At 43.2% G+C, this 144179-nt stretch overlaps 1 protein-coding gene and 1 long non-coding RNA gene across 3 annotated transcripts; one reads left to right on the top strand and one right to left on the bottom strand.

Annotated features, from left to right (window-relative positions):
* Window positions 1-57323: 57323 nt before the first annotated feature.
* pcgf1 (polycomb group ring finger 1) lies at window positions 57324-115482 on the bottom strand. 2 transcript variants are annotated; one of them, XM_072256762.1, is made up of 9 exons: window positions 115360-115482; window positions 109829-109934; window positions 87016-87168; window positions 81077-81148; window positions 77470-77572; window positions 65539-65578; window positions 60307-60396; window positions 60125-60205; window positions 57324-58989 (listed from the first exon to the last, which is right to left on the bottom strand). In XM_072256762.1, exons 1-9 carry the CDS (start codon window positions 115444-115446, stop codon window positions 58939-58941), a joined length of 783 nt encoding a protein of 260 aa, XP_072112863.1. In that variant the 5' UTR covers window positions 115447-115482; the 3' UTR covers window positions 57324-58938. The 2 variants fall into 2 exon arrangements, with proteins under 2 accessions (XP_072112863.1, XP_072112862.1); XM_072256761.1 differs by having other exon boundaries at window positions 57327-58989; window positions 77470-77575.
* LOC140196869 (uncharacterized) lies at window positions 115230-136615 on the top strand. Its single transcript, XR_011885825.1, has 3 exons — window positions 115230-115549; window positions 119423-119529; window positions 136589-136615. It is a non-coding gene; the product is annotated as an uncharacterized lncRNA (long non-coding RNA).
* The last annotated feature ends 7564 nt before the right edge of the window (window positions 136616-144179 follow it).

Raw genomic sequence — 144179 nt, 5'->3', positions numbered from 1 at the left:
GCTCATTGGTCAGTCTTCATGTGAAGTTTTCCATTGATTCTACTGTATTTCTTTATTCTACTGCGAATGCCTGCAAGAAAATGAATCTCAAGGTAGTATGTGGTGGCATATACAGTATGTACTTTGACAATAAATTCACTTTGAATTTTGAAACCATCGGGCGCTAAGCGCAGATGGGTCTGGAATGGTCTCGAGGTATAAAACCCGGGTTCGGCTACAGTTCGACTATTGCATGCAGTTCTGGTCGCCACATTACGGGAAGGATTCGGAGTCATTGGACAGGGTTCAGACGAGGTTTATCAGAGTGCTTTCTGGGATTAGAGGGTAGGAGTTTTAAGGAGAGGTTGGCCAGACTTAGGCTGTTTTGTTCTTTCTGGGGCGGGGGGGGGGGAACTAGGCAGAAGTTTATAACATTATGGGCGGTATAGATAGGATTGGGTGGCGGGTTGGAGATACAAAGAAGCACAGGAACAGAGAAATCTACAGCACATTACAGGCCCACAATGTTGTGCTAACCATGTAACCTACTCTAGAATCTGCCTAGAATTTCTCCACCGCATAGCCTCTGATTTTCCTAAGTTCCATGTACCTATCTAAGAGTCTCTTAAAAGACCATACTGTATCCACCTCTACCACCTTCCATGCACTCACCATTCTCTGTGTGAAAAACATACCTCTGACATCTCCCTTGTACCTACTTCCAAGCACCTTAAAACTATGAACCCTCGTGTTAGCCATTTCAGCCCTGGGAATAAGCCTCTGACTATCCACACGATCAATGCCTCTCATCATCTTATACACCTCTATCAGGTCACCTCTCATCCTCTGTCACTCCAAGGAGAAAAGGTCAACTAACACTCAATCTATTCTCATAAAGCAAGCTTCCCAATCCAGGCAACATCCTTGTAAATCCCCTCTGCACTCTCTCTAGAGTATCCACATCCTTCCTGTAGTGAGGTGACCAGAACTGAACACAGTACTCCAAGTGGGGTCTGACCAAGGTCTTATATAGCCGTAACATTACCTCACAGCTCTTGAGCTCAATCCCACAGTTGATGAAGGCCATCACACCACATGCCTTCTTAACAACACTGTCAACCTGCGCAGCAGCTTTGAGCATCCTATGGACACAGACCCCAAGATCTCGCTGATCCTCCACACTGCCAAGAGTCTTACCATTAATATTATATTCTGTCTTCAAATTTCACCTACCGAAATGAACTACCTCAGGCTTATCTGGGTTGAACTCCATCTGCCATTTCTCAGCCCAGTTCTGCATCCCATCAGTGTCACACTGTAACCTCTGACAACCCTCCAGACTACCCACAGCATCCCCAACTTTTGTGCCATCAGCAAATTTACTAACTTACCCTTCTACTTCCTTAGCCAGGTCATTTATAAAAATCACAAAGAGGAGGTTTAAACGTAGAACACTAGAGCTCAGTACAGGCTCTTCGACCCATGATGTTGTGCTGATCCTTTAACTAACTCTATGACTAACCTAACCCAGAACAGATCCCTGCGGAACACTACTGGTCACTGTTCTCCATGCAGAGCACGGACCGTCTACAAACACCCTTTGCCTTCTGTGGGCAAGCTAATTCTGGATCCACAAATCAAGGTTTCCTTGGGTCTCATAGCTCATTACTTTCTGAATGAGCTACGCATGGGGAACCTTATCAAATGCCTTACTGAAATCCATATACACTACATCCATTGCTCTACCTTGATCAGTGTGTTTTGTTACTTCCTCAAAGCAATCAAATAGGCTTGTAAGGCATGATCGGTCCTTGACAAACTTATGCTGGCTATCCCTAATCAGATTATGTCTCTCCAAATGCTCATAAATGCTGCCTCTCAGTATCTTCTCCAACAACTTGCCTACCACTGAAGTCAGACTCACTGGTCTATAATTTCCTGGGTTATCTCTACTCCCTTTCTCGAACAAGAGAACATTTGCAACCTTCCAATCCTCTAGTACTTCTCCCATCACTATTGATGATGCAAAGATCATTGCCAGAGCCTCAGCAACCTCTTCCCTCGCTTCCCACTGTCTCTACCAAAGGAGGTATAAGGTACTCCTTCCCTCCACTAGCCTGAAAGTCAACTTTGGGCAGGGGGTAGCACTGGCTTAGCCCCCGTCCCCCCACCCCATCAGGGTCACGTGAAGCCATGGGAGCAGATGGTGGATGGTCGTATGAGCAGCTGATGCATATCACAAGTCCTGGTTATGCGACCACTGACACCAGGCGGATAATCTCTGAAGAACATTGATAATGGCTGGGGCCACCCGTCTTGTAAGGACACTGCCCAGAAGAAGGCACTGGCAAACTACTTCTGTAGAAAAATTTGTCAAGAACAATCATGGTCACGGAGACCATGATCGCCCATGTCATACGACATGGCTCATAATGATGATGATGAAGATAGGGCAGGCAGTCAGAATCTTTTGCCCAGAGTAGAAGCTTTAAACACTAGAGGGTATAGCGTTAAGGTGAGAGGGAGACATTTTAAATAGGATGAGGGGGGCAAGTTTTTTTTTACACAGGAGTTGGTGGGCGCCGGAGACAGGCTGCCAGGGGTGGTGGCGAAAGCTGTACAATTATAGAGTTCAGGAGGATTTTATTCGGGCACATGCACATACAGAGAATTGAGGGAAGTAGATCACGTAAAGCAGGAGATTGAGGGCTGACACAATAGAGGTAAGTAAGTGTATGAGGGCCATAGTTAGGGTGAAATCCCACAGTCTTTCTCCCAGAGTAGAGATTTGAACATGAGGTGACATAGGTTTAAGACTGAAAGCAAGACATTTTAAAGGGTCCGCTTCTTCACGGCAAAGACGGTGCGTATCTGGAACGAGCCGCCAGAAATCGCGAGCAACACACACACACAAAATGCTGGAGGAACACAGCAGGTCAGGCGGCATCTACGGAGAGGGATAAACAGTCAATGTTTCGTGCCGAGACCGTTCATCAGGACTGGACAGGAAGGGGGCAGAAGCCCGAATAAGAAGGTGGGGGAGGGGAAGGAGTACAAGCCGGCAGGTGACAGGTGAGGCCAGGTGAGGGGGAACAGTGATGGTCAGAAACGCCGGCTGGGGCAGGCACGTTACCAATGTTCCGTAGCCACCGAGAAGAGTACATTGATGGGAGAGGTTTAAACGTAGAACACAGAACACTACAGCTCAGTACAGGCTCTTCGGCCCATGGTGTTGTGCCAAACCTTTAAACAGCTCTACGACTAATCTAACTCTACCCCACCCCACCTATAACCCTCAATTTCACTATCATTCTCATGCAATGTCGGCATTCGTTTCGAAAGGACTAGAATATAAATGAAAGGACCGAATCCCGAGGCTTTAGAAGGCTTTGGTCAGACCATTATTGGAGTATTGTGAGCAGTTTGGGGCCTCGTATCCCCAAAAAAATGATGTGCCGGCATTGGAGAGGGTTTAGAGGGGGTTCAAGAGAATAATTATGGGAATGAAAGGGGCGCCGGAGGGGCCTGGGCTTAAACTCACTGGAGTTTAGAAGAATAAGGGCGGATCTCATTGAAACCTATCGGTTATTGAAAGGCTTGGATAGGGTGGATGTGGAGAGGATGTTTCATACACTGGGGGAGTCTAGGATCAGAGGGCACAGCCTCAGAGTAGAGAGACGTCCCTTTAGAACGGAGATGAAGGGGGATTTCTTTAGCAAAGGCAGTGAACCCGTGATATTCATTGCCACGGACGGTGTATTTAAAATATAGATTGGTAAGCTCTTTATTAGCGTCAAAGATTACAGGGAAAAGGCGGGAGATGGGTTTGAGAAGGATAATAAATCAGCCATGATGGAATGGCGGAATAGGCTCGACAGGCCGAATAGCCTAATCCTGCTCTATGTCTTGTGGTCTCATGGTCTACCTATGTGCTTATTTAAGAGTCTCTTAAATGTCTTTATTACACTTATCTCTACCACCACCACTGACAAAGCGTTCAACGCATCCACCACTCCAGGTACGAAGCCTGCATCGGCCCCTTTTCGAGAGCTAATGGGTCAAACACCGGTAGTTGGGACTAGCTCGCCGGGTAACACAGTGGCCATGCATGAGTTGGGCCGAAGGGTCTGTGACTCTCATGTGCATATATTAGTTTAATTCGGGAACAGGCATTCTGGTCTGCATGGCCCGTTCCCGTGTTGTACTTCTCCCAGGATTGACAACTTATCTTGGTGGAGAGGCTCGCGAGTTCCTGAGATTTCCAGAGTGGTACCGCCTGGCACTGAGCTCCTGGTAGTCACCCACGGCTGCAGGGCAAGGGGGAGGTTCCACGCGACGAGCGCTCCAACAGAGACCTCCACGGTGGAGCTGGCGGAAGGTGATGGCGCATCACCGCGGCAGTGAAGGGTCCCCAGTTGTCTTGCATTCCACACCACTGCACCCTGACTCCGATTTGTGGGGACTGCCCGTTCATCCACCTCCCCACGTTAGACAAAGTCACACACCGGTGTTCTCCATCAATGCAAATGCGATGTTCGCATTAATTTCGAGAGGACTGGAATATAAAAGCAAGGATGTAATGTGGAGGTTTTATAAAGCACTGGTGAGGCCTCACAAGGAGTATTGCGAGCAGTTTTGGGCCCTTTTCTAAGAAAGGATGTGCTGACATTGGAGAACGTTTAAAGGAGGTTTACGAAAATGATTCCGGGATTGAAAGGCTTCTTATATGAGGAGCGTCTGACGGCGCTGAGTCTCTACTCATTTGAATTCAGAAGAGTAACCAAGGATAGAAAACCTACAGCACAATACAGGCCCTTCGGCCCACAAAGCTGTGCCGAACATGTCCTTACCTGAGAAATTACGTAGGGTTACCCATAGCCCTCTACTTTTCTGAGCTCCATGTACCTGTCCAGGAGTCCCTTAAAAGACCCTATCATATCCGCCTCCACCACCGCCGCTGGCAGCTCCTTCCACGCACTCACCACTCTCTGCGTAAAAAACTTTAAGGGGTGATGACATTGAAACCTTTCGAATGGTGAAACATAGAAACATGGAAAATAGGTGCAGGAGTAGGCCATTCGGCCCTTCGAGCCTGCACCGCCATTCAGTATGATCATGGCTGATCATGCAACTCAGAACCCTGTACCTGCCTTCTCTCCATACACCCTGATCCCTTTAGCCCCAAGGGCCAAATCTAACTCCCTCTTAAATATAGCCAATAAATGGGCCTCAACTGTTTCCTGTGGCATAGAATTCCACAGATTCACCACGCTCTGTGTGGAGAAGTTTTTCCTCATCTTGGTCCTAAAAGGCTTCCCCTTTATCCTCAAACTGTAACCCCTTGTTCTGGATTTCCCCAACATCGGGAACAATCTTCCTACATCTAGCCTGTCCAATCCCTTTAGAATTTTATACGTTTCAATAAGATCCCCCCTCAATCTTCTAAATTCCAGAGAGTACAAGCCTAGTCGATTCAGTCTTTCATCATATGAAAGTCCTGCCATCCCAGGAATCAATCTGGTGAATGTTCTTTGTACTCCCTCTATGGCAAGAATGTCTTTCCTCAGATTTGGGGACCAAAACTGCACACAATACTCCAGGTGTGGTCTCACCAAGGCCTTGTACAACTGCAGTCGTACCTCCCTGCTCCTGTACTCGAATCCTCTTGCTATGAATGCCAACATACCATTTGCCTTTTTCACCGCCTGCTGTACCTGCATGCCCACTTTCAATGACTGGTGTATAATGACACCCAGGTCTCGTTGCACCTCCCCTTTTCCTAATCGGCCACCATTCAGATAATAATCTCTTTTCCTGTTTTTGCCACCAAAGTGGATAACCTCACATTTATCCACATTAAATTGCATCTGCCATGAATTTGCCCACTCACCTAACCTATCCAAGTCACCCTGCATTCTCTTAGCATCCTCCTCACAGCTAACACTGCTGCCCAGCTTCATGTCATCCGCAAACTTGGAGATGCTGCATTTAATTCCCTCGTCTAAGTCATTAATATATATTGTAAACAACTGGGGTCCCAGCACTGAGCCTTGCAGTACCCCACTAGTCACTGCCTGCCATTCTGAAAAGGTCCCGTTTATTCCCACTCTTTGCTTCCTGTCTGCCAACCAATTCTCTGTCCACATCAATACCATACCCCCAATACCGTGTGCTTTAAGTTTGCACACTAATCTCCTGTGTGGAACCTTTTGAAAATCCAAATATACTACATCCACTGGTTCTCCCCTATCCACTCTACTAGTTACATCCTCAAAAAATTCTATGAGATTCGTCAGACATGATTTTCCTTTCACAAATCCATGCTGACTTTGTCCGATGATTTCACCGCTTTCCAATGTGCTGTTGTCACATCTTTGATAACTGACTATAGCATTTTTCCCACCACCGATGTCAGGCTTACCAGTCTATAATTCCCCGGTTTCTCTCTCCCTCCTTTTTTAAAAAGCGGGGTTACATTATCCACTCTCCAATCCTCAGGAACTAATCCAGAATCTAAAGAGTTTTAAAAAATTATCACTAATGTATCGACTATTTCTTGGGCTATTTCCTTAAGCACTCTGGGATGCAGACCATCTGGCCCTGGGGATTTATCTGTCTTTAATCCCTTCAATTTACCTAACACCACTTCCCTACTAACATGTATTTCCCTCAGTTCCTCCATCTCACTAGACCCTCAGTCCCCTACTATTTCCAGAAGATTATTTATGTCCTCCTTAGTGAAGAGAACCAAAGTAGTTATTCAATTGGTCTGTCATGTCCTTGTTCCCCATGATCAATTCACCTGTTTCTGACTGTAAGGGACCTATATTCAGGCCTTGATACAGAGGATGTTCCCTATGGTGGGGGATCGAAGACCGGAGGACACAGCCTCTGAAGAGAGGGCTGTCGTTTTAGAACAGAGACGAGGAAGGACGTCTTTTGACGGAGAATAATTAATCTGTGGAACTCATTGCCACAGGCCAAATCATTGGTTATATTTAAGGCACAGGGTGGATAGATTATTGATCAGTCACACCGTGAAGGGGCAGCAGGAGATTGGGGCTGAGAGGAACTGCTGCTGGTGACCATGTGACACTGAGAGGAATGGGGCAGTTAATTTCCCATGGGAAATACAGCCCCAAACCCTGCAGTTCAAAGGGACACTGAGGCGCAAAGCAGGGGCTTGTATAACACATCGGTGTTTCCCTGTGATGTCAGAGAGCTGATGTTACCGTTCAGAGTTTCCCTGTGACGTCAGAGAGCTGATGTTATCACTCAAACCTTCATCATCATCATCATCAGGTGCCATGCCCAGTTTGAGCTTTGACCGCCATGGCCCACACACTCCTGTTTCGGGTCAAGTGGATCAATTCATTGGTATTCATTTCCAGTTCACTGGCTGCTATCTCCATCATCATTTGTCTTTGTCTTCCTCTTGCTTTCTTCCCTTCAATCTTTCCCATAATTACCGTGCATTCTAATCCCTCTTTCCTAATCACATGTCCAATGAAGTTACATTGCCTTTTCATAATCTCATACACTATTTCTCTTTTTGTGTTTGCTCTGTTCATGACATCCTCGTTAGATATTTGTTTCGTCCATGATGTTCTTTGCATCCTCTTCAAAAACCACATCTCTGCTGCTTCAATTTGATTCCTCATGTTACTAGATATTGTCCAACATTCTGAGCCATATATCATAACTGGATAAACGTAACATTTCAGTACTCTGAGGCTGGTTGTTATGCCTAATTTAGTGTTGGTCAGCATACTCTTCATTCTTGTAAAGGTGTCTTTTGCCATCCCTATTCTTCTTTTGATGTCCATGTCACACCTGCCATCTGATGTCACCCAGCTTCCGAAGTAGCAAAAGTTCTGTACTTGTTTTATGTCTTCCCTGTTTATTCTCAGCCTGCAGATAGGATTCTCCTTCTTTTTGGATATCACCATACATTCTGTCCTTTTGCAATTGATAGTTAGACCCATTTTTGCACTTTCTTCAACAATTATATCAATTAAGTTTTGTAGTTCTTCCTCCGTACTTGCAATTAACACAGTGTCATCTGCATATCTGAAATTATTGATGTTTTCACCACCAACTTTGATTCCCAAAATGTCTCTTATTTTTTGTAATATTGTTTCACTGTACACATTAAATAAATCAGGGGAGAAAACACACCCTTGTCTAACGCCTCTCTTGATTTTCATATACTGACTCACTTCTCCATCTATTCTTACAGCGGCAGTTTGTTCCCAGTACAGATTTCTGATTAGGCGGATGTCTTTCGAATCTAGATCTAGAGTTTTCTGTAATATTTCAATTCACTTATTGCGCTTCACTTTATCAAATGCTTTTGTGCAGTCGATAAAACAAGCAAACAAATCTTTTTGCACTTGAATAGCTCGTTCTGAAAGTATCCTTAACGTCAATATTGCGTTTCTTGTACCTGTGTCTTTCACAAAACCACATTGTTCTTTGCCTATTTAATCTTATATCTTACTTTTAGCTCTTGTCATCAAAATTCTTAGAAGTATCTTGGTGATATGACTCATTAAACTTCCGGTCCTATGTAATTCATATTCTATTGCTCCAGGTTTCTTAGGAAGAGTGATAAATACAGACTTTTTTCATCTCTTCTGGTATTATTCCAGTCTCATAAATGTCATTGATTAAATCAGTAAGTTTTTCAATTCCATAATCTTCAAGGGTTATAATTTGTTTTATTACTAATTCACCTGGACCTGCAGCCTTTTCTTTCTTCATCTTATTTATCGCACGAACTTCAGATTTTAAAATACTTGGACCTTCAATGTTTTTCTTAATTTCTGATTTTTCACCTCGATCGTCTTCAAACAATTCCTGAATATACTCAGTCCATCTGTTCATAATATCTTTTTCCATGATAATGGTACCGTCCTTTGCTTTCAAACATCCACCTGAAGAACAGAGGAGCTTTTTACCAGTGATATTCTTGATTTGTTGATGTAACCTTTTTGGATCAGTAATAGAGATTCTTTCTATTTGCTCACATTCCTGGTTTAACCATTCTTCTTTGGCTTTTTGACATAAGCTTTTAATTTTTTTATCTAAGGACTTATATTCTATAGGATTTGCTTTCTTCCGTCTCCTTTCTTCCATTAGATTTCATCTGTCATCCATCTATTCTTTGTGCTTTTTTTCTTTTTTAGGAATCACTGACTTTGCTGATTCTACCAAGGCATCCTTTAGAGAGTTAAATTTCATTTCTACATGATTGCTATCATCTTCAACAGATTCTATTTCTAGACTTTGAAATCTATTCCTTACTTCAATTGTAAATTTTTGTCTTAAATTTTCTTCTATAATTAATTGCAAGTAGTCAAGGGATTGTTCAGGTTTTTGCTTCTTTAGTTTTTTAAGTTTTACTTTTACATGATATACTACTGGGTTATGGTCACTATTACGGTCTGCACCTGGATATGTTTTGCATTGAATCACTGGGTTTCTAAATCTTTCGTTTATAGTAATAAAGTCAATTTGATTTCTAGTGTTATCACCTGGACTTTTCCAGGTCTACAAGCATCTTGGATGGTTTCTAAAGTAGGTATTCATAATGACCTGGTTATTCAAACCTCAAACCTTCACTGACAGGATTTATCAGCGTCCAACGGCCGCGTCAACAAGTGGACCATGTCTGGTTTTTTGCTATGGGGCAGGGAGAGGGTTTAACTTGGCGGGTGCTGATGGGAGAACTCTTCCCGTCAGAGGGACCCGGCCCTTTTATTGGGAAAGGTACGAGCTGTGTCCTCTAGTTCCGGATACCTCCACTGTAGGAAGCATTCTCTCTACATCCACCCTATCTAGTCTCTACAACATTTGGTAGGTTTCAATGAGATCCTCTCCGCCCTCACTGGAATTTAGAAGATGCATGGGAATCTCATTGAAACCTACCTAATGTTGAAAGGACTAGATAAGGTGGATGTGGAGAGGGTGTTTCTGATGGTGGGGATATCCAGAACTAGAGTGAACAGCCTCCAAACTGAGGGGTGACCCTTTAGAACAGAGGTAAGGAGGTTTTTTTAGTCAGAGCGTAGTGAATCTGTGGAATGCTCTGCCTCAGACTGCGGTGGAGGCCAAGTCTGTGGGTGTATTTCAGGCGGAAGTTGATTGTATCCTGATCGATCAGGGCATCAAAGGATATGGCGAGAAGGCAGGTGTATGGGTTTGACTGGGATCTGGGATCAGCCATGATGGAATGGCAGAGCAGACTCAATGGGCTGAATGGCCTAATTCTGCTCCTATGTCTTACGGTCCTATGGTTTAACCCAAAAGACTGAGAGATTCCAGCTTCAAGTTCAGTTTTATTGTGACAATGTTCGTAGCTCCAGGAAAGGTAGTACACAGGCTGATAAGGTGGTGAAGAAGGCTTATGGAATGCTTGCTTTTATTAGTTGAGGCATTGAGTTCAAAAGTCAAGAGGTTATGAAGCATCTTTATAAAACTCTGGTTAGGTTTCATCTGGAGTATTGCATACAGTTCCGGTTGCCTCACTGTAGGAAGGATGTCGAGGCTTTGGAGAGGGTGCAGAAGAGGTTTACCAGGATGCTGTCTGGTGTAGAGGTCAGGTGCTATCATGAGAGGCTGGATAAAGGTGGGTTGTTTTCTTTGGCCGGTGGAGGTATGTGAGATTATGAGAGGAATAGCTAGAATAGGCAGGGAGTATCTGTTTCCCAGGGTTGAAATGTCTGACACCAGAGGGCATGCAATGAAGGTGAGAGGGGTAGATGTGAAGGGTAAGTTTTTTACTCAGAGACTGGTGGATGCCTGGAATGTGTTGCCTGGTATGGTGGTAGAGGCAAATACATTAGAGGCTTTTAAGAGAGATTTAGATAGGCACATGAAGATGGAGAGATATGGACAGGAGGGGTTAGTTTTTTGGGGGGCTGTTGTGGGCCGCACTGTGCTGTACCGCTCAATGTTCTATGTATCTAGCTATACATATACACAACCAAACACAACAACGTTCCTCTGGAGCACGGTGCACCTGCAATATATACATCACCCACAGCACACAAAGCAAAATATTACCACAAACTAGTTAATAAAATATAATCCCAAATGCATGTGAAGTGTGCATCACAGGTAAACAGTGAACTGCCCGCTATCCTAGTGATGAGATCTCGGTGATGGCAGGGTATTCAATAGTCTTGCAGCCTGAGGAAAGAAGTTTTAGAATTGTCGGGAGTGCAGGCCTGCAGGGATCCGCTTTGAGTCTCGCTCGAATACCGGCATGGATACAACGCTTCTGCCTTCTCACGCCTTGCTTCTGACGTCCATTTCCCCAATCAGGTGTAGAACGCCAAGGAACTGCTCCATGCGTTACTGCTCCTTGACTGGATGTGAGGGAGTTCATTCATTTTGAAGAACGTGTAATTAAAAGCCAGAAGTTTCTCCAAAGGGGAGCAGAGCCATGCATGGCACGCATATGCATGATGGGCCGAGTGGTCTCCTTCTCCACTGAGCGTTTGAGAGATTCAATGACCAAGGACTGTCGTGCTTCGCTCAGTGTTGAACGTGTTAGTGGCTGAGGTACACACGGGTCCACGGAATGAAACCCGACAGATGTTCCACCTATCTGACCCACACACTCACACAGACTCGCCCAAATCTGTACTTACAGATCACCCGCAACACACAGCTGGGTACCACCAAGCTGGATACAAACTCAAACCCACACTCACACCCAGACCCTCACCAACACTCAGGCCTCAAGGGATCACATTCAAAACAGATATGTACACTCAGACTCCCACACACTTAAACGCATGGGTGCACACACACACAATCAAACACACCAGCACGCACAGACTCACATACAAACACACACTCCGAACACACGGACACATTAAACACACTAAAACACACTCAGACCCCCAAACACCCAAACACATTAGACCACAAGACCATAAGATATAGGAGCAGAAGCAGACCATTCAGCCCATCGAGTCTGCTCTGCCATTCAATCCTGGGCTGATCCAATTCTTCCAGTCATCCCCACTCCCCTGCCTTCACCCCATACCCTTTGATGCTCTGGCTAATCAAGAACCTTTCTATCTCTGCCTTAAATGCACCCACATACTGAAACACAATGGCACACTCAGACTACCGTACTGTCATACACACACACTCACACTAATATACTCAATTACACACCCACACACACACTGACCCCCATACTCAAATACATACACACACACACACACACACACACACACACACACATCCCCATACTCAAATATACTCACACCCACCCTCCCATACACACACACAAAAACACACAGATCCCGATACACAAACACACTCACACACAGATCCCTATACTCAAATACACACACACACCCATACTCACACTCCCGCAGCTACACACACATGCACACACTCTGACCCCCATACTCAAAACACACACGCACACACAGATCCTCATACTCTTACACACACACCCACCCACACACAAACACACAAATACACATGCACACTCAGATCCCCATACTCAAACACACACACACAGATCCCTATACTCGAACACACACACACACTCACACATAAATCCCAAAACTCAAACACATACACATGCACAAACATAGAACATAGAAATCTACAGCACATTACAGGCCCTTCGGCCCACAATGTTGTGCCAACCATTGTAACCTGCTCTAGAAACTGCCTAGAATTTCCCTGCTGCATAGCTCTCTGTTTTTCTAAGCTCCATGCACTTACCTAAGAGTCTTATAAAAGACCCTATTGTATCCATCTCCACCACCATCACTGGCAGTGCAGTCCATGCACTCACTCCTCTCTGTGTGAAAAACTTACCTCTGACATCCCCTTCTACCTATTTCCAAGCACCTTAAGACTATGCCCCCTCATGTTAGCCATTTCAGCCCCAGGAAAAAGCGTCAGACTATCCACATGATCAATGCCTCTCATCATCTTATACACCTCTATCACATCACCTCTCATCCTCCGTCGCTCCAAGGAGAAAAAGGCCAAGTTCACTCAACCTATTCTCATAAAGCATGCCCTCCAATCCAAGCAACATCCTTGTAAATCTTCTTCTGCACTTTCTCTATAGTATCCACATTCTTCCTGTTGTGAGGTGACCAGAACTGAACACAGTACTCCAAGTAGGGTCTAACTATGGTCTCATATAGCTATAACATTACCTCACGGCTCTTGAACTCTGTCCCATGGTTGATGAAGGCCAACACACCATACACCTTATTAACAACACAATCAACCTGTGCAGCAGCTTTGAGTGTCCTATGGACTTGGACCCCAAGACCTCTCTGATCCTCCACACTGCTAAAGGTCTTGCCATTAACATTATATTTTATCTTCAAATTTGGCCTACCAAAATGAACCACTGCACACTTATCTGGGTTGAACTCCACCTGCCATTTCTTAGCCAGGTTCTGCATCCTATTGATGTCCCGCTGTAACCTCCGAAACCCTCCAGACTATCCACAACATTCCCAACTTTTGTGTCATAAGACCATAAAAGCATAAGATATAGGAGCAGAATTAGGCCATTCAGCCCATCGATTCTGCTCCACCATTCCTTCATTGCTGATCCTGGATCCCTCTCAACCCATACACCTGCCTTCTTGCCATATCCTTTGATGCCCTGACTGATCAGGAAACTATCAATTTCCGCTTTAAATATATGCACGGACTTGGCCTCCACCGCAGTCTGTGGCAGAGCATTCCACAGATTCACCACGCTCTGACTAAAAAAAAAACCTCCTTACCTCTGTTCTAAAGGGTCACCCCTCAGTTTGGAGGCTGTTCACTCTAGTTCTGGATACCCCCACAATAGGAAACATCCTCTCGACATCCACCCCATCTAGTCCTTTCAACATTCAGTAGGTTTCAATGAAATCTATCCCCCCCAAACATTCTTCTAAATTTTAGTGAGTACAGGCCCAAAGCTGCTAGAATTGAAAATACACATAGACTAAGATGTTAACTGTCCTGTGCTATCACCAGTGGGATCATCAGTTGTCTTCTGTCTTCAGGAGTTTCGGCCCGCTTATGATCAAGACTCCCTCGAGGTGGTGGGCCAGCAGTGCTAAAGCACCACCTCCCACTGGTGAGCTTAAAAACTTAACATTTGCCTCTATCAGAGTTGTTGGTCACTTCCATCCAACAGATAGTCTGCTCTTCAGGTGTCTATGCAACTACTGAAGGGTTTGCAAGATATGTATACACTGTCTGACTATCTGCCCCTCTGGACATACTTGGTCCACACCCATGCTGATCCTTTCTCTGCTGCCTCAGCTACAGCCCTGCTGGTTGACTTGATCTCTCTTCTAGTGAAGCCAAGGTCACGCAGCCACTTCTGGAGAGTGAACACAATAAACCCACAGCAGCCTACTTCGAATAGATGGCATGAGACCTTCCACCCTCTGTCTCTTAAGCGCTCATTTGTTAACCCCTTTATTCTCAGAATCATCCTCGTAAACCTCCTCTGGACTGTCTCCAATGACAACACATCCTTTCTGAGATATGAGGCCCAAAACTGTTGACAATACTCCAAGTGCGGCCTGACTAGTGTCTTATAAAGTCTCAGCATATCTTCTTGCTTTTATATTCTATTCCCCTTGAAAAAATATGCCAACAATGTACTTGCCTTCCTTACTACAAACTCAACCTGTAAATTAACCTTCCAGGAGTCTTGTATGAGGACTCTGAAGTCCATCTGCACCTCTGATGTGTGAATTTTCTCCCCATTTAGATAATAGTCCACATTATTGTTCCTTTTACCAAAATGTATTATCATACATTTCCCAACACTGGATTCCATCTGCCACTTTTTTGCCCATTCTTCCAATTTGTCGAAGTCCTGCTGCAATTGCATTGCTTCTTCAGCACCATCTACCCCTCCACCTATCTTTGTATCATTTTCAAACTTTGCCACAAAGCCATCAATTCCATTATCTAACTCACTGACAAACAATGTGAAAAATAGTGGTCCCAATACTGACCCCTAAAGAAAATCACTAGTTACCGGCAGCCAACCAGGAAAGGCCCCCTTTATTACCACTCACTGCCTCCCGCTTGTCAGCCATTCTGCTATCCATGCCAGTATCTTCCCTGTAACGCCATTGGATTTTATCTTGTTAAGCAGCCTTATGTGTGGCACCTTATCAAATGCCTTCTGAAAATCCGAGTAAACGACATCCACTGCCTCTCCTTTATCCTCCCAGCTTGTTACTTCCTGGAAGAGCTCTAACAGATTTGTCAGGCAAGATTTCCCTTCACAGAAACAATGCTGACTTTGACTTATTTGTCATTAGTCTCCTTAATCACAGACTCCAACACTTCCCCAACCACTGAGGTTAGGCTAACTGGCCTATGATTTCCTTTCTTGTGCCTTCCTCTCTTCTTACAGAGTGGAGTGACATTTGTAACCTTCCAGTCCTCTGGGACCACGCCAGAATCAAGTGATTCTTGAAAGATCATGACCAATGCATCCATTATCTCTTCAGCAGCCTCTCTCAGTAGTCCATCTGGTCCAGGTGACTTATCCATCTGAAGATCTTTCAGTTTGCCTAGCACATTTTCCTTTGTAATAGCAATGGCACTCAGTCCTTCTCGCTGACAATCATGGCCCTCTGTGCTAGTGTCTTCTACAGTGAAGACAGATGCAAAGTTCACCAGCATTATTTTCCAGTGGTCCAATATTAACTCTCACCTCCCTTTTACTCTTTATATAACTGAAAAAGCTTTTGGTATCCTGCTTTATATTATTGGCTAGTCTGCCCTCATATTTTATCTTTTCTCTTCTTATAGCTTTTTAGTTGCCTTTTGATGGATCTTAAAAGCTGCCCAGTCATCCAACTATCCGCTCACTTTTGCTACCTTATATGCCCTTCCCTTGGCTTTTATGCAGTCCTTAACTTCCCTTGTCAGCCAGAGTTGTCTACCCCTGCTGTTTGAGAACAAATTCTTCTGTGGGACATATCTATCCTGCACTTTGTGATCTGTTCCTAGAAACTTCAGCCATCACCTCTGCCAGTATCCTCCTCCAACCCACCTAGGCAAGCTCCTCTCTCATGCCTCTGTAATTCCCTTTGTTCCATTGTGATACTGAAAGATGTGACCTTTGCTTCTCCCTCTCACAGAGGCATGGTTGAGAGTGTGCTGACCTTTTGCATCGCAATCTGGTACTCCAGCTGCAGTGCTGTCGACAAAAAAGCCTTGCAGAGGGTGGTTAGGGGAGCAGAGAAGGTTATTGGGGTCTCCCTACCTTCTGTCCAAGACCTCTTTCAGAGTCGATGCCTCCAGAAGATACGGTACATCACTAAAGACCCCTCACACCCTCTCCATGAACTGCTTATTCTTCTGCCATCAGGCAAACGTTACAGGAGCATCAAAACTAAAACCACAAGGCTACTAAACAGCTTCCTCCCACAGGCAGTCAGACTGCTAAATAGCTGCTCCACCTGACTCTGCTTTGGACACTTTTAACTTGCACTGGACACTTATAACTGATTTTAACTGACATGTGGCTGTTGTGTTTTACTATTTATTGTTATGTTTATTATTTAGTGTTGCGTTTGTTATGTTATGATTGCACTGCCTCTGAGAAACATTGTCTCATTCTGCCCTGCAGAGCTGATGTATGGTTAGAATGACAATAAAGTTTTTTGAATCTTGAATCTTTGAATCTTTGAAATTGCAGTATGAGATCAATCATATTATGATCACTGCCTCCTAAGGGCTCCTTTACGTTAAGCTCCCTAAAAAGATCTGGGTTATTATGCAACACCCAATCTAAGATAGCCTTTCCCCAAGTAGGCTCAAGCACAAGCTGATCTAAAAAGCCATCTCATAGGCATTTAACAAATTTCCTCTCTTGAGATCTGACATCAACCTGATTTTCCCAATCCCTTGCATATTGAAGCCCCCATTACAATTGTGTCATTACCCTTATTACGTGCCTTTGCAACCTTAACCCCACATCGTGGCTACTATTTGGAGACCTATATATGATTCCCATAATTTTTTTTTCACTCTTGCCATTTAATTCCACCCACAAAGATTCAACATTCTCTGACCCAGTGTCACCTCTTTCCACACCACCACTTATGCCTTCCTGCCTGTCCTTTCGATACAAAGTATATCCTTTGATGTTAAGCTCCCAACTAAGGGCTTCTTTCCGTCATAATGCAGTGATGCCCATGTCATCAACAAATTTACTTACCCACCCTTCTACTTCCTCATCCAGGTCATTTATAAAAAATCACAAAGAGGAGAGTTCCCTGAACAGATCCCTGCAGAACATCACTGGTCACCATCCTCCATGCAGAATACAAACCATCTACAAACACCCTTTGCCTTCTGTGGGCAATCCAATTCTAGATCCACATAGCGAGGTCTCCTCAGATCCCATGAATCCTTACTTTCTGTATGGGGAACATTACCAAGTGCCTTACTGAAATCCATATTCACAACATTCACTACCCTACCTTCATCATTATGTTTTGTTACATCCTCAAAGAATTCAATCAGGCTCAGAAGGCATGACCTGCCCTTAACAAAGCTATGCTGACTTTCCCTAATCAGAGTATGTCTCTCCAAATGCTCATAAATCCTGTCTCTCAAGATCTTCTCCAACAACTTACTGGGTTATCTCTACTACCTTTCTTGAACAAGGGAACAATATTTGCTACCCTCCAATCCTCCCGGTACTTTTCCTGAACCTATTGATGATGCAAAGATCGTCACCAGAGGCTCAGTAATCTCCTCCCTTGCTTCTCACAGTCGCCTAGGGTATACCTCATCCAGACCTGGGGACTTATCTAACTTCGCAAACACGAGGAAATCTGCAGATGCTGGAAATTCAAGCAACACACACAAAAAATGCTGGTGAACGCAGCAGGCCAGGCAATCTCTCATTATCTCTTCTTTCAGTTAATCCTGACGAAGGGTCTCGGCCCGAAACATCGACTGTACCTCTTCCTGTAGATGCTGCCTGGCCTGCTGCGTTCACCAGAATTTTTTGTGTGTGTGACTTATCTAACTTAATGCTTTTCAAAAGCTCCAGCACATCCTCTTTCTTAATGTCTATATGCTCAAACATAAGTCATTCCCACAATAGCCAAGGTCCTTTTCTCTGCAGAATACTGAAGCAAAGTATTCATTAAGTACTTCCGCTACCTCCTCTGACTCCATGCACACGTTTCCACTATCGCATCTGATTGGTCCTATTCTCACACGGCTCATCCTCTTGCTCTTCACATACTTGTAGAATGCCCTGGGGTTTTCCTTAATCCTGCCCACCAGCGCTATCTCATGGTCCCTTCTAGCTCTCCTAATTTCATTCTTAAACTCCTTCCTGGCAACCTTGTAATTTTGTAGAGCTTTAACAGAATCTAGTTTCTTGAATCTTTCGTAAGCTTGTCTTTTCTTCTTAACTAGATTTTCTACATCCTTTGTAGACCATGGTTCTTTTCCTTTACCATCCTTTCCCTGCCTCATTGGACCATACCTATGCAGAACTCCATGTAAATGTTCCCTAAACATTTGCCACATTTCTACAGTGCATTTCCTTGAGAACATCTGCTCCCAGTTTATGTTCCCAAGTTTCTGCCTAATAGCATCATATTTCCCCCTACCCCAATTGAATGTTTTCCCAAATTGTCTGCTCATATCCCTCTCCAGCACTATGGTTAAGGGGACAGAGTTGTGATCACTATCTCCAAAATGCTCTCCCACTGAGAGATCTGACACCTGACCAGGTACATTTCCCAATACCAGATCAAATACAGCCTCCTCTCCAGTTAGCTTATCTATATATTGTGTCAGGAAATCTTCCTGAACACACCTAACAAACTGCACCCCATCTAAACCCCATGCTCTAAGGAGATGCCAGTCAATAATAGGAAAGTTAAAATCACCCATCACAACAACCCTATTATTATTGCAACGTTCCAGAATCTGTCTCCCTATATGCTCCTCGATCTCCCTGTTACATTGGGGTGTTTATAAGAAACACTCTGTAGAGTTATTGCCCCTTTCCTGTTCCTGACTTCCACCCAACTGACTCAGTAGACACCCCCCCACCTCTTCTGCCTTCCTCTTTGAAACATCTAAAGCCCGGCACAATCAGCAGCCATTCCTGCTCCTGAGACATCCAAATCTCTGTAATGACCACAAAGTTCCATGTATTGATCCATGCTCTAAGTTTATCTGCCTTGTTTATGATACTCCTTGCATTAAAATAGACACATCTCAGACCATCAGGCTGAGTGCATCTTTGCTCTAACATCTACCTATCCTTCCTCACGAACTCCCTACAAGCTGTCTCTACTTGTGCACCAACCTCTCCATCCTCTGCCTCTTCACTTCGGTGGGAACACCCCTGCAAATCTAGTTTAAACCCTCCCAACAGCATTAGGAAACCTTCTTGCTAGGATATTGGTTCGCCTCCAGTGCAGGTGCAACCCGTCCCACTTGTACAAGTCACCCCTTCTCCAGAAAAGGTTGCAATGATCCAAGAACTCGAAACCCTGCCCCCTGCACCATCTCCTCAGCCACATATTTGTCTGCGCTATCTTCCTCTTCTGACCTTCACTAGCTCGTGGCACCGGGAGTAATCCGGAGATTACCAACTTGGAGGTCCTGCCTTTCAGCCTCTTTCCTATCTCCCTAAACTTACTGCGTAGGACTCTACCCCCTCTCCTGCTTATGTCATTGGTACCAACATGTACCAATACCTCCGGCTGCTCACCCTCCCTTTCAGGAGTATTCTGCAACCACTCAGAGACATCCTGGACCCTAGCACCCAAGAGGCAACACATTACCCTGGCCCACTCAGGGAAAGGCTATCTTAGATTGAGTGTTGTGTAATAACCCATATCTTATTAGGGAGCTTAACATAAAGGAACCCTTAGGAGGAAGTGATCATAATATGTTTGAATTTATACTGCAATTTGAGAGGGAGAAACATAAGTCACATGTATCATTATCGCATTGGAATAAAGGGAATTACGAAGGCATGAGAGAGGAGCCTATCCAGGTGGTTTGGAGGAGGATATTGGCACGAATGATGGCAGAGCAGAGATGGCTGAAGTTTCTGGGAACAGATCACAAGGCGCAGGATAGATACGTCCCACAAAAGGAGCTGTTCTCAAATGGCAGGGGCAGACAACTGTGGCTGACAAGGGAAGTTAAAGACAGCATAAAAGCCATGGAAAGAACAACACACACAAAATGCTGGAGGAGCTCAGCAGGCCAGGGAGCATTTATGGAAAAAAGTACAGTCAACGTTTCGGGCCAAAAACCTTTGGCAGAACTGCATATAAGATAGCAAAAGTGAGTGGGAACTTGGATGATCGGGAAGCTTTTAAAATCCAACAACTAAAAATGCTATAAGAAGAGAAAAGATGAAATATGAGGGCAAACTAGCCAATAATATAAAGCAGGGTACCAAATGTTTTTTCAGTTATGTAAAGAATAAAAAGATTATAAGATGACAAGAGGTATTGATCGTGTGGATAGTCAGAGGCTTTTTCCCAGGGCTGAAATGGCTAGCACAAGAGGGTACAGCTTGGAAGTAGGCACAGAGGAGATGTCAGGGGTAAGTTTTTTACGCAGAGAGTGGTGAATGCGTGGAATGGGCTGCCGGCGGCGGTGGTAGAGGCTGATACAATAGGGTATTTTAAGAGACTCCTGGATAGGTACATGGAACTTAGAAAACTAGAGGGCTATGGGTAAAGCCTAGGTAATTTCTAAAGTAAGTTCATGTTCAGCATAGCATTGTGGGACAAACGACCTGTATTGTGCTGTAGGTTTTCTATGTTTCTATGATATTGGCCCACTGGAAAATGATGCTGGTGAGGTAGTAATGGTGGACAAAGAAATGGCAGATGAACTTAATGAGTACTTTGCATCAGTCTTCACTGTGGAAGACACTAGCAGTGTGCCAGAGGTCCGTGACTGTCAGGGAGCAGGAGCGAGTGCCATCGTTATTACAAAGGGAAAAGTGTTAGGCAAACTCAAAGGTCTTAAGGTGGATAAGTCACCTGGGCCAGGTGGACTACATCCCAGAGCCCTGAGAGAGGTTGCTGAATACATAACGGATGCATTGGTCATGATTTTTCAAGAATCACTTGATTCTGGCATGGTCCTAGAGGATCGGAAGATTGTAAATGTCACTTCACTCTTTAAGAAGGGAGGAAGGCAAAAGAAGGGAAACTATAGGGCAGGTAGCCTAACCTCAGTGGTTGGGAAAGTGTTGGAGTCTATTATTAAGGATGAGATTTCGAGGTACTTGGAGACTAATGATAAAATAAGTCAAAGTCAGCATAGTTTCTGTGAAGGGAAATCGTGCCTGACAAATCTGTTAAAGTTCTTCGAGGAAGTAACAAGTAGGGTGGATGAAGGAGAGACAGTGGATGTCATTTACTTGGATTTTCAGAAGGCATTTGAAAAGGTGCCACACATGAGGCTGCTTAACAAGATAAAAACCTATGGCTATACAGGAAAGATACTGACATAGTTAGAGGAATGGCTGACAGGCAGGAGGCTGTGAGTGGGAATGAAGAGGGCCTTTTCTGGTTGGTTGCCAGTGACTACTGATGTTCCTCAGGGGTCAGTATTGGGACCACTACTTTATACATCGTTCGTCAATGATTTAGATAATGGAACTGATGGCTTTGTGGCAAAGTTTGTGGATGATACAAAGATAGGTGGAGGGGTAGGTAGTGCTGAGGAAGCAATGTGATTGCAGCAGGACTTAGACAAATTGAAAGAGTGGGCAAAAAAGTGGCAGATGGAATACAGTGTTGAGAAATGTATGATAATGAGTTTTTGGAAAAGGAATATTAGTGTGGACTATTACCTAAATGTGGAGAAAATTCACACATCAGGGGTGCAGAGGGACTTAGGAGTCATCATGCGAGACTCCCAGAAGGTTGATTCACAGGTTGAGTCTGTGGTAAAGAAGGCAAATGCAATGTTGGCATTTATTTCAAGGGGAATAGAATATAAAAGCAAGGAGATAATGCCAAGACTTTATAAGACAATAGTCAGGCCACACTTGGAGTATTGTCAACAGTTTTGGGCCCTATCTCTCAGAAAGGATGTGATGAAGAGAGTCCAGAGGAGATTCATGAGGATGATTCTGGAAATGAAGGGGTTAACATATGAGGGGCATTTGGCAGCTTTGGGCCTGTACTCATGGAATATAGAAGAATGCGTGGGGATCTCATTGAAGCCTACTGAATGTTGAAAGGACTAGAGAGGGTGGACGTGGAGAGGATGCTTCCTATGGATGGGGTATCCAGAACTAGAAGGCACAGCCTCAGAAATGAGGGGCAACCTTTTAGAACAGATGTAAGGAGGGATTTTTTAGCCAGAGGGTATTAAATCTGTGGAATGCTCTGCCACAGACCGCGGTGGAGGCCAAGTCCGTGGGTATATTTAAAGTGGAAGTTGATAGTTTTCTGATCGGTCAGGGCTTCAAAGGATATGGCGAGAAGGCAGGTGTATGGGGTTTGAGTGGGATCTGGGATCAGCCACGGTGGAATGGCGGAGCAGACTCGATGGACAAAACGGCCTAATTTGCTCCTCTGTCTTATGGCCGAACCTTGACGTGGAATGGCTACATGAGCATACACTCAATGGCAATTTATTAGGTACAGGTGGTTTCGAATAAAGTTCCCACTGAGGGCACATCAAGGTTTGGATTACCAAGTGTATTGGAAACAGATTGAAGTAGCAGTCCCTGCAACTAAAGTCCATTAACCCATGCAATTATTCTTTATGCTTTGTTTTAAAGATCAATTGAGAAATAGACAGACTCGAAATGGCAACACACACCTGGCCGTCTGTGTTGGAGGAGGCAGATCAGTATCCCGAACAATCAGCTTCAGAAGCAAAATGATAAATCCTTCACTAGGACAAGTCTGCTCTAACTTCTTGGCAGCCTTCTCAATCCCTAAGCGTGACGAATAATGCTGTAAATGTTCAAACTCACTGCTTTTAAATACACTCAGTGGTATATTTCACTGTATGTTTCGATGTACATGTGACAAATAAAGCTAATCTCCAATTTCACTGAAAGATTAACTAGTCACAACCTTTTGTTTCTAATTGTAGAACCTTCTATGTGTAAATTAGTTGATACGTTTGTTACTTTACAGAAATGACTACAGTACAAACATAGTGGGTTGTAAGACACTTTGGGACATTGCAAAGGCCTTGAAGGCACTGTAAAGATTCAAGTTAACACAGCCACTTATTAAACACACAGACCCTTGTTAAATATATTTTACATTAAGAAACATATCTATCATTGGATGTCAATGGAGTCAATATGTCATTTGATTGTTGAAACAGCCGAGAGGATCACCGGGGCCTCCCTCCCTCCATTGGTGACATTTACGGGAAGCATTGCATATGAAGGGGCTGAAGCATTGTTGAGGATCCCTACCACTCATTTCACAATCTCTCTGACCCACTACCATCGGGGAAGAGATACAGGAGCATCAGGACTAGGTCTGTCAGACTGGGTAACAGCTTCTTCCCTCAGGCTGTGAGACTAATGAGTACCCTGCCACCACCGAGGTCTCATCATTCGGACAGCCAGCTGTTTACTGTTTACCTGTGCTCTACACTACATGCATTTCGAATTATATTTTATTAGCCTATGGTAATTTTTTGATGAATGTGCTCTGTGCAGTATATATTTTGTGGGTACACCATGGCCCAGAGGAACACCGTTTCACTTGGCTGTTAAGAGAAGTTTAGACAGGTACATGAATGGTTGGGGAATGGAGGGCTATGGACTTCGTGCAGGTCGATGGGACTAGGCAACTTAAATGGTTTGGTACGGACTAGATGGGCTGAAGCTGTTTCAGCTCTGTATTTTTCTCTGACACTATGACTCTATGCTTTTTCAAACTGACTGATTTTATTGTAATGCATAGCTGCCGTCAAGCACATACATACTGTACAGAATGGTCCCAGAAAAAGGGCAGCAATATCATGAAGGATCCCACGCACATTGCGCACGGGCCGTTTGTCTCTCTCCCGCATGCTGCTACCATAGTGTACCGGTCAGCACGACGCTGTTATAGCCCGGGGCATCAGAATTCAGAGTTCAATGCCAGCGTCCTCTGTAAGGAGTGTGTACGTCCACCCCGCGGAATGTCAGGGCTTCCTTCGGGTGCTCCGGTTACCTCCCGCACTCCCGTTAGTAGGTTCATCGGTCATTGTAAATTGTCCTGTGATGGCGTTAAGTCATGGGTTGCTGGTGGCACATTTCAAAGGGCCGGAAAGGCCTGTTCCCTGTTGTAGCTCTAAATAAAAATAAATAAATCAGGGACGAGGCTATGAGGCGTCCACACCAGGACCACCAGACCCAGTAACAGTGACTTTCCCCAAGCAGTGAGGCTGCTCAACACCTCCACCCACTAACCCACCCCTCCACACCACCAACCACCACTACTTTATCATTTCCTGTCAGAGTCACCTTATGTACAGACACTCCTGTGCCTAGTGTCACTTTATTAACATAAAACATAGAACATAAAACATAGGGCTCCTGGCTGTCCCGCGATCTAAATTTAAGTTCGGGGTGACAGCGCCTTTGCCGTTGTCGCCCCTAGACTGTGGAACAGCATTCCCCTCCCTATCAGATCTGCCCCCTCCATTGACTCTTTTAAGTCCAGGCTCAAAACTTACCTTTATTCACTTGCATTTGAATCTTCCTGATGTGGCTGATTTTTGGCTTGTGCCTAGGCTCATGTGTTGTTTATTTTGTGCCTATAAGCTGTATGCCTTGTTGTTTATATCTGTGTTTCTTGTATTTGTGATTTTAGCTGCAGCACTTTGGTCAACTTGGGTTGTTTTTAAATGTGCTTTATAAATAAATTTGACCTGACTTGACTTTTGAGAACAGCAGAGTACAGGCCCTTCTACCCACGGTGCTGTGCTGACCTTTTAAGCTACTCTGAGATCAATCTAACTATGTAGTACATAAAATAAATCTGTATTATTCGACCTTCCGAGTGAATCACTTCACACTTTTTCGGTGCTCCCACAGTACTACGGAGAGGTTATTCTGGGATCTGGGCCCACTGACACTGAAGGAAGAATGGCAATACATTTTGTAGGTGGTACTCACTGGAGACACGGGGCTATTGATCTTGCTGAACTGCTTTGTAGAGGCTTGTACAATATATTAATTATAGCTCAAAATCAATGGAGGGGGCTTTGTCGACTTTCCCTTGTGTCTCCACCTGATCTCAGAGCGCTTTAAGAATGCAATACTGTGGCTGAAACAGTGCGGGAAATAGGCAGTGAGGCAGGCATCTCTGGGAGGAAATATGAAGACAGGCAGGGGTAGCGACAGTGATGAACAGAAGGTAATTCCGAGGTGTGGAGATATGGATCAGCACAAGGAGATATAGACCGTGTGATGGATGGATTGAGGAAGAAGTTAGATAGATGGATAGTGCGGCAGGAGGGCCTAAGGTGAGCTAGATAAATACTTAGATGATTAGAGTGCTTCATAGCTACGTATTGGAAACTCTCTCTAAGTGGAAGTTAAATAGACATTAAAGAGTTCAGTGATGACATCCTGACATAGATACAGTGCTGTATATGGCTGAGCAGGTCTGACAGTAGCTGGAGGAAACTCTCTGCTCCACAGTGCAGATTTGTGTGTGTATGTGTGTGTGTGTGTGTGTGTGAAAGAGAGAGGTAGATAGATAAATAGAGAGAGAGAAAGAAGGAGAGAGAGGGCAAGAGAGAGACTGTTTGTGTGTGAGGGAATGTGTGTGTGTCTATTTGAGTGTTTGTGTATGTGAGTGTGTGTGTGTGTGTTTGTGTTTCTGTGAGTGCGTGTGCATACATGAGTGTGTGTGTGATCATTTCTGTACATTTGTGTGTGTGTGGGGCCATGTGTAGGTGAGAGTGAGTGTGTATACGTATATGTGCACTGGTGTGTTTGTGTGCACGTGTGCATTTGTGTGTGTATGCATGTGTGTTTTTGCATGTGCATAGGTACACATACACAAGTCTACATCAAGATGTTCTTTTTAAAACTTTGGTCAGTCTGTGTCTGTATTGTGGATGTGTATCCTGTGTTTTTACTTCAAGGAGTCTGTGTGTGTTGAATGATTTGTGTGCTTCTGTGTGAGTTGATGTCTGCATGCCTTTCTGTCTGCAGGTTTGTGTATCTCTGTGCATGTGTGCTTTTAACTATCTTTGTATTCATGTCTTGTGTGTGTCTGTGTCCAAATCAGTTTAACTTGGGTAACTGTGAAAGAAAGCTGCTGTATCTGTGTAAATGTGTCTGAGAGACAGTGTTGTACCCATGAGTGCCTCTGTGAATTGATCTGTCTGTGTATTTGTATTCATGATTGTGTCAATTAGTATGTCTATATCTGTGTATCTCTGTGAGAGATTGTGTGTGTGTGAGCGTGTGTGTGTGTGTGTGTGTGAGTGTGTGTGTGTGTGTGTGTGTGTGTGAGTGTGTGTGCCTGTGTGTGTATATGTGTGTGTGTGCGTGTCAGCATGTGTGTGTGCATGTGTGTATGCTTGTGTGTGTGTCAGTTTGTGTGTATGTGTGTGTGTCCGTGAGTGTGTGTGTGTGTCAGTGTGTGCATGTGTGACTGTGTGTATGTGTGCATGTGTTTGTGTGTGAGACTGTGTGTATGTGTGTGTGAGAGTGTGTGTGTGTGTGTGTGTGTGTGTGTGTGTGTGTGTGTGTGTCTGCAATAAATGAACAGCTGAAGGGTGACTGATCTGGGAATTGAGGAAGGGAAGGGCGGTATTTGAATATGTTATTCACAACATTATTCCACACCTCATCCTTTGGACTTCCAATTTTACAGATGATTAACCCAAAGCGTGTTCCTGACAAAACTGATGCATGTATTAATTTGTTTTAACTAGTGATTAATTACCCTCCTCTTGAGTTGCTATTGCCTGGAATTTGCATATTAATCAAATTCTTGTTGATGCTCTCGGCTCCTGATGAAGGTGCCGAGCCAGGGTGTGATGGGAAGGGACCGTGTTCAGAAAGATAACCACTAAAAATAGGGAGACCGCTCAGATTGACATAAGTTTGGGCTTTAATTGTACTTGGACACTTCTCTATTTTAACAACAGAGCTCTGTATGTACACTACATCCAAACCTTCTGCTGAGCAGTCTACCTTCCTCAGACCCTCTCTTTCTCACACTTGTCACTGCAACCTCTTTCTCTCCCCTCTATTTGTCTTTAGGTCAGTGGCCTGGTTTTCCTCTGACCCATGCATTTAGCTGAGCAAGCACCCAGAGCTGTAAGTAGCTGCTTCTCGTTACTATTTTCACGACTCGGTCCCGTACCCTACGCTCACAGAACTTAGAACAGTACGGCATTGGAACAGGCACTTCAGCCGACGGTGCTGTCCGACCTAATTAAACTAGTAATTAAATGCATGACTAAACTACACAAGGTCCACCGTCCTCCATTCGTTGCACATTCATCTGCCTATTTTGACTTCATATGATAAGAGGCAGAGGTCGAGTGGACGTCCTGGGACTCTTTCCCGGGGCGGACAACGGTTAATGTGAGGGTGGTTTAATTTTAAGGTGATTGAAGAAAGTATAGGGGTTGTGTTTTACTCAGAGAGTGGAGGGTACATGGAACGCGCTGCCAGGGGTGGTGGTAGAGGCAGATACATTAGAGACATTTAAGGGACTCTTAGATAGGCATGTGCATGAAGGGAAAATGGAGGGCACTGTGCGAGGGAGGGGTTAGATTGATCTTGGAGTCAGCACAACATTGTGGGCTAAAGTGTCTATACCAGGGGTTTCCAAGCTTTTTTATGCCATGGACCCTTACCATTAACCGAGGGGAGCCCCTGGTCTGAAATGCAATGTTCTATGTTCTATCTAAGAGCCTCTCATATGCCTTGATTGTATTTGCCTTCAGCATCGCCCCTGGCAGTGCATTCCAGGGAACCCCCCCCCCCCACCCTCTGTGTAAAGACTTGCCCCTCACCTCTCCTTTCAAGTTGCCCCTTCTCATCTTAAATTAGACACCCTCTGGGATCAGGTATTCACTCCTGGGACGACGATTCTGACGCATGCCTCTCATAAACCTCTGTCAGGTCTCCCCTCAGCTTCTGCTGCTCCAGAGAAAACAACCCAAGTTTGTCCATCTCATTTTCATACAGAAGGTCCGACCACAGGAAATCTGCGCGAGGCAGTTTTTAAAAGTGAAAAGCTGCTACACTGGGGCAGTTCCACTCTCCCGACCTCAGACGTTCACGTCCAGTGGTACGGACGAGAGTTACAAACCGGGGTCTTGGTTGCTGTGAACGACCTTGCCATTTCCTGTGCCTTGGCATGCCCCTTGCTCGACATGGAGCGTTGCAGTTCCTCCTTCCTAGCTGCTGGATCTCACAGCTAGGACAGGCATGTCTCTATCTCACCGGGGTATGAGGCCACAAGCTACCCTCCTGATAGCACTTGCCCTCTAAAGCTGCGACGTAAACTTCCAAACTCTTGAACTCAATGTCTCGACTAATAAAGGTGAGGATACGGTACGCCACCTTTACCACCCTATCAATCTGCGCAGGGAGCTCGGGACTTGGAGCTCAATATCTGTTCAGGGTTTTGACCCTACTACAAGACCACAAGACAGAGGAGGAGAATTAGGCCATTCGGCCCATCGAGACTGTGCCATTCGATCATGGATGCAACACAGAGCATCATAGGAGGTCATTCCTGCCTGTGGCCATCAGACATTACAACTCCTCCCTTGGAGGGTCAGACACTCTGAACCAGTAGGCAGGTCCTGGACTTATTTCCTGGCATAATTTACATATTACTATTTAAATATTTATGGTTTTATTACTATTTAATTATTTATGGTGCAACTGTAACGAAAACCAATTTCCCCTGGGATCAATAAAGTATGACTATGACTATGACTATGGATGATTTATTATTGCTTTCAACCCCATTCTCCTGCCTTCTCCCTGTAACCTTTGATGCCTTTACTAATCAAGAATCTATCAACCTCTGCTTTAAATATACCCAATGACTTGGCCTCCACAGCCATCTGTGGCAATGACTTCCACAGATTTGCTCCAGATGAATTCCACTGACTAAAGAAATTCCTCTTCATCCCTGTTACGAACAGACAGCCCTCTGTTCTGAGTCTGTGCTCTCTGGTCCTACAGGAAACATCCTCTCCAAGTTCACTCTATCTACACCTTTCAATATTTGTTAGTTTTCAATGAGTTCCCTCCTCATTCTTCTAACCTCCAGTGGGTACAGGCTCAGAGCCATCAAATGCTCTTCACGCATAATGTACTGTACTTTTCCTCTATTGAAATTACTCTCCCACTTTATACATTATTTTGCAGATAAAAGCAGGCTTTTCAAAGTTCAAAGGAAATTTACTACCGAAGTATGTATATGTCACCACATACTGTACTACCGTGAGGTTCGTTTCCTTGCTGACATTTATGGGAAAATAAAGAAATAAAGTAGAATTTATGAAAAACTATACATATACCAAGACTGAGAAACATCCAATGTGCAAAAGAATGAAAACTGTGCAAGTAATAGAAAAAGTAAATAAATAATACTGAGAACGTGAGTTGTACAAAGCAAGTTCTCGAATCAGTTCAGTGTTGAGTTGAGTGAAGTTGTCCACACTGGTTCAGGAGCCTGATGGTTGTAGGGTAACGGCTGTTCCTGAACCTGGTGGTGTGGGACCTTAGGCTCCTGCACCTTTACCCCATTGGTGGTAGTGTGAAGAGAACATGGCCTGGATGGTGGGGTCCTTGATGATGGATGCTGCTCTCCTGTCACAGAGCTCCTTACAGGTGAGCTCAGTGGTAAGGCATGCACTGTGCCTCACAGGTGGATAGGGTAGTTAAGAAAGCTTATGGGGTGTTAGCATTCATAAGTCAAGGGATAGAGTTTAAGAGACGGGATGTAATGATGCAGCTCTATAAAACTCTGGTTAGGCCACACTTGGAGTACTGTGTCCAGTTCTGGTCGCCTCACTATAGGAAGGATGTGGAAGCATTGGAAAGGGTACAGAGGAGATTTACCAGGATACTGCCTGGTTTAGAAACTATGCACTATGATCAGAGATTAAGGGAGCTAGGGCTTTACTCCCTGGAGAAAAGGAGGATGAGAGGAGACATGATAGAGGTGTACAAGATAATAAGAGGAATAGATAGAGTGGATAGCCAGCGCTTCCTCCTCAGAGCACCACTGCTCAATACAAGAGGACATGGCTTTAAGGTAAGGGGTGGGAAGTTCAAGGGGGATATTAGAGGAAGGTTTTTTACTCAGAGAGTGGTTGGTGCGTGGAATACACTGCCTGAGTCAGTGGTGGAGGCAGATACACTAGTGAAGTTTAAGAGACTACTAGACAGGTATATGGAGGAATCTAAGGTGGGGGCTTATATGGGAGGCAGGGTTTGAGGGTCGGCACAACATTGTGGGCTGCAGGGCCTGTACTGTGCTGTACTATTCTATGTTCTATGTTCTATGTTTGTTGGCCTACCTTCTCCTGGGCATTGGCGTTTCTATTCGAGGCCATGATGCAACCAGCTAGGATACTCTACACTGCGCATCTATAGAAGTTAGTCAAAGTTTTAGATGGTATGTCAAATCTATGAAAACTTCTAAGTAACTTCAAAGAAGAAGTGCCTTGCTAACAACTTGCAAGTAGAATTCTACACTGCTTCCGTAGAGAGCATCATCACATCGGCCATTACTGTCTGTTTTGGTGCGGTGTCCTTGCACAGAGTACAAAAACTACAGGGAGCTGCCAGGTCAGAGAAAAAGGTCACTTCGTTGGTTGCAGTCTACCGTCACTGGAGGACTTGCAGTGATCCAAGACAAAGAAGTGGGCAGGAAACAAAAAAAAAATCATTGCAGACACTACCCACCCAGCAAACTGCCTTTTCCAAAAGCTCCCTTCTGGAATGTGCTATAGGGCTATTAAAAACTTCTCAACATCTCAAAAAGTTTCTTCCCCAGACAGTTAATCTGATCAATCACTCTAGTTAGCTAACCCACTCCGCTCTCTCTGTGAGCCCCCCCCCATCACTGCACAGTAAATACTTAAATCACATTTTATAATGCTGTTTACATTTTAAATAGATACTGGTATATAACCACATAACCATATAACAATTACAGCACGGAAACAGGCCACCTCAGCCCTTCTAGTCCGTGCCGAATTCTTACTCTCATCTAGTCCCATCGACCTGCACTCAGCCTATAACCCTCCATTCCTTTCCTGTACATATAGCTGTCCAATTTAACTTTAAACGACAACATCGAACCTGCCTCAACCACTTCTGCTGGAAGCTCGTTCCACACAGCTACCACTCTCTGAGTAAAGAAGTTCCCCCTCATGTTACCCCTAAACTTTTGCCCTTTAACCCTCAACTCATGTCCTCTTGTTTGAATCTCCCCCACTCTCAATGGAAAAAGCCTATCCACGTCAACTCTATCTATCCTCCTCACAATTTTAAATACCTCTATCAAGTCCCCCCTCAACCTTCTACGCTCCAAAGAATAAAGACCCAACTTACTCAACCTTTCTCCATAACTTAGGAGATGAAACCCAGGTAACATTCTGGTAAGTCTTCTCTGTACTCTTTCAATTTTGTTGACATCTTTCCTATAATTCGGTGACCAGAACCGTACACAATACTCCAAATTTGGCCTTACTGATGCCTTGTACAATTTCAACATTACATCCCAACTCCTATACTCAATGCTCTGATTTATAAAGGCCAGCATACCAAAAACTTTCTTCACCACCCTGTCCACATGAGATTCTACCTTCAGGGAACTATGCACCATTTTTCCTAGATCCCTCTGTTCTACTGCATTCTTCAATGCCCTACCATTTACCATGTATGTCCTATATATATCCATATATGAACATTTTATGCTATATTTGTACTTTAATATCTCACTTTATTTATTCTTCGTAATTGTTGAAATTTCTCCTCCTCACCTCTTAATGCCCCTCCTCATTCCCCTTCTCCCACGGTCCACTCTCCTCTTCCTCTTCAGTCCTTTACCTTTCCCACTCACCTGGTTTCACCTATCACCTTCCGGCTCTCCTCCTTTCCCTCCCCCCCATCTTTCTATTCTAGCATCTTTCTCCCCCCTTCCTTTCCAGTCCTGAAGAAAGTTCCTCCAGCAGTTTGTGTGAGTTGCTCTGGAAGAATTTTTCCAGCACCTGCAGAATCTCCGATGTTTGTAATCGCTGAACGTTGTTTATTTTGCTGTGTGTTGCATGCTGACCAACACACCACAGCAAACTCCTAGTACGTGTGAATGGATACGACAAAATACGTTGATCATTGATCCTGAGGTTTTTTTACAGGCTGATGGGTATATGGAACGAGCTGCCAGAGCAGTGGTAAAAGTGGGTACAATCACATTTAAAAGGCATTTCGACAGATGCAGATCCATCCATCATCGAGGACCCTCCCCCCACCACCCCACACCACCATCCAGGCCATGCTCTCAGGCCCCACACCACCACGTTCAGGAACGGTTACTAACCCTCAACCATCAGGCTCTTGAACCACTGCATTGTCTAGGGGCAGGCACTCCTGTTGCTGCATGAGCTCAGTGCAAATTGAAATTCTTTTATTTGCCAGAGAGTGGAATTCATTGCTACAGGTCGCTGTGGCCAAGTCATTGCATATATTTAAGGCAGAGGTTGATAGATTCTTGATTAGTCAGGGCATGAAGAGATACGGGGAGAAGGCAGGAGATTGGGACCGAGAGGGAAATGGATCAGCCATGAGGAAATAGCGGAGCAGACTCGATGGGCCAAATGGCCTAATTCTGGTCTTCTATCTAAAGGCAAGTTAGTTTCCATGGACCGTTCGGAAACCTAATGGCAGAGGGAAGGAGCTGCTCCTTCTGGTTCCTGAACCAGTTCTCCAATGGTAGTAAGGTGAAGAGGGCACGTCACAGATAGTGAGGATCCTTAATAATGGTTGCCGCTTTCCTGAGGCACTGCCTTGTGAAGAAGTCCTTGGCGGTGGGAAGGTTGCGCCCGTGATGGAGCTGGCTGAGTTTACAATCCTCTCCGCAGACTCTCATGATCCTGTGCATTGAAGCCTCCATGGTGCAGAGGAGCCTCACCAGGCTGATTCCAGAGATGCAGCGCGGGAAGGTTCAACTATGAGGAGAGATTGAGTCACCTGGGGCTATACTTGCTGGAATTCAGAAGAATGACAGGAGATCTTATGGAGACATATAAAATTATGAAAGGGATAGATAAGATAGAGGCAGGAAAGTTTTTCCGTTGGTAGGTGAGACGAGAAGTAGAGGACAAAGCCTCAAGATTCGGGGGAGGTGCTTTTCCCAGAGAGTGATGTATCTGTGGAATTCTTTGCCCACTAAAGTAGTGAAGGCTACCTCAGTAAATATGTTTAAGACAAGGTTGGATAGATTCTTGCATAGTAGGGGACTTAAGGGTGATGGGGAAAAGGCAGGTAGGTGGAGATGAGTCCATGGTCAGATCAGCCACGATCTCTTTGAATGGCAGAGCAGAATCAATGGGCTGGATGGCCGACTCCTGCTCCTATTTCTTATGTTCTTGCACCAGATTATGATGCAGGCAGTTAGAATGCTTTCCACCATGTATTTACAGAAATTAGCTGGAGTTTCCGGTGACATACCGGTGACAATATTGCCTTCTTCTCAGGGTTCTTCTCCAGGCTGAGTCGGTGGTGAAGGTGAATGCAATGTTGGCATTCATTTCTAGAGGAGTAGAGTATAGGAGCAGGGATGTGATGTTGAGGCTCTATAAGGTGCTGGTAAGACCTCACTTGGAGTACTGTGGGCAGTTTGGGGCTCCTTATGTAAGAAAGGATGTGCTGACGTTGGAGAGGGTACAGAGAAGATTCACTAGAATGATTCCGGGAATGAGAGGGTTAACATATGAGGAATGTTTGACCGCTCTTGGACTGTATTCCTTGGAGTTTAGAAGAATGAGGGGGGACCTCATTGAATGTTGAAAGGCGTGGATAGAGTGGACGTGGCAAAGTTGTTTCCCATGGTGGAGGAGTCTAGTACAAGAAGGCATGACTTAAGGACTGAAGGGCGCCCATTCAGAACAGAAACGTGAAGAAATTTTTTTAGCCAGAGGGTGGTGAATCTATGGAATTTGTTGCCACAGGCGGCAGTGAAGGGCAAGTCATTGGGTGTATTTAAGGCAGAGATTGATAGGTATCTGAGTAGCCAGGGCATCAAAGGTTATGGTGAGAAGGCGGGGGAATGGGACTAAATGGGAGAATGGATCAGCTCATGATAAAATGGCGGAGCAGACACGATGGGCCGACTCCTGCTCTTTTGTCTTATGTCTTATGTCTTATGTCCATCAGCCAAAGGAATCTCTTACAGAAACTACAGATGTACTGAATCTTCCGCTGAGATCATCCTTGTTGCCCAGCTCAGAGTCAGATCTGCAGGAAATTCTTTGAGTAAAGAACTAACACGCGGGTGCCATGAGTCATTAAAACCAAACCTGCCACGTTCATTGTCAACTCCGAGCTTCACCATTCATGGCGCAGGCTCTCCCTCTGCTGGTGACGGACCAGCATTACACCGAGCAGCAATACTACCTCAGATCAGTCCAAACTCTGCAATACTACTGTTGTCACAGTTAATTTATTTTCAAAGTATGTACCTGTCTCTGTACACTACCTAGAAATTAATCTTCTTGCGGGAAAATAAAGATTTACAATCAAATTTGTGAAAAACTATACATAAAAAAGGGTCCTTGATGATGGATATTGTTTTCTTGTCCCAGTGCTCCTTGTAGATGGGCTCACAGGCAGGCTTTACCTGTGATGGACTGGACTGCATCTACCACTTTCTGTAGGCCTTTCTGTTCCTGGGCATTGGTGTTTCCATTCAAGGTGAAGGGGAATTCATTAGACCAGAGAGTGGTGAATCTGTGGAATTCACTGCCACAGGCAGCTGTGGAGGCCAAGTCACTGGGTATATTTAAGGCAGAGGCTGACGGATAACCTGATCTGATGCAATCTCCTACTATCATGGAGGAGGTACAGGAGTCCGAAGATCCATACTCAAAAGTTTTAGGGTCGAAAGTCCATGAACAATACCTTGCTATTTCTCTTTTGCATTATTTATAAATAATGCTCTGGTTCAGGTGGTTCGTATTTTTTTCTCTGGTACGCTGCTTGTTTGGGTTACTGTTGAAGATAAGAGTCAGGAGAATTGTATCCCATCCAATTAGGAAGGCTGGATTTAGGGGAGGTTTCTCCAGTGAGGGACATTAAGGGTGGGCTTGGAGGCTTTGTTGGGAAAGAAGAGAGCAGAGGTCGCAGGACTCACCCGGAGCGGGGCTGTGATTCGATGAAGCCCGCAGAGATCGAAAGAGGATCGGCGAAGGGGAAACTGTGAGCTCCAGCTTGTGCATGTTAGATTGTTTCATTAAAATGGGCCCATTTTATTTTTTTTTGTTTATCTTTTACTGACCCTTTAGTCAAATTAAGAATGATAAAGCTAAGTCTTCTACTGTATGTGGCGTGCTGTCTGTTCTTTCGTGGTGCTGATTCGTAGCGGGGGCACAAGTCACGCAGTATCCACACAAACGGGGATTCGAGGGGGGGCTTGCACTTCAATCTCCCACGTTTGACGGGGTTGGAGATTGTCTCCCCTAGACTGACGCAGCCAATGGAACCTGCGTGTTATGTATATTGTTATTTTTGTTTTGCACTGTACTGCTGCAACAAGAAAGACATTTCAGACATATGTCAGTGATAATAAACCTGATTCATCAAAGACTCTTGCATATTTCTACAGATGTACGGTAGAGAGAGTCTTGACTGGTGCAAAACTACCTGGTAAGGAAGCTCCAATGCAGAGGATTGCAAGAGGTTCTCAGAGGATTGTCGACTGAGCCAGCTCATTCACAGGCACAACCCTCCCCAGCTGGTTGAGTGGTGTTAAAAACATAGAACATAGAACATTGAAAAGTACAGCACAGTACAGGCCCTTCGGCCTACAATGTTGTGCTGACCCTCAAACCCTGCCTCCCATATAAGCCCCCAACTTAGATTCCTCCATGTACCTGTCTAGTAGTCTCTTAAACTTCACTAGTGTATCTGCCTCCACCACTGACTCAGGCAGTGCATTCCATGCACCAACCACTCTCTGAGTAAAAAACCTTCCTCTAATATCCCCCTTGAACTTCCCACCCCTTACCTTAAAGCCATGTCCTCTTGTATTGAGCAGTGGTGCCCTGGGAAAGAGGCGCTGGCTGTCCACTCTATCTATTCCTCTTATTATCTTGTACACCTCTATCATGTCTCCTCTCATCCTCCTTCTCTCCAAAGAGTAAAGCCCGAGCTCCCTTAATCTCTGATCATAATGCATACTCTCTAAACCAGGCAGCATCCTGGTAAATCTCCTCTGTACCCTTTCCAATGCTTCCACATCCTTCCTATAGTGAGGCAGCAACAACCTTGCACTCAATATCAGCAAACCAAAGAATTGATTGTGGACTTCAGAAAGGGTAAGATGAGGGAATGCACACCAGTTCTCATAGAGGAATCCGAAGTTGAAAGAGTGAGCAATTTCAAGTTCCTGGGTGCCAACATCTCTGCGGATCTAACCTGGACACAACATATTGATGCAGTTACGTTGCAGGCACGATGGTGGCTACATTTCATTGGGAGCTTAAGGAGATTTGGTATGTCACCAAAGAAACTCACTCATTTCTACAGATGTACCGTGGAGGGCATTCTAACTGGCTGCATCACCGTCTGGTATGGGGTGAGTACTCTGATCGGGTGCAGAGTGAAGGGAGTGGGTGAACAGCCAGAAGTCTTGGTACGCCTTGGTACCAATGACACAGGTAGAAAAAGGGAGGAGGTCCTGAAGAGGGAATTCAGGGAGTTGGGTAGGAAGCTAAAAAGCAGGACCTCCAGGGTAGTAATCTCAAGATTGCTGCCTGCACCATGTGCTAACGAGCGCAAGAATAGCATGATCAGGCATATTAATGATGACTGAAAGACTGGTGTAGGGACAGGGCTTCAGGTTCCTGGATCATTGGAGCCTCTTCTGGGGGAGGTACAACCTGTACAAAATGGAAGGTTACATCTGAACCCAAAGGGGTCCAGTATCCTAGCAAGCAGGTTTAATAAAGCTGTCATGGAGGGTTTAAACTAATTTGGCAGGAGGATGGGAACTGGAGTGATAGGGCTGAAGAAGGGAAAAATAGAAATAAATCAAAGATAGTGTCCAACAGAGATGATAGAAAGGACAGGCAGGAGATGAAGCATAATCACAGCCAGTGGGATGAGTTACAGGGCAATAGAGGCATGGTGCAGTTAAAACAGAAAGCAGCAAATACTGGATTGAAAGTGTTATATTTGAATGCACACAGCATAAGAAATAAAATGGACGATCTTGAAATTCAGCTACAGATTGGCAAATATGACGTGGTCATCTCTGAAACTTGGCCAAAGGATGGCTGCCACTGGGAGTGGAACGTCCAAGTATATACAGTGTATCAGAAAGATAGTAGGCAGAGGGGGTGGTGTGGCCCTGTGTATAAGAAATAATATTAAATCATTAGAAAGGGACGACATGGGATTGGAAGGTATAGAGTCTCTATTGGTTAAGTTAAGAAATGGCAGGGGTAAAAGGACCCTAATGGTAGTTGTATACAGGCCTCCAAACAGCAGCTGGGATGTGGATTACAAATTATAGCAGGAGATAGAAAAGGCGTGTCAGAAGGGCAATGTCATGATAATTGTTGGAGATTTTAACATGAAAGTGGATTGGAAAAACAAGGCCAGTACTGGACTTCAAGAAAGTGAATTTGTAGAATGTCTAAGGGATGGCCTTTCAGAACAGCATGGTGTTGAGCCCACTAGGGGATCGGCTGTGCTGGATTGGGTGTTGTGCAATGTTCCAGAGATGATAAGAGAGCTTAAGGTTAAGGAACCCTTAGGGAACAGTGAACACAATATAATTGAGTTCACTTTGAAATTTGAGAAGGAGAAACTAAATTCCAACGTGTTGGTATTTCAGTAGAATAAAGGAAATTACAATGACATGAGAGGGGAACTGGCTAAGGTTGACTGGAAAGAGACACGAGCAGGAAGGACAGCAGAGCAGCAATGGCTGGAGTTTCTTTGAAAATCGAGGGAAGTGCAAGACAGATATATTCCAAATAAGAAAAAATTTTCTAATGAAAGATGGACACTATCATGGCTGACAAGCGAAGTCAGAGCCAAAGTGAAAGCAAAAGAGAGGGCATACAATGAAGCCAAAGCTAGTGGAAGATAGAGGATTGGGAAGCTTTTAAAAACTTTCAGAAGGAAACTAAGAAGGTCATTAGGAAGGAAAAGATGAATTATGAAAGGAATCAAGTGATTAATATCAAAAAAGATACGAAAAGCTTTTTTAAGTATATAAAGAGTAAAAGAGAGTCGAGGGTAGATATAAGACCAATAGAAAATGATGCTGGACATATTGTAATGAGAGATGCAGAGATGGTAGAGGAACTGAATGCTTATTTTGTATCAGTCTTCACAGTGGAAGACATCTGCAGTATACCGGACATTCAAGAGTGTCAGGGAAGTGAAGTATGTGCAGTGAAAATTACGACTGAGAAGGCGCTCAGGAAGCTTAATGGTCTGAGGGTGGATAAATCTCATGGACCAGATGGAATGCACCCTCGGGTTCTGAAGAAGTAGCTGGAGAGATTGCGGAGGCATTAACAATGATCTTTCAAGAATCAATAGAATCTGGCATTGTACCGGATGATTGGAAAATTGCAAATGTTACTCAGTTATTAAAGAAGGGTGAGAGACAGCAGAAAGGAAACTATAGACCTGTTAGCCTGACATCAATGGTAGGGAAGTTGTTGGAATTGATTATTAGGGGTGAGATTACGGAATACCTGGAGGCATATGACAAGATAGGACAAAGCCAGCATGGTTTCCTGAAAGGAAAATCCTACCCTGACAAACCTACTGCAATTCTTTGAGGAAATTACAAGCAGGGTAGATGAAGGAGATGCGGTAGATGTGGTATACTTGGATTTTCAGAAGGCCTTTGACAAGATGCCGCACATTAGGCTGCTTAGCAAGATAAGAGCCCATGGAATTACAGGAAGTTACTAGCATGGGTGGAGCATTGGCTGGTCGGCAGAAAACAGAGAGTGGGAATAAAGGGATCCTATTCTGGCTGGCTGCTGGTTACCAGTGGAGTTCCACAGGGGTTGGTGTTGGGATGGCTGCTTTTTGTGATGTATGTCAATTATTTGGACTATGGGATTAATGGATTTGTGGCTACATTTGCCGATGATACAAAGATAGGTGGAGGAGCGGGTAGTGTTGAGGAAACAGAGACCCTGCAGAGAGACTTAGATGGTTTATGGGAATGGGCAAAGAAGTGGCAAATGAAATACAATGTTGCAAAGTGTATGGTTACGCAGGTTGGTGGAAGAAATAAATGGGAAGACTATTATTTAGATGGGGAGAGAATTCAAAATGCAGAGATGCAAAGGGACATTTGGAGTCCGTGTGCAGAATACCCTAAAGGTTAACCCCCAGGTTGAGTCAGTGGTGATGAAGGCGAATGCAATGTTGGCATTCATTTCAGAAGGTACAGAATATAAGAGCAGGGATGTAATGTTGAGGCTCTTTAAGACACTGTGAGTCCACACTTGGAGTATTGTGTGCAGTTTTGGGCTCCTTATTTTAGAAAGGATATACGACTTTGGAGAGGATTCAGAGAAGAGTCATGAGAATGATTCCAGGAATGAAAGGGTTACCATATGAGGAACGTCAGGCAGCTCTTGGGCTGTATTTCCTGGAGTTCAGGAGAATGAGGGGGATCTCATAGAAACACTTCGAATGTTAAAAGGCCTGAACAGATTAGATATGGCAAAGTTAGTCTAGGACAAGACGGCACAACTTCAGGATTGAAGGGCATCGTTTTAGAACAGAGATGCAGAGAAATTAATTTAGTCAGAGGGTGGTAAATCTGTGGAATTTGTTGCCATGAGCAGCTGTGGAGGCCAAGTCATTGGGTGCATTTAAGGCAGAGATAGATAGGTTCTTGATTAGCCAGGGCTTCAAAGGGTATGGGGAGAAGGCAGGGGAGTGGGGATGACGAAGAATTGGATCAGCCCATGATTGAATTGCGGAGCAGACTCGATGGGCTGAATGGCCTACTTCTGCTCCTATATCTTATGGTCTTACTGTACAGGATCGAAATAAGTTGCAGTAAGTTGTAAATTCAGTCAGCTCCATCATGGGTACTGGCCTCCAAAGTATCCATGACATCTTCAAGGAGCGATGCCTCAAAAAGGCAGCATCCATCATTAAAGACGCCCATCAGCCAGGACATACCTACTGCTGATTGTTACCATTAGGGAGGAGGTACAGGAGCCGGGAGACACACATCCACTGATTCAGGAACAGCTTCTTCCTATTTGCCATCAGATTTCTGAATTGACGTTGAACCCATGAACACTACCTCGCTACTTGTTTTGCACAACTTATTTAATTTAACAACCTTACGAGGGTTGACTGATAAGTTTGTGGCCTCAGGTAGAAGGAGTCAATTTTAGAAAAACTAGCACACTTATTTTTCAACATAGTCCCCTCCTACATTTACACACTTAGTCCAGCGGTTGTGGAGCATACGGATCTTGGACCTTCAGAAAATGTCCACAGCAGGGGTGATTGATAAAGTCATGTCCTAAGGTAGAAGATGAGTTATTAACTTCAAACTTCCTGCATTTTCACTCAAAGAGTTGAACTGCACATGCATGTAACAAGAGCTGTATAATTCATCTCCTTCTATAAAACTACTATATATATAGCATAGTAAATTTTAAACTGTCCTATTTGGGCCTAAAGATTTAACCACCATGGAGAATTGTTTACTCTTGTGGGATGAAGTCTGTCCTGACAAGAGAGATCACTCTGCTTGGCAGGTGAGACTTGTGGTGGTGAAAAATTCTCAGGTTCAGGGGCCGCCTCTGTGGTGGTTGTAGGAGTTGACTCTGAGACTGCAGGAAGTGATTCTGATGGCTCTCAACACATTTCTTCTCCTTTTCCCAGCTTTTCTCTCTGGATCTACTTCGACCCTAAATTAACTTGTTTTTCTTTCACTTGCTTTCCCTCTTATTCTAATTTCTTGTGAGTATCTGAATTTGCTAATTTCTTGAAAATACGGTAGGTCTCGTTTATCCTTTTCTATTTCCATAGAAATTATGCCATCCTCCTTTTTGTTCTTTCCAGGATGTACATCTTGATCTTGGCATAGCATATGTACATTTACATTACTGTAGTATTCTCAAATAAATCCTTCTAGTCATAGTCATAGTCATACTTTATTGATCCTGGGGGAAATTGGTTTTCATTACAGTTGCACCATAAATAATAAATAGTAATAGAACCATAAATAGTTAAATAGTAATATGTAAGTTATGCCAGTAAATTATGAAATAAGTCCAGGACCAGCCTATTGGCTCAGGGTGTCTGACCCTCCAAGGGAGGAGTTGTAAAGTTTGATGGCCACAGGCAGGAATGACTTCCTATGACGCTCAGTGCTGCATCTCGGTGGAATGAGTCTCTGGCTGAATGTACTCCTGTGCCCACCCAGTACATTATGTAGTGGATGGGAGACATTGACCAAGATGGCATGCAACTTAGACAGCATCCTCTTTTCAGACACCACAGTGAGAGAGTCCAGTTCCATCCCCACAACATCACTGGCCTTACGAATGAGTTCGTTGATTCTGTTCTGCTCCCTTTGCAATCTGATCTCTCCTCTTGGTTTCCTCATCCACATCACCCGGTGAATCCTCTGTCTTCATATCTCCATTGACTCCGTTCTTATTGACCTTCCATTCATCCAGCTCAGCTTTGCTCTTTGCATCTACTTTTACAAGCAGCCTTATGTCTCCCACATAACGTTTATGCAATAACCTTAATGCGTGCAGAGTAGATTCTGGTTCTTTATACTCACAAAAGCTGAAGGTTTGCAACTTTCCTGAAGCTCCTTAAACTCTCTTCCAGCTGAAAACCAATGTATCAGAAGCTTTCTCAATTATGTTGCCTCCAAAAACTGTTCTAGTTGGGTCACTGCTTTCGTCACTTTTACAGTTCCTCTGAGCAGCATGGGCCTTCCTGGGTCCAATATGCTTTCCAAGCTGAGGAGGAGTTTGGCACCAACACGTATTTTCCTTCTGTTAGGCAAAGGTTCGTGGTATACTGCATATAGACAGCTGTGGCATCATTCGGTACCTTTCCTAATTCACTTTCAGTTGATTCTATTACAGAGGATATGACGTGCAAATGGTGGATGGATCTCCAATCAAGTTGTAGTTGTCTCGCTACTCACGCTCCCACAATGCTGACCCTCCTGTTTTTACCACATACATGCTCAATGTGGCTTGTTGGTTGCTGTATTTCACTGTTACAAAAGTCTTTCTCTCAGGAGTTATCTTTTCTCCAGTATAAATTCTTAATTAAAGTCAAAGTTCATTTCATTATCATAGTATGTATAAATTATATAACATAGAAACATAGAAAACCTACAACGCTATAGAGGCCCTTTGGCTCACAAATCTGTGCTGAACATGTACTTACTTTAGAAATTACCTAGGGTTACCCATAGCCCTCTATTTTTCTAAGCTCCATATACCTGTCCAGGAGTCTCTTAAAAGGCCCTATCGTATCCACCTCCACCACCGTCGCTTGCAGCTCATTCCATACACTCACCACTCTGCATAAAAATCTTACCCCTGACCCCTGTACCTACTTCCAAGCACCTTAAAACTGTGCCCTGTCATGTTAGCCATTTCAGCCCTGGGGAAAAGCCTCTGACTATCCACATGATCAATGCCTCTCGTCATCTTATACAACCTTGAGATTCGTCTGCTTAACAGGCAGCCACAAAATCAAGGAACCAGAAAAAATCTAATTTTGGAAAAGAGACCAAAGTACAGGAGAGAAAAGTACAGTCCATCATACAGAGGCAAACCACAGCGAAGTTCGCAGAGAAAGAAGCCTGGGCACGACACAGCTTCAGCCTCAGGGCTGAGGAGAGTGGAGTAAAATGTCACAGAGCAGAATTGGCTCGATCCTTGCACCTGGTCCTGGCAGCTTCCCTTTTCAGTCTATCTGACCCAGCGTTTAAATTGTCCAAGCACTGGGTTGTCCCCCGAACCTGAGCCCGAGCTCTGGCCCTGCCGCATCAATATGCTCCAGCCCGTATTCGACGTTTCTAAATCAGCATGGTGCTTAGATGGATCAAACCTCGCTCCCGGTTTAGGCGGACAGGCTCTGAAACAGCTCAGCTTCAGCTTTTCTCCGCTCTGCTCGCTCCAACTGTGTCTTCAATTCCAACTCCATCTTCTCCAGGAGCACGCCTCGACCTCTCTCCGGCTCTGCCTCGCACCCACATCTCAACCCTCAGATCAGCCTTGATTTTTCTGTGGTGATTTTTTACCAAAATTTAATATATGAAAATGTTATTAAGAGAGTATTTAGTTGCATTTCATGCTTTGAGATCCACCAGTTGGATCTGCAGGCTTCAGTTTAGTATTTTTGAAATGCCATTCAAATTCATTTTATTGGAATGACTGAAACAACGCAGCCAGTGTCCAATTCCATTTTAATTAATTTGCTGCTCACTTCTGGTGTAAACCATATTGCTTGTCTACTGTCAGTTTTCACATGGTAAATCTCAAGGCTGTTCAGTCCTGTGTCACTTTCGTTGTTATAGGAATTTTCATCAACAGCGTGTAGATTAGTGATCATTTTGAAACTGTAACTTGACTGTAAGTTTCTCCGTTATATCTTCATTGGTCTGATGTATGTGAGCCCTGCCACAATGGTAACACAATTTGTTTGGCCAGCTGGTTTTTGCTTAGACATTGAAACTTTGTTCAAATAATAATTCTGCAACTCAATTGCATCTCTCTCTGCTGTCTCCTTTGATACAGCTATTTCAACTGCTCTTTTAAAGGTAAGTTGCGCTTCGGTAGGAGCCATTTTTGAATGTTTTCTTGTAAAATTTCACAAACTAAATGGTCTTTCAGTGCATCATTAAGCCCATTACTGAACTGACGATGCTCAGAGAACTTCTTCCTCGGCATCCACATCACCGAGGACCTCACGTGGTCTGTACACACCAGCTGTGTAGTGGAAAAGGCACAACAGCGCCTCTTTCACCTCAGGCAGTTGAGGAAGTTTGGTATGGGCCCCCAAATTCTAAGAACTTTCAACAGGGGCACAATTGAGAGCATCCTTACTGGCTGCATCACTGCCTGGTATGAGAACTGTACCTTCCTTAATCGCAGGTCTCTGCAGAGAGTGGTGCAGACAGCCCAGCACAGTAGTTGTGAAATTCCCATGATTCAGGACACTTACAAAGACAGGTATGTAAAAAGGACCCAAAGGATCATTGGGGACGTGAGTCACCCCAACCACAATCTATTCCAGCTGCTACCATCTGGGAATAATAACAATATAAAAGCCAGGACCAACAGACTCCGGGACAGCTTCTTCCACCAGTCCATCAGACCGATTAACTCACGCTGATATGAGTGTATTTCTATGTTACGTTGACTGCTTTATTTACTATAATTTATTATAAATTACTATGACTGCACATTGCACAGAGACATAACGAAAAGATTTTTACTTCTCATGTATGTGAAGGAAATAAAGTCAATTGAATTGAATTTAATTTAATTCTTCAATTCAGTCATGTACGCTTCAATTTAACTCCTTCCTTTTGATTCCACTTATGAAACCTAAAGCAGTCTGCAACCAACAATGGCTTTGGTTCTAAACGTCCCTGTATTACTTTCACGATATTAGCAAAGCTCACTTCTGCTGCTTTGGTTGGAGCAGTCCAACTTCAAAACAAACTGTATGCCTTTAAGTCCAATGTATGCAGCAAAATTAGTGCTTGTTACTAGATGGCTATTACGTTTGCTTTAAAATACTGCTCAATCCATTCAGTATACTGTATAATATCCAGTTATCTGTTGTGTAATCAAATGCATTGACCTTTCCCATGTAACCGGACATTTCTGCTCTTTTTTTAAAATGATCATTTTTACCTGGCACCCACTGTTTATGAACCCGTGAATCCTTCCATTTCCCTGCCAGCTTTCTTAAACTGGATCATGTTTCCTTTTGCAAAACAAAAATGTTGTGCCGTTTTTTTTTACTCAACCGCTTCTTCTTGTGCTTTTTTAAAAAACTCAAACATTTCACTGTGCTTCAAGAGATGGGTAGTTGTCAAAGAGTTCATTTAAAACTTCCTCATCACCACTATCAACAAACAAGAGAAAATCTGCAGATGCTGTAAATCCAAGCAACACACACAAAATGCTGGAGGAGCTCAGCAGCCAGGCAGCATTTATGGAAGAGTAAACAGTCGATGTTTTTGGCCCAGACCCAAAGGGCTTGCTGGGTTCCTCCAGCATTTTGTCTGTGTTGTTTGTCACCACTGTTACGTTTGTAACTCCAAAACATGAAACTAATTGAAAGGCAAAGACGGGAGTTCGAATTATGAGTCCAACTTCATTTTTTACTTCAAGCGAAGTGAATTTGTATCACATGGCGGTGTCATGACGTATGCAATACACTTATTTTTACACATAATCCGTAATGAACTATTTAAACAAACAAGAATGCTTAATCAACAACAAATTTACAATATTACTCAAATATTACCGAAATATTACATACACAATACCACCCAGTCTTAAAAAATACAATGGGACGATTAAGGAAATGCTTTATAATAAAGCATTCACAGTGTGTAGCATTACTGTGCATGTAAATGTCCATTGGATCGATGAAACCTTCATAACATGACTGAATTTTATATTGAGTTTGGGGGTAAACAAGAACTAGTATTTCTTATTTTGGCTTCTTTCTGATTCTTTTCATTTCCTGATGAAAGGTTTTGGCCCAAAACATCAACTGTTTATTCCCCTCCATAGATGCTGCCTGACCTGCTGAGTTCCTCCAGCATTTTGTGCGTGTTGCTCGGATTTCCAGCATCTGCACAATCTCTTTGTGTCTAGTATTCTATATTTAAAATGAGAGTTACTGACCACAGAGCTCACCAATGTGAATGGCAAGTTAGGTTACAGGATTGGGTAGCACAGATGCAATGGCAGACCTGTTGGGAATTCTTTTGGAACACACAGAATGGATGTATTCCAACAAGAAAGAAAAGAGTCATCACAAGGGACTGTTATCAATGGTAGTTAACAATTGTTAAAGATGGTGATACAAATGCTGGCTTATCTATTACAATCTTGTCCTGACCTAATCAAAGTGAGGAAATTTATTTTACTACACTAATAACAATATAGAAACATAGAAAATAGGTGCAGGAGTAGGCTATTTGGCCCTTCGAGCCTGCACTGCCATTCAGTATGATCATGGCTGATCATCCAACTCTGAACCCTGTATCTGCCTTCCCTCCATACCCCCTGATCCCTTTAGCCACAAGGGCCATATCTAACTCCCTCTTAAATATAGCCAATGAACTGGCCTCAACTGTTTCCTGTGGCAGAGAATTCCACAGATTCACCACTCTCTGTGTGAAGAAGTTTTTCCTAATCTCGGTCCTAAAAGGCTTCCGCTTTATCCTCAAACTGTGACCCCTCGTTCTGGTGCCTCATTCAAGTAAACACAGTCCTGTTTCACCTTCTGCTGTTCTTGGCAAAGCTATTGTTTGTCATCAATAGCCCTTTATATCTAGTTCTAGTCTCACCCAACCTCAGTGGAAAAAGCCTGCTTGCATTTACCCTATCTGTACCCCTCAGAATTTTGTATACCTCTGTCAACTCTTCCCTCATTCTCTTATGAACCTCTGTGAATCTATATTCCAATTTCCTCATTCTCCTGTGCTCCGGGGAATGAAGCCCTAACCTTATTCAACCTTTCCTATAACTCAGATCCTCAAGTACCAACAACATCCTTGTAAATTTTCTCTGCTCTTTTTCAATCTTATTGATATGAAATTGGTGTAGCTACAAGTGGAATAGAGTCGATCCTTACTTAAAGGAGGATTTAAGTACACTGGAAACAGTTCAGAAAAGGTTTACTTTCTTAATAATTAGAAGGGGCGAGTTGCCTTATGAGGATAGGTTAGACAGCTCATCTGTCAAAGCAGATATGGAGAGAAAGATTCCCCTTGTGAAAGAACAGATCACTGAGAGTCACTGTTTGAAAATAAGTGTTCACCAATTCAAAACCCATGAAGCAAAAGGTTTTCTCTCAGAGGCGGTGGGTCACTGGAACACTCCCTGATACAGAGGGCTCTGTCATCACCTGAGAGAGTGTGAGAGAGAGAGAGAGTGTGAGAGAGTGTGTGAGAGAGAGAGTATGTGAGAGACAGTGAGAGGGAAGGAGTGTGAGAGGGAGAGTGTGGACACTTGCAGGCTGTCCCCAGCATACCCTTTGTGATGGTTGTTAATGTAAATGACATATTTCACTGTACATTTTAATGTACTCGTGATAAACAAATGAATCTGAATCACAAATCTCACTGTCCACCAGATGGCAGTGCTGCCCACTGCTGCCTCGTGCTGAGCATTTTGAGCATATTCCTTTGCTTTTCAGACATTTTCCCAGCCTAGAGTGTCCAGAAACAGAAATCACTGTGTCAGAGCAATAGGTTGCCTATTGATAGAGACATGCATGATAGAGTCTGGCCCTTCAGCCCAACATGCCAATTCTGAACATTTTGCCCTTCTACACTATGAGGCCTTCCATTGGGGTTGACCATGCACATTGTGTCCTAGCTGTCTACGTGATACACAAGCCAGGGTTGTATGATATGGAGAGCATGTTGCCCATATAGTAGGCTCCCCCAGTCCATGGAGCTGAAAGATCCAAAGGAACAACAAAGACCGATTCTGCAGGAACCCCCATCTCCCCTTCCCCCTCCACCATTCTGCAGTCCCGTGTCTCTCAGGTCCTACTGCCAGCTCTTGGGTCCTCAGAAACTCTATCTTCCTCTCACCCCACCATCCCTGAATGCCCCAACATTCCCCTTTCCTCGGACGCTACCAACCCCCTTCCCCCCTCAGATCCCAGCTCTCATCCGTGCCGGGTCTTCACCATCCCCTCTCTGAGGCAGAATGTTCTGTCCTCAGTAAGGGTCTCACCTTTGTCCCCCTGCACCCAAGAAAAAAATTTAAAAAATAAAAAAAATCTTTTTTTCCTAGTCCTGGTGAAGGGTCTCAGCCCAAAACATTAACTGTACTCTTTTCCATGGATGCTGCCTAGCCTGCTGAGTTCCTCCAGCATTTTGAGTAGCAAAGCCCAACACAGTTTGGCACCAACAGCATTGCAGGAGTTGCCAGTCAACACTAAATGCAATATAGGACTGCCTTAGGGACTTCAGCTCCAGACTTTTCCTCAGGGTTTACTCCCAAAGCCTTCCCCCGAGTGGGTATAGTCGTGTGGCATCGGAGGTTTGAGTTCAGACCTCCTCCTAGATGAGGTGCCAACCATTGCTTACAAGTCCAAAGTGACTGGTTTTAAGGTGCCAGTAACCCACCTTTGCCCCTTTTCCTATCAGTAAAACTGGTTCCACCAGGCTTAGTAGTTAAGCGGCATGTGAAGCCCAGGAATTGGACATGATTGTCAGAGACTATTTGGGAGCATTTAACCGGTCGTGAGAACTTGTCCCCATTACCACACCTGCCCCCCATCCAGGCTGTGACCTTAAGGAACCCCATCTACACTAATTTGTCCACATTAGGACCACATACCTTGCCGACTAGAGTGCAAGCCTAAGCATCTAAACGCCTCTTAAAAGTAATTATTATTTCTGGCTCCACCAGCTCCTCTGGCAGCTTTCATCACCAGCACTGACCTGCTGCTGAAAACAACAAATCCTACGCCATATAAACAGTGATAATACACACACCAAAATGCAGAAGAAACTCTGGTCAGGCAGCACCTGTGCACAGAAATGAATAGTCAATGTCATGAGTCCTGAAGAAGGGTCTTGGCCTAAAACGTTGACTGTTTATTCATTTCCATAGATGCTGCCTGACCTGCTGAGTTTTTCCAGCATTTTGTGTTACTCTGATTCACATTCACATTCACATGCTTATGGTGACTCTTATAAAAAAAACTCTACATATCCCCTTTACAGCTTATTCTTCTCTCTTTAAACTGATGGCTATTCGCTTTTACCACTATTCTGGGAAAAGATATTGGCCATCTATCCTATCTTTGCCCCTCAATCTTATATACTGGGTGGTGGGGTGGAGATACATTTCTACCAAAGGAGGTGAAAGGTCCTTCCCTCCGCTACCCTGCAGGTCACCCTTGGGCAAGGTGTAGCACCTGCTTAGCCCCCAATTCAGGGTCATGTGAAGCCATGGGAGCAGATGCTGGATAGTCGTACGAGCAGCTGGTGCATATCATAAGTCCTGGTTACGTGACCACTGATGCCAGGCAGACAATCTCTGAAGAGTATTGATAAAGGCTGTGGTCACCTGTCTTGTAAAGACCACTGCCTCGAAGAAGGCAATGGCAAACCACTTCTGTAGAAAAATTTGCCAAGAGCAATCATGGTTATGGAAAGACCATGATTGCCTTCATCATATGACACAGTAAAATCTCCTGCCTTCTCTCCATATCCCTTCATGCCCTGACCAATCAAGAATCTATCAACCTCTGCCTTAAGTATACATAAAGACTTGGCCTCCACAGCTGCCTGCGGCAACAAATTCCACAGATTCACCGCTCTAATCAAAGACATTTTTCCCCATCTCCATTCTAAAATTATGCCCCTCTATTCTGAGGCTGTGTCCTCTGGTCCTAGACTCTCCCACTATAGGAAACATCCTCTCTACATCCACTCTATCAAGGTCTTTCATTATTTGATAGGTTTCAATTAGGTCATCCCTTATTCTTTTGAATTCGAGTGAATATAGACCCAGAGCCATCAAACGGACTTTATATGACAAACTGTTCAATTCTGAAATCATTTTCGTGAACCTCCTTTGAACCCTCTCCAGTATCAGCACAACCTTTCTAAGATAAGGGGCCCAAAACTGCTCACAATACTCTGAGTGAGGCCTCACCAGTGCTTTATAAAGCCTCAACATTACATCTTTGCTTTTATATTCTAGTCTTCTTGAAACGAGTGCTAACATTGCATTTGCCTTCCTCAATTTGCAAATTAGCCTTTAGCAAATCCTGCACAGGGGCTCCCAAGTCTCTTTGCACCTCAGATTTTCTCTCCAACTAGAAAATAGTCTTCTCTTTTATTTCTTCTACCAAAGTGCAAGACCATACACTTTCCAACGCTGTATTCCATCTGCCATTGCTTTGCCCATTTTCTTAATGTGTCTAAATCCTTCTGTAGCCTATTTCCTCAAAACTACTTGCCCCTCCACCTATCTTCATATTGTCCGCAAACTTTGCAACAAGGCCATCAATTCTGTCATCCAAGTCGCGACATATAACATAAAAAGTGGTCCCAACACAGACCACTATGGAACACCACTAGTCACTAGCAGTCAATCAGAACAGGTTCCTCAGATTCAACTCAGATTAACTGGCTGATAATTTCCTCTCTTCGTTCAAGAGCGGAGTGACATAATATACAGTCAGTCCCTGGGTCACGCAAGGGTCTGTTCCAGAAAACTGCCTGCAATCCAGTTTTTCCAAGTGAGAAACATATTTTCCATAGTAACACATTATGGAGCTGGAGCTGGAGGAACTAAACGGGTCAGGAAGCATTTTTGGAGAAAATGGACAGTTGATGTTTCACAATTTGAGACCTTTCATCAGGATTGGAGAGAGAGGTGAGATAAGAAATATATTTACTGGTTTAATTGCAGGGAACAGTATCATTTTAATACAGTTGATCTAAGAGACATACATTGCACTTTTTAAAGAGATCCTCTAGTTTATATTCAAATGCTCATAGTTTGTGTGGAGTTTACACATTCTCCCTGTGACTATGTGAATTTCCTCATGGGGGTGAAGGGCAGGTGAGGAGGAGAGAACTAAGAGAGGAGTCAGAATGGGGAATGGAAAAAGAGAGGAGGTGGAGCGGTAGGAATTACCAGAAAGTCATGCTATCAGGTTGGAGGCTATCCAGATGGATTATGAGGTGTTGCTCCTCCAATCTGAATGTCCACATGGTGATAGCAGAGGCAGCCATGACTGACATGTCAGAAAGGGAATGGGAAGTAGAATTAAAATAGGTGGTTACTGTGGATATCCCACCTGTTGTGATGGACGGAGTGAAGGTTTCAAACAAAAAGTAGGGAATTCTTGGTGCAATTTTACAGGGCTTTGGCAGGACTGCCCCTGGAGTATTACATACAGTGAACCTCTTGCTGAAGGCCAAGGACAGTTCTAACTCATCTTCAGAAAAATACCACCTTTCTGTACATTTCAGAGGCTGTGACATTCCTCACCTTGTCCACTGCCTTTATGTAGGCATCTATGGGGAGAACATAGTTTTAACCCCATCCTTTTACACAATGGTGCTGAGGTGGAAATGGTTGAGGGCTTCAAGTTTCTGGGACTTATTACTGACAATTTGTGCTGGCCAAACCATGTCAATGCAACAGCTAAGGCATACCAACACCTCTACTTCCTCCAAACATCGAAAGTGCGCGCAGTTCCTTCTGCCCACAATGTTCCGCTAACCTTTGAATTGACTCTAAGATCAACATAACCCTTCCCTCCCACATAACCCTACATCTTCCGATCATCTATGAGCCTATCTAAGGGTCTCTTTAATGTCCCTGATGTACCTGTCTTTACTATCAGCCCTGGCAGCATCTACCATACACTCACCAACTGTGTGTGAAAAATCTACCTCTGACATCCCTTCCCTCACCTGACCATACTTTCCTCCAGACATCTTCTGCCCTGGCTGCCCATTTGATGCACGTCTGTCAAGTTTTATACGTATATAAAGTCACCTCATCCTCCAAAGAGAAAAGCTCTAGCTTGCTCAACTTGTCCTCATAAGACAAGGATAAGGAGACAACACCTGGAGGATTATGTGTAGTGAACCCTTGCTGACAACCAGAGACAATTCCCACCAATTTTCAGAAAAGTACAGCCTTTCTGTACATTTCGCTCTACTTATCCTCAGAAGGCTAGGGAAATTCCACATGCCCCTCATGATCCTTACCAATTTTCCTTTTTACAGCTGCACCATAGGAAGCATGCTGTCTGGGTACATCACAACATGGTAATGACAACTGCAGAGAGTTGTCAACACAGCTCATTCTACACAAACACCAGCCTCCCCTCCATGGACTTCATCCACACTTTGCACTGCCTTGGGAAATCAGTCAACGTAATCCAAGGCCCCTCTGTCCCTGGTCATTCTCTCTTCTCCCCCTTCCATTGGGCAGAAGATACAAAAGCTAGAAAACATGTCCACCTGTCTCAAGGACAACGGGTGGCTCGGCAATCTCTGTACAGTTGCAGTTAGCACTGATCAGGGTTTGATTCCTGCTGCTGTCTATAAGGGAATATTATGGTCTCTGTGACTGCATGGATTTCAAAGTTTTAAGTAAATTTATTACCAAAGTACACATACGTCATCATATACAAGCATGAGTTTCATTATCTTGCGGGTAGTCACAGTAAATACAAGAAACACAATAGGATCAATGAAAGACCACACCCAACAGGATGAACAAACAGCCAATATGCACAAAGCAACACTGTGCAAATACAAAAAGAAAAGAATTATAATAAACAAATAAGCAATAAATTTCAAGAACATTAGAAGAATCCTTAAAGTGAATCTATAGGTTGTGGGAACAATTCAGTGTTGGTGTGAGTGAGGTTACCCACTTCGGTTCAAGAGCCTGATGGCTGAGGGGTAATAACTGTTTCTGAACCTGGTGGTGTGGGTCCTGAGGCTCTTGTACCTTCTTCTCAATGGCAGCAGTGAGAAGAGAACATGGCCTGGGTAGTGGGAGTGCTTGATGATGGATGCTCCTTGCCTTGACATGCTCTGTGGATGATAGGAAGGGTTTTACCCATGATGGACTGGGCCATTTAGATAAGGGATTTTTCATAGATTTTTTCCATCCATGCATGGGCATTGTTGTTTCCACCCCAATTCATGATGCAACAAAATACTCTTCACCACATATCTATAGAAGTTTGTCAAAATTTTAGATGACATGCCAAATCTTTGCAAACTTCTAAGAAAGTGGAAGCGTTGTTGTGCTTTCTTCATAATGGCACTTGCGTGCTGGACCCAGGACAGAATCTTTGAAATGATAACACCGAGGAATTTAAAATTCCTGACCCTCTCCACCTCTAATTTCTTGATGGGTCTGGCTCGTGTACTTCCAGCTTCCTCCTCCTGAAGTTAATAATCACTCCCTCAGCCCTGCTGAAACTAAGTGATAGGTTGTTGTTGTTGTGGCACTACTCAGCCAGATTTTCAACCTCCCTCCCATATGCTGATTTATCACCACCTTTGATTCGGCCAATGGCAATGGTGTCATCAGCAAACTCAAATATGGCACTGGAGCTGTGCTCAGTCTCACAGCCGTAAGTATAAGGCCAATAGCCCAGTGGTGCACCTGTTCCTCCAGTTTTCTCCCACATGTCAAAGACGCTTGGTTAGGGTTAGTAAGCTAAGAGCCAGTTTTGTTGGTGCCAGAAGCATGGCAACACCTGTGGGATGCCCCCTGCACATGATTGCACTATGTTGATCGATGATACAATGTATTTCCCTCTATGTTTTGATGTACATTCGACAAATAAAGTTAATTGTAATCCATTGTTGAATATTAACCATGTTAACCCAGTCTTGAATGGACCTCTTGGACTATAGTTCTGATCTCACAATCCAATTCATTGTAACCATTACACCTTATTTGTCGAAATGCAATCTGCCATCTATTACTGCTTCCTTCCGTGCTACCTCATAGTAATTATGTTTAGAATGATCATGCAGAATAATGCCTTTCACTATCTTGGTACATACAGTGGCATGCAAAAGTTTGGGCATCCCTGGACAAAATGTGGCTAAGCGATTAAAAGATGAACTGATTTCCAAAAGGCATAAGGTTAAAGACGACACATTTCTTTAATATTCTAAGCAAGAAAACTTTTTTATTTCCATCTTTTATAGTTTCAAAATAACAAAAAAGGAAAAGGGCCCAAAGCAAAAGTTTGGGCACCCTGCATGGTCAGTACAGTACAGTAACACCCCCTTTGGCAAGTATCACAGCTTGTGAACACTTTCTGCAGCCAGCTAAGAGTCTTTCAATTCTTGTTTGGGGGATTTTTGCCCATTCTTCCTTGCAAAAGGCTTCTCGTTCTGTGAGATTCTTGGGTCGTCTTACATGCAGTGCTCTTTTGAGGTCTATCCACAGATTCTCGATGATGTCAGGGGACTGTGAGGGCCATGGCAAAACCTTCAGCTTGTGCCTCTTGAGGTAGTCCATTGTGGATTTTGAGGTGTGTTTAGGATCATTATCCTGTTGTAGAAGCCATCCTCTCGTCATCTTTGGCTTTTTTACAGACAGTGTGATGTTTGCTTCCAGAATTTGCTGGTATTTAATTGAATTCATTCTTCCCTCTGCCAGTAAATGCTCCCCGTGCCACTGGCTGCAACACAAGCCCAAAGCATGATCGATCCACCCCCGTGCTTAACAGTTGGACAGGTGTTCCTTTCATGAAATTCTGCACCCTTTTTTCTCCAAACATACCTTTGCTCATTGTGGCCAGAAAGTTCTATTCAAAAAGTTCAAAGGAACATCTAAGCAAGGCTGATGCATTTTGAAAACAGGCCCTATGGAATGATGAAGTTAAAATAGAACTCATTATTTGAGTTATTAACTTCAAACTTTCTGCATTATCACTCAAAGAGTTGAACTGCACGTGCAATAAATAAGAGCGTCTTGGACCTCCAGGTGGTCCACAGCAGGGGTGATTGATAAGTTCGTGGCCTAAGGTAGAAGGAGATGAGTTATACAGCTCTCGTTACATGCACGTGCAGTTCAACTCGAGTGAAAATGCTGAAAGTTTGAAGTTAATAACTCATCTCCTTCTACCTTAGGCCACAAACTTATCAATTACCCCTGCTGTGGACCACTTTCTGGAGGTCCAGGACACTGACGTCTACAAAGAAGGGACCCATATGCTCCACAACCACTGGACTAAGTGTGTAAACATAGGAAAAATAAATGTGCTAGGTTTTCTAAAATTGATGCCATCTACCTTAGGCCACAAACTTATCAATCACCCCTTGTAATCCAAGTGCCTAAGTTTCCCTAACATAGGTCTTCACCACCATTCCTGGCACCTTGTTCCATGCGCCCACCACTCTGCATTGAAAAAAGGGCCAGTTCTGACTTTCCTCCAATCACCTTAAAACTATACACTCTTGCATTAGCATTTCCACCTTGGGAAAAAGATGCTATCCACTCTATGTCTCTTATCATCACGTACACTTCCTATCAAGTCACCTCTCATTCTGCTTCACTCTAAAGAGAACAGAGAAAAGCCCTAGCTCACTCAACCTATCCTCATGACATGATCATCCATTCCAGGCAGTGTCCTGGTAAATCTTGTCTGCACCCTCTCTAAAGCTTCCACATTCCTACGATGAGGTGTCCAGAAATAAACACTGCACTTACTAAGAGTAGGCTCTTGAAGTCAGTAGGCTCCTGAGGCTCTTGAAATCAGTTCCCTGACAAATCATGACAACACACCATCTCTCTTCTTAACCAGCCCTATCAAATTGCACTGCAACTTTGAGAAGTTGCATAGGGAACTTCATTGGTATCATATGACCATAAGACAGGGTATTGAATGTTGTGGAACAGAGACACCTAGGACTCCAGGCACATTATGAAAAGTGGCACCTCAGGCAGACAGGGTGGTGAAAAAGCCATTTAGCATGTTGGCCTTTATCAGTCAGGACACTGAGTATAGGGGTTGGGACAGTATGTTGCAGTTGTAAAGATATTGGTGTAGCCATTACTTGGGGTACTGTGTACAGTTTTGGTTGCCCTGTTATAGTAAAAGTATCATTAAGCTGGAAAGTATGCAGAGAAGATTTAAGAGGATGCTACCAGCACTAAAGGGCAGAAAGTTATAGGGAAAGGTTGGGCAGGCTGGGACTTTATTTCTTGGAATGAAGACCATCAAACTTTACAACTCCTCCCTTGGAGGGTCAGACACCCTGAGCCGATAGGCTGGACCTGGACTTATTTCATAATTTACTGGCATAATTTACATATTACTATTTAACTGTTTATTATTATTTTTCTATTACTATTTATTATTTCCATGACTATTACTATTACTATTTATTATTTATGGTGCAACTGTAATGAAAATCAATTTCCCCTGGGATCAATAAAGTATGACTATGACTATGACTATTGAGGTGTATAAATCACGGGGTATAGATGGGGCAAATGCACATAGTGTTTTTTCACAGGGAAGGGTAACTAAGAACTGGAGGGCAAAGGTTTTAGGTGAGAAGGGAAGGATTTCCAAGGGACTCGAGGAGCAACTTCTTCTTGCAAAGGATGGTGTGTATATGGAACAAGCTGCTGGAAGGGAGGCAGTTACGATAACATTGAACATACATTTGGATAAGGAACATGGGTAGGAGTGGTTAAGGTAGTAGATACAAAAGCCTGAAAGCACTTACTACCAGACTTGAACAGCTTCTCTCCCACTGTTAACAGACTCTGGTGCAGTAAGACGGACTGTTAGCCTCATAATTTACCTTGCTATGAGCTTGCACCTTATTGCTTACCTGCACACCACTTTCTCTGTAGCTCTCAACTTTATTCAGCATTGTTATTGTTTCTAACCCTGCTCCAGCTCAATGCACACCGTGTAATGATTTGAGACAAGCTTTGTGCATGTGACAATAATAACCCAATACCAAATGGGACTAGCACAGTGGGTACCATGAATGAGTTGGGCCAAAGGACTAGCTTCAGAGGTGTATTACTCTAAGAAAACAAGGGCAACAGTCAATATTCCACAGCTTCACGTGTCTGTAAGAGCAGCTTCAGACCAAAGTCCCAACCTTCCAACAATCAGTACTGCGCCAGTAAACTAACAAGGTGAAGATGGAATTCATTACCACAGACGACTGTGGAGGCCAAGACATAGAGTCATAGGAAAGTACAGTACAGAAACAGGCACTTCAGCCCATCTAGTCCACACCAAATGATTTAAAGGGCCTATTCATATCGACCTGCACCCAGACGATAGCCCTCCATACCCCTACCACCCATGTACCTATCCAAACTTCTCTTAAATGTCAAAATTGAGCTTGCACGCACCACTTGTGCTGGCAGTTCATTCCACACTCTTGCCACCCTCTGAGTGATGAAGTTTCCTCTCATGCTCACCTTAAACTTTTCACTCTTAACCATGACCTTTGGTTTAGTCCCACCAAACACCAGTGGAAAAAGCCTGCTTGCATTTACCTATCAATATCCTCATAATTAAGTACCACTTTGTAAGAAATTGGGAATGTTTAGAGTGGAGGTTGATAGGTTCTTAATTAGTAAGGATGTCAAAGGTTACAGGGAGAAGGCAGGAGACTGGGGTTGACAGGGATAATAAATCAGCCTTGATCGAATGAATTTCACCACGTATGCAGGAGGGTTGAGCATGGGGCTAGTAACCCTATCCCATAAAAACCTAGAGCTACAAAACACCAACAGAAGCTCCACAGACTTAATCCTCGGAAGGAAGAAGATAATTTAGTAGACTTGAGAACAACTTAAAAAGACTGTACCAAGATAAAGAACTCTTGACTAGCTGCTGTCAGTAGCCTATGCCCCGGTAGAAGGGATGGGTTTAACAAAGCAGACTGGAAGAGCTGAACAGCTTAATTCTGCTCCTATGTCTTAAGATGACCACTTGGATGAGTTGCACAGCGTATACAGGCTGTCCTCTGTGTCCCCACCCACAAAGACAAAAAATGATAATCTGAACAGAGTTGAGTTTAAGGTTCAGTAGAAGTTTTACAATAATACAGAAACTTTATTCACATACATTCATCACAACCTTTAAAATAAAGAAATAACATCGAAGAAGTGGAGCAACTAAGGATTGCAGACAAGTGTCAAAAACAAGAGAGGTTGATCTCCGCTTGTTGCTGGGTGTGATTTATTAATGGGAATGGGGCAGGTAGACACCACGCTTTCCATTCCGGACTGCTGCTTTTCACTGGGCGAAAAGGGAGGGTGTGGGAAATGGAGTAATGAATATTCGTTTCATTAAAAACTATCTTTAGCCCAAATTTCCTGATGGGTGGGTAACTTGGATTAAAGAAAATTAAAAGAGATAAATAAACAAACAAACAAAATGTACTTCTAGCTCCCCTCGGCAGCTTTACATCGAGCAGCTTGAAGGTGGAGTGGTGAATCCGAGACATTCGTCATCCAGGTCAACTTTGCTGTGTCAACGATATTCAGGGCTGTGGCTTGGGACCCTTTGGCATAACAGTGATTGGCATTTTGTGGGGTGATCGGGAATATACAGTTCTGTTTTCCAAAGGCTCATCAATGCAGGCTGCTGATCAGAATGAGTACATTCTCAGGACCCAGTTCCTTAGGAAGAAGCGGTGGAGAAGGTGGGGTGCAGAGCGAGATGGGGTGAGCTCAGCTCTTTCACACATCAGAGCACAGAGTAGTGGCGACTTCAAAGTTATGAGTGTTGCTGCAGCTCTGTTTAGTTCATTCAGTCTAGTGACGTCAGCGAACAGAGGTACTCTAGGACCGTACGGCTGCAGGATCAGTCCAGCCCAAGCTTGCTCACCCAGCCCACAGTTCAAACACACTGTGACATCTGGCAAATGGCACCAGAATGCAGCTTGTATTTCATCTTCCTCGCTTCTCCCTCACGCTGTACTGCAGGACCATTGGTGTAGGCTGAGGGAGAGAGAAGATAAGGAGAGGGTGAAATTTTTAAATGTACTGCACTGTACTTTATCAACAAAACAACAAATACCAAGCCTGATTTTGATTCACTTGGGAGGAGATGCCTCTAAACACTCCTAGCATGTATGTGGAACGAGCTGCCAAACGAAGTGGTTGAGGCAGGTACAACAGCAACCTTTATAAGACAGGTGGATAGATACATGGATTGGCAACATTTAGAAGGTTGTGGACCAAACACTTGCAAATGGGATGAATTTGGATAGGGAATCTGAGTTGATGTTGAAAAGGTAAAGGGCCGTAGGACGAGAAATCTGACAGGAGAGGACAGTAGTCCATGGAATAATGGGGAGGAGGTGGGAAACCAGAGGGAAGTGATCTCAGGTTATGAGGGTGGAGTACGGGATAAGAGAGTCATCAGTATGAGTGAAAATAATGGGGAGGGGGAATAGAGGGGAGGAAAAAATGCTTCTCTCATCATTCCTTTTCATCCCCTTCCCCCACACACTTACCATTCCTTCTCACCTGGTCTCATCTATCACCTGCCAGTTTGTGCTCCTCCCCCTTCTCAAAGCTTTGTATACTGGCTTCAACCCCCTTCCTCTCCTGTCCTGTCCTAATGATGGGTCTCGGCCTGAAACGTCAACTGCTTATTCCTCTCCATGGATGATGGCCAACCTGAGTTCCTCCAGCATTTTGTGTGTGTTTAGCTCAGGATTTCCAGTATGGGCAGAATCTCCAATACAGGTGATGAAAGCAGAGATTTGGGCCACAACAACAGATCCATTTATTTCCCAAGCATCCTTCAACATTCCCAGCTCAGAAAGCAGTCATCTTCAGAGGACCCAAATCACCCAGGACATGCTCTCTTCTCATTGCTTCCATCAGGGAGGAGGATACAGGAGACTGAAAACTTACTCAATTTCAAGATTTCCGAACAGTCCATGAGCACTCCCTCACTATTTTTGCTCTCTTTCTGCACTACTTATTTAACTTAATTTTTAAATATATATATATTTCTTATTCTAATTGTTTTATATGTATTGCACTGTACAGCAGCCGCAAAACAAATTTCACGACATACGTTAGTGATATTAAACCTGATTCTAATTCTCGTATACTCACTCACCTTGCCATACCATCTCGAGAGCCAGAGTTGCTTCATGGTCATGTGCTCTGGCAGAGGCTCGTTGTCGAACAGTATCTGTACCTGCAGAAAGAAACTCAATTATATTTTCATATGGTTTGTTGGAGAACAAACTGCACTTGCCTCCCACTCCTCCCTCTACACTGGCCACCCCCACAACGTACCTGCTGCAGATCGAGTACATTTATTCTGTGGCACAGAACTCTCCTTAGATGTCTGATTTCAGCCCGGACTGAGCATCGCACATACTTTTGCTGAAATGGTCAAAGAAAAAAAGTAAGTTCGGCAGAAGAGTGACTGAGTTCTGGCTTAGACCTTTCACAAGCTACTGACTATTGCATACACAGAACAGTACAGCACTGCACAGGCCATTCAGCCCACAATCTTGTACTGATCTTGATACCGCTTTATATTAAATGTTCTCCTCCTATGTATCATAGATATCCCTCCATGTTTTGTTATAACTAAAAATACGTTTCACTTTGATATACATGTGATAAATAAAGCTAATCTATATAGAAAAAGCTAAACTTTCTATCCATGTACCTGTCAAATGCCTTTGATGCTGCTAACATACCTGCCTCAACTACTTCCTCTGGCAGCTCATTCCATATAAAGACCAACCTCTGGATGAAAACATTGCCCCCCTCAGGTTCTTTTCCTCTCACCTTAAAACTATGCCCTCTAGTTCTTGATTCCTCTATCATAGGAAAAAGAATGTGTGCATTAAATCCAGCTATGATGTTACATACCTCTGTAAGATTACCCTCATTCTCCAGCTTAAGGATATTTTTTCTGCAGTAGGGTGTCCAAACTTGAACACAATATTCCAAATACCTATATCTTGAGCGATGAAGGCCAGGATGCCAAAAGTCTTCTTCACCACCCTGTCTACCTGTCATTTAATTTTAATCAGCGCACATAAAAATTGCTGGTGAACGCAGCAGGCCAGGCAGCATCTATAGGAAGCGGTACAGTCGACATTTTGGGCCGAGACCCTTCGTCAGGACTAACTGAAAGTGTTTAACTTTAATTGTCATTTTCTTTGCAGTTTAACAATCAATTATCTGCCTGTATTTTAAGTAGCCTTTAGATACGTAATAATTTAATATACCTCTAGTGGCTATAGAAAGTATAATTCTGAAAGCTTTGTACTACATTAGGTGAACAAATGTTTCCTTCCACTGTTTAACTTTTCACTACAGTATTGAGTAAGTAGTTTCTAATTGGTTGTCTCTTATCTATGGAATTTTTCTTATCTCATGGGTATAAAAGTAGCCATTTTATGATAGGCACCATCTTTCACTTTTCTTTAGTTTCTCTTTTTCAAGAAGAAGTCTTCTGCCCGCCTGTTTCAACTTCCCTTTGTTCTATCAACTCATAACAAAATGATCACGAAGCAGCCTTGCTTCAGATTTCTAAGAGAACCTTTGATTTAAACACCAGAATCCAACACTGTGATGCTATTCAAAATGGTTATAAACATGGGAGAACTCAAGATAGACTCAACAAATGCCTGGTACTTTCTTGTGCTTTCAGAACATTTCAAAAAGGACATCAAGTGCATCATAGGCACTCCAATAATTTTGCTGTCTATCTTGGTGATATTGCTTGAAAACTGAACACCAGCCGGTACTGCCAAGGAGTTCTTTGAATTTAGAGAAGATGGTGGAGGGTTCTTTAAAACGTCTCACAGCCCTGATGACAGTATTATGTCGCATTCAAGTTCCACAATCTCTGGAATGGGGCTTGAAACCAACTTCTGATCCGTGTGACAGTTGCCACACACAAGCCCAGGCTCATGCCAGCTGTGCATTGGAGGAGGGAAAGGAGTGAAGAGTGCTTTCGTAAATTGCTTGCAGGGCAGTAATATCAACTTACACCTCAGAAAACTGACTGGGTTTGCAGATGTGTGGGAAAAAAGAAGCTTGAACATAGAACACTTCTGTATGGTACAGGCCCTTCAGCCCATAATGTGCCGACTCTTTAACCTGCTCTAAGGACAATCTAGCACTTCCCTTGCACATTGTCCTCTGTTTTTCTTTCACCCATGTGTCTATCATTCCACACACCCATCAATCTCTCTGTAATCTCTCTGACATCCCCAACATACTTTCCTTCAATCACTTTATAATCACATCCCCTCATATTAGCCTTCTCCACCCTGGGGAAAAAGTTTCTGGCTGTCCACCATCTATATTTCTTATCGCCTTGTACACCTCTTGTCCTCCTCTCCAAACAGAAAAGTCCAAGCAGCATGGTAGTCAGTGAAGCAGTTGCATAATGTTATTACAATGCCAGAGATCACCTATAGGGGTTTAATTCCCACTACTACCTGTAAGGAACTTGTATGTTACAATGCCAGAGATCATCTATAGGGGTTTAATTCCCACTACTACCTGTAAGGAACTTGTATGTTACAATGCCAGAGATCACCCAGAGGGGTTTAATTCCCACTACTATGTGTAAGGAACCTGCATTTCTTCCTGATGCTCCAATTTCCTTCTTTATTCCAAAGTAGCAGGGTTAAGGTTAATGAGTTGTGGGCATGCTATGTTGGCATCAGAAGTGTGGTGACACTTGTGGGCTGCCCAGCACAACCCTTGCTAATTTGATTTGACGCAAACAACAGATTTCACTGTATGTTTCGATGTATATGTGACAAATAATGCTAGTCTTTACGCCTTTACCTTTCCTTTTAAGAAATGCTCTCTAGTCTAGGAGCATCCTGGTAAATTTCCAGTACACCCTCCCTAAAGCTTCCACATCCTTCCTCTAATGAGGTGACCGAACTGAACACAATAGTCCAAGTGTGGTCTAATATTATCTTGAGCTCTTGAACTCAGTCCCTGTCTATGAAGACTAACACACCATAAGTCTTCTTAACTGCACTGCAATTTCGAGGGATCTATGGATCAGCTCTTATCCCATCTGATAACATACAAGCTGATGAGACATGTTCTTTTTCTTTACAATTAAGAAAATAACGCACAAATGAAGTAGTTATGAAAGTGTGCGTTTTGTTCACCTTCAATAGTTAGGGGACTTAATTTAAGAGCCACAAGGCAATGTTGCAGCTCTATCAAACTCTGATTACACCACACTTATTGTGTTCAATTCTCATTATAGGAAAGACGTGCAAGCTTTAAAAGAGGGTACAGAAGAGATTTACCAGGATGCTGTTTGGAGGGTGGGGTGGGGGGTTGAATTTTACAACATCAATGCTCTCCAACAAGAAGCAGATAATGTTTGAATTCCACTGCTTGAGGTAAGCAGTGCATGAATCGTACAGCTCCAATATTATTGACTCTACGCACGTGCTCAGTGAATGGTGGGGGGAGGGAGTACTCAGACTGCCTCCTGACAAGAGTGGGAATAATTGAATTTACTTCAATGATCTGAAAACACAGGACGGAAAAAAAAATCAATAGACCCCCATCTGCTTCAGTGTAGCGATGTGAAATGATTTGTGACCCTTGAGCCTTCAGATTAACTGCAAGCTTTGTATCTACTTCATGTTAAATATGTTTTGGATTTACTGAGAGTCTGGCTATTGGAACAGACACACATGAAAACAGCTCCTGCATCTGGAAACAGTATCAGGGGAGAGCTGACTGTGCTGACGGAATGTTCTCCGAACAACGGACCAGAAGGGGAGAGGGCTGCAGGCAAATTTCAGTAGTCCTTATGGTTAAAGACCATCTGCACCCTCTCAGCTCCCAACCATCCCAACGGTGTAAATCTCACTTTGGTCTGTATGGTGCTGAACTAGTCACTTGAAGTTCAAACAAGGGGGAATAAAGCAAGGGGAGGGGGATAGTCTAAAGGAAATTTAAGTGACAGGCTTGATTTTTAGACAAAGTGGCAGATGCTTGGAATGCATGCCAGGGGAAATGATGAAAACACATATAATAGTACCACACAAAATGCTGGTGGAACTCAGCAGGTCAAGCAGCATCTATGGAGAGGAATAAACAGTCAACGTTTTGGGCCGAAATGCTGCCTGGCTTGCTAAGATCCATCTGAATTTTTATTTTATTTAGGAATACATCATGGTAGCAGGCCCTTCCAGCTCAATTACATCATTGTGACCAATTAACCCATTGACCCCATCGTCTTTGTGATGTGGGAGGAAATTGGAACACTTGGGAGAAACCCTCATGGACACAGGGAGAATATATACACAGCAGCAGGAATTAAACTTCGGTCACTGTAACTGCACAGGGTTACGCTAACTGCTAAGCTATCATGCTGCTGTGGTGAGCCTATGATTAGCAGAACTCTATTAAGATTATTGGATCATCCAAATGGCACATTTTCTGCATAGTAATAATGGGCTGAACCTTTACCAGCTACCGTAAGGTGCTATAACACTTGTCATTCACAAGTTACTACCTCATCAAAATTGGGACTTTCTACACTTCCAGTTACCAACCTGAAGATTGGAGAGGCTGTAGATTCACTCACATTTAAACAGAGGTGAAAGTATGCCAAAGTGGATGGATGCCTGAATCAGATCAACAAACAAACAACCGGAGGAACACAGCAGGCAGAACAGCATCTCTATTCGCTGTATGGTCGACGTTTTAGGTTGACAACCTGCGTCACGAGGAAAAGGGTAACAGAGAGGGAAGATTGCTAGTACATAGAGGAAAGGGAAGACAGAAACCTGCAGGTGATTGGTAGCTTGAGGTGGAGTAAAGGATGTTGGAGGAAAATAAGCAAAGATACAAAAGCTACCAATGCTGGACTCTGGGAACCATTAATGGAGAGGTGCTAGGCAGATGGATTTATTTCGGAGAGGGGATTTGGTGGATGAAATGTATGTGTGCTAGTTGATTGGGACTGGATTTGGGGGGCAGGGGACAAAAACAGGAGGCTAGAGATGGATCAGACAGGGAGGAAAGGACACAAAGAGAAAGAACATAGGAGGTAAAGGTTGGAAATTTGGAATTTTGATGCTCATACCATTGGGCTGCCAATATAAGCAAGTACTGACTGATGGAATCAATGTGAATGGGTTAAGCTGGCAATAAATTCAAGTTACTTTCACCTCTGCATTTAACCCACAGAACTGCCATTTGTGGCTGATCTAATGTTGGTACACAGAGCAATAAGCAAATTGTCCTAAAGTATTTCACATGATGATCGTTGAGGCAAAACTTGTCTCCAAGCCATAGCAAAGCAGAGAAAGCTCTATGTAGTCAATGGTCTGACCAGGATTTGAAGTAAGAGAAAGAGTCAATGCTTTAACTCAAAGATCATTCATCAGAACTACTGGAATGGAAGTTTCGATGAAGGCTCTTTGATCTGCTGGCCCAAGTTGAGAGCAAGAGATGTAAACTAAATGCAGAGTGAAGATCACACATCATTGCCATTCAAGCTCAGAGACTTACCTGCAATACTAGTTTCCCTTTCTCCTTTCCCAAAGGGGAGCTACAAAACCCAAAAAAACAAAAAAATTATTAAATACAGATTTTAATTCCAAGATGCAATACATTGGCAAGACAGAGAGGGTACAGCAGAGATTTACAAGGATGCTGACTGGACAAGAGGGTCTATGTTATAGGCTGCGTTGGTTACAATGGATCTTTATTCCTTGGAGCATAGGAGTGTGGGAGGTTACCTTAGAAGTTTATAAAATCATGACAGATTCAAAGTAAATTTATTATCAAAGTACATTTGTGTCACCGTATACAACCCTGAGATTTATTTTCTTGTGGCCATACTCAATAAATCAAACAACTATCATAGAATCAATGAATGACTGCACCAATAGAGCATACAGCCAGTGTGCAAATACAAAAATAAAAAGAAAAGATAGTAATAATAATAAATAAGCAATAAATTTCATGGAAATGAGATGGAAGAGTCCTTGAAAGTGAGAATATAGGTTGTGGGAACTGTCAGTGATGGGGCAAGTGAAGTTATCCCCTCTGGTTCAAAAGCCTGATGGTTGAGGGGTAATAACTGTTCCTGAACCTGGTGGTGTGGGTCCTGAGACTCCTGTACCTTCTTCCTGATGGCAGCAGCGAGAAGAGAGCAGGACCTGGTTGAGTTGAGTCCCTGATAATGGATGCTGCTTTCCTGGGATGACACTCCATGTAGATGTGCTCACTGGTGGGAGGGCTTTACCCATGATGGACTGGGTACTTCTGGTAGGATTTTCCATTCAAGGGCATTCGCTGTTTCCATACCAAGTTGTGATGCAGCTAATTAATATACTCTCCACCACACATCTATAGAAGTTTGTCAAGGTTTTATTGTCATGCCGAATCTTTGCAAACTCCTAAGGAAGTACCTCTCAAATCAGTAACATCTTCATAAATCTCCTCTCCACTCTCTCCAGCTTAATGGCATCTTTCCTATAGCAAGTTATTTCAAAATACAAGAGCTCTGCAGATGCTGGAAATCCAGAGTAATACACACTAAACGCTGGAGAAACTCAGTAGGTCAGGCAGCATCTATAGAAATGAATGAACATTTAACATTTCTGCCTTCTTCAGGACTGGAAAGGAAGAGGGAAGATGCCAAAATAAATAAGTGGGGAAAGGGGAAGTAGGACCAGCTAAGTGGTGATTGGTGAAGCCAGGTGGGTGGGAAAGGTAAAGGCATGGAGAGCAGAATGGACCATGGGAGCAAGGGAAGAAGGCGGGAGAGGTGATAGGCAGATGAGGGGAAGAGTGGAAAACAGATGAAGAGGAAAGTCAGAAGCCAGGTGGGTGGGAAAGGTAAAGGCATGGAGAGCAGAATGGACCATGGGAGCAAGGGAAGAAGGCGGGAGAGGTGATAGGCAGATGAGGGGAAGAGTGGAAAACAGATGAAGAGGAAAGTCAGAAAGGAAAAATGTTACCAGAAGAAGAAATTGATGTTCACAGGATGTTCATGAAGGCTGCGCAGATGGAATATGAGGTGTTGCTCCTCCACTCTAAGGGTAGCCTCATTGTGGCAAAAGAGGAAATTCCAAATATTCAAAATAAAATATCCAAATATTCCAAACGTGCCCTCACCAATGTCTTGTACAACAGCAACATAAACATTCTAATCTCCATACTCAAAGCCCTGACCAATGGAGAACTAGGAAGCCATTCAACAGTCTTATAACAGCAGGGTAGAATCTGTCCTTGAGCCTGGTGGTGTGTGTTTTCAAGCTTTTCAGGGTTGGGTGGGATTTTTGATTATACTGGTTGCTTTACTGATGGCAAATTAAGTTAGGTGCAAGAAAAATTTACAAGGAAGACATAGACTTAGCAGTAGAATTAGACCATTTGGCCCAAACTCTGCTCTGCAATTCCATCATGGCTGATATATTATCCCTCTCAGCCCATTTCTCCTGCCTTCTCCTTGTAACCCTTAACATCCCCCCTTCACCAAACAAGAACCTATCAATCTCTGTCTTACAAATACCCAATGATTTGTCCTTTGTTGCCCTCCATAGCAACTGATTCAACAAATTCACCACCCTTTGGCGACAGAAATTCATTTCAGTTATAAAGGCATGTTCCTTTATTCTGAGGCTGTGCCCTTGGATCCCACACTCTTTTACTAATGGAGACATTCTCTCCATGCCCACATTTAGGAAACATGGGTCAAACATAGGTAAATGGAAGCACCTCAGGTGTGTATGTTGGTTGGCAAGGATGAGTTAGGCCTAAGGGCCTGTTTTCCTGTGTAATAATTGATAAGTAGCACCTTTAAGTAGAAGGAAAAAATAAAGCAGAGAAATGCACAAAGCAAACTTGGACAGCTATTCATCAGGGTGCTTGAAGAAAGAGGGGAACATTGCAATATTCGGAGACACCAGACTGGAGATCTTGAGCAGCACACACAAAATGGTGGAGGAGTTCAGCAGGTCAAACAGCACCTAAAGAGGGAAATAAGCTGTCAATGTTTCATCATCCTGATGAAAGTTCGCGGGCTGAAACATCAACTGTTTATTCCCCTCCATAGATGCCGTCTGACCTGCTGAGTTCCTCCAGTATTTTGCATGCACTGCAATATTCAAATCTGGTTCACTCCTCATACAGAATCTGCAGCAGAAATGGTCACAAACCAATTTATTTTTTTTAATGCATCACATTAAAGCCAGATTGTGGTGACCCCATATTGTTTTTTTTTGATTTTGCACAAAAATTTTATCCCATGTGCAATGGTTGAATAATAAGCTGATTTACATCAGCCTGCCTGAGTCAGAACAAGGTTACCCCATCTCATGAATTAAACAGCCAGCATCAATTCTCATTACTCTGATGCAAGCATTAACTCAATATTTCTGATGAAATTTGCTGCGGAGCTATTCCCTCATTACCCACCCAGTTATAGACACACAAATAATGTTTGCGACCATGTATGGATAGAATTAAGGGTGCATTTACACACCAGCTTTCAAGAAGGGGAACTTGACCTTCTGACCAGCACTAAACTGCTATAAGAACGATGTCATTAAGCTGGAGAATGTGCAAAGGAGAGTTACAATGATGTTGCCAGACTGCAGGGACAGAGTTATGGAGAGAGATTGAGCAGATTGGCACTATTATTGTTGGACCGCAGGAAAATGATGAGTGATCTTATAGGTGGTATATCAATTTGTGGGCATAGATTGGGTCTTTTTCTCAGAGTTAGGAAATTTAAAAAAAAACTAGAAGGCATAGGGTTAAGGTGAGAGGGGAGATTTAACAGGAACTTAAGCAGTAACTTTTTCAACCAGAGGGTAGTTAAGTATATGAAATGAGCTGGCAGAGGAAGTGGCTGAGAAGGTACATTTATATTTGAAAGGTACTCTGAAAGGTTCCTGGTCAGGAAAGGTTTAGTGCAGGACTTCCCAAACATTTTAATGCCATGAACCCCTACCATTAACAAGGGTCCGTGGACCCCAGGTTGGGAATCCCTGGTTTAGAGATAAATGATCTGACAAAGGGTCACTGCGAGACCCAGGAAAACATGGACCACTCTATGGATTAGACCAGCTTTCCCTGGTTTAACTTACCGACCAGTCGTCCAGTGATGACTTCACAAACAAGGGCACAAGTGGGATCTCCAACCCTCTAAACCAGGGGTTCCCAACTTGGGAGTCCATGGATCCCTTGCTTCATGGCATTGGTCCATCACATAAAAAAGGTTGGGAACCTCTGCTCTGAACATTTCCTATCAATATTCTCATCTAAAAGTTTTGAAAGAATTGTAATTGTACCCGTATCTTCTGGCAGTTTGTTCCATTTACTCATTCACTCTGTGAAAAAGTTGCCCCTCAGGTCCACTTTATTTACTTATTTTGAAATTTTATTTTTTATTTTCTGTAAGAGCAGGATTAGACCTCTCAACCTCATTCTCCCGTCTTCTCCCCATAATATTTGACACCCTGACTAACCAAGAACATATAAACCTCCGCTTTAAATATGCTCAATGACTTGGGCTCCACAGCCGTCTGTGGCAATAAATTCCAGAGTCACCACCCTCTGACCAAAGAAATTCCTTCTAATCTCTGTTCTAAATGGACATTCCCCTATTCTGGGGTTCCTTCTGGTCCTAGACTCACCCACTATAAGAAACATCCTCTCCACATCTACTCTATCTAGGCCTTTCTATATTCAGTAGGTTTTGATGAGATCCCTTTTCATTCCTCTAAGCTCCAGTGAGTACAGACCCAGAGCCAAATGCTCCTGGTATGTTAATCCTTTTCATTCCCAGAATCATTCTTATGAACCTCCTCTGGACCTGCTCCAATGCCAGCTCATCTTTTCTTAGGTAAGGTGCCCAAAACTGCTCATGATACTCCAAGTGCTTATAAAGCCCATGCATCATATCCTTGCTCTTATATTCTGGTCCTCTCAAAATAAAATTGCATTTGGCTTCCTTACCACCAACTCAACCTTCAAGTTAACCTTTAAGGTATCCTGCACAAGGACTCCCAAGTCCCTTTGCACCTCTGATTTTTGAATTTTCTCCCTGTTTAGAAAATAGTCTTTGCCTTTATTTCTTCTACCAAGGTGCATAATCATACACTTACCAACACTATCTGCCAGGTCTGCCTATTCTTTGACAGTTTCAAAGTCATTCTGCTGACTCACTGCTCCCTCAACACTCCCTGCCCCTCCATCTATCTATGAATCATCTACAAACTTGGCCACAAAGCCATCAATTCTGTCAGCCAAACTGTTGACATACTATGTCAAAAGAAGGTTTTCCAACATTGATTCTTGTGGAACACCACTTGTCACCCGAAGCCATCCACAAAAGGCATCTTTATTCCATCTCTTTGCTTTCTGCCAATCAGTCAATGTTCTGTCCATGCTGGTGACTTTCCTGTAATTCTATTACATGCCGTAACTGGCCTATAATTTCTTTTCTTCTGCCTCCTTTCTGAAAGAGAGAAGTGACATTTGCAATTTTCCAGTCCTCTGGAACCATTCTAGAATCTGGTGATTTTTGAAAGATCACTACTAATGCCTCCAAAGTCTCTTCAGCTACCTCTTTAAATCTCTCTCCTATTATTTTAAACCGGGGGTTCCCAACCTGGGGTCCACAAACTCAAAGCTTAATGGCATTGGTCCCTGGCATAAGATAGGTTGGGAACCCCTGTTTTAAATCTATGCTGTCTAGCTTTAGACTACAGGAGAAAGACCACCCACCTTACCTGTGCCCTTCATGATTTTATAAAAATCTATAAGATCACCCCTCAGGATAGAGTTCTAAAATTAGAAGACAGTTTTAAAGTGAGTGGAAAAGATCAAAGAGAACCTGATGGGCAGGGTGGTGGCATGTGACACAAGCTACCAGAGGAAGTGGTAGAGCTGGGTAAAATTACAATATCTAAGAGACACTTAGGCAGGTACAAAGGAGGGTAAGAGAGGTCCAGATGGATGTAGGCCAAAGACAGGTAAACAGAAATAGCTTAGATAGGCACTTTGGTCAGCACTGTCGAGTTGGGCCAAGAGTCCTTTTCCCTGTAGTATAATGTTGAATAGCACGGGTTGGGAAAAGGCCCTTTGGCCCACAATGTTGTGCCAAACTAACTAGGCTAATGACACCCAACCCATCCCACTCCATTCTCTTCATATTTGTGTGCCAGAGAGCCTCTTAAGTGCCTCTGTCGCAGGGTTCCCAACCTTTTTATACATGGACCAATTCTATTAAGCAAGGTGTCTGTGGACCCAAGGTTGGGAACCCCTCCTCTATCATATCTGCTTACACCACTCACCCAGCACATTCCAGAGAGCTAAGAAAATGTACATAGTAGCGCACTGAGGAATGCAGTAGAACAAAGGGACCTGGGAAGACAGATCTTTAATTCATTCAAAGTGGCATCCCAGGTAGATGGAGTCATAAAGAGAGCCTTCATAAATGAAAGTATTGAGTACAGAATTAGGATGTTATATTGAAGTCGGATAAGACGTTGGTGAGACCCAATTTGGAGTATTGTGTGCAGTTTTGGTCTGCTTACAGGAAAAAATGTAAATAAGGTGGAAACAGTACAGAATATATTTACAAAAATTTGCTGGGTCTGGAGGACTTGAATTATACAAAAAGATTGAATAGGTTAGGACTTTATTCCTTGGAACATAGAAGATTGAGAGGAGATTTAACAGAGGTATACAAAATTATGAAGGGTATAGATGTGGGTAAATGCAAGCAGGCTTTTTCCACTAATGTTGGGAGGGACTACAACAAGAGATCATTGGTTAAGGGTGAAAGATGAAAAGTTTAAGGGGAACATGAGGGGGAGCTTCTTTACTTAAGAGGGTGGTGAGAGTGTGGAGTGAACTGCCAGTGGAAATGGTGAATGCAGGTTTGATTTCAACATTTAAGAGAAATTTGGATAGGTAAATGGATGTAAGAGATATGGAGAGCTATAGTTAGAATTCAGGTTGATGAGACTTGGCAGAATAATAGTTCAAAATGGACTAAATGGGGTGAAGGGCCTGCTTATGACTCTAAAATAACTTACCTACCCCCTCCCGCCTGAAATGCACAGCCTCCTAACCCTATGAGAAATGCTAGGACCACCCTGCTTCACCAAAAGGAACCTGGCAAAGCTTCTGTCCATCCAGGAGCTATGCCACCTTAAATGCCAGTCACTGGGTTGGGTTCATTCTCACCCACCGAGACAAAATAAAAATCAAATTTGAAATTATTGGCAGGCAAGCTGAAAAGAAAAGAACCAGTCTCCTTAAACACTGGTGGTAAGCTGTTTATCAGAGTTTGCAGCAGCCCTGTGTGAGAGGTTTGCTGATAGCAACACATCCAAACTAATTGCTTTAAAATTAGTATCGACCCCAGTGCCTTCCAGCTGCTACAAATTCACCAGATTGAGTGATGAATCTAGACTCGGACAAGCCGTTCGATAGGAATTTTTCATTTTCCCCCCCCTTGGTGTATTGATTGAACATACTCTCTGCCTTCTGTGCTGTACAAAGCAAACTCTCCCTTCCCCATCCCTTCGCTGGCGTCAAGGTAACACTCCACAAGTGCTCTGTGCAGTAATTAAAATCGTTCCCGGCAAATCACAGTGCAGAGGGAAATGCCACCGGATGGTAGCGGAGAATAACACGGTGGAATGGACAGATGGAGAGGAGAGGAGAACCATACAGCTGGTTCTGAAAACTCAAGAGACTGCAGATTTCTACAGATTCTAACTGGTTGCATCACCGTGTGGCATGGAGGGACCACTGCAAAGGATGGGAAAAAAATGCAGAGCGTTTTAAACTCAGCCAGTTCCACCATGGCCACTAGCCTCCCCAGCATCTAAGACATCTTCCAAAAAAACCGATGCATCAAAAAGGCGGCATCCATCATTAAGGCCTCCCATCTCCCAGGACAGCTCTGTTCTCATTGCTACCATCGTGGAGGTGGTACAGGAATCTGAAGACACACACTCAATGTTTTAGGAACTGCTTCTTTCCCTCAATCATCAGATTTCTGAATGGACAAAGAACCCAAGAACAGCGGCTCACAATATTTTTCCTCTTTGCACTACTTTATTTAATTATATACGTTTCTTATTGTAATTGATTGTTTTTTTTAAAATGTACTGCTTCCTAGAGACATTCAGCCCTTTGGCCCACTGAGTTCATGCTAACCATAAAGCTCCATTTACACTAGAACATGGAACAGCACAGTAAATATTGCAGGATTTAGTAGGAACCCAAGGGAGAAATTTTTCCACCCAGAGGGTGATTGGTACATGGAATGAACTGCCAGAAGTAGTGGTTGAGGCAGGAACGTTGAGAATATTTAAAACACTTGGACAGGTATATGGATGGGAAAGGATGAGATTGATTTGGGCCAAGTGTGAACAAAACGGCCCAAAAGGTTTAGATGGAAATTTTGGTCAGCATGGACCAGTTGAGCTCAAGGATTTGTGCAGTATGACTAAGTCTTTATAAACAACAATATCAAACTGTGATTGATTAAATAAATCTAGAACAAGGATAAGTTGAGTGTGCTCAGTGTTTTCTCTTTGGAGTGATGGGGGATGAGAAGTGACTTGATAGAGATGTACATGACAAGGGGCATTAAAAAGAGTGCACAGCCAGAGACTTTATCCCAAGGTGGAATGGCTAATAACTTTAAGGCGTTTGGAGGAAATTACAGCTGAGATATAAGAAGTAATCTTTTTTTTGTTAGAGTGTGGTTAATGTGTGGTGCCAGGGCTGGTGGTAGTGGCAGACACATCAGGGAGATTTAAGACACTCTTAGATAGGCACATGAACGATAGAAAAATGGAGGGTTATATGGGAGGAAAGCGCTTGCTTGGTTTTGGAGTAGGTTAAAGGATCGTGGGTCACCTCCTTTTGTGGATCCAACATCAAAGGTCAAAGAGCCTGTATTGTGCTGCACTGTTCTACATTTTAAGAACGTAAACACTGGAGGGCAATAGACAACCCCAAGACAGCTTTCCATAGATACCAAAACAAAATATTAAATGGCATTGCCACAATGCTGGAATGGAGAACACCAACTTAAGGCTGATTTATACTTCTGCGTCAAATGTACGCTGTAGGTACCGCGTACCCTACGCCATAGGGTGACGTGCAGCTCCCCAAAAATGTAACTCATGCATCGCAGCGACGCAGACCGCAATAGCTGTGATTGGTCCACTTGGTAGCATCGCATTTCCTCCTACGCATTTTCGGTTGCTTTTCTCCGCCATATCTGTACACTGATGCAAAATAGATGGTTGGAGACGATGAACCAAATCGTCAAATCTACCTGCCAACATCGGAAAATATTTGAAGCGCATTTCCTCATCCATGTCTCTCACGAAGAAACTAAACACAGTGGCCTAGAAACCCCGCCGCCAACTAGCGTTTTGGGGGTGAATTGCAGAGTGACGCAGACACAACTACGCATGCACGCTGTGGCGTAGGGCTACGCAAAAGTATAAATCAGGCCTACGGTGTAGCCCATACGCACAAGTATAAATCAGCCTTTACTGTCCCCTTGTCTTTTTTCTCAGATGTTGTGTACAAAGGTACCAACAAAGCAAGTCACTGAAGTCATTCTTGCTTGGGAAGCACTTTGAGATGTTAATGGTGGGTGGGGTGATGAGGCATTATGCAAATACAAGCCTTTTTATTCTGCCCCAGGCAGAGGAAGAGTCAGAGTTTCTAAACAGCATCAGATATCTACTTCCAAATTACACAATTTGTCAGTCGCTCTTCAACACCGAATTCCACACTCAGCAACACAATTTATTTCCCGATTAGCCAGAAGGCAATTGGCCTCTGATTTAAGGTCTTTTCTTTAAAATTAGGTACAATATATGATTCACGCCAACTGTATACATTTTTAAAGTGCAAAGGAACCCAACTGTCGCCCCCTGGCATTCAGTGGTATAACCATCACTGGTGGGTTGGCGAGGTGGAGATACGTCTCTACTAAAGATGTAAGGCGCTTTTTCCCTCCGCTAGCCTGCAGGTCACCCTTGGGCAAGGTGTAGCACCTGCTTAACCCCCAATCAGGGTCACGTGAAGCCACGGGAGCAGGTGGTGGATGGTCGTACGAGCAGCTGGTGCATCTGACAAGTCCTGGTTATGCGACCAACGCTAGGTAGTCAATCTCTGACGAGGATTGATAATGGCTGGAATCACCCGTCTTATAAAGACACTGCCCAGAAGGCGGCAATGGCAAAGCACTTCTGTAAAAAAATTTGCCAAGAACAATCATGGTCATAGAGCCATGATCACCCACGTCGTACGACATGGCACATAATGATGATGACTACATCTGAATCCCCGACCATCAGCATCGTGGGGGTTACCATTGACCAGAACCTGAACTGGAGTAGCCCATACACACTATGTGGCTTCAAGAAAAGTTCAGAGGCTGTAAACCTTGTGGAGTGTAACTCACCTCCCATCTCTCCAAAGCTGGACAACCATTTACAAGATTTAAGCTAGGAATGTGATGGAACACTCTCCACTTGTCTGGGTGAGTGCAGCTTTGGTAACACTCAAGAAGCTCGACACCATACAGGACAAGCAGCCCACTTAATAAGCACCTCACCCACAATCACTCACTCACTCACCCAGAATAACAGCAGTTTGTACAATCTACAGCATGCACTGCAGCAACTCACCAAGACTCCTTAAACAGCACCTTCCAAACCCATCATCTCTCCCAACTAGAAAGGCAAGGACAGCAAAAACATGGGGAACATCAGCCTCTGGAACTTGTCTTCCATGCCATACACTATCCTGATTTGGAAATATATCGCTGTTCGTTCACTGTTGCTAGGTCAAAATCCTGGAATAATGCACCCGCACCTCAAGGACTGCAGTTGTTCAATAAGCAAGATCATCACCACCTTCTCAAAGGCAAATGGGGATGGGCAATGAAAGACTGGCTCAGCCTATGAAGCCCACCTATCATGAATAAACAAACAAAAACATCTAATATTCATGTTCTTGGTGTCGGGGTCCAGTCACACAGGACATCTCTTTAAAGTGAGGGGCAAGATTCACTGAATTTGCATATATTTTCTTTAAATGGACCAATTTTCCCCTCTTCCAAAGTACAGTCCCTGGAGTCAAGGTCCAGTTACGAATATCTCAATAAAGCAATGTGTCATTTGAAGGCTCCGATTGACCTGCACATATTTTCATTAAATGAAAGTCAAACCCTAAACCAGGAGTTGCTAACAGGTTTCTCTACAACAGGGGTCTAAAAACAAAGCACCTTGAGCCCATAGTAACGTTGTCGCATTTGGCTGTATTCATGTACGGCTGAATGACAAACTTCAATAGAATACGATTGAAAGCTTTCCAGTCAACATTATACCCTTCACAAAGCTCCCTCAGACAGAGTCATCATGTCTATAGACCCTTCAGCTCAACATGTCCCTGACAACCAAGAAGCTTTATGAGATAGCCTGCTCCAAACTTTTCATACAAAGTACAGGCTGTTTGGCCTATGATATTGTGCTGACTCTTTACCCTACTCCAAGTTCAACCCAACCTTTCCCTCCCACATAACCCTTCATTTTTGTTTCATCCATATGCCTATTAAAGAGACTCGTACATTCCCTTATGTATCTGCCTCTACCACCAGCCCTGATCCCCTCACTTTCCAACAAAGAAGAACTTCTATTTCCAACCTTCCTTGGCTTAGTTTGTGAGTACAAAGGTGTACTGATATTATTTCCAATTTCTCCTTGCTGCTGTTAACCATAGACGTAAACAGTACAGCACAGTACAGGCTTTTCGGCTCATGGTGCTAAGCCAACCCTTTAACCTACACCAAGATCAATCTAATCCTTCCCTCACACATAGCCCTTCATTTTTCTATGATCCATTTGCCCATCTAGGAGTCTTTTAAATATCTCTTTTGACCCCATGAAACTGCCCAAATGTCTTTTAAACAAAATTGTACCCTCCTCTCCCAGTTCCAATCTCTCTAATGGAGCAAGCTTCCCATCAGCAAGACACTATTAGAACAGGAAGATGTCATTTCTTATGGATTCTGCTGGCCCTGACACAACAGGGATCTCCCTATAAATGAAAGAAGACATCAGCAGGTTTGATAAACACAAAATAATCTGCAGATGCTGGGGGCAAAGCGACACTCACAACACGCTGGAGGAACTCAGCAGGTCGGGCAGCATCCGTGGAAAAGATCGGTCGATGTTTCGGGCCGAAACGTCGACCGATCTTTTCCACGGATGCTGCCCGACCTGCTGAGTTCCTCCAGCGTGTTGTGAGAGCAGGTTTGATGGACCGCTTAGTCAGGTGAACCAACTCTGATTATTCTCCACTGCTGCCTTGTATTAGTGCTGGTTCTGAGCTAATGAGCAGGCAGCTATTAGCAGCAAATGCTGTGCAAGAGCTCACCCATGCCTCTCCAAACAGAGCGAAACTTGTTCATCGTATCGGTAGTAGTGGGCTTTGGAGTGATCGAAGGTGGTGTACGGAGAACTGGCCAAGTCCGGTGACACTGCTGAGGAGAGAGAGGGACACATAGATTGCAAAATATTCACAACTACTGAACAATCAAAATGCACACACTCTCTTCTGCATTATCCTGAATGTCAAAGTGAACTGGTCTGCTTAAAATTTACATGAGCTCATTGTGTGGTGGCAATGAAAATCACTCTGCCTCACTTTATTTATGCAGCAAATCAAGTTCAATATTGAGTTGTTTTATTTAAAAATGTAGGAATTTCGTGAAATGGTCAGGTCAGGTTAATGTCTGAGTGAGACAGGCCAGCTTGGACACAACGAGGCCACTTTCTGCTCCCTCCTGGGTTCTGGCTCACCTACTGCCTGTTTCTGGACACTTCTGGTGTGAGATTTAAAATAAATGTGGGCATTTAATCTTCATCCATCAGTATCAAGATATATCGGGTCATTCAGTTGTATAGCGCAGAAAAGGGCCTATCAGCCCACTAAGTCCATGCCAACGCTGTTGCCATCTACACTAATTTGTCCCCTATAGGATGGCACCCTCCTATGCCTTGCCTATTGACTAAAGCAGCTGTATCTGATCCCATCCCCTCAACTGGTAGCATATTCCAGATACCAGACACTCTGTGTTAAAAACAATGTCTGTCTATGTTGTGGCTCAGACCTAGTTGTTGTTTAGATTCATAGCATGGGGCGGTTAAGCATTGTGGACAGTGATGAGGGGAAGTTAAAGGGCACGGGCAGTAAACAAAGAGTCACGGGCACAACGTGTTCAGTGTCCAGGTCAGAGTGCTCCGCAGTCAAAGATCAGTGAAGGTGGGAATGGCAGGTGATGAGGAGACAAGCAATCCCCAGATTGGCAAGTCCCGGGTCGGAGGTTGTATGGGGAGGAGTCAGGGGGCCAGTCACTCCCCAAATCACCAGGGTCAGAGGTCCATGCGATGTGGAAGTTGAGATCTGAGGGTCAAACTCGTTATTGGCGAGTCCTGGGATTGAGTGCAGCGGTAGCTTGTCCTAGGGTAGGATGCGTGACTGGGGTTTGAGTGGGTGGTTGGGTGAAACAGAGACTTATTTTGAGATCTTTTGCTTTGTGCTGTTGTTGTGCTGAACATTGTGGGTCTGGTATGTTGGTGCCAGAATGTGCAGCGAATCTTGCGGGCTGCCTCCAGCACATCCTTAGGTTGTGTTGGTTGTTAACACAAATGACATTTCACTGTTTGTTTCAATGTACATGATAAATAAATCTGAATTTGATTGACATTTTAAAACTCCTTCCTCTCATCTGAAACCTATTCCTTTGTTTTGATACCCAATGATAAGAAAAAAAAATTTCACACCTATGCTGCCTTATGCAATCGAGACACACAGCAAACAGCCCCTTCCCCAACTAACCACTCCAAAATCCCACATAAACCACACTACCACCACTCCTCTCAACTTCCTGGGGTCTCCAGGAATTGAAGATTAAAACTCAGGACTCTGCTATATTTAATTCACTGTGAACTGTCAGGGTGAGGTGCTGGATATTAAAGAACTCGAGTGTTACAGGTGGTATAGCAGTTAAAATGGGAGACGGTATGGGAAAACCTTTAGCATCTCCCATTCTATCTGCCTAACCACCTGCAGGAACACGCTCACATTCAGTGATAAGGAAATCACGCACAAAGACTTGCGATTAACTGCCTAGCCTTACATTTCCCAGTGCAACCTCCCCCAATCTTCCTCCAGCTCTGAACTGCAATTAAATGAGGCCAGCCTAAAGAGGGCAACCGTCGCCTCAGACTGCAAGTCTCTTGCAATTTTATTTTCAAAACAGCAAGATGAATGAATTCCCTTCCTCTCAGTCCTCCTGTGGGCCTTACTTCAATATTAAAAAATCTGGTATTATTGCCTCAGTGCTAAACATTTCTCATTGGATCACCATGCCAGTAGACAGTCAGTCTGCATGTTATCTCCTTCTTTCTACTGTTCATCCTCAAAAGGTACTAACCCCTGCTCAGTTACACAGAAGTATGCCTCTGTACAGTACTCTGCAAATGTCTTAGGTTCATATACATAGGTAGGGTGCCTATGACTTTTGCACATTACTGTTGTAATGTTATGTATTGCACTGTACTGCTGCTGCATAAAAATTCATGACCTATGTGAGTGATGATAAACCTGATTCTGATATGGGTCTCTATTGCAGACTGAGAGTGGGAAGGCGGCAGGGAGAGGGGAATCATGGTTGGGAAAAGGGGGAGGGAGCAGGAAGCACCAGAGAGACATTCAATAATGATCAATAAACCAATTACCTGAAATCAAGTAATCTTGCCTGGTGCCTCTGGTTTGGGAGTGTCTACACTTGCACCACCCCGCCCGCCCCCCGCCCCCCGGGCACCTGTTCCACACCCTCCTGTAGTGCTCTACCTGCGCCAACCCCCACCCCCGGCACTCCTTCTCTGGCACCTGTTCCACAACCTCCTGTGGCGCTCCACCTGCGCTACCCCGCACCCCCGGCACTCCTTCTCTGGCACCTGTTCCACACCTCCCTGTGGCAATCTACCCGTGCCACCCCCCACGCCCTGGCACTCCTTCTCTGGCACCTGTTCCACACCCTCCTGTGGCGCTCCACCATCACAATTCCCAACATCCTATGCTCCCAACAGATTTACAAACTCGCTCTTCTGCTCCACGTTGACAAATACAGTAGTGCAAAGGTCATAGGCATCATAGCACCATAATAAATAAATATATACTCAGACATTTAAATATGCCTCAGATATTTGCACAGTACTGTATCTGGACAGCCAGACTTCCCCTCCCTCCCAAGGTGGAAATGGCTAATACCAGGGAGCATAACAATTCAAAGTTTAAAGTAAATTTATCAAAGCACATATATACTACCCTGAGATTCATTTTCTTGCAGACATTCTCAGTAAAACAAGGCAATACAATAGAGTTAACTAAAAGCCACACATAAAGACTGACAATGTGCAAACACATAAAAAAGAAACAAAAATAATAATAATAGTAAAGGCATCTGTTAGTCTTGTGAGACCATGAATCTGTGCCTGGAAAGCCTTCACTCTCCAGGGCACAGGCCTGGGCAAGGTTGTATGGAAGACCAGCAGTTGCCCATGCTGCAAGTCTCCCCTCTCCACGATACCAATGTTGTCCAAGGGAAGGGCGTTAGGACCCATAAATTACTGGCTTGGCACCAGTGTCGTCGCAGAGCAATGTGTGATTAAGTGCCTTGCTCAAGGACACAACACGTTGCCTCGGCTGGGGCTCGAACTCACGACCTTCAGATCGCTAGTCCAATGCCTTAACCACTTGGCCACGTGCCCACACAGTAATAATAATAAATAGTAAATAAATACAACTGAGAATGAGTTGTAGAGTCCTCAAAAGTGAGTCCATGGGTTGTGGAATCAGTTCAGAGTTGTGGTGAGTGACGTTATCCACATTGGTTCAGGACAAATGACATAACTCCAGCTGACACACAGACAGAGACAGAGACAGACAGACAGACACACACACACACAGACTCTACCTTCATTAACTGGTTGTATGACCCTGTCCAACCCTCGGGACTGATAAAATTCTCGAATTCGCTTCTCTTCACCTGCAGAAGGAAATACATTTCACACAGTTTAAGCAGTGATATGGAATAAAAGGGAAGGGAAGAGGGTGGGGAGAACTGGGAATAATAGGGGCCATTAATTGTGCTTTATACCTGGCATAAATAAGACATGGTCTGCAAGTGACCAGGGAAACAAAATCTAGCCCAAGGGAATCCTATTTCCTTACAGATGGAAGCAGACACGACTGGCATTGCCTTGTGACATACCCATCCACAGATTATGGTTAAGAGCAAGGAAGCAAGGGAAATTTAAATCAAATTACATCCATAATATAGGAAAACAGAGGCTCTGCAAATCAGTATGAGTGGCAATTGTTAGAATTGCTTATTCACAGCTGCAATGACACCGGTACAATCCCAACATCAGAAATTCTCTGTGAGGAGTTTGCACTTTCTCCCTGTAACTGCAGAACTCCCCCCGACCCCCTATGCTCTGCTTTCTTCCCACATCCCAGAGACATACCCGTTGGTAGGTTAACTTGATACTCTAAGTTACTCCAAGTGTGAGAAGAATTGGAAGCATTTGATGGGTACAGGAGAGAGAATAGCTTACAGGTGAGAGGGGGAATGGGACTCAGCAGAGAACCGTACAACACAGGAGCAGACCCATTGGCCCACAATGTCTGTGTCGACCAAGATACCAGCTTAAGCTGCACACCTGCCTACATTATCATCATGTGCACGCTGTATGATGTGGATGATCATGGTTTTTCCATGACCATGATTGTGTTTGGCAATTTTTTCTACAGACGTGGTTTGTCATTGCCCTCTTCTAGACAGAGTCTTTATAAGATGGGTGATCCCAGGTATTATCAATACTCGTCAGAGATTGCCTACTGTCAGTGGTTGCATAAACAGAACTTGTGATATGCACCAGCTGCTCATACGACAGTTCACCATATGCTCCCATGGCTTCACGTGACCCTGACCCTGATCGGGGGTGGGGTGGGGGGGAAGCAGGTACTATACCTTGCCCAAAGGTAACCTGCAGGCTAGCTGCGAGAAGCAGCACCTTACAAGTCCTTTGGTAGAGACACATCTCTACGTCACCCAACAATGACCTCAAATCTTTAAACTTTCCTATAACCTTGCACCTTACTGTCTACCTGCACAAGATATTCTGCAGATGGTGGAGTTCCAGAGTAGTATACTCAGCATGGTGGAGGACCTCAGCAGGTCTAGCAGCATCTATGGAGAAGAATAAACAGTCAACGGATTGGGCTGAGACCCTTTATCAGCACTGGAAAGGAAGGGGTATGCTGCCTGAGGATCTGCTGTGTGTTACTCTGTCTATCAGCACTACACTTTCTCTGCACTGTAATACTTTATTCTGCTTTCTGTCACTGGTTTACCTTGTATACCTCAATGCATTGTTGTGCTGAATTCATCTGTATTGGCAGCACACAAGACAAGTTTCTCCACTTGTAAGGCCCTGGCTATGGGGGTGAGGTATTTTTATTTCAGCAGTTTTCTGCAAAAGGAGAGTGTCCTGTTAGTCAGTGTTTTGGCTTCAGCTAAAGATAAGGAGCCATTTTGTTCAGCTTAGGAATGTTGTATCAGCCACTCAGGATTGTACTGGTATGTGTTGTAACTTTCTGCCCAGTGGGATGCAATGGAAGATTCGAGATAGATGGGCGGGATTAGATTTCTGAAGGACAGTAGCCTAGTTTAGGGTTTTTTTGGTAGGAGCTGCGGAGTGGGGCACAAGGAAAGATGCCCGCAGAATGCTGTTCGAGGGAGAAACCCCATTGTAAAAGTACCTTGCGCTGATGAGTCGTTCCAAGGAGGAAGTGCCAATACTCCTGAGTTAGCCAGTTTGCTCAAGATGGTCTTCGAGGGAAGTTTGAACTATGACTGGTGTCTTTCACACAGAATGTGGGTTCAGCGCGTAATTAAAGTGATACTAGTATAACTGAATTGGGCCCTTTTTTTTTTCTATTAGCTGATATATTGGTAAATATATTTCCTTTTGTAATTTTATGCTGATCTGTTATTTTTCTGGTGAATGATAACTCTGCATGGGGCAATATTTACACAGCATTCATTACAATCAATGTTCTTCCCTGGGACATTCCAACTTTGCTCTCTGGTTGAACCCCAAATCATACCGACCATAGACATACATTGCTCATGAAAGGTGGCCTTCTGCATCATCAGTCACATGGCTATTAGCAGTTCGCTAACGAGACAAATTTGTATATGAGTCCCAATGAGAGGGTTGCACACTTTACCTCAGTACGTGACGAAAATAAACCAATTTGTCCCCATGTAATGTAAATGTCTCTCTAGTGTTTGACACTTCCACTATCCAGTCCCTGCCACATGAACAGAGCATCGTTGAACCTCATTCTGCTTTTATAACCCAGGCACACTCGCTCTTTACTGGCTTACCATTGACCTCTGATCCCAATCAGCATGGTTACTGCACAGACAGTGGCCATTTATCCCGTACTGGCTCAGTGTACAAGAATCCAAAATATTTCCATTCCCTTCCCTGTAGCTCGGCAGATTCCTCCTTTATTTACCTAAGCAACCCTACATTTATCTTAAAATGCTGGAAGGACTCAGGTCAAATAGCATCTATGAAAATGAATAAACAGTCCTGAAGAAAGGTCTCAACCCAAAATGTTAACTGTTTATTCATTTCCATAAATGCTGTCTGAACTTCTGAGTTCTTCAAGCATTTTGTGTGTGTTGCTTTGGATTTCTGGCATTTGCATACTTTTCCCGTGTTTACAATTTCCTGCATTGACCTCACCAAGACAGTTTGTACATAGAGGTGAGAGGGCAGGGTGAGGCAGGGTATGAGTGGATCCACCTCAGTCTGGCTCCATCTGCCCGTCATCTTTCACCTGCTGGCCTGTCTCATCCTCCATCTCTCCCTTAAGAGGCTGTCTACTCTCTCAATTCTGATGCAGGGTTTTGACCCAAACATTATCAGTTTTTCCCTCCTTTCCCCACAGATGCTGCTCAAGTTGCTGGAGTTGGTCCAAAAGATTGTTTGGTGCTCCAGATTCCAGCACCTGCAGTCTGATGTTTCCTGTATCACGGCTCAATCATCTAATCACCAATTACCTTTCAGGGACTTGCAAACTCATGATCTCCACCTTGCCACAAACAGTAACACCTCGGTAGCGTAGTGGTTAGCGCGATGCTATTACAGCTCAGGGCATTGGAGTTCAGAGTTCAATCCCAATGTCCTCTGTAGGGAGTCTGCACGTCCTCTCCATGGAATACATCGGTTTTCCCCAGGTGCTCTGGTTTCCTCCCACAGTCCAAAGATGTAGCAGTTAGTGGGCTAACTGGTCACTGTAAACTGTCCCGTGATTAGGTTAGGGTTAAACGGAGTTGTTAAGAGTTTGCTCTGGTGATGCTGCTTGAAGGATGGAAGGGCCTAACTCAGTGCCATATCACTAAATAAATAAACAAACATCTCCTTTATTCTTCTCACTCACTTCCATATTTAAAGTTCCTATTTCAGATCCCATTAACTGCTGTCTTCCAACTTCAGCCTTCCCCCTTATTCTGCCCCTTGTCCCCTTCCTCAGTTGGCTCCACCTATAGGTGGCCAGTCCCCTCCTCACTCATTCCTCTCACCCCTGCTTGATCAGTGAATTACCCACTGACCCATCTCATTACCCCCACCACCTCTTCATACAGGCAGCCTACTCTATCAGTCCTGGTGCAGGATCTTGACCCCAAAAGATTGCTGCTCAACCTCCTGCGTATCTCCAACAGATTGTCTGCTGCTCGAGATTCCAGTGCCTTGTCGTGCATCCTGTATGAAATTGGGTTTGTTTCAATGGGATCATGATCCAATTTCCTTTCATCTGACCAATCCTTGTCCAGACATTGTGTTTGTTCTCCACATCTATTCCCAGTTCCGAGAACAGATCAAGGTTTCTTCTGTCTCCTAACTCCAGTTCCATCACCCCCTCATGGTTCCACCCATAGGTAGCCATCCCTGACCTACCCCTTCCTCTCAACTTTTTATACCTGCTATTGCCTCTCTACACACTGCCCTGATGCAAGGTCTTGATTGGAAACACTGAATACACGTTTGCCTTTTGAGTTCTTCTCGCAGCTTTCTGTTTTGTCTCAAGGTTCAAACATCTGCAGTTCTGTCTCATTTCTTCTCTCTCTCTCTCTTCTTCCCCCCCCGCCCGCCATCCCACAGATTCAGCCTGACCTGTTGCTCCAGATTTCAGCATTTGCAGTCTGGTGTCTCCATCTATTGTACAGAGGAACCTAGTCTGCAGTTCACTGAACGTAGCCACACAGGAAGAGAGGGTGATAATGGCAGCATTTCGCACACTTGCACTCAGTGCCCTGACCAATGAAGGTAAAAGTCCAGAAGTCACATTGCAGCTACTAAAATCTTTGGTTAGGCTGCATTTGGAAGTATTGCGTGCACGGTGTTAGCACAACACTTTACAGTACCAGTGACCCAAGCTCATTTCCCACTGTTGTCTGTAAGGAGTTTCTAAGGAGGAAGGTTTTCAAAGCTTACAGAGGTATTTAGACCAGCTGGAAAAATGGGCTGAAAAATGGCAGACGGAGTTTAATTCAGACAAGTGTGAGATATTGTACTTTGGAAGGACAAACCAAGGTAGAACATACAAGGTAAATGGTAGGGCAGTGAGGAGTGCAGTAGAACAGAGGGATCTGGGAATACAGATACAAAATTCCCTAAAAGTGGCATCACAGGTAGATAGGGTCGTAAAGAGAGCTTTTGGTACATTGGCCTTTATAAATCAAAGTATTGAGTATAAGAGTTGGAATGTTATGGTGAGGTTGTATAAGGCATTGATGGGGCCGAATTTGGAGTATTGTGTGCAGTTTTGATCACCAAATTACAGGAAGGATATTAATAAGGCTAAAAGAGTGCAGAGAAGGTTTACAAGGATGTTGCCGGGACTTGAGAAACTGAGTTATAGAGAAAGGTTGAGTAGATTAGGACTTTATTCCCTGGAGCATAGAAGATTGTGGGAAATGGAGGGACATGCAGCACATGCAGAGAGGGAGATTTAGTTGGCACAACATCGTGGGCCGTAGAGCTTGTTCCTTCAAGATTTTTCTATGTTCTAGGTTTTCTACCACACAGACACTGCCTAATCTGACAACGTCAAACAGCTCAGCATGGTAGAACAGTGGTTAGCACAACAGCTTACAGTGCAGGCGACCCAGGTTCAATTCCTGTCGCTGCCTGTAAGGAATTTGTATGTTCTAATGTCCAGGTGGGGTTTTCCCCCGGGTGCTCTGGTTTCCTACCACAGTCCAAAAATGTACCAGTAAGTAGGTTAATTTGTCATTGTAAATTGCCGTGTGATTAAGTTAGGATTAAGACCATAAGACAAAGGAGCAGAAGTCGGCCATTCGGCCCATTGAGTCTGCTCCGCCATTTTATCTTGAGCTGATCCATTCTCCCATTTAGTCCACTCCCCCGCCTTCTCACCATAACCTTTGACGCCCTGGCTACTCGGATACCTATCAATCTCTGCCTTAAATACACCCAATGACTTGGCTTCCACTGCCGCCCGTGGCAACAAATTCCATAGATTCACCACCCTCTGGCTAAAAAAATTAGGGGATTGCTGGACAGTGTGGCTTGAATGGCTAGAAGAGACTATTCTGTGCTGTATCTCAATAAGTTACTAAATAAATTTTATTTCAGATCCCCAGCACCTGCAGTTTTCTGCTTTATGGTTGTACAGGCCTGGATTGCCAATTCTCTCCTCATTAAGACTGGCTCTGGTCTGGTGAACCTTTGCTGTACTTCCCATGTTGCGAGTGCACATAGAACATCAGCTCCTCCAAATAATGAGTTAATGTGCGGTGAGCATACTTACTCTCCTGCAAACCTGGGACTAGCTTGTAGACAATATCTTGCATCACTCGATCGAGCTTCAGGTTGAGGAGGGGCTGGGTCTCGTGGATTTTGATGTTGCACATTGGACAGTATTTGCTGGTCTGCAGGTACTTCACAATGCAACTCTTGCAAACTGGAAAGGAAAGGGGCATTTTGAGTTGTGCAGGACTCAGCAAGCAAACTTCTCAAAGGACTCAGCAATGAAGTTGGCAAACGGATCGAGGCTACACCAACTCTTGGAGGTAACATCAAAACAACCCCTTCAGCCCAATAGGTCCATGCTGACCAAGAGCTAGTCCCACTTACCTGTGTTTGGCTCATATCTTTCTAAATCCTTCCTACCATGTACCTTTTAAAAGCTGCTAATGTACCTGGTTGTTCTGGTTTATTGTGTTTCCTGGTTCTACTGTGAATAACTGTAAATAAAATGAATCTCAGGGTAGTATATGGTGACATATACACACACTCTGATAATATATTTACTTTTAACTTTGCCTTAACTACATCCTCTGGTAGCACATTCCACATACTGACCACCCTCTGGGTAAAAACATTGTCCCTTACTCTCCTATTAAAAATCTCCCCCCTCATCTTTAACTGTTCCCTATGGTCATTGATTCCTCTTCGAAAACAATCTCTGATATCAAACATTAACCCACTGTCTCTTTCCTCAAATGCTGCCTGAGTTGCTGAGTGTTTCTAATACTCTTGCCTTCACTTTGCATTTCCAGCTTTCATCAGACAATGACTGCAGAGATTGGGATGTTATGCTGCAGTTGTACAAGATGTTAATGAGGCTACACCTGGAATACTGTGTTCAGTTGTGGTTGCTATGTTACAGGAAATGTACCGTTAAACTAGAAAGAGAAGGAAAGATGTACGGTAATGCTGCCTGGATTTGAGAGACTGGATTATAGGAAGAGGTAGAGTAGACTAGGACTTTATATCTGAGGAGGTGCATGCGAAACTCTACAGCATTCAACCAGTAACAGATGAGCATTTGAATTACCCTAGTATAGAAGGCTAGGAGCCAAGAGATGGGGGAACGGGAGTAGGATTGAGAGGTACTTTAAGGATGGCATGGATAAGGGCAACTGAAGGGCCTAGTTCCAAGCCATATAACTCTAGATTGCATAGTGAACTGATCAATGCATTTTTGTAGGCCTGTTTCCCTACGTTAGCATGACAATTACTTGACAACACTAATTTCTACAGATTTACCATAGACAGCATTCTGACTGGTTGCATCACCATGTGGTATGGAGACGCCAGTGCACGGGATCACAAAAAGCTGTAGAATGTAGTAAACTCAGCCAGCTCCATCATGGGCACTAGCATCCTCATCATCGACGACATCCTTCATCCCCTCTGCCATCAGATTTCTGAATGGACAATGAACCCACGGAACACTGTATCAGCTTCCCCCCCCTCTTTTTTGTACAACATATTTATTTAATATATATTTTATATATACCTTATAACTTATATTTTTATTATATTTTGCAATGTACTGCTGTCACAAAGCAACAAATTTCACTACACATGCCAGTGTTCAGTGATATTAAACCTGATTCTGATTCACAGAATGATTTCTGGAGAAACAGCATCACCTTGTGGCATGATTGAGATTTGCAAGCAAGGTTTACATCGGATTTAATATCACTGGCATATGCCATGCAATCTGCAATACACAATAATAAAAAACTATAAATTACAATTATAAAATATATTTAATTAAATTAAATAAGTCGTGCAAAATGAGAACAAAAAAGAAAAAAGTCAGGAAACGTACGAGGAGTGATTGATAAGTTCGTGGCCTAAGGTAGAAGGAGTCAATTTTAGAAAACCTAGCACATTTATTTTTCAACATAGTCTCCTCCTACATTTACACACTTAGCCCAGCGGCCGTGGAGCATACGGATCTTGGACCTTCAGAAAGTGCCCACAGCATGGGTGATTAATAAGTTCGTGGCCTAAGGTAAAAGGACATGTAGTTGTACAGCTCTCGTTACATGCACATGCAGGTCAACTCTGAGTGATTATGCAGAAAGTTTGAGGTTAATAACTCATCAGGGGTGATTGATAAGTTTGTGGCCTAAGGTAGAAGGAGATGAGTTATTAACTTCAAACTTTCTGCACAATCACTCAGAGTTGACCTGCATGTGCATGTAACAAGAGCTGTACAACTCATGTCCTTTTAGCTTAGGCCACAAACTTATCAATCACCCCTACTGTGGACACTTTCTGAAGGTCCAAGATCCGTATGCTCCAGACCGCTGGACTAAGTGTGTAAATGTAGGAGGAGACTATGTTGAAAAATAAATGTGCTAGGTTTTCTAAAATTGACTCCTTCTACCTTAGGCCACAAACTTATCAATCACCCCTTGTATATGATTTATTGGCCATTCAGAAATCTGATTGAAAACTTAGCAGGTTAAGCAGCACTGGTGGGAGCAAGAATTTGTTGACATTTTGCCAGAGCGCTGTAAACCATTATGCCACTGTTCCGCCCTAATGTTGAAGTACTCTCTGCAGATTTAAAAAGCATCTGGATGAATCATCAAGGCACAGTGGTCTAGAGGTCAATGGTAAATGGGATTAATGCAGGAGGGTACTTGATGGTCACCATGAACAGGATGGGCTGAAGGGGCTGTTTGCGCTATTTGACTCTAGAACAAAGCACTCTATCCAGGTGCATCATGACTTGGTAAAGCAATTGCTCCTCCCAGTACCAGAAGAAACTACAGATGTATCAGGAACTTTAAGCCCCTGTATGTACCCTGGCCTTTGGCATGAAGCATTCACCCTTTCTTTCGTCACTGTTCCCTCCTGCCCTCAGGAAGAAAGGCAGAGCAAGGGGGCAGAGTACAGAATAAGGAACCTTGAATAACCCTAACCTAATCACGTGACAATTTACAATTAAGCTAATTGGTATGTCTTTGGACTACGGAAGGAAACTGGAACACCTGGGAAAAATTCATGCATTCCAAAGGACGGACATATAGACACTCCCTACAGACAGTGATGGAATTGAACTCTGATGCTGTAACAGTGCCACACTAATTGCTACGTTACTGTGGTAGCCCATTTTAGTGTAAATGCTCCATTCCCATCATGGTTGCCTACAACCAGTAGCACAGTAGAGTGATGGCCTCAAGCCTTTTTCTTTCCTAGTTTCCCATGAAGCTACTAAACAATCTTCTCCAAGGATCATCATTGTGTTGTGGTGGAGAGGCTTGTGTGTTCCTGAGATCCCAAGAGTAATTCCACCTAAAACTTATCTACTGGCAGGGTCACCCCCGGTGATAACCATATACCATATAACAATTACAGCACGGAAACAGGCCATCTCGGCCCTTCTAGTCCGTGCCAAACTCTTACTCTCACCTAGTCCCACTGACCTGCACTCAGCCCATAACCTTCCATTCCTTTCTTATCCATATAGCTGTCCAATTTAACTTTAAACGACAACATCGAACCTGCCTGAACCACTTCTGCTGGAAGCTCGTTCCACACAGCTACCACTCTCTGAGTAAAGAAGTTCCCCCTCATGTTACCCCTAAACCTTTGCCCTTTAACTCTCAACTCATGTGAGGAGGATGTTATGAGAATGCAGGGTGACTTGGACAGGTGGGGTGAGTGGGCAGATGCATGGCAGATACAGATTAATGTGGATCAATGTGAGGTTATTCACTTTGGTGGCAAGAACAGGAAGGCAGATTACTATCTGAATGGTGTCAAGTTAGGAAAAGGGGAAGTACAACAAGATCTAGGTGTCCTTGTTCATCAGTCACTGAAAGTAAGCATGCAGGTACAGCAGGGAGTGAAGAAAGCTAATGGCATGTTGGCCTTCATAACAAGGAGAGTTGAGTATAGGAGCAAAGAGGTCCTTCTGCAGTTGTACAGGGCCCTGGTGAGACCACATCTGGAGTATTGTGTACAGTTTTGGTCTCCAAATTTGAGGAAGGACATTCTAGTTATTGAGGGAGTGCAGCGTAGGTTCACGAGGTTAATTCCCGGGATGGCGGGACTGTCATATGTTGAAAGATTGGAGCAACTGGGCTTGTATACACTGGAATTTAGAAGGATGAGAGGGGGTCTGATTGAAACATATAAGATTATTAAGAGATTGGACACGCTAGAGGCAGGAAACATGTTCCCGATGTTGGGGTGTCCAGAACTAGAGACCACAGTTTAAGAATAAGGGGTAGACCATTTAGTTGAGGAAAAACTTTTTCACACAGAGGGTTGTGGTTCTGTGGAATGCTCTGCCTCAGAAGGCAGTGGAGGCCAATTCTCTGGATTCTTTCAAGAAAGAGTTAGATAGAGCTTTTAAAGATAGCGGATTCAAGGGATATGGGGAGAAGGCAGTACCGGGGTACTGATTTTGGATGATCAAGCCATGATCACAGTGAATGGTGGTGCTGGCTCGAGGGGCTGAATGGCCTACTCCTCCACCTATTGTCTATTGTTTGAATCTCCCCCACTCTCAATGGAAAAAGCCTATCCACGTCAACTCTATCTAACCCCCTCATAATTTTAAATACCTCTATCAAGTCCACCCTCAACCTTCTACGTTCCAAAAAATAAAGACCCAACTTGTTCAACCTTTCTCTGTAACTTAGGTGATGAAACCCAGGTAACATTCTAGTAAATCTTCTCTGTACTCTCTCTATTTTGTTGACATCTTTCCTATAATTTGGTGACCAAAACTGTACACAATTCTCCAAATTAGGCCTCACCAATGCCTTGTACAATTTCAATATTACATCCCACTTCTATACTCAATGCTCTGATTTATAAAGGCCAGCATAACAAAAGATTTCTTCACCACCCTATCCACATGAGATTCCAACTTCAAGGAACTATGCACCATTATTCCTAGATCCCTCTGTTCTATTGCATTCTTCAATGTCCTACCATTTACCATGTAAGTCCTATTTTGATTAGCCCTACCAAAATGTAGCACCTCACATTTATCAGCATTAAAGTCCATCTGCCATCTTCCAGCCCACTCTTCTAACTGGCCTAAATCTCTCTGCAAGCTTTGAAAACCTACTTCATTACCCACAACTCCACCTATCTTAGTATCATCTGCATACTTACTCACCCAATTTACCACCCCATCATCCAAATCATTAATGTATATGACGAACAACATTGGACCCAGTACAGATCCCGGAGGCACACCACTAGTCACCGGCCTCCAATCTGACAAACAGTTATCCACCACTACTCTCTGGCGTCTCCCATCCAGCCACTGCTGAATCCATTTTACTACTTCAATATTAATACCTAATGATTGAACCTTCCTAACCAACCTTCCCTGTGGAACCTTGTCAAAGGCCTTACTGAAGTTCATATAGATGACATCCACCGCTTTACCCTTGTCAACTTTCCCAGTAACCTCTTCAAAAAATTCAATAAGATTTGTCAAACATGACCTTCCACGCACAAATCCATGTTGACTGTTCCTAATCAGACCCTGTCTATCCAGATAATTATATATACCATCTCTAAGAATACTTGCCATCAATTTACTCACCACTGATGTCAAACTCACAGGCTGATAATTGCTGGGCTTACTCTTAGAACCCTTTTTAAACAATGGAACAACTTGAGCAATACGCCAATCCTCCGGCACCATCCCCGTTTCTAATGAATATCCTGTCAGGACCCAGAGACTTATCCACTTTTATATTCCTTAAAAGCTCCGGTACTTCCTCTTCTTGTGATTTGGAAAGCTCAAGAGGAGGTTCTAGACAAAAAGCAATCCAACCAGGGCCTTAATGGTGGAGCTGGCAGAAGATGATAACACATCACAACTGCAGTGAAGGCTGAGGAAGACTGCAGCAGTGAAGGGTTGTCTTGGATGCAATGACACTGGACTCTGGCCTGTCAAGAACCATGTGGTGGATGCCCATGCATCAGCTTCCTCTATATTAAATAAAGTTACACACAGGCAGTCTGTATTAAGGGGATCCACCCCTTCGGAGAACATCATACTCGACTCAAGTGATCGCATGGCTACTAAACAATGGCAAAGGCTGCAGTTAATCGGAGCCAGACAGTGCTATGCACGAGGCTCGAGAAAAGGTCTTTCAATAGACTGTGGTTGAATGTCTCATTTTCTGCCGTAAATATGGACGCAGACACAATAAACTCCTTTAATAGAGAGCTTTTTATTGGTCTTAAAGAAAGTAGAGTGAGAGGCAAGTTTCTTGGAAAAGACTCCACAGGCATCTCACCTTCTGTATCACCCCAGCAAACTCCTCAGGCCAAACCTCAATGAATGATAATGGATAAGCAAACAGCACAAATTTGTTCTCCACCCTGTCCACCTCTACAAATTTCTCTTTCAAACAAAATACAGGACTAGGATAAAAAAAAGTCCCTGCCTCACCCAAACATTCAAAACAGAATTTTGGACACATTTCAGCACATCACGAAAACCAACCTCCTCTGTCAACACACTGCCGCCTCGGTAAAGCAGCCAACGTAATCAAAGACTCTTCCAACCCTGGACATTAGCTTTTCTCAAACTCAAAGTAAAGCTTATTTTTATATGAACATGTATTCATAGGTGTAATGAAAAACTTACTCACAGCAGCATCACAGAAGCAACATTCACGAGAAAAATACAAATTAAGTTAAATTATACACTTTTTCTAAGAAAGAACAATTAGGACAATAAAAAAATCTATTTTAGTGCAAAGTGATCGAAGTGGTCAGAGCATTTTGACAGTTGGTTGAAGAACCAAATAGTTGAAGGGAAGTAGCAGTTCTTGAACCTAGTTGTGTGGGACTTCAAGCTCCTGTACCCCCGCCTGATGATAGTGATCTTTGATAATCAATGCCGCCTTCTTGAGAGAATGCCACCTGTAGATATTTGCCTCCCATCAGGCAGAAGTCACTTAAGTTTGAAAATGCGTACCACCAAACTCAAGGTCAGTTTCTATCGCACTGTTGAACAGTCTTGTGGTACAATAAGATGCACTTTTGACCTCACCATCTTCTTTGTTAAGGCCTTGCACCTTACTGTCAGCTTGCACTGCACCTTTACTGTAACACTTTACTCTGCCTTCTGTTATAGTTTTCCATTGTACTACCTCAATGTACTGATGTGATGAAAGGATCTGCATGGATAGCATGCAGAACAGTTCTTCACCGTATCTCAGAACATGTACAGTACAGACCACCAGCAGTCCCAGGCATTTATAGGAACAAATCTGTAGAGAGCGCCGACTGTTGCAAGAGACACAAGGTTGTTATAGTAAGTGATTTTAACTTTCTACATATTGATTGGGACTCTCATACTGTAAAAGGTCTAGATGGGATCGAGTTTGTCAAATGGGTTCAGGAAAATTTCGTTAATCAGTGCACAGAAGTCCCAACGAAAGAGTGTATGATACTTAATCTGCTATTAGGAAATGAGCCAGGGCAAGTGACAGAAGCTTGTCTAGGGGAGCACTTTGCATCTTGAGATCGCAATGCCATTTGTTTCAAAGTAAATATGCAAAAAGATAAGTAGAGATTCTAATATTGCAGGCTGATTCTAAACTGGAGAAAGGCCATTTCTGATGGCATCAGAAATGATCTGGCAAGCGTGGATTGGGACAGACTGTTTTCTGGCAAAGATGTACTTGGTAAGTGCAAGGACTTCAAAAGTGAAATTTTGATAGTAAAGCTTTTGTGTGCATGTCAGAATAAAAAAGTAAGGATAACAGGTTTAGGGAACCTTGGTTTTTAAGAGATATTGAGGCCCTGGTTAAGAAAAAGGAAGGGCATAACTGGTATAGGCAAGCAGAAACAATTGAGGTGCTTATGGAGTATAAGAAATGCAACAGAACACTTAAAAAAGAAATCGGGGGTCTAAAAGAAGGCATGAAATTGCCCTACAGACAAGGTGAAGGAGAATCCCAAGGGATTCTAAATATATGATAAGAGCAAAAGAACTGCAAGGGGCAATATTGGTTCTTTGCAAGATCAGAATGGTAATCCATGTGTGGAACCTAAACAGACAAGGGAGATCTTAAATAAATGTTTTGCATCTGTATTTACTCAGGAGGTGGGCAGTCTATGGAAGTGAAGCAAAACAGCATCAACTTCATAGCCCCTATACAGATTGCAGGGAAAGAGGTGTTTGTTGTGTAAATCAGGGTGAATAAATCCCCAGGGCCTGTTAGGGTGCTCCCTTAGCTCCTATGGGAGGCAAATACAGAAACTGATGGGGCCCTAGCAGAGATATTTAAATCATTCTGAGTGACAGAAGAGTTACAAGACGATTGGAAGATAGCCAATGTTGTTCCATTGTTTAAGAAAGGCTCTAAACATAAACCAGGACCTAAGCCAGTGAGTGTGACATCAAGTTATGGGAAGGTTATTGGAAGGTACCAAAGGGACTAGATTATGCAGGTATCTGGATAGACACCGCTTTGTGCATGGTAGGTCATGTCTTAAAATGTGTTGAGGAAGTTACCAGGAAAGTGAATGAAGGCAAGGCAGCTGATGCTGTATTCATAGACATAAGCAAGGCATTTGACAAGGTCCTGTATGGGAGGTTGGTGAAGAAGTATCAGTCACTCGGCATTCAAGATGAGATAGTAAAATAGATTAGACATTGGTTTGCAGGAGAAGCCAGATAATGGTAGTAGATGGTTGCCCCTCTGACTGGAAGCCCGTAACTATTGGTGTGAAACAGGGATTGGTGCTGGGTCCATTGCTGTTTGTCATCTATATCAATGGTCTGGATGATAATGTGGTTAACCGGATCAGCAAATCTGCAGAAGACACCAAGATTGGGGATGTACTGGACAGTGAGGATCATGACTTGCAGCAGGATCTGGACCAGCTGGAAAAATGGACTGAGAAATCGCAGAAGGAATTTAATGCAGACAAATGAGAAGTTTTGCACATTGGTAGGACCAACTAGAGTAGGTCTTAAATGATGAATGGTAAGGCACTGAGGAGTGCAGTAGAACAAAGGGATCTAGGACTGGGACATAATTCATTGAAAGTGGCATCACAGGTAGATAGGATCATAAAGAAAGCTTTTCGCACATTGGCCTTCATAAATCAAAGTGTCGAGTACAGGAGATAGGATGTTAATGTTGAAGTTGTACAAGACATTGGTGAGGCCTATTTTGGAATATTGTATGCAGTTTTGGGAAAGATGTAAATAAGGTTAAAAGAGTATAAAGGAAATTTACAAGGATATTGCCATGTCTGGAGGACCTAAGTTTTAAGGAAAGATTGAATAGGTTAGGATTTTATTCCTTAGAACATAGAAGATTGAGAGGAGATTTGACATACAAAGTTATAGTTTATACTTTATTGTCGCCAAACAATTGATAATAGAGCGTACAATCATCACAGCGATATTTGATTCTGTGCTTCGCGCTCCCTGGAATACAAATCGATAGGAAATATTAAAAATTTAAATTATAAATCATAAATAGAAAATAGAAAAGGGAAAGTAAGGTAGTGCAAAAAAACCGAGAGGCAGGTCTGGATATTTGTAGGGTACGGCCCAGATCCGGGTCAGGATCTGTTCAGCAGTCTTATTACAGTTGGAAAGAAGCTGTTCCCAAATCTGGCTGTACGAGTCTTCAATCTCCTGAGCCTTCTCCCAGAGGGAAGAGGGACGAAAAGTGTGTTGGCTGGGCGGGTCATGTCCTTGATTAACCTGGCAACACTGCTCCGACAGCATGCAGTGCAAAGTGAGTCCAAGGACGGAAGATTGGTTTGTGTTTTGAGGGCTCTAGATTAGCTAAATGCAAGCAGGCTTTTTCCACTGAGGTTGGGTGGGGCTATAACCAGGGAACATGGGATAAGAGTGAAAGATGAAAACTTAAGGGTAACATGAGGGAAGCTTCTTCACTCAGATGGTCATGAGAGTGTGAAATGAGCTGCCAGCACAAGTGGTGCATACGAGCTTGATTTCAACATTTAAGCGAAGTTTGAATAGGTACATGGATAATAGGGGTATAGAGGGCTATGGTCCCATGGAGGTTGATAAGAGGAGGCAGCTTAAATGGTTTCAGCATAGAATAGATTCACCGAAAGGCCTGTTTCTGTGCTGAACTTTTTAATGACTCTGTGACAATAATAAATAGTTTTGCCAGTTTCATGCATATGGTATTTTTTCCTGACTGCAATCTGTGTAGGAAACATGGAAGTACATCTTGCAGGATAACAGTATTAAAGCAACTACTGAGGAAAGATGATGGGGTCACGACAAAGCAGTGGGTAACATAGTGATGTGGTGTTGTCAGGATATCCACTCAGCATGTTTTAAGACATTGCACTCTATAGTTACACATGGAAGAAATCTGTTCAACAAAGAGCTATACCTACATGGTAATGACTTCCGCTGTGCCGCAGAGAACAAGAGGCAGCTATGAAAGGAGAGACTGAAGAACCAAAAGACCCAATCACTAATCACAGCCACCACTTGCTCTTGCCCAGACTGCACCAGAATATGCTCCAAGTTCAGAGTACATACATGTCATCATGTACAACCCTAAGATTCATTTTCTTGTGGATATTCCTAATGAACTCAATAGAATAACAACCAGAAGAGAATCAATGAAAGACCGCAACAACTTGGGCATTCAACCAGTGTGCAAAAGACAAAAAACTGAGCAAATACAAAAAGAAATAGTAATAATAATACTAAATAAGCGTATCAATATCAAGAACATGAGATGAAGAGTCTTTGAAAGTGAGTCCATAGGTTGTGGGAACATTGTGGGCCGTATCCTCTATGTTTTGTTGGATTTTCCCCCTCTACAGCTATCTGAGGACCTGCCAATACACAATCTCTTAGGAAAACATCATACTCGACTCCAGTGATCACTCCACTACCATCACACAAGAGAAAGAGAGGTAAGACAGATACTCTATTGATCCCAAAGGGAAGTACAGTGCCACAAGCAGTACAAGTAAATAGATATAAAAATTAGAAGAGAAGTAGAAAGAATAACAAAATAAGTTTCACAGTCTAACAGGAAGGGGTCAACACTTTCCCGGCTAGAGGTTGAGTCATTATAGAGCCTAATGGTCGAGGGTAAGAATGACCTCATACAGTGCTCTTTGGAGCAGCCCAGTTGTCTTAGTCTATTACTAAAATTACTCCTCTGTTCAGCCACAGTGGCATTCAGAGGGTGAGAAATCTTGTCCAGAATTGTCAGGATTTTCCATTGGGTCCTTTGTTCTACCACAGCCTCTAGTATGTCCAGTTTGACTCCTGCAACAGAACCAGTCTTTCTAATACCTATGTTGATGCCATTGCCCCAGCACACCACCACATAGAAAACTGTACTAGCGGCAACTGACAGGTAGAACATGTGAAGGAGAGGCCTGCATATTCCAAAGGACCTCAGTCTCCTCAGGTAGTAGAGGTGACTCTGGCCCTTATTGTACACAGCTTCTGTGTTGTTACTCTACTCAAGTCTGTCGTCCAGGTACACCCTCAGGTACTTGTAGGTCCTATAGACATGTACCTGGGATGCACCTGGATGACAACAAGGGCACATGGTGATACAAAGACTCCAACAATTGTTACTGAGATACTGATGGATGCGATTAAGCTGAACATTTCCCTGTGCTTAATTTGCACAAAGCTCAACCTGTAAAATAATTTGCATGAATCTCAACCACTTTTGCCCAACCCCACCCACCCCTTCCCCCCTCCACCCCCGACTCAGGGAGCACTGATACAACTCGTGTCCCATCAAGTGTCATAATGATCTCATCTCTGTTGTTCCCCTGCGCACTTCTGGGCATTAGGCAACATTTACTCCATGGGAACTTTTACAGTCTTCAGAAGAGGCACTGATTAAATTTCACAATCGTTTTCTCAAAATCCGCAACACTCATCTCTTCTCAGAGAAAGAGTGTGGAGATTTAAGTGCACCAATAAAAATTCCAATTGCTTTAAGATTTACAATGTATTTGGTTACTGCCAAGGCACAATAATATCAACTCTATTTACTGCAGGAGGTTAAGTTCACATATGGTGCAGATATTAATTGATTCACAGGAATGTTTCTCAAAAGGTCTGCATGAAGGTTTTGAGCTGAATGAGGAAAATTGATATTGGACTGTACAGCACAGGAACAGGACTTTCGGCCCACAGGAAGTGTTTCAAACCAATTAAATTAGTAATCAAACGGCCAATCTAGCTAATCTCTTCCTCCTACACAATGTCCATTTCCTTCCAGTTCCCTCACATTCGTATACCTATCTAAACATTTCTTAATAGAATAGAGATGGTCAAGGAAAGGAAATAAGGATGTCAGCATCATGAACTTACAACTCAGATTCCTGAAGGATGGATGGATGAAGAGTAACAATTCTCAACAGTCCAGAATCAGGTTTATCATCACTGACTTAGATGATGAGCCCCAATGAAGAGTCTCAGCCTGAAACATCGACTGCTTATTCCTATCCATAGACGCTGCTTGACCTGCTGAATTTCTCCAGCATTTTATGTGTTGATCTGGATTTCTAGTGTCTGCCGAATCTTGTGTTTATGAAGTGAAATTTGTTGTTTTATGACAGCAGTACCATGCAAAGACGAAATTATTGTAAATTACAGAAGTAAATAATGCCAAAAAAAGAAATAACAAGGTAGTGTTCATTATTCCTATTGCGGCCATCATCCATATGAACGTGAAAAAGATCAGTTCTAACCCATGGGACCAGACAGCTGGAAAGAGTCTGTATATTCACACACATTCTTACTGAGTCTTGCTGATAGATAGTCTACTTGTAAAAACTGTCAAGGCTTCCTGCTACTCTACTGGAACAGAGATTTAACATTGATTTAATGCAATTCCGAGAACGCTATTATGAACTAAGCACATACAGTGCATTCCAGTAACTGAGACACATTGGGGCCAGTACATTTTGGCAGAAGTAAGCGCATGCCCCAATTAACCAAAGTTTCACGGAAATAATTAAAAGGTATAAACAAGATAAACTACAATTTAACAAACAGTAGTCTACAATACTATAAAACTGTGTACTAGTTCCTAATAGTTAATGACGGAGGAATTCATCTGCCATGTTCTTTTGATTGATTGTAAATGAACAAAATTAGCACAGACTCTTAGTGCAGATAATGCACTGCCCTCCATTGCTTTAGAAGCCTTAGACTACGTCCACAATAGACAGGGTAAGTCTGTAACCAAAGCTTTTTCTCTTCATTTTGACCCTCTGTCCACACTGAAACTGTGTTTTCCTCCCCAGAAAATGGCACTTTTCTAAAACGCTCTCCAAAGTGTGTAAATCTGAAAACACCGGTTGGGCAGTGTACTGTGTACAGGGTAACTGGAGCTTTTTTAAAAACGCTGTCATGACATGCCAGAACAGATGGTGACGGCAGAGCGGCATTTCATTGTTTTCTTGAACACATATAGCGTTCTTTATAGTGGTCGAGGATGTCGTTGTATTTGGTTTGGCATGATTCCCACTCCCACGTTCTCCACTGCTTTGCTGACTTTGTAGTCATTTGTAACTCACAGAAGCAGCTCGACTTCATCATCTGTCCAAACAAGGAAGTCCAGTCTGTTTCTTCAAGTGATGGTTTTCTTTGTATTCCTCAAAGACATTGTTGAAAACTTTCTTTCGCTGTTGTTGTAGGTACTCTAGTTTTTGACCAATGGAAATAGCACGCTGCTGCCGCAGAAATGGAAATAGTATACCGTTTCCTCTTCGCTTGTTTTCTGTAGATGTGTCCTGCACATGCCCAATAGGAGGAGATTCACCCAAATACCCGTTTTAATGTGGACGGAGGTATTTTCATTAATGCCTGGTGTGGACGCCTATCGTTTTTACGCGAAACCAGCGTTTTCAAAATTATCCAGTCCAGTGTGGACGTAGCCTTAGACGATTGCATCCTACAAATCTTTATTTTCATTATCACATTTAAGACAAATGTCAATATATTCATGATACCTAACTTGGTGAAATAATAAAATCATTTCATTTCCACTCCCGGCTGTTTCTGGCGTCTCCAGGCCTGGATGCCTGAAAACTGCACTGAGCAAAACAGTTCCGAATTGTCTTACTGCCTATTTCTTGCCAACTATCAGTGACAAAAATTACTGATTTTTAAAAATACTCACGCACCTGACGCTATTTAAAAACTGATCACTTTAAGCATGGTTTAGCCACGCAAGTGCACATGACTGAAACTAGAGAAACTGTTTGACAACAGTCTCCTGCCCCATATGAGTCGCATAGTGTCCCAAATAAAATGAAGGGAATCCCAGTTATTTTTTTGATTTAGTGTTTGTTCTTTAAAAGCCGTCCCTTCTTTAAAAAGCTTCTTGATGTATATAAAGGGTAAAAGAGAGTTGAGGTAGATACAGGACCAATACAAAATTATGCTGGACATATTGTAATGAGAGATGCAGAGATGGCAGAGGAACTGAATGCATATTTTGCATCAGTCTTCACAGTGGAAGACGTCTGCAGTATACCGGACATTCAAGAGTGTCAGGGAAGTGAAGTCTATGCAGTGAAAATTACGACTGAAAAGGTGCTCAGGAAGCTTCATGGTCTGAGGGTGGATAAATCTAGATCTGATGGAATGCACCCTCGGGTTCTGAAGGGGGTAGCTGGAGAGATTGCAGAGGCATTAACAATGATTTTTCAGGAATCCATAGATTCTGGCATTGACCCGGATGACTCGAAAATTGCAAGTGTTACTCTGCTATTTAAGAAGGGTGAGAGGCTGCAGAAAGGAAACTATAGACCTGTTAGCCTGACATCAGGGTTGGGAAGTTGTTGGAATTGATTGTTAGGGGTAAGATTACGGAATACCTGGAGGCAGATGACAACATATGCCAAAGAAAGCATGGTTTCCTGAAAGGAAAATCCTGTCTGACAAACCTACTGCAATTCTTTGAGGAAATTACAAGCAGGGTAGATGAAGGAGGTGCAATGGATGTGGTGTGCTTGGATTTTCAGAAGGCCTTTGACAAGCAGATGAGGCTGCTTAGCAAGATAAGAGCCCATGGAATTACAGGGAAGTTACTAGCGTGGGTGGAGCATTAGCTGGTTGGCAGAAAACAGGGAGTGGGAATAAAGGGATCCTGCTCTGGCTGGCTGCCGGTTACCAGTGGAGTTCCACAGGGGTCGGTGTTGGGGCTGCTGCTTTTTACGATGTATGTCAATAAATTGGACTAATTCATGGATTTGTGGCTAAATTTGCTGATGATACAAAGACAGGTGGAGGAGTGGGTAGTGTTGAGGAAACAGAGAGCCTGCAGAGAGACTTAGATAGTTTAGGGGAATGGGCAAAGAAGTGGCAAATGAAATACAATGTTGGAAAGTGTATGGTCATGCAGGTTGGTGGAAGAAATAAACGGACAGACTATTATTTAGGTGGGGAGAGAATTCAAAATGCAGAGATGCAAAGGGACTTGGGAATCCTTGTGCAGGATATCCTAAAGGTTAACCTCCAGGCTGAGTCGGTGGTTAAGAAGGCGAATGCAATGTTGGCATTCATTTCCAGAGGTATAGAATATAAGAGCAGGGATGTGACGTTGAGGCTCTATAAGGCACTCGTGAGACCACACTTGGAGTATTGTGTGCAGTTTTGGGCTCTTTATTTTAGAAAGGATATACTGACATTGGAGGGGGCTCAGAGAAGATTCATGATAATGATTTCAGGAATGAAAGGGTTACCGGCAGCTCTTGGGTTGTATTCCCTGGAATTCAGAAATGGGGAGGGGGGGAATCTCATAAAAACATTCCGAATGTTAAAAGGCCATAACAAATTCGATATAGTAAAGTTATTTCCCATGGTAGGGGATTCTAGGACAGGAAGGCACGACTTCAGGATAGAAGGGTGTCCATCTAGAACAGAGATGTGGAGAAATTACTTTAGTTAGAGGGTGGTAAATCTGTGGAATTTGTTGCCACAAGCGGCTGTGGAGGCCATGTCACTGGGTGCATTTAAGGCAGAGATAGATAGGTTCTTGATTAGCCAGGGCATCAAAGGGGAGAAGGCAGGGGAGTGGGGATGACTGGAAGAATTGGATCCGCCCATGATTGAAGTGTTTGAGTCTCAATCCAGAGACTTAATGCAGTCATCTTGGACTTTGCTCCTGTGCAATGGAAAAGAGACTGCTGTACTGTTAATATCACGGAGATACAGCATGGAAACAAAGCTTTCAGCCCACCAAATCCACACTGGCCATCAGCCAGCCACATACACCTACTATATTCTCCCTACGCTCTCATCCATATCACACTTCAAAGTAAATTTACTATCCAAGTACATATACGTCACCATATATAACCCCGAGATTCATTTACTTGCAGGCATACTCAATAAATCCAATATCCATAGTAGAATCAAAGACCGCACCAAATGGGCAGACAACCAGCGTGCAAAAGACAACACACTGTGCAAATACTAAAGGAAATAATATTAATAAGTAATAAATATTGAGAACGTGAAACATAGAGTCCTTGAAAGTGAGTCCATAGATTGTGGGAACTGTTCAGTGATGGAACAAGTGAAACTGCGTGAAGTTATTCCCTCTGGTTCAAGAGCCTGATGGTTGAGGGGTAATAAATGTTCCTGCACTTGGTGGTGAGTCATGAGGCTCTTATACCTTTTTCCTGATGGCAGCAGTGAGAAGAGAGGGTGGGATCCCTGACGATGGATGCTGCTTTCCTGCAGCAACATCTGTGTAGATGTGCTCAATTATGGGGAGGACATTACCCATGATGAACTGGGCCATATCCACGACTTATTTTTAGGATTTTCCATTCAAGGACATTGGTGTTTCCATACCAGGCTGTGTTGCAGCCAGTCAATATACTCTCCACTACACATCTGTAGAAGTTGGTTAAAGTTTTAGATATCATGGGGAATCTTCGCAAACTTCTAAGCAAGTAAGATACTGCCGTGCCTTTTTCGTAATTGCACTTACGTGCTGGGCCCAGGACAGGTCCTCTGAAATAACACCCAGGAATTTAAAGCTGTTGACTCTCTCTATCTCCGATGAGGAATGTCTCATGGACCTCTAGTTTTCAACTCCTAAAGTCAATAATCAACTCCTTGGTCTTGCTGATATCGAGTGAGATGTTGTTGCTGTTGCACCACCCAGCCAGATTTTCAATCTCCCTCCTATATGCTGATTTGTCATCACCTTCAATATGGCCAATGACAGCGAGGTTATCAGCAAACTTCAAAATGGGATGGGAGCTGTGCTTAGCCACACAGTCATAAGTGTAAAGCAAGTAGAGCAGGGGGCTAAGCACACAGCCTTGTGATGCACCTGTGCTGATGGAGATTGTGGAGATATTGTTGTCAATCTAAACTAACTGGGATCTGCAAGTGAGGAAAGAAGATTCAATTGTAGAAGGAGGTATTGAGGCCAAGTTCTTGAAGCTTATCAATTAGTTTTGAGGGGATGACAGTATTCAATGCCGAGTTGTAGCTGATAAAGAGCATCCTGACATATGCATCTTGGTTGTGCAGATGTGACAGGGTTGAGCGAAGAACCATTGAAGTGGCATCTGCTGTGTCTGTAGGCATATTGGAATGGATGCGAGTTGCTTCTCAGGCAGGAGTTGATATGTTTCATCAACCTTTCAAAAAACTTCATCACTGTGCATGTAAGTGCCACTGGACGATAGTCACTGAGGCAGGTCAAAGACCCTCTCCATCTGAGACATACCTTCTTCTCATTATCATAGCCAGGAAGGAGGTACAGGAGACTGAAAACACACTTTATCAATTCAAAAACATCTTCTTCTCCTTCATCATCAGTTTTATGAATGGTCTACAAACCTATGAACTCTTTGTGCTTTGCACTATTTTGTTATTTGTAATTTTGTCTTTGCACTGTATTGTTGCCACAAAGCAACACATTTCATGCCATGTAAAACAGTGACTTTAAAAAAAACTGATTCAACACCTCCCAGATTCCACACACTAAGGGTAACTTACAGTGACCAACTGATCTACTAATCCATGTCTTTGGGATTTGGGACCCACCCAGTCATGAGAGTATGTGCTAACTCCGCAGAGACAGAACTCAGAGTCACAGATTGCCCCCTCCGTGATTCCCTTGTCCATTTGTCCCTCTCCACTAATCTCCCTCCTAGCACTTATCCCTGCAAGTGGAAAATAGTGCTACACTTGCCTATTCATCCCCTTCCTCACTTCCATGTAGGGCCCCAAACGGTTCTTCCAGGTGAGGCAACACTAGACTGTCAGGATTGTCTATTGTACTCGGTACTCTTGGTGTGGCCTCCACTACATTGGTAAGACCGGACATATAGTTGCAAGTAAAGTTTGTAAACCCTTTGCAATTACCTATTTTCTGCACTACTCATAAAATATGGCCTGATCTTCATCTAAGTCGCAATAAAACAAACACTGCTTGTCTAAACTAATAACAAACAATCATACTTTTCATGTCATTATTGAACACATTGTTTAGTCATTCACAGTCCAGGATGGAAAAATTATGTGAACCCTTGTATTTAATAAATGGTAGAACCTACTTCAGCGACATTAACGTCCAAATATTTCCTGTAGCTGCTGATTAGACTTGCACAATGGCGAGAAGGAATTTTAGACCATTCCTCCATACAAAACTCGTTTCAGTTCATCAATATTTCTGGGATACCTTGCGTGAACAACCCTCTTCAGGTCATGCCACAGAATCTCAATTGAGTTAAGGTCTGGACTCTGACTTGGCCATTCCAAAATATGAACTGTCTTCTTTTTAAACCATTCTGTTGTTGATTATTGTCTTGCTGCATCATCCAACTTCTATTAAGCTTCCTATGACGGACCACAACCCCGACATTTTCCTGTAAAATGTCCTGATACAATTTTGAATTCATTGTTCCCTCAATGACTGCAAGCTGTCCAGGCCCTGAAACAGCAAAGCAGCCCCAAACCATGATGCTTCATCCATCATGCTTCACAGTTAGGATGAGGTTTTTGTGCTGGTGTGCAGTGCCATTTTTCTTCCAAACATAGCAGTGTGCATTTCTGCCAGAAAGTTCTACTTTTGTTTCATCACTCCGCAGAACGTGGTCTCAGAAGCACTGTGGAACATCCAGGTGGTTTTTCGCAAAGTTGAGATATGCAGCAATGTTTTTTTTGGAGAGCGATAGTTTCCTCCGTGGTGTCCTTCTATGAACACCATTCTTTTTCAGTGTTCTTATAATGGACACATGAACAGAGACTTTAGCAAGTTCTAGAGATTTCTGCAGGTATTTTCCTGTTCCCCTTGGGTTTTTTCTCACCTCGTTCAGCATTGCACGTTGTGCTCTTGGTGTGATCTTTGCAGGATGCCCACTCCTAGGGAGAGGAGCAACAGTACTGAATTTCCTCCACTTACAATTTCTCTTACTGTGGACTGATGAACACTCAGGTCTTTAGAAGTGCTTTTGTAGCCTTTTCCAGCTTCGTGTATTTCTACAATTTTTCTAAGGTTCTCTGAAAGTTGTTTTGATTGAGACATGGTACACATATACAGATCTTTCCTGATAAGAGCAGGCTCTGTCAGTAACCTGACTTTGTGTGTCTTTTTTTAAATAGGGTAGGGCACCTCTACAACCCACAGCTCCAATCTCATCTCATTGATTGGAACACCTGACTCCAAATAGCTTTTGAAGGAGGTATTACACAGAAACATAGAAAATCTACAGCACAATACAAGCCCTTCGGTCCACAATGCTGTGCCGAACATGTATTTACTTTAGAAATTACCTAGGGTTACCCATAGCCCTCTATTTTTCTGAGCTCCATGTACCTATCCAGGAGCCTCTTAAAAGACCCTATTGTATCCGCCTCCACCCCAGTCACTGGCAGCCCATTCCACGCACTCACCATTCTGCGTAAAAAAGAACTTGCTCCTGACATCCCCTCTGTTCCAAGCACCTTAAAACTGTGCCCTCTCGTGACAGCCATTTCAGCCCTGGGAAAAAGCCTCTGACTATCCACACAATCAATGCCTTTCATCACCTTATACACCTCTATCAGATCACCTCTTATCCTCCATCACTCTAAGGAGAAAAGGCCAAGTTCACTCAACCTACTCTCGTAAAGCCTGCTCCCCAATCCAGGCAACATCCTTGTAAATCTCCTCTGCACCCTTTCTAGTTTCCACATCTCTCCTGTGGCGAGATGACCAGAACTGAGCACAGTACTCTAAGTGGGGTCTGACAGGGTCCTATACAGCTATTACCTCTCAGCTCTTAAACTCAGTCCCTTGGCTGATGAAGGCCAATGCACCGTATGCCTTCTGAACCACACAGTCAACCCACGTAGCAGCTTTGCGTGTCCCCCCAAGATCCCTCTGATCCTCCACACTGCCAAAAGTCTTACCATTAATATTATATTCTCCATCAACTTACCAACCACTGGAGTAAGACTCACTGGCCTATAATTTCCTGGGCTACCTCTACTCCCTTTCTTGAATAATGGAACAACATCTGCAACCCTCCAATCCTTTGGAACCTCTCCCGTCCCCAATGACAATGCAAAGATCATTGCCAGAGGCTCAGCAATCTCCCTTACCTCTCACGGTAGCCTGGGGTATATTTCGTCCGGTCCTGGTGACTTATCCAACTTGATGCTTTCCAAAAGTTCCAGCACATCCTCTTCATTAAGCTTTTCTTTTCTTCTTGACTAGATTTTCAACAGCCTTTGTACACCATGGTTCCTGTACCCTACTATCCTTTCCTTGTCTCACTGGAACGTACCTATGCAGAACATCACACAAATATCCCCTGAACATTTGCCACATTTCTGCCGTACATTTCCCTGAGAATTTGCATCCAAGTTCCTGCCTGATAGCTTCATATTTCCCCTTACTCCAAATAAACACTTTCCTAACTTCTCTGTTCCTATCCCTCTCTAATGTTATGGTAAAGCTGATAGAATTGTGATCTCTATTTCCAAAATGCTCTCCCACTGAGAGATCTGACACCTGACCAAGTTCATTTCCCAATACCAGATCAAGTATAGCCTCTCCCCTTGTAGGCTTATCTACATATTGTGTCAGGAAACCTTCCTGCACACACCTAACAAACTCCACGCCATCTAGACCCCTTGTTCTAGGGCGATGCCAATCAATATTGGGGAAATTAAAATCTCCCACCATGACAACCCTGTTATTATTGCATCTTTCCAGAATCTGTCTCCCTATCTGCTCCTCGATGTCCCTATTACCCCGAGAGGTTCACATACCTTTTATTGAACCTAGACTGTGATTGTTTAATGGTGTACTCAGTATTGATGAGAAGTACAACTGCTTTTGTGTTATTAGTTTAGACAAATTTCTGTTTGTCTATTATTGTGACTTAGCTGATGATCAGAAGACATTTTATGAGTAGGCAGAAAACCATGTTAATGCAAAGGGTGCATAAACTTTTTTTTGCAACTGTAGATCAGGGAACCGCACTGTCAAGCACCTTTGCTCCATCCACAAAAAACAAGATTTCCTGGTGGCTAACTATGTTAATTCCAATCCCCGTTCCTCCACTGCCACAATGGGGCCAAACTCAGGTTGAAAGACATAACACCTCATATTCTGTCTGGGTGGAACAAACTGATGGCATGAATATCCATTTCTCCAGATTCCAGTAGTTTCCCTCTTCCTCTACCTTCCATCCCCCAGTCTGGCACCCCTCCCTCTTACTTCTATTTTCTTCACCTACCCATCACCTCCCCCAGTGCCCCTCCTCCTTCTCTTTCTCCAAAGGTCTACCCTCCTATCAGAGATGAGGTGCCTTTGGCTTATAACACAACCGGGAAGGAATAGGATTAACATAGAAGACATTACAGCGTTCCATTTTCAAACCTAGGAATGCTGAGAACAGGCAGTTTCAAAGGAAAATGATGGAATTTTAGACCAAAAACTGTCCACTACATACAGTGGGTTGAATTTGGCCATGGATGGTGCCAAGCCCTTCTATAAAAGGAGGAGGGTCGGGCATTGGGCTAGCAACCGCATCTCAAACACCCAGAACTACAGAAACACCAATAGAAGCTGCAAAGACCCCAATCCTGGGCGAGGAAGAATCTTTGAAGGTGGGTTACACCTGGGTACAACTTCAAAGGCTGGTCCTGGACAAAGGACTTAAGAAGAAGTAGCAGTGGATTGGGGGGGGGGGGGAGTGGGTGAGAAAAGAATGAACAGAGCAGGGGTTCTCAATCTGGGTTCACAGTCTCCTTGCTTAATGGTGATGGTCCATGGCATAATAAAGGTTGGGAACCCCTGGAATAGAAGGACCACTAAAATTGATCAAAGAGCTTGTGTAATACACGTCTAGTTGATTACAAAAAATAAATTTCAGGCCTTTTTCTATCTCTTAACTTGTACTAGTGTCTTATGTTTATCTTGTTATGTACGATTTACATTAATTTAAGTCCATGTTAACAGTTTGTATTGTTTGTAGTGACAGTGCTGCTGCTGCAGAAAAGCTAATTTTCATGGCACCTATACCCAGTGTATGTCCACCTATTACAATAAATGAACTATACAAGGACAAGATGATTCAGCGCAGCTTCTTTAGAAGTGGGGGCTCTGGACTATTGCATAACATTGACAGGGTGATATTCCCAGCAGTTCCGTGACACAGCAGCCCTCATTTGAAAGCTGAGCAGAAAGATCCTTTGCATCTCTACTCCTCCCACTATCCTAGATTCCCAGCCAACATTCCACGGAAGTCCTACATACACCCTTTAATGTTCAGCTTCCACGAGTCAGTGTCTCACAAAAGTTTGCTCTTCAAAAACTCACATGTATGTAAACACTCTGTGATAGTGGTCGCATCTATGAAGTAGCCAGCACACAGATAACAGACGATGTGTTCGTTCAGGTCTTTAATCTTCACTTTTACTTCTTCCTGCCAACGATAAAGCACAAGCCCACTAGTCACGCAATTGATCGTATCAGAGGCCAGTGTCAATACCTTCTCACGATGATACTTAATTGTTAATAACTTTCCTTTTGAAAAAGTTACAAACAGGAAAAAATTATTGCCAGGGACCTATGCAGCACAAGGGTCAATAGGCAGGAAGCAAAGATTTAAAATTTGATTATAAAGATGGATAGATGAGATTTTGAAAAAAGCAGTGAGGTTACATTCTGAAATAACTGCCTAAATAGGACAGTTTGGGCATGGGTGCTAATTCCATTGCACTTTCCAAAAGATAACAGGAAAATGTGCAGGTCTTTGCAAAAATGAGCAAAAGTACAGCTAATTGGTCAGCATGCTTTATAGAACACTGTACCATAGAAAGCATCGTATCACAGATTGGTAAGGCAACTGCTCTGCCCAAGACCATAAGCAACTGCAGAGAGCTGTGGACATTGCCCAGTCCATGAAAACCAGACTGTCCTCCGTTCCTGGTCATTAACCTGTCCCCACCTCTCCCTTGCATGGAGCCAAGCAATCAAAGTTCAATTCCTACCACTGCCTATAAGGAGTTTGTACAGTACTGTCCAAACATCTTAGATATACATCTCTGGGGTGACTAAGACTTTGCACAGTACTGTAATAATTTTATATAGAGCACTATACTGCTGTCGCAAAAAAAAAGCAAATTTCATGACATATTTGAGTGATGACAAACCTGATTCTAATATGGATCTTTATTGTGGACTGAGAATGGGAAGGGGGCAGGGAGAGGGGAATCATGGTTGGGAAAGGAGGAAGGGAGAGGGGAGGGAGCGGTAAGCACCAGGGAGACATTCTGTAATGATCAATAAACTAATTGTTTGGAAGCAAATGACCTTGCCTGGTGTCATAGAGCTGGGTGTGTATGCACCCGCACCACCCCCTGCCACCCGTCCCTCTCTCCACCGTTGCCACACCCAATATCCTTTGCTCATGCCAGATTTGCAAACTCACTCTCTGCTCCACATTCACAAATACAATACAGTTCAAAAGGCTTAGGCACCATATATATATAATACAGTTCAAAAGTCTTAGGCACCCCATATATATATAATACAGTTCAAAAGTCTTAGGCACCCCATATTTTTTTTTAATATATATATATACATACACACACACCTCCCTAAGACTTCTGCATAGTACTGTACATTCTCTCCGTGACACCATGGGTTTCCTCCGGGTGCTCCAGTTTCCCCCATATTCCAAATTCTTAGCAGGTCAGGTTAGTAAGTTGGTGCTGGAAGTGTGGTGACACATGTAGGCTGCACCGGGTTCATCAGACAAAAGATAGCAAAGCTTGCAGACATGTACCACCAGGCTCAAGGACAGTGTCTACCCCCTCTATTATGGCTACTGAACAATCTCCTAGTACACTTGACCTCACAATCTATCTCATCACTGCCTTGCACCCTATAGACTGCCTGTACTCTCCCTATAACATTTTATCCATACTTTATCTGTTGTTTTCCCTTGTACCACCTCAATGCACCAATGTGATGAAATAATCTATATAGACAGTAAGCAAAGTTTTCTCCTGCACCTCAGTCCATGTGACAATAATAAACCAATCACTAGTTTTGGGAACAGCTTCTTTCCAACTGTGATAAGACTGCTGAACGGATCCTGACCCGGATCTGGTCCATACCCTCCAAATATCCAGACCTGCCTCTTGGTTTTTTTGCACTACCTTACTTTCCATTTTCTATTTATGATTTATAATTTAAATTTTTAATATTTACTATCGATTTGTACTCCAGGGAGCAGGAAGCGCAGAATCAAATATCGCTGTGATGATTGCACATTCTAGTATCAATTGTTTGGTGACAATAAAGTATAAAGTTCTACTCCGGCTCTTAATTTTCTTTGTTGTCTTATAATAAACACCAATGTAAATATAAAACTATAATTCGCTGCATCTGCACGTTGATCTTCATTGTCTTGTTTACATGCATTATCTAGATCCTTTTATATATCTATAGTACCCTAACTGTTTGAATCAATATACTCCACTTTCCAACAGATGTACACTCACTGACCACTTTATTAAGTACAGGAGTGGAACCCACTGTGGTTTTCTGCTGCTGTAGCCCATCTACTTCACAGTTCGATGTGTTATGCATTTAGAGATGCTCTTCTGCACACCACTGTTGTAATGCCTGGCTATTTGAGTTAGTCACCTTTCTCTCAGCTTGAAACAATCTGGCCATTCTCCTCTGTCCTTTCTTGTTAACAAGACATTTTCACCCATAGAACTACCACTAACTCAAAGTTTTATGCACCATTCATTGTAAACTCTAAAGTAAGGACTCCAATCTTTCCAGGTTGGGTACCCCTGCTCTACAGGATATTGTGCATGAAAACCGCAGCAGGCCGGTAGCTTCTGGGATACTCAAACCACCCTGTCTGCACCAATAATCATTCCACGGTCAAAATCACTTAGATCACATTCCTTCCCTATTCTGATGTTTGGTCTGATTAACAACTGAACTTCTTGACCATATCTGCATGCTTTAATGCACTGAGTTGTTGCCATGAGATTAGCTGATTAGATATTCGCGATAATGAGGTGTGGTATACCTAATAAAGTGGCCACTGAATGTAACTGTTGAATGGAATCTATGGTAAATTTAGAAAAACAGCATTATATACAGTAAAGTTGTAACAATTCTGTTTTGCCAAATGAGAGTCAACTGCAGGAGGTAATGTACTCAAATCCCAAGGCTTAAATGTAGTTATTATCAAATGGATCAAATTACATTCCATGGACACAACCCCCCTCCCCAAGATAATCTTAAAGAAACTCACTCTTCATGCTCACAGTACTCCCTCCTGGTGCAATCTCTAAAGGAAATATCAAGATACATCTTTCAGGAAATCAGTGTCAAAGTAACAGCCAAAATGAGTCAATGACTTCCATTAATACAGATCCTACAATATTAGAGCGCCTCGGTAGCATAGCGGTTAGCCAGACGCTATTACAGCTCAGGGTGGAGTTTAGAGTTTAACTCTGACGTCCTGTGTAAGGAGATTGTATATTCTTCCCATGACCCTGGGGTTTCCTCCCCTTTTCCAAAGACGTAGCAGTTAATAGGTTGATTGGTCATTGTAAATTCCTGTTATTAAGGGTCTTGGCCTGAAATACTCAACTGTTTCTGGCCGAGAACCTTCATCAGAACCGGAAGGAGCGTGGCCAGAATAAGGTGGTGGGCAGGAGGGGAAGGAGTACAAGCTAGAAGGTGAAGCCAGTTTCACATTGCTGGGCAGTGCAGCTCGTTGGGCCTATTCCATGCTACATCTCCAAATACTGTAAATAAATAAAATATAACATCCCCCTCACCTCAGAACAGTATTTAAAATGACACTGAGACACTCAAAAAGTAAATAACAGACAACCAAAGCATAGTCAAAGGACGAGATTTCAGGATGTTGAAAGGAGAGGTTTAGTAAGCAACTCCAGTGCTCAGGGCCTTGAGAACCAAAGGCACACCTGCCACTGGTGACATGATTAAAATCAGAAATTATTTAGACTTCAGCTAGAGGAACCAGATCTTGAGTGTAGTAGAGCTGGAAGATATACAAAGATAAAAAATGGCAAGATCATACAAGGATTTGAAAACAACAGTCATAAGGGATGTTACTTAACCAAGAGTCAGTGCACATTAATAAGTTTGAGGGAGGTGATAGGTGAATTTAAGTTTGGACACAGGGGTTAGACAGCAGATTTTTGGATGAACAAAAAAAATCTTCTTCTTCATGTGCCTTGGCCGGTACACACTTGGGTGATCATGGCTCTCCACTTCGAATGATCCCTCGCAGCGTCAATGATACCTCGCACACTTAGATCTGTTAGTTCTTTCACAGTGTCCATATATTTTCTTCTTTGCCTTCCTCTTCCGTGTTTCCCAGGCATACGGCCTTTTAATGTAAGGCATTCTATTTCTCCCTTTCTGATGACGTGGCCCAGGAATTTAAGTTTCCTCTCATTTAATGTTCTCATGAAAGATCTTTTTGTATAGGCACGTTGAACTTAATTTATTCTCGCTAAGAAAGTGCCACCAGGGCAAATAAGGGATATATTTGAACACAAGAAGTCAGGATTGAACATGGAAAGCTGGAACTGTGAGACAACAGGTCCACTAGCTACACTACTCTGCTGCCATCTCTTTCTTATTTTTAAACATAGACAACTCATAAAAACAATGAAGGAGCTCAGTGGGTCAGGAAGCATCTGTGGTAGAAATGGATTAATTGATGTTTCAGGTTGAGATCCTTCATATGGACAGATGATATCGGTCTTGTCCCGAAATGGTTGCCCAGCAAACTGACCCCACTCCCCCGCGGAGTTTCACCAGATTTTTGTGTTGCTCCAGATTCAGGCATCTGTAATCTCATGCAGAGATCTGTAGATAGCTCAACTATGATTACCAATCCTTCGTCATCATTCTTGTCACGGACTTTCCCAATGATGTTCCCTTCCTCTTTTTCTGCCACTGAAGCAGGCTTCAAGCTCTTATTAATCAGAAACATTAACTATATTCCCCATAGGGATTCTCTGATCTAAGGAAACTGAGAGGTACTCATATAGAAATGCATTAAACCATTCCTATTCACAACATAGGGTGAATGCATGGTCTTTTTCACAGGGTCAAGAATTTAATGGCACAAATTTAAGGTGAGGGGGGAGATTTAACAGGAACTTGAGCATTCGTTTTTTTTAAATTTAAATTTAACAGAAGAAGTTGTATTGGTGTGGGATCAACTGCCAGAAGTGTTGAGTCAGGTACAATAACAACTTTTTAAAAGAGTTGGGACAACATGTATGGGGAAAGTTGAGACAGTGTTGGGCCAAATGCTGGCAAGTCTGACTTGCTGGTACAGGACATCTCAGTTGGGCCGAAGCTTTGCGTTACTACTGCAACCAAGGAAGACCCAGTTTGCGATGATTGCTTGTACCACTGGACCTGGACTTTTCTAAGGTCGAGAGAATGGAACTGCTGCAGTGCAATAGCTTTTCCACGGATTCCTGTCATCGTCGGACACGACAATCGTTAATAATATATTGCTGCTCGTAAGGCACGGGCTGCAAACAAGCCACATGCCTTTTGCCGCGAGAACCAATTTAGCAAGACGCATGCGCGTGGTTGCAAAGGGCAATACAGCGCATGCGCAACACAGAGCCAATACGTCGTGTGACGTTCAACAACACCATCCTCCCACATCTCCTCCCGATCAACATGGCGACTGAGAGCGGAACCAGTGGCCCATCCGCCGATCGCTACAGACTCTGAGAGGCCGTCCCTACCCACCTCTCCCGGACCGTGCTAATACCCTACCCCGGCTCCTGTAAGGCCTCCCTTTCACACTTCCCCACCTCGTTCCGCAGCGGGTCCAGCTTGTAGACCGTTTGCAGCTGGTTCCGGAGCCGCATCGCGTTCGCCATCGGAGCGTCAACCGCCATCGCACTACGTCAGGCGATGCCGCTGGTGGGGGAGTGATGGTCGCCTTGCGTCATCACGCACTGCGTACGCTTGGCAATCCGGAAGGCGCCCGTAGGGAACCGAGTGAGTGGGTGAGTGGGTGGGTGGGTTATGAAGTTATGCAGCGGGGTTCATGCTGACTTAAATTCCCATTTAAGCTAGTTCCATTTACCAGTATATGGCCCATATCCCCTTAACCTTTCCTAACCAAGTACCTTTTAAAAGTTACACCCACCTCAACCCCTTCTTGCAGCTCATTCCGTTTACCGACCACCGTCTGGCTTAAAATGTTACCTCTAGGTTCCAATTAAACCTCTTACCCCCCCCCCCCTTAAATCTATGCTCTCTAGTTCTTGATTCCCCAACCCCGTGAAAAGACTGTGCACATTCACCCTATACACCTGATGATTTTATGCACCATCTAAGATCACCTCTCATTTTCCTACACTTCAGTGAAGAACGACCCAACTCATTCAAGCGTATTCCAGAACTCAGTCCCTCGAATCCCAGTAATGTCCTTGTAAATCACATGGGGGAGGGGTTGTCAGTGGATGTTCATTGTTGGCAACTGGAAGTGGGGCAGTGCCTATTATTAGGGGAAAAAGAAACCACTCAGTTAAAGCTAGTAGTACCTGCACAAGGTGGATATGCAAATCACACCCCAGTACTGGTCTGGAAAATCTCACGAGTCGAGTCACAGGAGATTCTGCAGATGCTGGAAGAGAATATGCACAGAATGCTCAAGGAACTCATCTAGTCAGGCAGCATCTATGGAGGGAAATGAACAGTTGACATAGTTTGAGTGCAGACATTACAAAGGGTCTTAGCCTGAAACATGAAATGTTTGTTTCCCTCAGGCACTGCCTCAACTGTGTAATTTCACCTTCTTGTGTGGTGTAGAAGAGTCAGTCAGTCAGTCGAGTTTACACACAATTACACCTGCACCATCATTATATGCTGTGTCGTATGACCTGAGCCATCATGTTCTTTGACCATGATTGTTCTTGGCAAAATTTTCGCCGCAAGTGTTTTGCTATTGCCTTCTGGGCAGTGTCTTCACCAGATGGGTGATTCTGGCTATTATCAACACTCTTCAGAGATTGCCTGGTCAGTGGTTGCATAACCCAGGACTTGTGAAATGCACTAGCTGCTCCCATGGTTTCATGTGACCCTGATCGGGAGCTAATCAGATGCTTCAGCTTGCCCAAGGGTGACCTGCCATCTTGCAGAGGGAAAAAGCACCTTACATCTCCTTTGGTAAAGATGTACTTCCACCCTGCCACACATACTTGTATGCACAGGTACAATAAAACGCTATTTGCAGCAGCATCACAGGTACATAGTAGAGACACTGGTCATGTCTGACGATTACAGGAAACCTGTGTGGGAGAGTTTTAAAATGAAAAAGTCATCGCACTGGGGCAGTTCCATTCTCCCAACCGCAGAAGTACGGGTCTGGTGGTACGAACAACCATCACAAACTGGGTCTTCCTTGGTTGCAGTGGATGACCATGACTACTTCTGTGCTTTGTCATGCCTTTGCTCTCCACAGAGCATTGCAGTACCACCTTCCTGCCATTTGAATCTCATTGTTAGCTCATTCGCCTAATCCTTTGGAGCTGACTTCACTTGCTAGGACGAGCATGTCCTAATTTCACCAGGGTATGAGGCTGTCAGCTACCTCACCTAGTTTAACCTGCCTGTCAAAGCGCTATGCCTGCAAACAGCTACTTGGAACCACAGGTCAGAATTGAGTGTCCGGTGGGGACCAAAGAGAAATGAACTGCCTTGGAATGGATACAACAAGTCCTTTCACCAGAGGTGCTACCTCTCCTTGCTACCTGCACCCCATTTAGAGACACTACATAGATACATATTTCTACAATAAACAAACACCATAAGAACAAAAGGAAGTCCACCTTAGTGTAACGAATATTATAAAATGGCTGTACTGTTGCTGGACTGGTGATTCGTGTACAATATCGACTAGAAAAATAAATTATATAAGAACAAACAATTAGAAAGTAAAAAATCCATTATAATACAAAGTGTTCCTGTACCAAGGTTATGATTAGGGTTGTGCAAATTGGTTTAAGAAAATTTGAAGGAGCCGTTCTTCAACCTGGTAGAGTAGGATTTCAGGCTGAATAAGGCATGCCTTATGTGAAAAGATGGCTATAGCCCAGATAGTGGGGATCTTTGATAAGACCATTAGACATAGGAGCAGAATTAGGCCAATTAGTCATAGTCATACTTTATTAATCCCAGGGGAAATTGGTTTTCGTTACAGTTGCTCCATAAATAATAAATAGTAATAGAACCATAAATAGTTAAATAGTAATATGTAACTTATGCCAGTAAATTATGAAATAAGTCCAGGACCAGCCTATTGGCTCAGGATGTCTGACCCTCCAAGGGAGGAGTTGTAAAGTTTGATGGCCACAGGCAGGAATGACTTCCTATGACGCTCAGTGCTGCACCTCGGTGGAATGAGTCTCTGGCTGAATGTACTCCTGTGCCCACCCAGTACATCATGTAGTGGATGGGAGACATTGACCAAGATGGCATGCAACTTAGACAGCATCCTCTTTTCAGACACCACCGTGCGAGAGTCCAGTTCCATCCCCACAACATCACTGTCCTTACGAATGAGTATGTTGATTCTGTTGGTGTCTGCCACCCTCAGCCTGCTGCCCCAGCACACAACAGCAAACATGATAGCACTGGCCATCACAGACTCGTAGAACATCCTCAGCATCATCCGGCAAATGTTAAAGGAGCTCAATCTCCTCAGGAAATAGAGACGACTCTGACCCTTCTTGTAGACAGCCTCAGTGTTCTTTGACCAGTCCAGTTTATTGTCAATTCGTATCCCCAGGTATTTGTAATCCTCCACCATGTCCACACTGACCCCCTGGATGGAAACCGGGGTCACCAGTACCTTAGCTCTCCTCAGGTCTACCACCAGCTCCTTAGTCTTTTTCACATTAAGCTACAGATAATTCTGCTCACACCATGTGACAATTAGCCATTGAGTCTGCTGTCATTCCATCATGGCTGACTTATCCCTTTCAACCCCATTCTCCTGCCTTCTCCTCGCAACCCTTGACACCCTGACTAATCCAGAATCTTATCAACCTCTGCTTTAAATATACTCGATGACTTAGCCTCCACAGCTGTCTGTGGCAATGAATTATACACCCTTAGGCTAAAAGAATATTTCTGTTCTGGGACATCCTTCAATTCTGAGGCTGTGCCCTCTGGTCCACTATAAATGATAGATGTTTCTTTGAGTCAGCACCTCAGGAATGTGCCCACAATATACTGAGCTCACCAGTTTATCACTGCTTGCAAGAGTAACTTTTCAAACTAGCAAAAAGCACTGCCAGTTCCTCCAATATCCAGACCGTAGCATCCAATGCAAGGGTAGCTGTAACAGCCACATGCTCATCCCAGAAAATAAAGTCCAAATCGTGAACTAGCAGATTAAATTCCACACAATTGATTTAATATTGTTGCACATACCAAGATGTAGTAGTGAAAAACTGACTTTTTTAAACTGTTCATACAAGAAAGGCAGTAACAGAATGCAGAATATAGTGTTGCAGTTACAGAGAAAGTATGGTGCAGGTAGATGCTGTACAAGGACCATAAGAAAGATTGAAAGATCAGGAGTTTATGTGAATCAACATATGAACACTACATCACTATTTGTGTGCTGCCTATTTAATTTAATTATTCACTGCAGTGCAAAGGCACACATAAATAGCTAGGGTGCCCAAGACTTTTGCAGAGTACTGTAATTTTATATATTGCACTGTACTGCAGCCCAAAAAAAAAATTTCAGGACATGTGAGCAATTTTCACAGCCTTTGTCAGGGATATTAAGATTCAAGTTTGTTTAATGTTATTTCCAGTACCAGAGTGTAAAGGAGAACACAATAATTGTATCTGCAGGATAAAAGCTATCCTCAAGTCTGGAGATGCATGCTGTAAAGCATTTTTGTCTTCTGCCAGAAGGAAGCCGGGGGGGCAGTGGAAGAAGAGAAGAGCGAATCCCTCAGGTGAGAAGGTCTTTGGACTGAATAGGCTGGATGCAGTCCAATCTAAACTTTAAAATAATATTTGAAGTGTTCATTATCTTTCAACAAGTAACCTGACCAGACACAGTTAAACCCAGTAGGAAATTCAATGGAGATTTCACTACCCAGAATGCAAAGTTCTCTAGCAGAATGGAGTACCTGAGGTGTTTAGCAGAAATTGTATTTAAAGGAAAAAAAGAATACACCCAAAGGGAAAGAGGAAGAACAGTATGGCAATAAAATTAAGGGAAAGAGACTCCCGTTGAGCAGGAACACATCCAGTGTTTGTAGATGCAAAAAAAAGTGCAGGTTTACTGCTCAACCAGAAGAACATGAACAAAATTCAAGTGCTATATTTTCAATCCTCATTTTTAAAGTGTACAATAAATGAGGAAGAATTTTCACTACATAAACTAGAGCATTAAAATACAAGTTCAAGAGACATTTTGCCAAGTTTTGAAGGCATCAGGTGGTGGTACAGAAGCCTAAAGACTCGCACTCAACATTTTAAGGGCAGCTTTCCCCCCGCCATCAGATTTCTGAACATCCCTGAACCCAAGAACACCACTTCATTATTGAGGTTTTGCAGAATTTATTTTTATAGCTTACAGTGTGTAGTCAAAACTGCTGAACGCATCACCAACACCAGCCTACTTGCTATCAAGGAGAGGTATACAGAAAGATGCCTGAAAATGGTTTGTAATATCATGAAGGATCCCACCCACCCTGCTCTTGGACTGTTTGTCCCACTCCCTTCTGTAGCATCCACACCAGGAACACCAGACTCAAAAACAATTACTTTCCCCAAGCAGTAAGGCTGATCAACACCTCCACCCACTAACCCACCCCTCCATATCCCCAACCACCACTACTACTACTTAATCATTTCCTGTCAGAATTACCTTATGTACAGACACTCCTGTGCCTTGCTTCACTTTATAGACAATGAGTATAAGCTATTGTGTACTTATATTTATTGCTTTTTTAAATTATTGAGTGTTTTGTGCTGCGTCAGATCCAGAGTAACAATTACTTTGTTCTCTTTTACACTTGTGTACTGGAAATGACATTAAACAATTTTGAATATTAGAGTAATTTTCCTGTCTTACACTGTACTGCTGCCATAAAATAATAAATTTCACAACATATGGCAATGATAATAAAGCTGATTCTAGGCCATTAAATCAGTCAGCTCCAAGCTAGTAAAAACAATGCAGATGGTCCTCTTTACAAGAATTCCAACTTCTCTCAGTCTATAACTTAATTTCTCTATTCCTTGCAATCTTGTGCACCCTCTCAATCAATCTTTCTGGACACAGTACTTGAGCTGAGGCCAAATATTCATGATTTCCTTTCTTTTGTATCCCATACCACTCTTGCCAAAACTTGGTACCTCATTCATTTTTACCCGTAAGAATCAGTGTGACTCAACCTAGATTGTGGGACCACTTCATCGCGTGCCTTTACTCCATCCACAAGAGGCAGCATTTCCCCATGGTCCACCATTTTAATTCCACTCCCCTTTCCGACATGTCAGTTCATGGCCTCCTTCTCCCTTCCTTTCCAGTCCTGATGAAGGGTCTCAGCCCAAAACATCTCCTGTTTATTCCTTTCAATAGATGCTGCCTGCCCTGCTGTGTTCCTTCTGCATTTTGTGTGTGTTAGTTTGGATTTCCAGCATCTGCAGAATCTCATGTTTGTAAATTCAAATATTGTCAATGTACCTTGCAGTTCCAACAAGTTAGGCAAGTACGTATAACACCATCACTACACACCCAAAAAATTTGTATCAGTACCTTTATGACCAATTGTATCCTCAACTTAATGTTGCTTTTTATAACATTAAGAAAATGTTGCCCTTCACATTCCTTTGTATTAAAATATCCAGCACCTCTCTGCTTAATCTCTTTGAGGTCTATTACTGTTGTCCACCTAGTTTTCTATGCCTCAAAGTTTTATTTTTTCTGTAAGTCAGGAATTATTTTTCACCACAAACATACATAAAATTATTCCAATCAGGATGATACTAACCTCTTGGATAAATCTATTTGAGTTTAAAGGCTTGGCATGAAGCATCTCTTCCATAGCCCCCAATAATTTGTTCAACCTAGAATTTAGGAATTTCTGTTCAATTCCCAAAGATAATTCTTACTCTTCCTTAACCAACTATCAAAGTGATCAATCCCCTGAAGAATTTCTCCCAGGTTCATTCACCCAGGTTAGATCACATCCATTCCATAATATGAACAAAATAGGAACAAATTACTAGGATTGGTGGTAATATAATGTGGAGAAGGTCATTGAATCCTTTTAGCCTACTAGATCTATTTGAAGATTGCTCAACCTTAAATCCATTTACCTGTTATTGTTCTCTAAATTGCAAACAATTAGCATCTGTTTTCAAGATTTTGTGGTGGTGTGTTAGTGGGAAATAACAGAGTGCCTTTATCTTTGGTTTAAGGAAAAAATGCTCCTTGAAGTAACCCCTGACTGATTTTGCTCTATTTTAAAATTATATCCCATTTACTAGACCACCCACACATGCACTTTAAAAAAAAACTACCCAGTCTTTTAATTTGTTTAACAACCTTAAACATCTCAATACAATCAGCCATTAATCTTCTAATCTCCAATAACTATTACAACTTGACCTCGTAATTCAAACCTGTTAGTCCTCATGTTTTTCTGATCAGGAAAACCTGGATTTAGATTCTGGATTACCACTGCTTCAGTAAAGCAACCAACATAATCAAAGAACCTCTTTTCTGCCCCCTCCCATCAGGTAAAAAATACAAATGCCTGAATGCATATAACACCAAGCTCAAGAACAGCTTCTATCCTGCCTTTACAAGACTCTGTACTTGTGCCCTAGTATACAATAAAATGGACTGTTGACCTTACAATATCCCTTCTCTTGCATTTTATTGTCTGCTTCCATGGCATTTTCTCTGCTGGAGGAACTCAGCAGGTCAGACAGCATCTGTGGAAGGAATTGAATAATCAATGATTTGCACTGAAACTTGTCATCAGAGTTGTCTCGGCAAATGCTGGAAACCTTGAGCAACACACACAAAATGCTGGGTTAAAGGTTTCAGCCTGAAATGGTGACTGTTCATTTCCCTCTGTAAATGCTGCCTGACTTGCTGAGCTCCTCCAGTATTTTGTGTGTGTTGCTCAAGATCTCCAACATCTACATAATCTCTTGTGTCTGCACTTTCTATGTAACTGTATGATTGTGTGACACTTTATTCTCTTATTGTTTTCCCTTCTACGCCCTCAATAAACTGTTGTATTGAAATCTGTGTGTTTTTTCACTTTACTTCAGTTCATTGTGTCCAATGAAAACAGGAAATCTGTGCAGGAGAGTTTTTAAAGTGGGAAAACTTTTGCACTGGGTGGTAGTTCCACTCCATTGACCTCAGAAGTCTGGGTTCTCTGGTATGAAAAGGCATCACAGTCTGGTGTTTTCCTTGGTTGCAGTGGTTGACCAGGTTGTCTTCTGTGTCTCGTCATGTCCTTTGCTCTCCATGGAGTACTGGTTTCTTGGTCATTGGTTCTCACCGTAGATCTCATCCTCCCAGTCCACAGGAGCTGACTTTGCATGCTGGGACAGGCATGTCCCTATCTCACCGGGGTATGAGGCCACCAGCTACCTTCACTTGGTTTAGTTGTGTACCAAGATGTGTCCGCTGTCACATGCAAGCAGCTACTTAGAGCCTAAGATGAGAGCAGAGTGTCTGGTGGGACCAAAGGTGAGTGAGCTGCCCAGGAATGAACATGATAAGCCCCTTCACCAGGGGTGCTACCCCTCCCTGAACACCCCATGTGATGTTAAACTAATACCAATTGAGGTGACTGAACTGCAAGGGGTTAAACTGTTGGTCATGGTGTAAAGGTTATATTATTGTCAATGGCTTGTGCAGCAACACTGGTTTACAGCTGGGGGGCGCAGAAACATTTGGGGAAACTCATCTGGCTCTTTGGCAGGTTGCCAGCACCCTCTCCTCCTCTCCCAGTTACGGCTGCCTTACAGGGACAACTACTGCAGTTCTCCCTGGTGGGGTGTTTTTTTTAATCACCTGCCCTGTAACAATGGTGTTGACACCTTGAACAACACACACAAAATGCTGGAGGAACTCAGCAGGACAGGCCTGAGCAAAAGCAGAAACCGTCAACATTTTGGGCTGAGATCCTTTATCAGTTCTGGAAAGGAGGGGGGAAGATGTGAGAATAAGAGTGTGGAGGGGAAGGAAGACAAGCTAGAAAGTGATAGATGGGTGGGGGGGGAGAAGTAAGAAACTAGGAAGTAATAGGTGGAACAGGGAAAGGGCTGAAGAAGGAGAAATCAGAAAGGAGAGCAGAGTGGATACACCATCTGCAGAATCTCTTGTGTTGACACCTTGAAATTGTTTCTGAGAAATACAGAATCTATTCTGTCCTGGGCACAGTTGTGCACACCTATTAACCACATCTGGCAAACTCTTAATGTATGATGTCCCTTCACATAAACCCATAAACTAGACTGTCACTGTCAGTATCAACTATCAGATGAAATGTCAAACCATTATAAATGGACATACCATATCTTTTTTAGAGATACAGCACAGACCAGGGCCTTCCAGTCCAGAGAGCCATGCTGCTCAGCAACCCACCTATTTAACACTAGCCTAATCTCAGGGCAATTTACAATGACGAATTACTAACCAGTACGTCTTTGGACTGTGGGAGGAAACCGGAGTGTCTGGGGAAACCCACAGGCTTCATGGGGAGAATGTACAAACTTAATAAGCTTTCTTTGAACTTTGAGTTCTTCCTGCAACTTGTTTTTTCATCAGATTCCAGCATCCGCAGTCTCTTATGTCTCCATTATAATAACACTGCGATCATTTTAGCTGCCGTGTTCAAAGTTAAAAGTAAATTTTATTATCAAGGTATGTATATACTGTATGTCACCATATACAACCCCCTTCTGGGCAGACTCATTAAATCTATAGAATAATAGCATTACAGAATCAATGAAAGATTGCCCAGCTTGGGCGTTCAACCAGAGTGCAGAAGACTGCAAACTGCACAAATACAAATAGAGAAAATAATAAAAAAAACAAATAAACAATAAATATTGAGAACATGAGAAGTCCTTGAAAGTGAGTCCATTGGTTGTGGGAACATAGAATAGTACAGCACAGTACAGGCCCTTTGGCCCACAATGTTGTGCCGACCCTCAAACCCTGCCTCCCATATAACCCCCCACATTAAATTCCTCCGTATACCTCCCTAGTAGTCTCTTAAATTTCACTAGTGTATCTGCCTCCACCACTGACTCAGGCAGTGCATTCCACGTTTCAATGATGGGGCAAGTGAACTCGACAGAAATTATCTCCTCTGGTTCAAGAACTTGATGGTTGAAGGGGTAATGACTTACTGACCCTGGTGGTGTGAGTCCAGAAATTCCTGTACCTTCTTCCTGATGGCAGTAATGAGAAGAGAGCGTGGCCTGGGTGATGAGGGTCCTGGTATGTTCTGAATATTCAGTACCTTACAACTGTAACTATACTTCCCAAACATTTCATTGGTTTTAATGTACTTTTTGGTGTCCTTGGGTGGTAAAAGCTGCAATGCAAATAAAAGTCTTAATATCTCTTTTTATGCACTGGAGATTTAATTCCCCAGAAGGCCACCAGGTGACGCCAGTTTTCAGGTAATCTGATCCAGAGGTGGTATAATAAACTGCTCCTCTCTCCCCCTTAAACCTTATCCTTCTGAACCCTCCACTCTCTCTGCACCAATCCCAACCCTATTACCAAACCCTTAGGGTGCTGTTGTAGCATGGCGGACTGACCATGTGCTGTGGCCAGGTGGCAACTCTCAGACACCTCCTCATACCTACCTCTTGAGGAGGACCCCATTCTGGCCATCAGAAAACTGTCTCTGACACCATCACTAACCTCATCAACTCTGGAGAACTCCCATCCACTGCCACCAAACTCATCGTTCCCTTACCCCGTGCTGCTCGCTTCTACCTCCTATCCAAGATCAACAAGCCTGACTGTCTGGGTAGGCCCATTAGCTCTGCCTGCTCCCATCCCACTGAATAGCATGAATATTGATTTCTCCTTTGGGTAAAAAATCCTTCCCCCTTCCCTCTTCTATTTCCCGTTCTGGCCTCTTCTCATCTGCCTATCACCTCTCCCTGGTGCCCCTCCTCCCTCCCTTTCTCCTAGCTGTCTCCCTTACCCTCTCCCCCACCACCTTTTTATTCTGGCATCTTCCTCCTTCCTTTCCATTCCTGAAGAATCGCCTCACCCCAAAACGTTGACTGGTCATTCCATAAATGCTAACTGACGTGCTGAGTTCCTCCAGCGTTTTGTGTGTGTTGCTTTGGGTTTAGAATGAACCATATTTATTTTGCATCCTCAGTTGTGCCCTGCGATTCTTAGTTCACTGGAGGCTGAAGGCTGAAGATGGGCTATCCTTGGGTTGGAAGTCTGTGTATGTATGTGGGTGGATGGGAGGAAGGAACGGGACTTGTTTTCCTTTGTTTTGTTGCCTATTTTGTTTGTTCTGTGGTGTTCTGCCAAGCATTGTGGGCATGCTGTGGGGGTGCTGGAATGTGTGGTGACTGTATATTTTGATGTATAAATAAATCTGAATCTTGAATTTTGAATAAGTGGCCTATCACTCTTTTATCTTGGCTTTTCTCTTGACTTAAGATGATCTTTGATCCAGGGTGAGGATAAAGAGATTGCAGCTTAAGCAAAAAGATTTTTCAAAAAGTTAGAATTTATCAAATTCATAATAACTAGAATAAATTCCAATGGGAGTATTCAATAGCTCTTCACAATCAGATCACATCTATTTTCACTGACTTATGATGTGGAATTTGTTGTTTTGTGACAGCAGTACAGTGCAAAGACAAAATTACTATAAACAACAAAAAACTAGTCCAGTAAAAGGAATAATGAGGTATTCATGGTTACATGGTCTGTTCAGAGGGGAAGAAGCTGTTGCTAAAATGTTGAGTGCCCTATGCCTCCTTCCTGACGGGTGGTAATGAGAAGAGGGCATGTCCTGGATGGCGACAGGCCTTAATGATGGATGCCACCTTCTTGAGGCACTGCCCGTGAATCAGAAATTCTAAAAAGTTAGTGAACAACACCTCGAGAGATCGAGAGACAATAACATGGCACTGGTAAACCAGTGACGTTCTGCAGGCTACGTACAAAACCTCTAAATATACCCTTTTTGAATTCCTCTCTGCAGATCTGCAGCATACTGTTTCTCTTTAAGATTATTATTTCTTTTTTGTCCTTTCTTTTTGTATTTGCAGTTTGTTGTCTATTGAACACTGGATGTCCACCCTGTTGGTGTGACCTTCCATTGATTCTATTATGGCTATTGGATTTACTGAATATGCCCACAAGAAAATGAATCTCAGGGTAGTATAGAGTGACATATATGTACCTTGATAATTATGGGAGAATTAGGTTTAGGGAAATCTGATAAATCCGCACATTTTACACATAATCTTGCATCCTGAGGCCCTTGAAAAAGATGCAGAGATGATTGTGAATGTGTTTGTTATCTTTAGAAATTCCATAGTTCTAGAATGGTTGTTACAATTAGTAAATGTAACTATTATTTCGTAAAGGAGAGAGATACAAATCAGGGATTTCCAGGCCAGAGAGTTTGACATCTGGACAATGCAATGAACTATAATAGAGGAAATTGTAATGGGAAATTTAGACAACAATAATAGAGGATTGGTTAATGGACGGAAAATGGTAGACATAAATTGGTGCCCACAGGCTAGAGCCATCTATTGATTCGCTGGCTCTGACCTGTGGGTGCCAATGGGGCTTCAGCTACTCACAGTCTTTATCATGATTTGACAGGATTGTAAGTATAATAGATCCAAGAGATTCTGCAGATCCGGAGCAACACATGCAAAATGCTGGAGGAATTCAGCAGGTCAGGCGGCATCTATGGAGAGGAATAAAAAATCATTATTTTAGTCCTGATGAAAGGTCTTGGTGTCTTCGAAGAGTCATCGACTCTTCCTTTCTCTCCTTAGCTGCTGCCTGATCTGCTGAGTGTGTGTTGTAATAGATTTGATGGTGGATGAGTAAGTTATTGGGAGAAGCTACAGAAGGCATAATTTGGTTGAGTGAATAGGTGTGGATATAGCAGATGGAAAATATTGTGGAGAGAATGTGAGACCATCTACTTTGATGGAAATAATGGAAAAGTGGAGTACTTTCGAAGTGGCAAGAAGATGAAAAACGTTCATATGTTTTTGTATGTGAATGACTGTAAGTGTAGCAAAGAAGATAAGCTGGGTATTTGTCTTACAACAAGATTATACAATTGCAAGAGTACAGATGTTGTACTGTGATTGAATAGGGTCTCAGTAAGGCCAAATTTGCAATATAATGTACATATTTGGTCTTCCCACCTAAGAATGATAGGAAGGGAGTGCATTGAATTTTCGCCAGTTGATTAGATGTTAAGGCCATAAAATATAGAAGCAGGATTAGGCCATTCGATCAGCTCTGATGTATAATCCCTCACATCCCCATTCTGCTGCCTTCTCTCCATAACCTCTGATATCCTTACTAATCAAGAGTCTACCAACTCATATTTTCAATATACCCAATGACTTGGCTTCCAAAGTTGTCTGTGGCAATGAATTCCACTCTCTGGCTAAATAAATTACTCCTCATTTCTGTTCTAAAGGGACTTCCTTATATTCTGAGGCTGTGCCCTTAGGTCTTGGGACTCTTGGGATTGGGTATGTAGACTGGTTCTGTATTCCCTATGGTTTAGAAAAAAATGATAGGCAATGTTAATGAAATGTGTAGTGTTTGAGAAGTAGATATAGGGATGATGCTTTCCCTGGTTGGAGTGTCTAGAACAAGGTCCTAGTCTCAAAATAAGGATTCAGCTTTCAAGAATGAAATGCAAAGAAATTACTTCACCAAGACAGTATTGAATTTTTGAAGCTCTCTATCTAAGGGGGAGGTTGAGGTTCTGTCACTAATATTTTCAAAACTGATCAATAGATGTTTTTAATCTTTTGGGAGTCATGGAAAATGAGACCAGTACAGTGAAGTGCCACTAAAAGTTCAAAGTTGAAAGTAATTTTATTGTCAAAGTACACCTATGTCACCATATACAACCCTGAGATTCATTTTCTTGCAGGCATTCACAGTAAATACAAAGAAGCACAATAGGATCAATTGTGTTTGAAAGACAAACAACTAGTGTGCAAAAGACAACAAACTATGCATGTACAAAAAGAAAACATAATAAATAAATAAGTAAAAATATTAAGACCATGAGATGAAGACTCCTTGAAAGTGAGTCCATAGGTTGTGGGAACAGTGTTAGCACTGTTTAATTCAGAAATATGAAAGTTCTGCCTAAATCTCCTTGACTTATCAGAATAGAGCAAATGGCCTACTCTATCTATTTCTTATTCAACATCCTTCCTAATCTCTGAAGGCCATAAAGGACTTTAAAGCTTTGATATACAATCACTGGCCACTTTGTTAGGTGCTGGAGTGGAACCCAGTGTTGTCTTCTGCTGCTGTAGCTTGTCCACTACAAGGTTCGATATGTTGTGCATTCGGAGATGTTCTTTTGCACACCATTGTTGTAGCACATGGTTATCTGAGTTACTGCCACCTTCCTGTCGGCTTGAACGTGTGGACATTTTTCTCTGACCTCTCTCATTAACAAGGCTTTTTTGCCCACAGAACCACCGGTCACTGGATGTTTTTTTTTGTTCCTTGCACCATTTTCTGTACACTCTAGATCAGGAGTTCCACGGACCCCTTGCTTAATGATATTGGTCCATAGACATAAACAAGTTTGGGAACCTTTGCTCGAGAGACTGTTCTGCATGAAAATCCCTGGAGATCAGCAGTTTCTGAGATACTCAAGCCAACTATGCAGCACCTTTGGCGCATGACGTTATGCCAAACTTTTAACCTACTCTAAGATCAATCTAACCCTTCCCTACCACATAGTCTTCTATTTTTCCTTCATCAATGTGCCTCTCTAAGATATAAATCTAAGAATCCCTGAGAAACTCTATTACCACCCCTGGCAGCGCATTCCATGCTCTGTATAAAATACCTACCTCTGACATCCCTCTTACACTTTCCCGCAGTCACCTTAGTATTAAGCCCCTCATATTAGTCATTTCCATCCTGGGAAAAAGAATACTGGCTGTCCACTCAGTCTATGCCTCTTATCATCTTAAGCTCCTCTACCAAGTCACCTCCCATTCTCCTTCACTCTAAAGAAAAAAAACCCTAACTCACTCAACCTATTCAGATAAGACATGCTCCCTAATCCTGACAGCATCTGGAACATCATAGTCATTCTTCATTTTCTTTCTTATGTTTCCGCTTTTTCCCCCCTAGTTTCTGTCACACTCATTGTGCTTTTTTTCTCTGTTTCTACTCAAAGTGACAATAATAAACCAATTCCATTTCTAACTGCAATTTCTGCTTACTCCTTGTGGGTAGAAGGTCCTGCTGCTGTGCTGTACTTTTCTACATATTATGTTTATCCTCAAATGAGAATGAAGCTTTTAGCAATAATAATCAAGGAAGACATTTATAGCCACTTAAAAATAATTTGATTTGATAAAGGAAAGCAGGCACAGATAACTTCTGACTAATGGAATTAGCATTTTCTGTTTTAAGTTTATAAATCAGTTCTAATCTGAAACACCAGAGATTCTGCAGATGCTGGAAGCCTTGAGCAACACACACTAAATGCTGGGGGAGCTCAGCTGGTCAAGCAACATCAGGGATTCTTCGATTTATAACTTAGATAGGCACACTGATGAAAGAAAAATAGAAGACTTTGTGGTAGGGAAGGGTTAGATTGATCTTAGAGTAGGTTAAAAGTTTGGCATAACGTCATGGGCCAAAGGTGCTGCATCGTTGGCTTGTGTATCTCAGAAACTGCTGATCTCCAGGGATTTTCATGCAGAACAGTCTCTAGAACAAGGGTTCCCAACCTTTCTTATGTCTATGGAGAGGAATAAACAATTGACGTTTTAGGCTGAGACTCTTCAACAAAGACATTATGTTTTCCTTCTTCATCTTCGGAGGATTTATGTTGGATGGCAAACAGTTTTTAAGATGCTTTACCACCATCTGTTGAACTAGAGTGTGGGTCAGGATATCTAAATCCTATATATTTATACTTGTATCAAATTTTATTAAAACTACCTGTATTCATAAGGAACTGCACTATACTGTATATTTAAAACAATAATCCTGCAATCCTTTCTGTAAAATATTGCAGGTAGTTTATTCTATTATTCTATTCTATTAAATAGAATAAAATGAATTTTATTTTATTCCTTGGTAACTTTAGAATCAGCCATCACCTATCTTGATTATATCTTGGACCTCTCACCTGTACATGCTCAATCATTTCTTGTTGATTACAATACTCACACCTCCCATTTTTTGTGTTTCTTCATTAAAGACAAATTACTATTTATAACATGAGAAAGTCTGCAGACACTGGATATCCAGAGCAACACAAACAAAATGCTGGAGGAACTCAGCAGGACAGGCAGCATCTACTGAAAATGGCAAACAGCCGACGTTTTGGGCCGAGACCCTTCTTTGGGTCTGGAAAGGAAGGGGGAAGACACCGGAATTAAGGGATAGGGAGAGGAGAAGGAGGATAGTTTGAAGGTGATCAATGAAGTCAGGTGGGTTGGAAAGATAGAAGAGCTGGAGAAGAAGGAACCTGAAAGGAGAGGAGAGTGGACCATGGGAGAAAGGGAAGGAGAAGGGGACCCAGTCTGATAGGCAGGTGAGATGAAATAGGAATTCCTCCGAGTGGAAAATAGAAGAAGAGAGGAGGGAAGGGAATTTTTTTACTGAAAGGAGACATTGATATTCATGCCATCAGGTTGGAGTTTATCCAGATGGAATATAAGGTCTCCTCCACCCTGAGGATGGCCTCCTCTTGGCACAAGAGGAGGCCATGGACCGACATATCCGAACGGGACCTATTTTACCCTGTTAATGTACTATTTAACCCTGTATGCCTAAACATCAATCTCAATATTATCATGTCCTCCCTTCTACTCTTCCTTGCATTCTTTGACCATCCCACTTCTATCTGGATATTATGAAGATGTCTTCCTGTTCTCTCTTCATCCTAGGTTTTTCTTAATGCTATTGTAAGACCTTATCCCAAAACTTCAACTGTTTATCTTCCTCATGTCTTGGGGTATGCTGCCTTCTCTTCAACATTGGCAGAGGATTTGATGCAGCTCTGGGACGAGGGTGTCCTTGGCACATTTGAGAACCTCAGGAGGGATGCCATCTTTTCCTGGCGCTTTCCCAGAAGAAAGTGCTTCCAGTGCCTCACTGAGTTCCTCCGGTGTGGGGTCTACATCAAGTTCGATCATGGTGGGTGGAGATTCAATGGTGTTCAGAGCTTTCTTTGTATCGGCAGTCCCTCTGGCATACAGTTCCGAATAATGTTCTACCCAGAGTTCCATCTGTTGTGTTCTGTCCGTGATGACCTCTCCTGTTGATGACTTTTGTGGGGCAATCTTGCTCTGTAATGGACAAATAGCTGTTTCTTATGGCAAAGCCAACACCACGCTCCCTGGAACACACACAAAATGCTAGTCCTGACGAGGGGTCTCGGCCTGAAATCTCGACTGTACCTCTTCCTATAGATGCTTCCTGGCCTGCTGCGTTCCACCAGCATTTTATGTGTGTTGCTTGAATGTCCAGCATCTGCAGATTTTATCGACAATGCTCCCTGGGCTCTTCTGGTGGCTTTCCACGCCAGATGAAGGAGAAGTCTTCCTCTAGGAGAGCCTTGTTTCTTGAAGGGCGACGATGTCCATCTATAGACTGTTCAGTTCGTTGTTGATGACTGTGGTCTTGCGGGCTTCACTCATATCTTGCAGGTCTTCTGTAAGGCCTAGTGTCATGGTCGGTACATTCCAAGTACCTGTCTTGAGGGCTGGATACTTTTGATGTCTCCTTTTTTTGCCAGGTGTAAGTTTATTGATTCACCTGTTGGGGGTATTTACTATTTAACTATTTATGGTTTTATTGCTATTTATTATTTATGGTGCAACTGTAATGAAAACCAGTTTTCTCCAGGATCAATAAAGTATGACCATGACTATGACTACTATGACTATGTATCCTGCACCCCACACACCCAGTGGAGCAAACAGACCGTGGCCAAGCAGCGCCGATTTGAGGCGGGCAGTAGCTGCCCCGTGAGGTCCTAGGACCTCTCCCACCATTAGAAGCAGCCCTGGTGCCTCACTCTGCACCAATCGAGTGCAGTGGCTTATCACTGGTAACTAATGTTTTTTGTGTTGTGCCAACGCTGAGTAGCGGTGCTGGAGTGTCCTCTCCAGGGCGCAAGTGTGGGCGGGACAATTTGAAGAACCGGCTGTTGCTCATGCAGCAGGCTCACCCTCTCCACGTCACTGATGTAGTCCAAGGGAAGGGCAAGCTTGATACAGCTTGACACTAGTGTTGTCGCAGAGGCTGTTAGAGACGCACACCATTAGGAGCACTTTATAGATAGTGGGAGCTTATCCCCACTATCACCCCTGGCTATGACAACCTTAGGAACCATATATGTGTGCCTAAGTTTTATGCACTGTACTGTATGCCAGTGATAATGAAACTGATTGTGAACTAAATCTGACCTGGGAAATAGTGAAGACTAGATCAACACAAGAGTGTGAGATGGCCATTTTCTGACCCTGCAGTTGGAGCTTATGGAAGAGACGATATAAGAGGTGTTAGCTATATCTCCAGCAATTCGGGAGTGCTGGAACGGTTCAGCGATGGGACGAGTGAAGTTGAGTGAAGTTATCCCCATTGGTTCAAGAGCCTGATGGCTGAGGGGTAGTAACTGATGGTGGGGTCCTGGGGGGTCCTGTACTTTCTTTCTACAATCATCTCAGCAGCACAGTGAAAACTGTACAAATTGCAAGTATTTTTGTGTCTTATCTCTCCTGCAGCCACATCCAAAAGCAAGTGGCAGGAGCAACTGCGGCCGCCAACATTTGTCATGTGGTGGGGCAAGAGACTAGGTTTCCTGTAACTAAAGAACGTATCACTAAACCATTGTATCTGAAACCACTTAGCACCGTCTCCATTTCTGTTAAGTACTTCCATCAGATCAAAGCAGGTGATTAATAAGACGGGAAAGAAATATAAAAAGCGACTGAAACATTGAAATAAATTGTAGCAAGGGGCGGAAGATAACAGTGTCTTTGAAGCTCTCTTGGGTTATTACTTCAGTTTTTTCTTTGCCTCGCTTTGTGCACAGGACCCATCTCCGAGGACAGATTAAAGGAGCCCATATCTTGTCGACCATCAATAATGGAGCTCACTGTCATTGTATTCATTTCTGCATTCCTTTTAATCTTCTTGCAGCATGCAGGCATATTTTAATCTTTTCTTCATTCTCCATGTGTTCACCTCAAGGCACTGAGGGAAACAGCTGACTTACCCCACCCAGGTACACTCTCAAACAGAAACTCTCCTACTTGTAATCACCTTCACTTTTTATCCCCCTCCTGCTCTCAGTTATGAGAAAGCTCCTGAAAAGTCTTGCCAGCAATCCACCCGTGTTATACATAGTAGCAGCAATTTGCTTATGAAATTGTTCCCTTTTTACCCTGGTCACAATTGGAGGGTAGGTCCAAGCCCCCACACTCTGGTGAAAAACACTTGCATGACATTTAGATGTCACTGTGTCCATAAGACCATAAGATCTAAGAGTAGAATTAGGTCATTCGGCCCATCAATCATGGCTGAATTATTATCACTCTCAACTCCATTCTCCTGCCTCCATGTAACTTTTGACATCCTGACCAAACAAGACCTTATCAACCTTCACTTTAAATATACCCAATGTCTTGGTCTTTGCAGCCGTCTGTGGCAATGAATTCCACAGATTCAGCACCCTCGAGCTAAAGAAATACCTCCTTATCTCTTCCTTCTACATCCTTCTACTCTGAGGGCATGCCGTCTGGTCCTAGATTCCCTCACTATAGGAAACGTTCTCTCCACATCCACCCTATCTAGATATTTCAGTGTTTTGTACACTGCTGAGGATAGATAGGGCCTATGATAAAATGGCATCCAAAGACATGCCTTCTGAGGATACAACACCCCTCCAGTGCTAATATGTTGGTTTGGATTAAGACGTGGGTATCAGGGGTGGGTTTGACCCCACCAGCTCATGATTTAGATGCAAGAATTCAATTCACTGAGCCACATCAAATGTTTATCTTCAAGTGTTTTCCAAGTGTAGCTAGATCCAAATTCCAATTAGTTTATTGTCCTATACACTAGCGTGCAATTAAATTCCTTAACACAGGAGATTCTGCAGATGAGTGTGAAGTGGTTCATTTTGGTAGGTCAAATTTGAAGACAGAATATAATATTAATGGTAAGTCTCTTGGCAGTATGGAGGATCAATGAGATATTGGGGTCCACGTCCATGGGACACTCAAAGCTGCTGCACAGGTTGACTGTGGCTAAGAAGGCATATGGCCTTCTTCAACCATGGGACTAAGTTCAAAAACCGTGAGGTGATGTTACAGCTATATAAGACCTTAGTTAGACCCCACTTGGAGTACTTTGTTCAGTTCTAGTCACCTCATTACAGGAAGGATGTGGATACTATACAGAGAGTGCAGAAGAGATTTAAATTTACAAGGATGTGGTGTGGATTGGAGAGCATGCCTTATGAGAATAGGTTGAGTGAACTTGGCCTTTTCTCCTTGGAGTGATGGAAGATGAGAGGTGACCTGATAGAGGTGTATATGATGATGAGAGGCATTGATCGTGTGGATAGCCAGGGACTTTTTCCCAGGGCTGAAATGGCTAACACGAGGGGCAAAGTTTTAATGTGCTTGGAAGTAGGTACAAGGGTGATGTCAGAGGTCAGTGTTTCACACAGAGAGTGGGGTCTTTTAAGAGACTCTTAGATAGGTACATGGAGCTTAGAAAATTAGAGGGCTATGTGGTAGGGAAATTCTAGGCAGCTTCTAGAGTAGGTTTCATGGTCGGCACAACATTGTGGGCCGAAGGGCCTGTAATGTGCTGTAAATTTCTATGTTCTATGCTTGAAACCCAGAGCAACACACACACACACACACACACACACACACACACACACACACACACACACAAAATGCTGGAGGAACTCAGCAGGTCAGGCAGTATCTATGGTGGCAGTCTTGCTGTTTTGGGCTGAGACTTAATCAGGATTTGCTCACATGAAGCCCACAGAGTAAACTGTATATATAAAATACAATGAAAAGTGCAAAATAGCAGAACAATGCGAATACTCACTTCTGCAGCAAGGTAGCATAGTGTTTAGCATAGCACTTGACAGTGCTGGTGACCCAGGTTTTATTCCACCGCTGTCTATGAGGAGTTTGCATGTTCTCCCTGTGACCACATGGCTTAGCTCTGGGTGCTCCGATTTCCTCCAACAGTTCAAAACAGTCAAATTGTCGGGAGTTATGGTTGGCAAGTTATGGGCCAGAAGATTGGCAACACTTGTGGGCTGCCCCCAGCACAACCCTCGGACAGTGTTGGTTGTTGACGCAAGTGACGCATTTCACTGTGTGTTTTGAAGTTTCAAGGATCAACTTTATTTGCCAAATACATTTACATGTTTGGGAAAATTGCTGTGCTGTGTTGGTCAGGGAACAAACTACATGCAACAAAAAAAAATAGCATTCAATGATTATACAGAATAAAGAATTATATAAAATAAAGTTGGGAGTTATAGACATGGAATAAAATGTGCGCTAATACACACTACCAGTATGTACTTACAATGAAAACAGCATTATAAAAAAGTGGTTTAGAGTGTTTTTAGTTTTGGACAGTTATTAGATAGAGGGGGGTGGAAGGGGGCTGACTAGAATGGTTTATCAGTCAACTGCCAAGGGAAAGAAACCTTAAGATAACATGAAGTTTTTTTTTTGCCTTATTAGCCCTTTAGCACTTTCCAGATGGGAGCTTTTGGAAAAGGAAATTTGCTGAGTGGTTTTAGTGACGATTTTACCTACTCACTTCTTTGTCCTGGACACAGCCAAGTCCTGCAGTAATGGTGGACTGCAGCCAATGATGCGCATGTGACAAATAAAGCTAATCTTCTATCTTAAAAGACGTTTGTAGTGCAAATCTGAGTAGTGCAAAATGAAATGCAATAATTACTGTGCATAATTACTGTGGAGACGATGTTTCATGTCATGGGGGAATCTAGGACTAGAAGGCACAGCATCAGAATAGAGAGGTGTCCACTCAGAATGGACATCAGGTTGATAGGTTCTTGATTAGCAAGGGTGTCAAAGGTTATGAGTGTAGTGTATTCAATATCTGAATAATGTTTGAGTAATATTGTAAATATATAGTTTGATTAAGCATTCTTTGTTTACATAGTTATGGGTTATACGCAAGCAGTATGCGGATGGCGTACTGTATGTCATTACAGCACCACGTCATATGTGAACACCTCACTGGAAAAAAAAGGAAAGAAAAATAAAGTAGACCAAACATAACCCGTTCCTGTGTTTCTCTTTCACTTAGTTTCTGGAATTACAAGACATAACACTGGGGAGAAGGCTGGCGATGGGGTTTGAGGGGGATAATAAATCAGCCATGATGGAATGTGGAACAAACTCAATGGGCCCAGTGACTTGAATTTGCTTCTATGCTGTATGGTCTAACTGAGAGAGGTAGAATTAAGAAAATGATAACCTAATACCACCAGTAGAAAGGGGACTGTGAAAGAGATGACCAGGAAAGCTGCTGCAATTCAGCTAACTAATATGAGACAGTATGCTAATGTGAAGCTCCCTATTGCTGATTATCTCGAGTCAAGTAGGTGATGCTATCACATGGATAGATATGGATGTAGTAACCCTGTAGATCACGATGACCTATCCCTCCATAGACAGATCTATGAAAGGTGTAGATAGGGTAAGTATTGAAATTCTTATTATGGTGATACAGGAAAATTACATGGAGGTATAGGGTCTTATTGAGACTTGATAGCGGTGTACAAGATGACGATGGGCATGGATGGAGTGGATAGCCAGAGACATTTTCCCATGGCAGAAATTGTTAATACGAGGCAGCATAACTTTAAAGTGATTGGAGAAAAGTGCGGGTGGGGTTGTCAGAGGTAGTTTTTTTACACAGAGAGTGGTAAATACATGGAAGACGCTGCCAGAGATGGTAGTAGGTGCACATCCTTTAGGAATATTTAAGAGACTCTGTTAGGCATGTGGGTGTTCGAAAAAAGGAGGGCTATGGAGGAGGGAAGGGTTAGATTGATCTTGGAGTAGGTTAAAAGGTCAGCACAACATTGTGGGCCTGTACTGTGCTAAAGTGCTCTATGTTCGAAGATGAAGAAAAAGAGATGACTATATTCTGTAATCCATAAAACAGGAGTGAAAATCACTTTTTAAGGTAGATAAAAGCAAGAAGAGATGGAGAAGAGAGGACTGCATTACATAATTTATAAAACGAGTGCAGTGGCTGAAAGAGGGAGATGGAAGAGCTCGAAGCCTGGTGTTTGGCAAAAACCTCTTCCTTAACATCAACAAGACAAAGCAGATGGTTATCAACTTCAGGAGATCTTGCGCCACTCACACCCACTCTTTACATCGGAGGCACAACCATAGCAGTTTTAAACTCCTGAGAGTGCACATTTTGCACAACCTCTTATGGTCTCAGAATACATCGTACACAGCCAGAAAGCTCACCAGTGCCTCTCTCTACTTTCTGAAGCTGGACTATAAACTCATGTTGTTGTACAGAAGTGCAGTAGAGAGCATCCTAAACTGCTGCATCACTGCATCACTATGGAAACTGCACTGCGGCAGACAGGAAGGCTCTGCGACAGGTAATACACGGTAATAAAAACTATAAATCATGATAATAACTATGAAAAAATAAGTCGTGCAAAAAGAGAGCAACAAAAAAGAAAAATTAATAGCCATTTAGTTAACATGGGTTCATAGCCCATTCCGAAATCTGATGGCAGAGGAGGAGAAGCGGTTTCTGAAATGTTAAGTGTGTGTCTTCAGGCTCCTGTACCTCCTCCTCGAAGGTAGCAACGAGAAGAGGTTCATGAACTGGGTGATGGGGGGCGGGGTTCCTTAATGATGGGTGCCACCTTTTTGAGGCATTGCCCTTTAAAGATGTCCTTGACGCAGGGGAGGTAAGTGCTCGTGATGGTGCTGGCTGAGTTTGTAACCCTCTGCAGCCTTTTCCGATCCTTTGCAGTGGCCCCCTCTATACCAGATGGTAATGCAACTAGTTAGATTGCTCTCTGTGGTACTCTGAACACCTAACAGAATTCCTTCTTAATCCCTCCATTTTGTGGCTTTCCTTTTAAATTGCTAAATTCCCTTAGATCCCTCACAGAACCGGAACCCCTCCTGAAGGGAACAGCCAAAGCATTCCACAGCTAGTTTTACTTAGTTGAAGAAGGTGTAGTGGGCCACTGGGTTAGGATGTTGAATCCTGTTGTTTGCATTTCACAGAGTTGAATATACGCACTTGAAAGTTTGGCCAGTGCACTTTCACAGATCTTTACACAACTGAAATAAAATAGGCCAAAGTTAATGAGCTCAGATAAAGGTGGATTAACGGTGAACGCCCTGAGTAAATTCAGCTGTAAAAGCCCTTGGCAATTCCTTTTAATACGCAAGTGGCTGAGTTGACAGAGATAATGGCCATAGATTTATTTTGTGCATTTTGTTTATTGTTATTTTTTTTTAAACTTTTGTTTGCACATAAGGCAATGATGTATCAGCATTAAGCACTCCCAAGCCATGAAATGGACACATACTAAATCTCTCTATGATTTGTTCCATCAAATGTATCCTCAATGGCTAGTTTATTAGCTACCTCCTGTATCTAATAAAGTGTCCATTGAGTCGACATTCATGGTGTTCTGCTACTATAGCCTATCCACTTCAAGGTTTGAGGCGCTGTGCATTCAGAAATGTTCTTCTGCACACCATTGTTATAACGCATGGTTATTTGAGTTACTGTTGCCTTCCTCTCAGTTTGAACCAATCTAACCATTCTCCTCTGACCTCTCTCATTAACAAGGCGTTTTTGCCCACAGAGCTGCCGCTCATTTGATGTTTTCTGTTTTTCACACCATTCTCTGTGAACTCCAGAGCAGGTGTTCCCAATCCAAGGTTCACGGACCACTTGCTTTATGGTATTGGTCCATGACATAAAAAAAGGTGGTTGAGAATCCCAGCTCTAGAGATTTGTGTGTGAAAATCCCAGGAGTTCCTCAGTTTCTGGGATACTCAAACCTCGATATCTGGCACTAACAATCATCCCAGAGTCAAAGTCAATTGGATCACATTTTTTCCCCACTGTGATGCTTGGTTTGAACAACAACTGAAACTCTTGAGCATGTCCGCATCCTTTTTTGCTTTGCTTTGCTGCCACATGATTGATCAGATATTGGATTACTGAGCAGGTGTGCAGTGTACCTAATAAAGTGGACACTGAGTGTACCTTAGGCAGGTGGCACATGAGTCAGTTCCAGAGTAAAGCTCTTCCTACGTTGTCCCATTAAACAGTGCAGTGCAGAGACAGCAGAGGCTAGGTGCAAGGTAGAGCAGCATAAAACACTCCCAGGGCAGATGCAATTGGGGTCAGTTGGAAAAGATAGCATATTGATTGGTGTAATGCTATTACAGTGACAGGGATCTGGGTTCAATTCTACTGCTATCTGTATGTTCTCCCTGTTTCCTCCCACATTCCAAAGGCGTTTGGTGCGTAAGACATTACAGCACAATACAGACCTTTTGGCCCATGATGTTAACTTTTTAATCTATTCTGAGACCAATCTAACCCTTCCTTCTAACATAGCTCTCTATTTTTCTGTCATCCATGTGCTTATCTCCTCCAAGATAGGCCTTGTCATGGTTTGGAGGCTTGCATGCCTCAATGACACAGAAAACAATGTTGGTTGGAGTCAGGACTTTCTGCTTTGGCTCTTGGTAGGTCAACCATGCCAAACAGGTCAAAGGGTAGAGGACAAACTAAGAAAGGTTCACTGGTCCTCCAGGTTCAGTGGTTCAGCTCAGGGCTAGCTAACAACCCTGACTGTTAAGGAAACAGCAGTGAAGAATCATTCTATATCTGAGGGGCTAAGGACAGACAAAGAACCTTCGTGCTTGCCCTAAACACCAGTAGCATAATGGGCAAGGAGTAAGTTCTAACCTCAATGTAAAATGTATTAACAAAGTACATACATGTCACCACATACAACACTGAGATTTTTTTTCTGCGGGCATACTTAGCAAATTTATAGAACAGTAACTGTAAACAGGATCAATGAACAACAAACTGTGCAAATGCAAATATAAATAAATAGCAAAAAATAATGAGCCTGAGATAACAAGATAAAAGAGTCCTTAGAGTGAGACCGGAAGTAGAATGAGTGTAGTTATCCTTTACCCCTTGGTTATCCTGGTCCACGGGGAAAACATACAAGCTCCTTACAGACAGTGGCAGGAATTGAACCTGGATTGCTGATACTGTAAAGTGTTACGCTAACCCAGATGTTTCCGTTCTTATTTTCTGCTCATGACCATAGCTGTTGACTTCCTTGTACTCAAATGATAATTGCTGTGTATTAAAATCACACAAGTAACCAATATGAACGACCCAGTCGTTTTGATGGTTGAGAACTATTTGTTTGCTTTGAATCTAGTAAAGAAGTCCTTTGACGAATATGTGAGTTCCTTTTAAAATGTTGTTTTATATTTAGAGATACAGCACAGTAACAGGCACTTCTGGCCCACTGAGTCGGTGCCGCCCAATTACACCCATGTGACTAATCAATTTACGAACCAGGACAGCTTTGGAATGTGGAAGGAAACTGAAGAGGAAACCCACAGAGTCACGGGAAGGACATATAAGTTACTTATGCTTGACCATATAGGCAGATGAGTTCTCAGTTTAACATTGAAGCTGACCCGTGTCAGTGATTATCATCCACTAGCACTTAGATATGTCCACTGTGATGAAGTGCTTTGAGAGATTGGTGATGAAACATGTGATGAAACATATTAACTCCTGCCTGTGAAGGGACTTGGATCCACTCTAATCTGTCCAACAGGTCCACAGCAAATCCCATTTTATGGCTCTTCACTTAACACTTGAACATCTGGCCATGCTCAACACCGGTGCCCCTCAGGGCTGTGTACTAAGCCCCTTCTTTACTCTCTCTATACCCATGACTGTGCCGCCACCCACAGCTCCAATCTGCTAATTAAATTTACTGACAACACTACACTAATTGGTCTAATCTCAAATAAAAGTGAGGCAATTTACAGAGAGGAAGTCATCACCCTGACACAGTCGTGTCAAGAAAACAATCTCTCTCTCAATGTCACAAAAAACAAAGGAGCTGGTTGTGGACTACAGGAGAAATGGAGATAGGCTAACCTCTATAGACATCAATGGATTTGGGGTTGAGAGGGTGAACAGCTTTAAGTTCCTCGGCATAAGCATCACCGAGGATCTCACGTGGTCTGTACACACCAGCTGTGTGGTGAAAAAGGCACAACAGCGCCTCTTTCACCTCAGACCATTGAAGAAGTTTGGTATGGACCCCCAAATTCTAAGAACTTTCTACAGGAGCACGATTAAGAACATCCTGACTGGCTGCATCACTGCCTGGTATGGAAACAGTATGTCCCTCAATCACAGGACTCTGCAGAGAGTGGTGTGGACAGCCCAGCGCATCTGCAGATGTGAACTTCCCGCTAGTCGGGACATTTCCAAAGACAGGTATGTAAAAAGGGCCTGAAGGATCATTGGGGACCTGAGTCACCCCAACCACAAACTATTCCAGCTGCCATCATCCGGGAAGTGGTACCGCAGCATAAAAGCCAGGTCCAACAGTCTTCAGGACAACTTCTTTCACCATGTCATCAGACTGCTTAATTCATGCTGACGCAACTGTATTTCTGTGTCATATTGCCTATCCTGTTGTACTTAATATTTATTATAAATTACTGTAATTGCACATTTGAACGGAGATGTAACAGAAAGATTTTTACTCCTCATGTATATGAAAGATATAAGTAATATCAATTCAATTCAAAACAGTGAAGATTTCAGAATCAGGTTTATTATCACTGGCAAGTGTCATGAAATTTGTTAATTTCACAGCAGCAGTTCAATGCAGTACATAATATAGAAGAAGAAAAAAATAATAAAATAAAATAATAATAAATCAATCAATCAATCAATTACAGTATACGTGTATTGAATAGATTAAAATTTGTGCAAAAAACAGAAATAATATATATTCAAAAAGTGATATACTGTTCAGGGTTCAATGTCTATTTAAGAATCGGATGGCAGAGGGGAAGAAGCTGTTCCTGAATCGCTGAGTGTGTGCCTTCAGGCTTCTGTACCTCCTACCCGATGGTAACAGTAAGAAATGGGCATGCCCTGGGAGCTGGAGATCCTTAATAATGGACGCTGCCTTGCTGAGACATTACTCCTTGAAGATATCCTGGGTACTTTGTAGGCTAGTACCCAAGACGGAGCTGACTAAATTTACAACCCTCTGCAACTTCTTTCGGCCCCCTGCCCCCATACCAGACAGTGATGCAGCCTGTCAGAATGCTCTTCGCGGTATATTTACAGAAATTTTTGAGAGTATTTGTTGACATACCAGATCTCTTCAAACTCCTAATGAAGTACAGTCACTGTCTTGCCTTGTTTATAACTGCATTGATATGTTGGAACCAGGTTAGGTCTTCAGAGGTCTTTCACCCAGGAACTTGAAACTGTTCACCCTCTCCACTTCTGATCCCTCTATGAGGATTGGTATGTATTCCTTCGTCTTACCCTTCCTGAAGTCCACAATCAGCTCTTTCGTCTTACTGACATTGAGTGCAAGGTTGTTGCTACGACACCATTCCACTAGTTGGCAAATCTCACTCCTGTACGCCCTCTCGTCTCCATCTGAGATTCTACCAACAATGGTTGTATGTTTGGCAAATTTATAGGTGGTATTTGAGCTATGCCTAGCCACACAGTCACGTGTATACCGAGAGTAGAGCAGTGGGCTAAGCACACACCCCTGAGGTGCACCAGTGTTGATCGTCAGCGAGGAGGAGATGTTATCACCAATCCACACAGATTGTGGTCTTCCAGTTAGGAAGTCAAGGATCCAGTTACAGAGGGAGGTACAGAGGCCCAGGTTCTGCAACTTCTCAATCAGGATTGTGGGAATGATGGTATTAAATGCTGAGCTATAGTCAATGAACAGCATCCTGACATAGGTGCTTGTGTTGTCCAGGTGGTCTAAGAGTGAAGAGCCATTGAGATTGCATTTGCCATTGAGCTATTGTGGCGATAGGCAAATTGGAAGGGGTTCAGGTCCTTGCTGAGGCAGGAGCTCAGTCTAGTCATGACCAACCTCTCAAAGCATTTCTCACTATAGATGTGAGAGCTACCAGGTGATAGTCTTTAAAGCAGCTCACATTATTCTTCTTAGGCACTGGCGTAATTGTTGCTGTTTTG

The sequence above is a fragment of the Mobula birostris genome, chromosome 4 (genome assembly GCF_030028105.1).
Source record: "Mobula birostris isolate sMobBir1 chromosome 4, sMobBir1.hap1, whole genome shotgun sequence".
NCBI classification, from domain to species: domain Eukaryota; kingdom Metazoa; phylum Chordata; class Chondrichthyes; order Myliobatiformes; family Myliobatidae; genus Mobula; species Mobula birostris.
The sequence above is the reverse complement of the archived record's forward strand: the minus strand, read 5'-3'. Positions and strand labels throughout refer to the sequence as shown.

What these genes read in the sequence shown, in the direction of transcription:
- pcgf1 (XM_072256761.1), bottom strand. Translation starts at nt 115,446, where the DNA reads ATGGCGGTTGACGCTCCGATGGCGAACGCGATGCGGCTCCGGAACCAG. An exon ending in AGTCCCAGGTTTGCAGGAGA is followed by an intron (nt 81,149 to 87,015) that starts GTAAGTATGCTC and finishes TTCCTTCTGCAG; the next exon opens with GTGAAGAGAAGCGAATTCGA. An exon ending in AAGGGAAACTAGTATTGCAG is followed by an intron (nt 60,397 to 65,538) that starts GTAAGTCTCTGA and finishes TGACCATTTCAG; the next exon opens with CAAAAGTATGTGCGATGCTC.